The sequence below is a fragment of the Antechinus flavipes genome, chromosome 3 (assembly GCF_016432865.1).
Source record: "Antechinus flavipes isolate AdamAnt ecotype Samford, QLD, Australia chromosome 3, AdamAnt_v2, whole genome shotgun sequence".
In the NCBI taxonomy this organism is placed as follows: Eukaryota; Metazoa; Chordata; class Mammalia; order Dasyuromorphia; family Dasyuridae; genus Antechinus; species Antechinus flavipes.
This window is the reverse complement of record NC_067400.1, coordinates 612,079,484-612,217,139: the sequence shown is the minus strand read 5'-3', so window position 1 is coordinate 612,217,139 and position 137,656 is coordinate 612,079,484. Positions and strand designations below refer to the sequence as shown.

Here is a 137,656-nt window from a genome sequence, read left to right as displayed (position 1 = left end):
AACCCGCAGGCTGGAGAGGGCCAGACACACAGCAGGCTACCCCCGGAGGAGAGCCGCTCCCTTCTCCCTCCCTCCCCAAAAAGAGATCCAGGGACGATGGAGAAGGGACGCCACAGGCTCTCCTAATTAGAACCGGCTGATTAGAAAGGCTTCAAGGGAAGCTGAAAGGAGGAAGGGCTACGTGTAAGAAAGTAGGCTGGGATGGAGAGAAAGAGATAGAGAGGGGGAGAGGAGAATCAGAGACGGAGACACAGAGATAGAAGAGAAGGAGAGAAAAGAGAGCCAGAGATAGAAGAGAGAAAAGAGACAGAGACAGAGAGAGGGAGGGAGGGAGAAAGAGGAAGAGACAGAGAAAGAGAGACAAAAACATTGAGCCGGGAGAGACAAGCAGAAGAGAAGGAGAGAGAACTGAGACACAGAGAAGAGAAAAGAGACACAGAGAGACACAGAATCTGGAATCATAAAACTCAGTAGCGTTTACAATCCCCCCTCTGATGCTGATCCACTTAAGCTCCTCCCTAACCCTCGGTTTCCTTATCTGTACAATGAAGGGGTTGGGGGGCCTTTTTCTGCTCTATGAAAGAGTTGTTGGGGGAATTGAGGAGGAGGGAAAGGCTTCAACAACATGTGCCCCATGTTGAGAGTTGGATTCAGATTTTGAAGATATATTGACAGAAGGGAGTTCCTTCTTCAGTACAATTTAAGCCACCACACTTCCTGTTGCTGCTCTTCTGCTGTCCATGGTACTCATCTTCCAGGCCCTGAGTGTCCTGTTTTTCCCAGGGACTGGTGGGGATGGGGATGGGAGGATAGCAATGTAGTTTCTGGATTGGGTTCTAATATGAAAAAGCTTTTTAATTTATGGCTTTAGATCCCATTCCCAGAGCCAGGAGATAAATTAGAGGAAAATAGGAAATAGCCCCAGAGAAAAAGACCACTAACTTGTCCTGACAATGATAGACATTCACAATCACTAATAACTATTGAATTAGCATCATTAGTAAGTGATGATCATTGCTTATTAACATTATTCCCACTAAGACACCTCAGGCTATAACTAACAGATGTTTCCTATTAAGAATAGCAGAGACAAAGTCCTGTCTCAGGACTTCTAAGTTCCAGCATCTCTCTCTTTCCCCTTCAATACTATTCTGCTGTCAGGGCCTTGGGTTCATTAGGATTGTGGAGAACAGAATCTTCAATGTCATCTAGACCAAGATTTCTTGAACCTTTTCAACTTGGGACCCCTTTTCTCTCAAGAAATTTTTACATGATCCCCAGTTATATGTGTATAAAATATATATGCAAATCAAAACTTTTACTGATAATAAATCATATATAACATCATGAATAAAACAGTTACAAGAACCTGTATAAGGTGATCATGAACCACAATTTACGAAACTGGGATTTAGACCACCTAGAATCCCTCATTTCTCAAATTAGCCTCCTGGGAAATCAATCAGCAGTTTTAGAATCTGAAGTCTAGTCAAGTCTTCTAACCCTACATCCATTTCTCTTTTTGCTGACACTGAAGAATAATTCTATTAAACTGGGACTTTTGAGACTTGACATCTTTGTCCTCTACTTCTCATATTCTTTTCTGCCCCTCCAAAACATTCATATATTAGAGACGTTGATTTCTTTCAACATCCATCTCCTTGTTAAAAACCCAGCTAATCTGCTTGAATTCCCTTCATATAATTTTGTTTCCATCTCCCTTTCTGATTTTTTTATCAGCTCTTTAAAGGAGATTTGGAATTAATTAGTAAAATCTCCATATCCTTTTAACTCAGAGATTCCATTACTGAACTTAAGCAGCAAAGAGATCAATGATAAGAAGCAAGTCCCCATGTGCATCAAAGTTTCTAGCAGCATTTTTTGTAATAGTAAAGAACTGGAAACAAAGTAAATGCTCATCAATGGGAGATAACACTAAAAAAAATGATGGTATCTTAATGTAATGTAATAATATTACTGTCCTCTAACAAATGATGACTGATGAAAACAGAAAAGCGTGGAAAAATCTATGTGAACTGATACTGAGTAAAGTAAAAAGAGCCAAGAGAACAATATAGCAAATAAAACCAACCCTCCCCCCAAAAAAATTAAATGTTGTAATTTATAAAGAAAATCAGCATAGCTCACAAGAGGAGATATGAGAAGACAGTCCCATCCGACCCATTTGCAGAGGTGAGAAGTTCCAAAGAGCCGCATTTTGTACATATTTTTAGACTTTTCCGATGTTTTGATAAGTTGTACTGATTTCCCCCTCTTTATTTTTTGATTTGAAAAATATTATTTGTTAAATGGGATGAATGACTCTCTGAGAAGGAGGAAGAGTTCTAGGAGAAAGCATGGTGATGCAAAAGAAAAAAAAGCCCTTAATAAAAACTTTTTCTAAGTGCCTATGTGCTCCTCTTCTCTGGGACATGGTCCTCAATTCTATGTCAACCATCATGTATGTGCTATTTAAACTTGATCATATAACAAGGGGGAGGAAGTGTCACCAAGAATGGCACCCACCAGTATGAAGTGATTGGCGCACCCTGTTTCACATCTATCTAACTGGTCACTTCTCCCAGCTTGCTTGTTCTTCCAAGGCTCAAATCCTTTCTTGTTGTTTGCTGTATCCCTTCTCAGAACGTAGACATGATCTCTGTCCATAAGGAGAAATCTAATGAAGGCTTTTGTCTTTTGTGTGTGTCTTTCCATCTCTCTCCTTCTCATCTCATTCCAAATGAGCAGGTGGCAGCAGAACACCACACTCTGAATCAGACGCACATGCAGCAGCTACAAGCAAGCTTTCACCGACACCAGCCCGTGGCCATACCTCGCCCCGATCATTACGTGGTGGTGGTGAGGGGCTAACGGTGGGCATCAATGGGTGAGCTAGCCTTCCTGATTTGTTCCCTCTATACTGAAACCACATGACCTCGGGCTTCTCTGAGAGTTCCCTTCTGATTTGGGTATAAGAGGAAAAATATATTACATATAGATACATCCTTCTCTCTTCTCCCCTCCACCCCCTGAAAAATCTCCCTGAAATTCCTTCTTCCCAAAACCAGGAGTCCCATAGCAAGGTTCCTCCTCCAACTCCTAACTACCTTCCAATATCTTTTTTTAATTAGTCAACTTTCCTTAATCCTTCACCTTTAATTCCCTACACACACACACACACACACACACACACACATTTTGATAAGGATTCTGGGAGGAGGGCTTCTGACCATATCTAATTCTTTTATTCTGCAACAGATTTGGACGGATTGGGCGTCTGGTGTTGCGAGCCTGCATAGAGAAAGGAATAAAAGTTGTTGCAGTAAATGATCCATTCATAAATGTCAATTACATGGTAAGGAGAGGATCTAGTGGTGGGAAGAAAGAGGAAGCCCTCGGTTTCAGCTGCTCATGCAAGGGAGCGGATTCTCCTGGGGATGCTTCTCCCTGCCTTCAGTACTCCCCCCTCCTCCTCCCCAATACACATTTATTACCCTTCTATTTCCCTAAGGAATACATGTTCAAGTTTGACTCCACTCATGGTCCCTTCTACGGTACTGTGGATGTGAAGGATGGAAAATTGGTGGTAAACAAACAGGAGATCACGGTCTTCCAGAGGTAAGATACTTTCCTCTAGGGGCTAGTCAAAAGAAGATTTGGATGGGAGCAAAGTGGGAAGATAAGTGTGGGAAAAGGAGAGTCAGTTTATTAATCACTGTCTGAAGAGCTTTCCTGGAATGACAAAGTTACAACAGGGGGCAGCTAGGTGGTGCAGTAAATAGAGCACCAGCCCTGAAGTCAGAAGGACTTGAGTTCAAATCTGGACTTAGACACTTAACATTACCTAACTGTGTGACCCTGGGGAAGTCACTTAACCCCAGTTGCCTCAGCAAAAAAAAAAAAGTTAAAATAAATAAAAGTTAAAATAAAAACATAACACCAAGAAGTTTACAGTTTAGTGGAAATTAACAAACTTTTAGGCACTTTTCAGCATTTGATCCCAAAGGAATTAGGACACTGAAGTTCTAATCCCAACTTAGCTATAACTCTGTGTGATTTTTGGTAAGCCCTTGGATCCCTGATCCTCAAATTCCTGTCCAGTAAAATGAAGAAAAATTGAATCTGAAACCCACGTACCTTAAGGGTGAACCAGGCCAGCTAGTCTGATCCATATCTGTCCGAGATCCTTTCTGCAATATCTCCAAGATGGGGTCACCAATTGAAAGGAGAACCCAGCATCTCCCAAGACAGTCCACTTTCCATGGGGAATAACCCCTCATCGTTAAACAAATTTTCTTACATCCAGCCAAAAATCTGATCCTCTGGAATTTCTGCTTCTCACATCTTACTCTTAAACAAGTCAAAGATCTTCGAGATCTTAGGTGATCCGTAAAGGTCTTTTCAAGTCTAATGGACTATAAATCATAGAAATGATCATCCCTGCAGTGCCAATGGAACACAAGCTAATAAATCAATCAAGCTTTTTATTAGCATTTGCTATGTTCCAGGTAACTGCCATCCATTCATTGGAAGTGTCATGGTGGATGAGGAAGACTCACTTTCCTGAGTTCAATTCTGGTCTCCAAAACTTCCTAGCTGTGTGACTCTAGGCAACTGCACTTGACCCTGTTTGTCTCAGTTTTCTTATTTGTAAAAATGGGTTGGAGAAAGAAATGGCGAATCATTTTAGTATCTTTGCCAAGAAAACCTCAGATAGGGTGGCAAAGAGACACAGCTGAACAACAACAAAGTGACACAAAGGAGGAGGCCAGGATCACACAGTAGGAAGTATCTGAGTTCCAGGTCTGGAGCTCTATGATACTATCTAACTGCCCGTGGGCATAAATAGGTATATACAAGATGCATGAAGAGGGGAAGGCATTAATTATAATTTTTCCAATTTTGCAGACAGATAATTGAGACTTAAGGTTAAGTACTTGAGGACACAGCTAGGTGGAGCAGTGGATAGAGCACCAGCCCTGAAGTCAGGAGGTCCCTAGTTCAAATGTGACCTCACACTTAATACTTCCTAGCTGTATGACTCTGGGCAAGTCACTTAATTGCCTCAGCCCCCCCCAAAAAAAAGTACTTGACCCCGGGATCCACTTAACTAGTAAATATCTGAAACAGAGTTTGAAGCTCAGATCTTTCCAATTACAATTCCAGCACTTTTTAACCACTGGCTCCAGCACAGATAACCAGGAGAGGCTTCTAAGTAGGAATAAATTGAGCTAGATTTTTGAAGGAAGGGGAAAACATAGGTCAAAATGATATGTGCAATGAACAATCTTTGAGTGTTCTCTTAGTCTTCTTGACTAAATGATGTCCTTTTATTTCAATATCTGCTCTTCACCTATTTGATATTTGTTATGTCCCCTCACCTGTTTGTCATACCCTAGCCATGGAACCTTAGATAAATCTTTTAATCTCTCAGTTCACTAGGCAATTCTATATTTAGAACTTTTCTCCTTGAGGGCCAGGGGTTTTCATTTTATCTTCATATTTCCAACTCTTAGAACAATGCTGACATATTATAGGTATTCAATAAAGACTTGTTGGATTGAATCAATTCAACAATAGATAAGCTTTGAGTGAATTGGATTAATCCTTGATGGCTCCAACTAAGGGAAGTGGGCAAGAGAATAGAGCAGTTTGGAGAATTAATGTTATTGGAGAAAAGGCGTGGAATCAGGTGCTCATGGAATAACCTCCTTCCCTTCTCCTAGCCCCAATGCTGCTGATATCCCCTGGAAGAGCGTCGGGGTCCTGTATGTGATAGAATGCACAGGATTGAACCTCACAACAGAAAAAGCCTCGGTGAGAGAGAGGGTAGATAAGCGTGAACGAGGGGGCTCAGAATCAGAACGAGGGGGCTGAGGTTGGGGCCGGGAAATCTCTGCCACGTGGGCCATGCTAATTATACTGACTTCTCCACCAGGACCACATCAAGGCTGGAGCTCGGCGGGTGGTGATCTCTGCTCCCTCCCCTGATGCTCCTGTATTTGTCATGGGCGTGAATGAGAACACCTATAATCCCAACAGCATGACTGTTATCAGGTAACCAGGGGATCTGGGCCTGGGATTTCTCCACTAGCCATGCTTCCCTTAGCATCTTGAGTCATTCCCCAAAGCTCTCCCCCTTCGTTGCTTTTCAAGATGTCCTATTTATTTATATATTTGGTTTCAACATCTTCATTTCTGAATTTGATCTCAGTGATCCCTTCCTTGTAACCAAAAAAAAAAAAAAAATTACAGAGGAAAAGAAAAAGTTCAGCACTACTTACCAACATCAGACTGACAGTATATATCATATTCCATCTCTGCCAATTTAGGGATAAAGATTCACTTGCACCTGCTTCCTTTGGGGCCGTTATAATTCATGCTCCCTTTCATTTATGCAAGAGACGCGCTTTCTGTTACATTGCTGTCGTCCCTCTGTATAGAGTTTTCTTGGTTCTGCTTACCGTATACATTTTTTGCATCAGTTTGTATAAACCCACGTTTCCCTGAATTCTTCAATCATTTCTTGTGAAGCAATAATATCCTCCTATATTTACATTTTACAACTTAATTTGGTCATGCTCCACCCACATTTAATGTTGTCAAAGCCATAGATTTCTGACATCTTTCCCTACTCCATTCTACTTCATTCTTCTCTGTTCCAGCAATGCCTCCTGTACCACTAATTGCCTGGCTCCCCTAGTCAAGGTTCTCCATGATAATTTTGGGATTGCCGAGGGACTTATGGTGAGCCTGAGGTGGAAAGGGTAATGTGGGAGGGAAGAGTGGAAAGATGGAGGTGGGTGAGAATGAGGGACCTGGAATCCTGGAATCTCTGTCTTGTCTCTGTCTCCTTCTCTGTCTCTCTGTCTCTGTCTCTCTGTCTCTCTCTCTCTCTCTCTCTCTCTTTCTCTCTGTGATTCTCTGTCTCTCTGTCTCTCTCTCTCATTATGGGAAGGGAGGAAACCCAGGCTAGAATAAATTGGGATGAATGTTAAGGTCTGATCTCCCTCCTCCCCCCAGACCACAGTCCATTCTTACACAGCAATACAAAAGCCTGTAGATGGACCTTCAGTCAAGTCATGGCGGGATGGTAGAGGTGCCCACCAGAACATCATTCCAGCCACCACTGGTGCTGCCAAAGCTATAGGGAAAGTCTTGCCTGAACTCGATGGGTATGAAGGCTGGGATCATGTTTCCCTTTGAGGATGGGGGCAACAAAAGGGAAGTGTAATCTGCAGAGTTGGGGGGGGAGCAGAATGGCACTGGGGACACAAAGGGGGGAGCCAGGGTAGAGGCAACATCTTGGGTCTCTGAAGACTTCTGATCCTTCCTGTCTATGGTGTGTCCAGGAAAATAACAGGGATGGCATTCCGGGTCCCAGTCCCTGATGTGTCTGTGGTGGACCTCACGTGCCGGCTGAGCCGCCCGGCCTCTTACGAGACCATTAAGGAGGTTATGAAGAAAGCATCTAGGGGGCAGATGGCTGGTATCATCAGCTACACCGAAGATGAGGTGGGGGCCGGGCTGTGGGGGGTTGGGAGGGGATGGGGAGTTCGGGCATCCTAGAGGTATCATGAACTTAAAGCAGAAGCCCGTGGCTGGCGGGAAGGCTCCTTCAAATGGTTCCCCCTCCACTAGGTGGTCTCTTCTGACATCATCGGGAACCCTTATTCATGTATATTTGATGCAAAGGCTGGGATCTCTCTCAATGACTTCTTTGTGAAACTTATCGCCTGGTGAGCTGGAACAAGGAGGGGAGCTGGGGTGGGTGTCTGTGGACACGGGTGGAGGCGGAGGGAATCCCTGATCCCACGCCACCGACGCGAACCGTCCCCCCCACCCACGCCAGGTATGACAACGAATATGGCTACAGCCACCGGGTGGCCGATCTCATTAACCATATACACAGCAAAGAGAAGTGAGGGGGAGGGGAACCCCGCTTCTGAGTCTACCCCCGCAGGGCACAGCATTCCCCTCATCTCCGGGACCTCCGTCCGGTCCGGTCTGCCAGCTTCGCCCCTTCCTCTCCGCCCCCAGTTCGAGCATCTCCACCATCCGTCTCTCTCCTGCCAATACTGACCCCGCACCGCTTCCCAGGCTGTGTTGGGGGGCGGGGCCACCCCGTGTGCGTGTTGTATGTGTGTGTGTGTGCGTGCGCGCGTGTGTGTATGCGTGTATCAGCTCAGGACTACTCCCTCCTCGTCCAGCACTAGTCCTCCGGGCTCCTTCCCCCTGGGGCGACTCCACTTGACGGTTCCCGAGAGACAGTGCCTCCAAGTCCAATAAACATCTCAGCACCCGCTAGAAAGCTAGCTCTGGCGGCCTCGTGAGCCGCCGTGTGTGTGCTCCGCCACCGTCCGTGGCGCTCGGGGTCTTTCCGGTCTGCGTGTGCCCACGGACGTCCGTCTGTCTTGCCCGCCCGCACGTGTCCGCGTTTTGTCCGTCTGCCCCCGTGTCTGTGGCCCAGTGTCTCGCGTCACTCTCGTGCGTGTGTGTGCGTGAGTCGCCCTTGTCTGCGGGTCTCCCTGGCCCAGCTCCACGTGCCCGTGTGTGTCCGTGTGACTCCCCTGCCCGCCTCTCTGTCCTCCCTCATCCCCGCAGCCTGTGCCCGCCTCTGCTCGTGTGTCCGTGCCTCTTGCCCGTCCGGACACCTGTCTGTAACACTGCTTCCCTTCCCAGTGCCTGGGGGCCCCGCCTCTCTCAGCCCTGCTCTGTGGTCTGCCTGTGCACGTGGGTCTGCGTGTATATAGGTCTTGCGTGGGGTGGGGGTGGGGGTCGGCTCCAGGAGGCGGTGAAGGACCGAGCACGGATCACAGAGGAGGCGAAGGAAGACTCTCGGAGGTCTGCCATGTGGAGCGTCACCAACACGCCCAGCTAGCCCGGCTGACTCCGCCCCCATCCCGGCTGACTCCGCCCTCAGACGCAGACTCCGAGGTCACGTGCGCTTAGGGAAGTCGGGAAACTACTATTCCCGGCAGGCTGCGCGTGAGAGGGGGAAGGGACGGGTGAGGTTGGCGCATGCGCAGAGTCCTAGAGAAGCGCCCAGTGAGTCAGGGCCGCTCGGGGTGCGTGGGGGAGTCGGGAAGACCCGGACCCGGCGCTGGACGCCGTGATCCCGGTCTTCAGGACGGGTCCTCGAGGGGGCTGGGAGCAGGGCTGGACACTTGGCTCTCCTGGGGCGGGGTGGGGGCAGAGGGCTGGGCTGGATACCTGGGTCTCCTGGGGTGGGGGAGGGGAGCAGGGGTCAGGGCTGGACACCTGGATCTCCTTGGGAGGGTGGGGGGCAAGACTGGACTCCTGGTCCTCATTGGGGGGTGCGGGAGGGAGACTGGGAGCAGGAGCGGAGGGATGGCTTTCGGGGGGGGCGGGGGGTGTAAGGGTGAGAGCTGAACACCTGGCTCTCTCTGCTGGTGGGACAGAGCAGACCTCTGGCTCTCCTTGGGGGCAGGAGTGGATGGCTGGCGCCCCCGGGGGAGCAGGGGTCAGGGCTGGACCTCTGGCTCTCCTTGGGGGGGTCCCTGGAAGCACAGCAGTAGGGATCTCTGGATCCCCTTGAGGCCGGTAACAGGAACTCTGCCCCATTAGGGGAATGGAGTCTCTGGAGGGGGAGGGGAGGCTGGGGGACCTGGGACCCTTTGGAGGGTAGAGGTTGGGGCCCCTTTGGAGGCTGAGTCAGTTTACTAAGTTCCCTCTGAAGAGCTGTGGCTAGAGGCTGGGGTCTCCTGGGAACCCTAAAAGGAGCTCTCAGCCATCTGGGGGTCCCCGAGAAGATGGGGGGCGGCACTGGATACCTGGAGCTCCGAGGAGAAGCCAGGGCCCAGGGAGCCCCTCAAGCCCCGGCTTTGTCCCTTCTTTGCCAGCTGAAGGCCCACCATGACCCTGTTCCACTTTGGAAATTGTTTTGCCCTGGCGTACTTCCCCTACTTCATCACGTACAAGTGCAGCGGCCTGTGAGTAGGGAAGGTGGCCCGGGGTGGGGAGGGGTACACCGGCCTCCTGGGCCTGGCCCTCACTGCAGGCTCCCCTCCCGCACTCAGGTCAGAGTACAACGCTTTCTGGAAATGTGTGCAGGCGGGAGCCACCTACCTCTTTGTGCAGCTGTGCAAGGTGAGAGCAGGGCGGCGGGAAGCCAGCGGCCCACTTGGCCCCGGCCCCTCCTTTGCGCCTCTCTAAGCCCTCCCTCTGTCCCCCAGATGCTGTTTCTCGCGACCTTCTTTCCCACGTGGGAAGGTGGAGCCGGCATCTACGACTTCATAGGGGTGAGTGGCTCCTGGGAAATGACGGGGAGGCAAGACTGGCACTGGGAGAAGGAAGGGACAGCCGGGGGCAGCCGGAAGAGAGCCCTGACTGCTCCGGAAGAGGCCCCTCCTTCCCCACCCTCAGGTCCCCCCCTCTGAGATATGCAGGATTTCAGCTGGGTGGTCTCTCCCAATTCTAAACCCTGGGACTTCTCCATCTCCCAGGAATTCATGAAGGCAACTGTGGACCTGGGCGACCTCGTGGGCCTCCACCTTGTCATGTCTCGGAACGCCGGGAAGGGAGAGTACAAGGTTATGGTGGCGGCCCTGGGGTGGGCCACAGCGGAGCTCATCATGTCCCGGTGTGTAGGATGTGCGGGATCCCGCTCTGGGCCTCTGGACGGGGGGAGAGGGGCAGACTCCCAGCTCTCCAGGGGGTCTGAGCCACCGGCCTCTTGTCTCTTCTCTCCCTAGCTGTATCCCTCTCTGGGTTGGAGCCAGGGGCATCGAGTTCGATTGGAAATACATCCAGATGAGCATTGATTCCAACATCAGCTTGGTAACTCATTCCCACTATCCCAGACTGCCCTAACCCTTGCCCTGAGGACCATTGTCTCTTGGCTGACCCTCAACCTTTGACCTTAGGTCCACTATATTGCGGTCTCTGCCCTGGTGTGGATGTTCACACGATATGACCTGCCACGAAACTTCCGTCCCCCATTGACTCTGCTCTTGGGAATCAGTGTCTACAAAGCCTTTATCCTGGAGTGAGTGAGGGGTTTAGCCCATCAGGGTGGAGCTGAATGGATTCTGCCTCCAAGGAGGGACTTTATTTTCCCTTGCTCTTCTTCCTTCTAGGGCTTTTGTCCACCTCTTCTCCCTGGGCAGCTGGACGGCGCTGCTGGTCCGAGCGGTGATGACTGGTGTCCTCGCCTTGAGTTCTCTCAGTCTCTTTGTCACTCTTGTACATGGCAACTGACCCTCTCCTCTGACCTCTTCCAGGCACTCCACCTTCTGGGCTTTCTTGAGAATTAAAAAAGTTCCTTTTTTTTTTTCCCATTTGTGTTGCTCTTTATATGCACCTCACTTACCTCCTAGGCCTGTCTTAGCTTTACAAATGGTACCCTGGGAACAAACCACTAATTTCAGAGTCAAGAGCTTTGGTCTTGAATCCTGCTCACATTCCTTCTGTACTAAGTGCTCTCTAAGATCCCATTCAGCCCTAAACCCAGGAGCCCACGGATCCCCTGAGCCTCAGTCTCTCCCGCATGAAAAAAAAAGGGAGATTCCACATCTATCATATAATCTTCTACTAGGTTTCCTCTTCATCCCCATATACAAATGAGAAAACAGACTCAGTCATTACTGGGTGATCCAGCTCCCACCACTACCTGGGTCAGAGATAGGCTTCCAACACTTCCAAGCCTTTCTAAATCCCTCTACTTCCATGAGGCAAGCCTTCCTTACCCTCCCCAACTCATTTCCCCAGAGCTCTTTCTGCATTTCCCTTTTACTTTGATTCCCTATGCAGATCCTTACCCCTTCAAAGGTCTATTTCCTATTCTGAAACAAGGAGCAAAGTCTCAGAGAAAACCTGAAGTTTGCTCATGTAAGCAGCACGTTATGCTTGGTGTCCACTTCCTCAGTGGGCACTTGGCTCCCGCCACTTATCCTGATGCCCCAGTTTGTCTTTTCCAAGTCCACACCTTATTGATCACTCCCAACTGGATTCTGTTTTCCCAAGGTCAGGGTCCATCTATCACCCACCCTCTCAGCACCAAGCATGGAACAGAGCGCCAGGATGGGGGAAGGAACTATGTCGGAATCAAAGTGAATGGTTGTATCTGGTCAAATAAGTCCAGACTTTGCCACTAGCTGTTAATAGCTGACACAATCCCCTCATTTTGTGGGGGAGGAGAGTGATGGGCTGCATTGGAACCCAGGTGACCTGCTATGTGATTACAGATGACTATAGCATGTTGTGTATGACTTTAGTTTCTCCTCTCTGACCCTCAATTCTCTTTATTGTAAAAGTTCTTGCCAGCTCTACTAATCTGGGCTCTGGCCAGGAGAAAAGCTCTTCCCTGGATAATCTAGTGAGCCAGGTTGTATCCAGTGAGTTTCTAGAATCAGTTATGGCTCATCCAGTCCCCCTCTGATGACTGTGGCCAACTTATATGGACATATTGGCTTGTTCTCCTTGAAAATGTCCAGCCTGTTTATACAAGGTGTCCCAAAAGTCTTAGTTAAAACTTTCTGCACTCTGTATACCTGTGTACTCGGTACAGCTTGTTGGCTTGTAAGCAAGGGAGTTGCCATGTGAGTCTTGAAGCTGCACCCAACACAATTTTTCTGGGTCATCAAGATAATAAAAAATTTATAAAGCACCTTAAAGTTTGCAAAGCACAGTCAAGGCAGGTAAAAATGGTTCTGTAGCAATGGCTAGTTTGTAACCTGGGATTCTACTTGTGGTAAAAAAAAAATCTGAAGGTTTAGTGGGTTGAAAGCTTAATATGAATTGTACATTTTAACAGCATGTAAACACACACACACACACACACACATTAAGAAAGACAGTGCTTCCAGGAACTTGGAGATGAGAGTCCCTCAGTTCTTTCAGACTGCCTCAAGTATTGTATCAGCTCTGGGTACCACAACATATGGATACTCAAGAAGGAAGGTGAGTGGGAGGTTGGGGAAGGACTTTGAGTTCAGTATGTGGATGAGGTAAAGAATGTTTCACCTAAAGAGACTTTGGGAGGAAGAGATGTGCAATCTCATAACAATTTTCAAGCATTTAAAGGACTTGTGCAGAGGACAAATTGGATGTGTTCTTTGCGACCCCACAGAGCAGGACTAGGAGTCCTGGGGACAAGTGAAAAGAGACCAGTTTAGGTTCAACATGGGAAATACTTCCTATTAAGCACAACTGTTCCCAAAATGGAACAGTTTTTCCTAATTGGAAACTCCTGAAACAAAGGGCAAAGTCTCAGAGAAAACCTGAAGTTTGCTCATTTAAGCAGCATGTTATGCTTGGTTGGAGGAGATGAGGTTTTTCCTAATTGGAAACTCTTCAAATACTATTTGTTGGGGTCTGTTATAAGAAAAGCTCTTTGGGGGATTAGCTGTGGGACCCTTCCGTAGGGTAAGGTAAGTCACCTTATCCTATTTGCCTGTTTGCTCATCTGTAAACTGAGCTGCAGGAGGAAATGGGAAACCGTTTTGGGCTGTGCGTTAGACTGGACCCTTTCAGTCCTACAATAGTGTGATCTGTTGGTATGGCAAAGTGTAGGGACACAAGTGCAATTTGTGATGGAACTACGCAGGTGTGTAAGAAAAAGATATTCTTCCTCGAGGCTGTGAAGTTGTGTAAGTATAGTGCAGCTAGAAGGAGACAGGGATTCTGGGTCACATGACTCTTTATTGCCTTTCTTCTCCCCCCTTGAAGAATCCAAACGTCCAGAACTCCCAGCTTCTTCCCCCTCCAAGTGGAGATTTCTGCCCCAGGGAAGGCTAGGGCCTTGGTGGCTTCTCCATTAATAATACAACTCCTTGTCCCACCAGCCTGAGGGAAAGATAGACACCGGAAGAAACAAATAAGGAGAGGGGCCAGAGAAAGATAAAAGCCCTCTGGGAAGAACTTTTAAGCATTACTGGGTGGCAGAGTCGGAATGGGTCAAGCTGCTAAACTCACTTCCAGGGCAGCAGCGCACTCCAAGCTTCCGGATCTCATCGTAGACAAAAATGAGGAGGCCGAAGGGCATCGGGACGAGCCACCACTGGTACCTGAAGGGATGAGAGGGATGTCAAGAGGAGAACGGGGCCCTTCCCAGAGTCTCCAGGGTGCCAGATCCCCCTTCCCCTGCTCAGGTACCGGATGGGCATGAAGTTGAAGATGTTGGGCATCCCTGGGCAGTAGCAGAGGAAGCAGCCAATGCAGATCTGGAAGACGATGGCAATGACCAAGATCTTGTTCCTGGGGGGGACATGGGGAGCTCAGCATCTGGCAGGAGGAGGGGATTAGGGAGATTGAAAGGGGGAATCGGGGGTCCTGGCATGTGAAGGCTGAGTTGGGAGGTCAGAGATCAACTGGCTAGGCAAATGGCAGGCGAGGTGAGGGGAAGAGCATTGGGTCCTGGACTTGGGAAACCTGGGCTCTGCTGCCCACTCTGCCGGGACCCTCGGGACCCTTCTCTTCTCTGGATCTTAGTAGCTCACATTTATATGACCTTTCAAAACACTCTACAGATATTTCATCTTCACAACCCTGGGAGGCAGAGATCATTTATACCTTCATTTTACAGGTGAGGAAGCTGAGGCAGACAGGTTAAATGAGCTGCCCAGGGTCACTATGTACAATGCCTTCTAATGAGGGACTTGGATAGTAATTCCCAGAGTGATGTAGGGCGTGCAAGTGACTGCCTTCTAATCTGCAAATGTCCTTCCTCCCTCATGGTCTTCACATTCTTCCCCACCAGCATCCCATGATGCACAGCATGTTTCAGAGACTGTCTCGTGCCTTCCCTACGCAGGAAGTCAGTGAACCAAAAAGGCAGGGAAGGGAGTGTGCCCTAGAGCTGGGGACATGCCCGAGGTTGTGCCATGAGTAAGTGGCACAGGTGGGATTGGAACCCCGATCTTCCTGACTCCAGAGTTAGCACGTGGGAGCGCTGTCGGGATCCAGGAGAGAAGATGGCGCTTGGAAGACCCCAGAGCGTTTACGTGGACAGCCAATGGGCATAGAATCTTAGAATGAAAGGGCCCCTAGAGAATCACTTTACAGAAGGGGGAGGGGTCCTTGATCTAGATCATGTACCAGGTAGGATTTGAACACAAGACTTTCACTCCAGAGCTAACATTCTTTCTAGTCTACCACCCCCCCAGAGCGCTGCCTCCTGCCAGGCATTAAGGGAGTGTGTATAGGGGGAGGGATCCCGGGGCTGGTCACCGGAAGAAGCCCTGCTGGAAGGCGGAGAGCCGGCGGGTCTTGCGGATGAGCACGTCCGCTATCTGACACATCTCAATGCTGATGAAGAACACGGTATAACAGGTGTACTGCTGGTAGAGACGCTGGCCGAAGGTCTGCGGGATCAGGGGTCACAGGACAGCCAGGGTCAGCCCAGGGCCCGATTCAACCAGCTTCCACCTCTCCTGCCCACCCACTCCCCTTTGTGTCACCAGAGCTCACCCACTCCTGGCCGTAGCTGTCCTGCAGGTCCTGCAAGTGGTGATCCTCCCACTGGGGCCGCAGGCCCACACAGAGCAGGGGGAACCAGCCCTCCTGGGCCATGGCCGTGAAGTAGTCAGTGAAGCCAGCAAAGGACTGGATGGCACCTAGGGCAAGGGGATGCAGAGGACAGGGAAAGACAACTGTTCATCCCTGGGAGGGCCGGAGCACTCTCAGTGTCTCCTGTGCAAGGTGGGAGCTTCCCTGGGGCAGCCTCGAAGCCGATCGCAGTCGGGATTCAGAGGGCCCGGATTCAAATCCCGGCTCTGCCCTGATCCTGGGAAGGGCCTTTGTTTCTATAACTGGGAAAGGAGGGGAATGGACTAGGCAGCAGAAAGTTCCGGGGCTCTGTGATCTATGATTGAAAAATCTTATTTCACATTCAGGAAATGTGTGCTGAATGAAGGACCAGAAACATGTTTATTCTTCCTTTGGGAAGATGACCAATGACCTCACAGACAATTGCCTTGACTGAGGGAAATGGGTTAAGTGGGGCAGAGGTGTCCAAAGTCCTCAGCCACATCTCCCCTCCAGTCACCACAGTCCAGTGGCAGGACAGAGCAGCTGGCGACGACCAAGACGCAGTGGATGAGCGTGGCCGCTTCACGTGGCCCAAACTCCAAGCCCCCCAATGTGGGCTTCAGCATGGCCCTTGAATTCTTCCCTGCCCACTCAGCTAGAGTAGACATCCCCCTAACTCACTGCGGTTTGAGACTTCTCCCTCCATTATCCTGTCTGCTTTATCTGCATGTGGCCACTGTGCCCTGACAGCCTTTTTTTTCTGAGACAATTGAGGTTAATGACTTGCCCAGGATCACACAGCCAGGTCCTCCTGACTTCAGGGCCCATTACAACTCCTTGAAGCCAGGTGAGAAGTGAGTATCAGGTGAACACTAAAAGTGGGTGAATGGGCAGCCCCGAAAAGCCCCAGAGGGACAGTTCTGGACACATCAGACATCCCAGAAATGGGTAGGAGACCGGCAGAGATGGAGGGAAGGGGGCGGGCCCTGGCTCCCTCACCTATCTGGAAGTAGGAATAAGCTGCCAGCGGCTCGTTCACCAGCCGGTCCCGTTTGGGGTTCCGTGGCCGCAGGTGCATGATGTCGCTCTCGGCTGCCTCATAGGCAAGGGACACTGAGGGGAACTGGAGAAACGGGAGAGAGCTGAGGGACTCTGGGAAAGAGGAAGGAGGATACTGGGGAAAGGGGAGCGATACCGAGCCAGGGGCTTGAGTAAAGCCTCAGGGGCGGGGTCGGTGAGAGGGGCTTGGGCTGGGGGTGGGGAGTTAAGGATCGAGGGCAGGGCTGTGCCGGAGTCTCACGATGTCGGTGCAGAGTTCAATGAAGAGTATGGTGATGCATCCCAGAGGCAGGGGCACGCTGACCGTGATGTAGATGAGGTATGGGGTCAGCTCGGGGATGTTCTTGGTCAGCGTGTAAGCGATTGACTTCTTGAGGTTGTCGAAGATCAGCCGCCCTGGGGGAGAAGAAGAAATGGCGACGGGAGCGTTTGTCATCTGCCCGAACTCCGCCGGGATTTTCCTGGGTCCCCTCATCTCCCCTCAAGGGCCCGCCGATTCTCGGGATCACCCCCAAATCCCGACCCACAGGCTGAGTTTCAAGCTTATCCCCCAAGCCCAAACGCTGAGCCAGGCTCTGCTCGGTGCCGCACCGGGGTCTCCAGACACCCCCATCCCTTCTGGGCCCCGCCCCATTCTGCACCTGCGTCCAGTCCCTGCCCTTAGCCCCTCCCCTCACGCCTATCCCTCCCCCCCACCCCCACCCTTTCCACGCTACTGCTCCCACCCTGCTCCACGCCAGTAACTATAGAAGCGAAGTTGTCGTCCAGCAAAATCATGTCGGCCGCGTTCTTGGCGGCGTCCGAGCCCGCGATGCCCATGGCCACGCCGATGTCCGCCTTCTTCAGGGCAGGGGAATCGTTCACCCCGTCCCCGGTCACGGCCACTATCGCGCCCTGCGGGGACCGAGCCAAAGGAGGTCGGGAGGGGGAGGCTGAGAGCCTCTGTCTTACCCCCCCCCCACTCCCCGAGGAGCCCAGGACGGCCCTGGATGGGGAAACTGAGGCTTACAAAGGGCTGCCGCTTACTCAGCATCACACGGGCAGTTAGAATGAAGCCCGAGGTTCTGATTCCTGGATGGAACCCAGGAGATGCAGCCACAAAGAGCCCTAGATTTGGAACTGGAATAGACCAGACCAAATTCTGACCGGGGCTTACCAAGCACAACTCGGCCTCTCTGGGCCTCAGCTTCCTTGTTTGTAACATGAGGGAGCTTAGCACCCTCTCCAGAGCCCCTGCCAGCTCGGAGCCCCATCCAGGACCCAAAAACCCGATCCCAAACGGGACATTGGTCAAGAAGCCTTTTCTCTCTAGACCAGGGCCTCGTACACAGTAGGCACTTAATAAATGCTTATGGACTTGAATACCAGGCGCTGGCAGCTCTCCACGATGACCAGTTTCTGCTGGGGGCTGGTCCGGGCAAACACCATCTCTGGGTGCATGCGTAGGATCTCCACTAGCTCAGCTGGGTCCATGTCCTTCAGCTGGGCCCCATTCACCACACAGGCGCGAGCATCCCTGGGGATAGAGAGCAGAGGTCGTAAATAGGCACCTATCTGGGCACCTGGCTGTTGAAGCTGAGTGCCAGGCCTGGAGTCAGGAGGACTCATCTCCCTGAGCTCGACTCTGGCTTCAGTCAGGTGTTGGTTTGTGATCCTCTGTTTCGTTATCTGTCAAATGAGCTGGAGAAGGAAAGGGCAAACCACTAGCTGGTGATCCTAGGCAAGTCACTTCACTCTGTTTGCCTCAGTTTCCTCATCTGTAAAATAAGATGAAGAAGGAAATGGCAAACCACTAACTGGGTGATCCTGGGCAAGTCACTTCACTCTTTTTGCCTCACTTTCCTTAACTGCAAAATGAGCTGGAGAAGGAAATGGCAAACCAACTCCAGTATCTTTGCCAAGAAAACTCCAAGGGGGGTCACGGAGAGTGAGACACAGGCTCAGGAGGTCTCCAGGTTGAGGAGATCATGGGAGGGAGGTGGGGCTCACCGCCGATTGACCTGCTCCACTGGCACCCGGAGCCGGGCGGCAATGTCCTCGACAGTCTCACTGCCCTCGGAGATGATGCCCACGCTGGCGGCGATGGCCTTGGCGGTGATTGGATGGTCACCCGTCACCATGATCACCTGGAGTAAAGAAGGGAGAAGGGTTCACAGATCTGATTATCAATGTAAAACTAAGAGGAGCTGTTAGAGACCGTTGTTCCAGCTTCCTCGTTTTTTACAGGTAAGGAAACAAGCCATGCGGCTAAAAGTGACTTGTCCAGATCACTTCTTTAGAAAGCAGAGGCTCATTCGGGCCAGAAGATTTATCAGCTCTGTGACAATTAATAAATCACTTATCCACTTAATCCTCTCGGCAGAGAACGTGCTGACTCATACTAAGCAACTGCAGGCCCAGTCCCTGCCTCTGGGCTCGTTGAAATAGAATGATAATCACAGAGGATGTTTTTGATCCAAACCCATGATTTGTGGATGGGTAAGTGGCTTAGAGCCAGGATGGGCCAGGTCTTCCTACTCCAAGGTCAACCCCCTCTCTTTATTACGTCCTCTCTACCTTCACCACCAGGCTCCTTCTCCCTAGCCCTACTTTATAGATAAGGAGATGTTTGGTGATTTTGATCCAACTCTTTGTGGCCCTATTTGGGATTTTTTGGAGGGAGATATTGGAGTAATTTGCCATTTCCTTCTCCAGCTCATTTGACAGATGAGGAAACTGAGGCAAACAGTTAACTGCCCAGAGGAAGTGTCTGAAGCCGGATTTGAACTCAGGGAGATGAGACTCCAGGTCCGGCACTCTATCCATTTTGTCACTTAGCGCCGAGGCTCAAAGAAAAGGAACATGTTTGGGGTCATAAGATTTAAGCCAGGAAAAGACCTTAGAAATAATCCTCCCATCTTCTAGATGAAGAGACTTGACATTTGGGGAGGTTTGGGGAGGGCAGGCACAGCTAGGTGACAGTTAAATTCGAAACCAGGTCTCCTAGTTCCCCAGCCCCAGGTGCTTCTCTTTAGGCTCAGCTGCCTCCTGTGGTCCCTTAGTCACCATCTCCTGCCAGCCCCTCCCCAACCTGCCAGCCTCATCCCCTCCCCACGCTGGGTACCCGGATGCCCGCTGTCCGACACTTGAGCACTGCGTCGGGGACGGTGGCCCGCGGAGGATCAATCATAGACACGAGCCCAGCAAAGCAGAGGCCACTATTTGGAAAGTTCATCTCATCAGGGTTGAAGGCAAAGCCTCGAGGGAAATCCTTCTCACTCAGGTACAGGTGACAGAATCCTGCAGATACCAAAGTGCATTAGTGTTTTGCCTGGGAGCAGGAGTCCAAACCCTGTCTCCATTTCATAGAAAGGGAAACTGAGGCAACCAGACTTGCCCACAGTCACACACTATTAAGAATCTAGGGGGGATTTGAATAGTCCCTCTAACCATTATTCCACCCTGCCTCAATGAATAGATGATGAGGACTGGAGGGAGGAGCTCCTGGGAAGGAGGTGGTTGGCTGAGGAAGGGGAGGGGGAGGAGAGAGGCCTGTGGAAGGGTCCCTTAGACTCCAGGACCAGGTTGTCAGATTGTTGGTCAGATTAGAAATCTCCCATTTTACAGATGAGGAAACTGAGGCGGGGGGAGAAAAAGGCTTTTGCCAGGTCCTGTATAGAAAAGGTAAGGCCCAGCCCTGAGCCGTGGTTCCCCAGGCTCCATCCCGTCCCCCCCAAGCCCTGCTCACCAAGGACCCGCTCGCCCAGCCCCCCCAGGGCCAAGTAGGCAGTCTGGAAAGCTTCCCGCCACTGCTCGTCCAGGGGCAGCTCCTGGCCCTTGATGAGGATGGAGCTGCATCTCTCCAGGATCCGCTCAGGGGCCCCCTTCATCACTAGCACGTGGCGCTTGTCCCTCGGATCTTCCAGCTCGTGGATGGAGAGCTGGCAGGAGAGGAGGGAGGGCAGAGGCTTAGAACCAGAAGGGCCTTCAAAGCCGGGCAGTCTGACACCCCCCGCTCGCACACAGTGTCACAGAGGCGAGATGGCCGGGCCCAAAATGAGGTGATTTGGACCAGGGACTGACTCCAAAGCCCGGACATTTTGCTTCTGAAGGACTCAGGGTAGAGGGAATTATGGGGGTGTGAGTATAGCCATGGAGGGGGAAGTTAAGCTGGGCTGGGAGGTCACAAAAAACAATAAATGCTGAACAGAACAGGCAAGGTGTCTGGTTACACGGGGGCAAGGAGGGATCCAGGGGTGGCAGGAGCTTGGAGCCCACCAGATTGCCCCCTCAGTACACAGGTGCAGAGGTCTGAGAGCACGAGAGCTGGAGGGAATCTTTGAGTCCAACCCCTGTTTCTATTTCATAGAAAGGGAAACCGAGGCAACCAGACTTGCCCAAAGTCACACATTAGTAAGAATCTAGGGGGGATTTGAATAGTCCCTCTAACCATTATTCCACCCTGCCTCAATGAATAGATGATGAGGACTGGAGGGAGGGGCTCCTGGGGAGGGGGTGGTTGGCTGGGGAAGGGGAGGGGGAGGCAGGGCAGGCAGGTGGATATTTCAGGGCCACACCTGGAACTTGTTGGTAGAGTTGAAGGGGATCTCGCAGACCTTCGGGAAGCGCTCCCGGTAGCCCATGGCATTGCCCAGGGTCAACTCTGAGAATTTGAGCAGGGCAGTCTCGGAGGCATCTCCTATCACAATGCGCTGGGGCCAGAGGGGCAGGCAAAGGGATGTTATGAGCCAAGAACCCCCATCTTGACCTTCCCCCAACCCCGAGAGTCTTGGTCCCTTCCTCCCAAACCCCCCCCCAGGTCCCCAGGCCCCACCTTGGGAACTGGCACTGCATCCTGGCCGGACTTGAAGGCTGCTCGGTTACAGAGGGTCAGTACCTGGCACAGGGCCCGCCATGTCTCTGAAGACTGATCAAAGGTCTGTCCTGATGGGGCAATACAGTGGGTAGAAGGGAAACAGGTTGGTGCCTGGGGAAGAAACCTTAATCTGTCTGTCTATCCATTAATCTATCCATCCTTCTTTCTATTCATTCATCCATTCTTCTATCTATCCTATCTGTGTATCTGCTCTATCTGTGTATCTGTCTGTCTATCCATACATCTATTCATGCTTCTTTCTATTCATTCATCCATTCTTCTATCTGTTCTATCTTTCTACCTATCCTGTGTATCTATCCATCCATCCATCCATTTATTCCTTCTTTTTTTTATTCACCATCATCCATGCTATTTATTGTCTATTTGTCTGTCTATCCATCCTTTCTATTCATCTATTCATTCATTCTTCTATCTATTTATTGTCTAACAATCTTTCTGTCTGTTCATCTATCTATTCATTCTTCTTTCTATTCATCCATTCTTCTATCTATTGTCTATCTATCCATCTATCCATCCTTCTTTCCATTCATCCACTCTTCTATTTGTTGTCTATCTGTCTGTCCATCCATCTATCCATTCTTCTTTCTATTCATCCATTCATCCACTCTTCTATTTGTTGTTTGTCTATCTGTCTGTCTATCCATCCTTTCTTTCTATTCATTCTTCTTTCTATTAATCCCTCCATCCATTCTTCTGTGTATCTATGCACCTATCTATCATTTCTCTGTCTGTTTGTGGAAGGCCCAGGAAGGAAGTGACATAAGCAGGGGTCAGGTAAGTGCCGAAGCCAGAAGTGAGGCGCGGTTTTCTCCATCCCGCAGGCCTCCTCTCCCAGATGATTTGGGCCCTACTCGCTTACCCGACTGGTCCTCAGTGGTGTCCGCTGTGTGCACGTGATTATCGAACCATAGATGGGATACCGTCATGCGGTTCTGAGTGAGAGTTCCAGTCTTGTCCGAGCAGATCACGGAAGTAGAGCCCAGTGTCTCCACAGCCTCCAAGTTCTTGACGACGCAGTTCTTCCGAGCTAAACGTTTGGCCGTCAGGGACAGACAAACCTGGGGGTAGGAGAGGGAGGGGATCTGGGTTTGGGGCTGCTAACCTTGTCCCTCCCCTTGCCTGCTTAGGTCCCAGGGTCCTCCCCTTGCTCCCTCCGGGCTCCGGCTGGACCAAGGTGGCTGCTGGCAGCCTTTCAGAGGCCATGTGTGGCTGACAGTGTCCCTGGGGGCCCCCGTGCCAGGCTCACCGTGACGGTGGCCAGCAGACCCTCGGGCACATAAGCCACCACGATGGCCATGAAGAAGACCATAGCCCTGAGGAAGGTGTAGCCGATGCACATGGCCACAATGAAGAAGGTGGCCCCGAAGAGGATGGCAAGCCCCGCGATGATATCCACAAAGTGCTCGATCTCTATGGCGATCGGGGTCTTCTCATTCTCCACTCCCGAGGCCAGCGACGCGATGCGCCCGATGATGGTCCTGTCCCCGGTGTTTACTACCAAGCCCTGTGCCGTGCCTGGGAAGGGGAACAGAGGGGGATGTGGAGACCGGGGGGTCAGGACCAGAGAGACCTGGGCCCCGGGGAGGGATTCCGGGGCTGACCAGACAGGGGAGGCTGCCGGAGGCCGGAGCTGGGGACTCCTCTGGGTGGGCATGCTGACCTTCCAGGCACATGGTGGAGAAGAAGGCGATGTTGCGGGTTTCCAGGGGGCTGTCGTGGGTGCACTCCGGGGACCGGGTCTGCGGCTCTGACTCTCCGGTGAGCGAAGAGTTGTCCACTTTGCAGCCCTGCGCAGCCAGCACGCGGATGTCAGCCGGCACACGGTCGCCACCCTTGATCTCTACCAGGTCTCCCACCACCAGCTGGTCAGCGTTGATCTGGAACTTGTCCCCTTCACGGATCACTGTGGCTTGCTGAGAGGCAGAGGGATCGGGGAGGGGTGTGAGCAAGGAGGGTGGAGAGGCGTGGGGAGCCACTGAGCATGAGTGGCAGACACCGCTTAGCAGAAGAGCTCTGGCCTGAGGAAGAGTCAGAGACCCTAACCCTAATGCTGGAGGGACCCCCTTTCAAAGATAAGGAAGTTGTTATTCCCTAGCTGTATTACTGCCTGGTCCTTAACTGCCACCTGACAATCGCAAGTACTGAGAAGGGAGAAACAGAGGGAGAGTGTGAATAGCCGGGCTGAGTGAACCAAAGCCCCGGGAGCCACAGGCAGCTGATGGGAAAGTCACGTCACAAAGCATAGCCAGGAAGAGGGAGAGCCGACAGGGCCCCATGTGGGGATCCTCAATGAAAGCAAGACCTACGTGAGGCAGGTACCTGGCCCCCTGCCCTGCTGCTGAATCCTATCTTCCCACCAGGAACCAAGGATCAAGACCCGGGTCAAGCTTTAGGAGGAATTAGTCTGCTCATCTTTAACTTGACTGTGTGGGGCTGTTCTGATAAATGGGCAGTACTAACTGGCAGTACTAACTCACTTGACCTGTTCTGTATAGCAAGATTCCCCCCCACCATCCAATCTAGCCATCAGCCATCTATACTTCCATCTCTTACCACCCCAACTTCCAGTTGAGACAGCTAGGTGGTACCACAGTGCAGGATCTGGCATCAGTAAGTCCTGAGTTCAAATCCAGCCTCAGACACTTAATAGCTATATAATGCTAGGCAAGTCATTGAATCTCTCTTTGCCTCAGTTTTCGTGACTTAAAATGGGGATCTTAACAGCACTTAGCTCATAGGATTGCTATGAGTCTCAAATGAGATCATCTCTAAGGCACTTAGCACAGTGCCAGCCATATAATAGGTGCTTAATAAATGCTTTGTCTTCCTCTCCATTCCACCAATGGATTCCACAGTAATGGATTCCACAGTAATCTACTGGATTACTACTGGAAAAAGAGTGATAATCAACTGCCTTTTTGGCTCCATTCACCAGCCCTGTGACTGCCGGGACCACAGCTCCCTTCACTGACTCCCCCCAACACACACACTTTGTGCGTGTTGTTTTCCCCATTGGCGTGAAAGCTCCTTGAGGTCTGGAGCTGTCTCCCCACACTCCCCCACCCCCACCCCCCCACCCGTATATTCAGCACCTTGGACAGCACCGGGCACATAGTCGATGCTTTTTCCTTTGTTCAATGTTCAGTGTCCAGCCTCCACTTTCCCAGCTCTTTCCCAGCCGCCCCCACCCCATGCCTTCCCATCTGGAGCATCCCAGACCTGTGGCACGAGGTTTTTGAAGCTGGCGATGATGTTGGTGCTTTTAAACTCCTGGTAGTACCCGAAACAGCCAGTAACCACGACCACGGCAATAAGGGCAATGGCCAGGTAAAGCTGGGGACAGGGGAGAACGGGAGGGGGAGGTCACTGGGAGAAAGGAAGCACCGCCCCCCCTTCCTTTGTCCTCCTCTCTTGCTCAGTCGAGAACGTTCTAGCCACACCATGTTCTAATCTCCCCCCCCCCGGACCCGTGGAAATTCCTGGGTGGGCTCACGTTGTCATCTGTGGTGAGGTCCCCCTCTCCGGCCTGGATGCCAAAGGCGATGAGGCAGATGGCCGCGGCCACCCACATGAGGCACTGTAGCCCCCCTGCCAGCTGCCTGGCAAACTTCACATACTCGGGGGTGCCTTTGGGGGGGCGCAAGGCGTTCGGCCCGTCTCGGAGCAGGATCTCTGCTGCCAAGCGCGTGGACAGCCCCTGGGGGGAGGCGGGCAAGAAGGGTCAGAGCTGGCACCCTCGCCCAGAGCCCCCCGCAGAGGGCTGCTGGGCCAGCTGGCCCCAGGGTGCTGAGCTCCATTTTCCCGCTTTCCCAGCTCTGGGGCTCTCCGCCTTTTTATCCACACGAGACCACGTCTGGCTTACTGTGGGCACTTCTGAAAAGCTTGAGAGCAATGGGGATGGGAAAGGGCCTCCCAGCCAGGGAGTGGCTGAAGGGGAAGAGAACAGTCAGGGGGACTGGACGTGAGCAGTTTCCAAGTATCTGGAGACCAACGGGAGAAGGCCGGCCTTGCTTGGCCTGGCCCCTGGGGGAAGAACCAGGAGCAGCAGGAGCCGTTTCCAAAAGGCCAGTGAGCTGGGCTGACTGTGAGGAGAAATAAAATCCCAACAAAGAAAAGGACTGTCCTGAAGAGGAATGGGGGCTGCTTCTGAAGGTCATGAGCTCCCCAGAACAAGGAACCTTCCTACAGAGGCTGATGATCCCTTGATGGACTGAGATGCTGTAGGAGGGACTTGTACTTGGGCTTGGACTGAACAAAACAACTGCGGAAGACCCTCCCAGTGCTAAAATTTAGACATTCTGTCAGTCTGTCTCTGTCTCTGTCTCTCTGTCTCTCTGTGTCTCTGTGTCTTTGTGTTTCTCTGTCTCTCTCTGCCTCTCTGTCTCTCTTTAGTTCTATCTCTATCTCTCTCCTCTCTTGTACTATCTTTGCCTATCTCTCTCTCCCTCTGTGTCTCCCTGTGTGTCTCTCTGTCTCTTTGTCTCCCCCTTCCTCTTTTACTCTCTTTTACTTTTTCTCTTTTTCTGTCTCTGTCTCTCTCTGTGTGTCTCTGTGTGTCACTCTCTCTCTCCCTCTCTGTCTCTCCTTCCCTCTTTTAGTTTTTCTCTTTTTCTGTCTCTTTCTCTCTCTGTGTGTCTCTGTCTCTCTCTCTCTCCCTCTCTGTCTCTCCTTCCCTCTTTTAGTTTTTCTCTTTTTCTGTCTCCCTTATTCTGTCTCTTTGTCTCTGTCTTTATCTGTCTGTCTCTCCCTCCCTTCCTCTTTTAGTCTTTCTATCTTTCTCTTTTTCTGTCTCTCTTACTCTGTCTCTGTCTCTCCTTTGGTCTTTTTCTCTCTGTGTCTCTGTCACTCTCCTCAATCTCTCTCTCTCTCAGTCTTTCTCTGAATTTCTCTCTCCCTCCCCAACCTGTCTCTCTGTGTCTCTGTTTCTGTCTCTATCCTATCCCTGTATTGTTTGCCTCTAGTCCCTCTCCTCACCTTGGTTGCGTTTGTCTGATATTTCTTCTCCAGTTCTTCCACTGACAGCTGGTGATCATTCTGTAACCAGACAGAGGAGCTCAGTGACCTCCCACCCGGCCCCCACCCCTTGCCCCATCTATACCTTCCTGCCCTCCCGCCTCCCCTCCCCTACTCACGATCTCCATCTCCTTCTTCATGTTCTCCAGCCTCTCCTTCCTCCCCCCACCGCCTCCTTTCTTCTTCTTCTTCTTCTGAATCTTGGCTTCCATGTCTCCCCCGGGGCCATTACGGCCCAGTTCCACGGAATACATTTCATAATTGTCCTGGTGGAGGGAGTACGGTGGAGAAGAGAGGGGACGGTAGCCTCCCATTGCCCCCAGCCGGGATCCCAGATGTGACCACAGCCTCCATGGATCCCCAGCTGGGGAGAGCTTGCTTGCCCTTTGTCCCCTAGACCCAGGATGGAAGCTTCTCTGGACCCAAAACCTTCAGTCTCCTTCCTCCCCTCGACCCAGGACAGAACCCTCAGCCACTGCCCATGCTGCAGCCAAAACAATAGCCCATTCTCCCCATTCTTTCCCTTGACCAACATGGGGCCCTTAGCTCTCTTTCCCCTAGATCCAGGACAAGCTCCCAGTCTCCCTGTCTCTGTCTTGGACCCAGAATAGGATCACAGACTCCATTGGGCCTAGAACAAGACTGTGGGTCTCCAAGGTGGTACCTCAGCCACCCTCTCCCCTGGGCCCAGGACAGAGGTCACAGCTTTGCTTCCCTGTATAGGTCCCAGATCAGGACTTCCTGCACCCCGTTCTCACCGTCTTCCCCATGGCTGCTCCCGGGGCCTTCTCTGGGGGGCTGAACTGGGCAGACAAACGTACCCTCGACCTTGACAGCTCCTGATATAGGTGGGGGGGAGGGTTCAGGGAGAACAAGACCAGCCCCTAAAGGAACCTGGAGATAAGGCTGCAAGGACTGACGCTGATTGCTGGCTCCTTGGGACAACAGCCAGGAGGTGGTCCGGAGCCGAGCTTCCAGAGGAGAAGCACAGAGAGGGAGGACCAGGATGCATACTGTGACGGGTTCTCCTCCTCCCCGAAGGGCTCCCCCTCCAGCCTGCCACGATGTCCCCACTTGGGCCCTACCATGACCTGACCTCTATTCTTCTTAGCCTGCTTGGGCCAAGCCCTTTCTCCCTAAGTTAAGCTGAGACCAAAGAGAATTTCTCTAAAAGAGACTTAAAAAAAAATAAGGAAAGTAAAGAGGAAGTCACAGGAAAAAGCTGTCTCTGATTCCAAGATAAATAATGTCTGGCTGTAGGTTGGCTTAGCGGGCAACCATCACACAGGATAGCCAATGTGCGGCTTCCCAAGATACAGGGGAAACAGAGGAAGTTTAGACCGTGGTACAGCTGGCAGACGGGTCCTGGGCCACAGAATACCCGCCGTGTGGTGCCGGCAGCAAATGGGAGCCTAACCAAGCAAGTGGGACCACCCAGAAAGTGGGCAAGGGGTCACAGGACAAGCTACATGCATGTAGAACACACAGAATGTAGTGCAACCCAGTGCTGGCTCTTTATCATTAATCATGTGATACAGCCATCCAAAAAACTCCTAACTTGGTCTTGTGGTGGCGAGACTGAGCCCACCTCAGATACTTACTAGCTGAGTGACTCTGAGCGAGTCACTTAACTATTCTGTGACTCAGTTTCCTCATCTGTAAAATGGTGTAAAAAAAAAAAAAAAGCTACATCCCAAAGTTGTTCTAAGAATCAAATGAGGTGCTATTTGTAAAAGCGCTTAGCACAGTGCCCGGCCCATAGTAGACACTGTTTAAATGTTTCCCTTTCTCCTTCCCCTTATCTCTAATCCCCCTCTGATCATCTCCAATTTAGATCATTCCAATGAGAAAACATTTATAAAGTGATTTGCAAGCTTTTTGCTTATTCAGGCTTTTCAATTCTGTCTACCTCTCCATGACCCCATTTGGGTTTTTTTTTTGGGCAAACCCCCTGGAGGGACTGGCCATTCCCTTCTCCAGTTCATTTTACAGATGAGGAAACTGAGGCAGACAAGATGAAGTGACCTGCCCAGGGTCACACAGTTAGGAAGTATCCATTTGAACAGACCTTCCCGGCCCTCTGTCTCCTGCACCACCTAGCTGCCATGATAATAATAGCTGGCATTTCTATGGTTCATTTCGGTTTGCAAGGGCACCTGGTTGGCACCTACTGTGCTCAAATAAGATAGCGAGTGCCTGGCACACGGCACTCCCCATGCTTGTTCCCTTCCCTTGCCCCTTCTGCGTGCTGGGCGCTGTGAGAGGTACACAGATAAGGGAGAAATGGTTTTCCTGAGGAACTATGTTTTCTGAACATATGTAAGTTTATGCAAAACATGTAGGAAAAACCAGATGCCCACAAGATAGTGAGATGGGAGGCGGGCAAGAGCGGCTGGGCCGCCCGGAGGCTTCAGCAGGAGCCCTCTGTCTCAGAATCGGCCAGAGCTAAGGAGCTGAGCTGGGACTGAGGTGGAGGGGAAGAGGCAGAGGGGGTCCCGAGATGGGGAATGGCCCAAGGGAAGGCAGAGAGAGAGGGTCCCAAGAGGGAACGGCCAGAAAGCCGCCAGTGCTCCCAGAAACCCAGTAGCTTGAGTCTGCAAAGGGATGTTGTGAAGGGGAGTCTGCCTTTGTCCCTAGAGGGGTCTTGGGAGCTTATTGATCAGGGGTCTGCCCTGAGCTGGAGGATGGACTTTGTCTCCCTGCCCCCACGGGCCCTCCGGAGGGAGGCTGGGGGAGGGCCCTCCCACCTGTGGGGCCCGCTGGACAAAAGGTGATGTCGGGGTACGTGTACGTGCCCTTCAGGAAAAGAACAGTTATCGCGGCTGCCTGTACCCCAGACACAGAGGCACCTATTCTGGGGCCTGTCTCCTGGTTTTCCACGCGGGGCCAGGGGTTATCTCCCCTCGGGGGGAAAGGGCGGAGTGGGGACGGGGGGCTTGGCTGCAGGTGGAGGATGAGACATGATGCATGTTGGTCTAACATGTGTGGCCTGCGTGGGGGGCCGTGTGCCGGCCTGTGTGCGTGTCACACACCGAGGCTGGGCCCTTTTGTTAGCTTCTCCCCCTCTGATAAGATAACCTTCCCTCGACGCCCTTCTCTGCTTGGAAGGGTCACCCTCCTCCCTTCCCCCAGCCCCACCAAAGTCAAAGTCGTTACCTACATTCCCCCGCCCTTGTGGGGCCGGGAAATGTCTACAGAGTGGCCGGAGGACCAGGTTTGGAATCTGGAAACTAATTCAGAGTCGTACTCCATTACTGGGTGATCTTAGGAAAATAAGCACCTCTCTGGGACTCATTTCCCAGCTCTAAATTCTATGATCCCCATGATTTCTGGTTAAGTGAAAAGTATGATCCTGGTTAAGTGAAAGGAGAAGAAATGAAGGGGGGAGAGAAGGTGAAGAGCAGGCACCCAACTGAGCCCCTTCCCTAGCTTCTCTCCCTCCCCCCACCCTGGAAGTCAGAAGGGGTTGTCTGGGGGTAGAGGTGGGGAAGGATGTCGGGGAAATGGGCATTTTCGGAGAGCTGGCTGTGAACAACAATTAGGGCCCAACCATACGCAGCTGTACCTCATTACAGAAGGACTTCCTCACTTTTCCACTTGTCTCTTCTGTAAACTGGGGGGGGGATCATTTTCTCTCCCGGGGCCTCAGTTTCCTTTTCTGTACAATGGGGTGGGGTGAGACCTTTTCCACCTTTAATTCCTATGAGATTTTACCTTTAAAAATCTCTTCTTTCAATGACTCAATGTGACTGTGGGCAGGAACTTCAACTAGTCAATCTTGCTTTCTTCTTCTGTTCAACGAGGTAGTTAGTAAACTAAATGCTGTGTAATTTTTTTTTTGGGGGGGGATGTCAGATAATTAGGGTTAAGTGACTTATACAGGGTCATACAGCTAGTAAAGTCTTGTAAAATTTAGGTCCTCCTGATTCTAGGGCTTGTGCTCTACCCATTGCCACCTAGCTGCCCCACTGTGTAATTATAATAACCTAGTTTTGTTTCCTGAGAAGAAATCTATTAGCAAGCATTTATGAAGTGCCAGATGTTGTGCCAGGTTCTGAAGACAAAAAATGAACAATACTTACTCTCACGTATCTTCTATTGTTCATGGGAAAGTATATAAATGGACATGGACAAGTATATAAATTATAAACATAAGAATAAGTTAAATATAAAATAATTTAACAGTCAGCTAGGTGGTACAGTGGGTAGAGTTTTGGCTGGAGTCAGGAAAATTTCACCTTGAGTTCAAATCTGGCTTCAGATATTTACTAACTGTGTTTGCCTCAGTTTCCTCATCTGTAAAATGAGCTGGAGAAGGAAATGGCAAACCGTTCCGGTTTCTTTGCCAAGAAAATCCCAAATGGGATCACAAAGAGTCAGGTGCAAGTGTATAAAAAAAATAATTTTTAAAAATAAATACAAAGTAATCCGGGAGGGAGGGCACGAGCAGATGGTGGGACCAGGAAAGCTTCATGCAGAGAATAAAGCCTGAGCTGCATCTTAAGGGGAAGAGAGACAGAGATCAAGAGAAAATGCCCGGAAAGTCCAGTATAAAGTCCAAGGATGGAGGGCATTGTTTAAGGAACATAAAAAAGACCAGGCGGACTGAATTGCAAAGCTCTGAAAGGGGAGTGATGTCCAAAAACACTGGAAATTGGGGTCAGATTGTGAAGGGTTTTAACAGAGAAGTTCATTTGTGTACCTTAGAAGTAATAGGCGCCCTGTAATAGGTCTAGGAAGTAATAAGTACTGACAAGTACAGATCGGCCCTTAAGGAAAATCATTTTGGCAGCAGTGTGGAGGATGGATTTGAATGGGGAGGGATCTGTGCTAGAAAGATCATCTAGAAGATTGATTCTGTAATATAAAGGGATGAGGAGGATCTGAACCAAAGTAGAAGCTGTGTAAGTGGAGAGGTGTCAGGAGCCATGTTGCGGGAGTAGAGATGACAAATTCATCAATGGATTGGACGAGCAGGGTGAGAAAGAGTGAGAAAACCGGCATGATTCCTCGGTTGTGAGTTTGGGTGACGAAGAGGGTGGCGGTACCCTCAACAAAAAGTAGGAGATTTTGAAAGAAATGAGTTTGATAGGAAAAATCATGAATTGAATTTGAATAAGTTGAATTTGAGAAGTAGAGTTCTGAGGTGTTATATAGAGATCTGTGAGTCATCAGCATAAAAATGATAATTATGTCTATAGGGGATAATGAGTTTCTGAGAGAGAATATGGATGATGAAGAGGAGAGAACCCCACACGGAAGCTTGAGGAATGGCGTTTTGATATGGATGATGAGATAGCAGAGAAAATGGTCAGAGAGGGAGCAAGAGAGAGTGGTATGAAAAAAAAAAAAATCAGTATCTGGGAAGGGAAGGTGATCTACTATGTCAAATGAAATATATGGGTTGAAAAGGATGAAAACAGAGGAGGAAAGACCATCAGATTTGTCCATTCAAAATTATGGGGGAGGGGCAGATCGGTGGCGCAGTGGATAGAGCGCCAGCCCTGAAGTCAGGAGGACTTGAGTTCAAATCCGACCTCAGACACTTAACACTTCCTAGCTGTGGGACCCTGGGCAAGTCATTTAACCTCAACAAAGGGAGTCAATTGCCTCAAAAAAGGAGAAAAAAATTACGGGTGACTTTGGAGAGAGGTTTCAATTGGGTGATGAAGTTGGATTACAAAGGGTTAAATAAAAAGAGAAAAGATCTACTTATTCAAGGATGAGATGAAACAAGGTTTATATACATATATATATCCTCCTCCCATCATTAAAGAGGTGGAGGATTATAAGTGTTGACCCTCATTTAAATTGGCAGATTCTTTTGAGGTTTTAATCTATTCTATTGAGATGAACTGCTTTCCTTTCCCCTTTTTTTCTTTGCAATAGGCAGAAGCTTACTGGATGAGATAAGGGAAGAAATGTGGGGAGGAGGAGAGATGTGTTTGGCAATGAAGGTATTAAAAAAAAAATCAAAATGTAGAGGTAAAGGAAGGGGTTAATCTCCAAAGTCCCTTCTACTTCTGAGCTTCTCAAGACCACATAGCCAATGATAGGGCTAGAACAGGATACAAAACTAATTTTTCCCATAACTACTCCCTGCCTCATCTGTTTTATTTCTCCTTTAATTTTCTGATTTCTATAGAAAATTCTCCCTGTCCCCCACTTTTCTCTTTGTTTCCCTCCTCTAAAAACTTCACTGAATCCAACTTTCACATTTTACAAATGAAAAAACTGATACCCACTACGGAGAAAGGGCAAAGTCACAAAGGTTGGCTGTATTAGGGATAAAACTGAGAAAATCTGATTCCAAATTTAGACTTCCTGGGACTATTCTATAGGGTAATGCAGGGAAGTAGATAAGACCACAAGCCTGGGGAGAAATAGATGCTCCATTTTCCCATACTGAGATTTTGTCCTTTATTTCCCCAGTAACCGCCCTTCATACACAATCATCACCAATTGTCAAGGAAGGAATTCTCTCCCCACACACATATACAAACACATACGCACATGAGCACACCCACAAATCGGCTCCAAAATTGGAAACCACCCACTCACATGCACACACCCCAAATTTATTGGGTCGAAAGCCTAGGGGATTTCTGCAAGAAGGAGGAGTCACTGGCATGGAATTGAGGGCATCCAGGAAGGAAGAGAGGAAGTAAAAGAGAAGGGAGTATTCTAATCAAGAGCTGGAGAGACAGGATTCTGGGTTTCAGAGAGGAAGGTGGATGCTCTGGATTTCCAGATCCCTGAGGAAAAACTTCAGGATCAAGATTGGGGCTGGGAAGAAAGAGGAGAGACTCAAGTCCACTGGCTGGTGTATTTATTTATCCATACATCATATCAGAGGAAATAGTCATAAGGAAAGAACATAGAAATATTAAGGAACTAATATGAGGCTGATACAGAATGGAGAAAAATTGAGCATGGTTTTGTGATACAAAAATTTGTGGGAAATGGGTTTTAAAGGTCTCTATGGGAAGGGTAGCTAACACCCTGGCTGAGAGGCAAATATGAAGACTTGACTGGCTGCAACAATGATTGGGCCATATCTAATAAAATGAAACAATGGGAATAAATGTAAAGTTTTACATTTGGATTAAAAAATCAATTGCACAAGGACAAGATGGTGGAGGGAATGGTTGGTGAAATAAATAAAATAAAATAAGAAAACTCTAGGGAGGAGGGGGGAAGTTTCTGTTTGCTCAACTTGAATCAACAAATGATGGAAAATGATGATGATGATGAAGAGATATAGCTAGTAGTGATAGAGTGCTTTCATGTTAGCTCACTTGACTTGATTAACCAAGAAAGCTAATTTGATCTTGGACGAGATTCAGAAAAGCCTAGCTTCAGGAATGATCCTGATTACTTCCTGAGATAATCCATTCTCTCTCAGGCAGCTCTAATAATAATTTAAAAAAAAAAAAAAAAGGAAGCTTTTTCTAACCTCTTTCTTCTTCACAATTTCTGTCCCTTGCTCCCAGATCAATCTTCTGAGACCAAGCAGAACTAGGCTAATCCATTTTCCAAATCACAGCCCTTTAGAAACTTGAAGATGGCTCTCACCTCCCTGTTAAGTCTTTTCCTCTGCAGGATAAACTTCCCTGGCCCCTTCAGCCAATCAACACATGGAGTGAAGTTGAGATTCTAAGCATTTCCCAACTGATGGGTACCCCCTTCACTTTCCAATTTCCTGCCACCACAAAAAGAGCTGCTATAAACATTTTTGCACATGTGGGTCCTTTTCCCTTTTATGAGCTCTTTGGGATATAGATTCAGTGTGGCACTGAGGAATCAACGGCACCAGTTTTATAGCCCTTTGGCTATATATAAACTATATATATAAACTTGTTCCAAGTTGCTTTCCAGAACGGTTGAATCAGTTCACAACTCCATGGACCAGTAAGCTCTTAATTCCTCTCATTTTGAAATCTCAGAATCCTAAAATGAAATCTTCTTTTCCCAAAATAAAGTTAGAATAGTACCAAAAGGTACCATAGGAGAGGGCAGTGATTGCCCTATAATAAACATGGGAACTTCAGAGACCAAGGAGATGGGCCCAAAGGAGTAATTCCCAGCAGCAGATTCCCTATCCTTTGGAAAAAAGAGCTACTGAAATTTATTTCATCCAATACTGGCAGGGCTGTGACAAAACAGGCCTAGATACACTTGAAGTAGGTGCTTATTAAATACTGATTGATATGATGCTGGAATTGCAAACTTCTAAGATTTATTTGTTTTTTTTTTCATCTTTTATTTTAGGTTAAACATGTACAATGCTTTTAAATATGTTTCCTTATTTGTCATATCGTATGAGAAAAATCAGACCAAATGGGGAAAAACCATGAAAAAGAAAAAGCAAACAAACACAAAAGGTTAAAATAATATGCTTGCATCCACATTCATTCTCCATACTTCCACCTCTGGATGTGGCTATCATTCTCCATCCTGTCTATTGGAATTGTCTTGGATCGCTGTATTGCTGAGAAGAACCAAGTCGATTACAGTTGATCATCGCATAACCTTACAAGATTTTCATAATAACAATTTTCTGTAATTGCAAAAACTGGAAACAACCTAACCGTCTAACAACAGGGAGATAATTAAATAAGTTGTGGGACACAGTTTAATTAAGTCCAAGAATAATGATGAGTGCCAGTCAATCTGGAAAGCCCTTTATGAAATAATGCAAAGTAAAAAGGGAGGGGGAGAAGAGGAAATAAACACTCATTTAATGTATACTCACTATGTGCCAGACACTATTCTAAGAACTTCACTCATGTGCTCCTCACAACAACCTTGGGAGGTAGGTGCTATTATTATCCCCATTTTACAGTTGAGAAAATTGAGGCAGGTAGGGGTGACTTGCCCTAGATTACACAGCTAATAAGTGTCTGAATCTGAATTTGAACTTAGGTTTTACTTGATCCAGGCCCAGCCCTCTCTTTGCTTTGCCATCTAGCAAAAAGAAAAGAATATGAGGATAATTGGACAAACAATCCCGAGGAGGACCTAGATGGACTGGAATAACATTATGATGCTTTTTGAGGGATTTTATTAGTCCGGGGAAATCCCAGTGAGGAAACGTTCCCTACACATCCAAGTCAGCGCTTGTTTTGCAGCTGAGAATCTTACTTAGGCTAGACATCATACTCCAGCTGTGGGCCTGCTCAGTGCTGCTCAAAGAAGCTTAGATGGAATTGTTTAACAAAATAAGTGAAGATACAATAGAACGCAGATGATGTTAACGTGTGGTTTTCTAAGTTCCTGTTTGAACAGCAGGGAATCTAGCTCCATTTGGGTTTGACACTTGTCTGGGGCCAACAGATGGTGAAGACATTTACCCGGAAGCTCATTGGAGACGGGACTTTTTCCGCAGGTCCTCCCGAGTCCATTGCCTACAGTTTGTTGCCCTTGCATGGAAACTCACTCGGCTGCGTAGCCCCTCCTGGGCAGCAAGCTCAGGTAAGCTTTGTAAAATGTCACTTGGTGGGTTTGGGTATCCCTTGAATAGTGGGAGGTGGGGGGGAGATGTGGTCTCCACGTGGTCCAGCTAAAAACGAGGTCTTCCATAAGGACTGTACTGTTTGAGAGTGTGTGGGAACGGGGTCGAAGGGATTGTTGGGACTCAAGCAGCATTTAAGAAACCATCAAGATCTGGGCCACATGGACTGTTGGAGAATCTTTAGTGGGAGACAGAGGGGGAGGTGTCTGAGAAGACAAGTCTGAACCCCAGAAAATACTCCCGAATCAGAGATGGCAACAAATGTGCTAATGACCCCCTCACTCTGTTTGCTGAGGACAGGCCATAAAATGAGACTAATAACAGCAGCCATCGCACCTACCTTGTTGTGGGGATCCAGTAAAGTGTTTGGCACTGCCTGCCACGTAATAGGAGCTATACAGATGTCAGATATTATTGCGGTTAACTATTAATAAGTAGGAAGGGAAGAAGGTTGAATCAGAGAATCCCTTCGGGAAACATGTGTGGATTGATCCCAAGAGGCAATCCCAGGATGCTCTGGCCTAGAGCTCCCTTGGAAACTTCCCAAGATGGGAAAGTCAGTGCTTTCAGCGCTCAGGGCTCCAGTGTGATGCAAAGACCTTGAATGGTCCTTCAATCTGTGTCTTGTCCCCCTTTCTCTCCCTCCCAACAGCTGGAGGGGATGCAACATCTACTGAAAGGAAGAAATAGATTTTTATTTGTTTTCTCTCATATGACTGGGAACTCTCTCTCTGTTTCTAGGCTTCCTGTGTGGGGTGAGGAGATAAAGGGCATTTTTCTCCCCCCTCAACCCTGATAGTCCCACTCCCTCATGAAAAGGAAAATCAAGTTCAGAGCCTTGCCCTTGGGCTCCAGATACTTTTTATGCCTTTTCATCCATCTTGAGGTCACTAGTTGGTGACCTTACAAGGTCCTCTAGGACCTCTGGGAAGGTCTGGAAGTCCTAGGTCCATTCTGTGGAGCTGACCGGAGACAGAGGAAGGATGCTTCAGGGGCTATACTAGCACTTTGGGGACTGCTCAGCAACCAGGGAGGGCCTAACATGCCCACGAAGGGGAGAGAGCGGTTGTCCATCCCTCCACTCCCTACAAGGTGACTAGTGACTGAGGACACTAGTTGCCACACTCGTGAGTCAAAAAGAAATATCTGGGCAGCTATCTTTCCTCTTTAAGTGACGGAGCACCCGATGCCCTGAAGCTGTCACAATGGGCGGAGGACAAGGTGTCTCATGGGGCTTGCTGCATCATACCAAAGAGCTGAGTCCCTTTCAGCCTGAGTCACCCAGGAGTCCCCAGAAGCTTTCAGGGGAGTTCTGGGCCCAAGCTGTCTTGGATGATCCCTGTAAGTCAATGCTACACAGACTCCCTGAGGTATCCTCCAATGCAACCCTTATTTCATCCCTAGGACTTTGTACCTGCCTCCCTATGACTTCCTCTGTCTCTGCCTTCTTCTCTCTGTCTCTCTCCTTGCTTTCTTAAATTTACTTCTTTTTCACCAAAACCACATGCCTCTCCCTGTAACCTTGTTCCTCCAGAATCTCCTTCCATTCTCTCTAAAACCTTCTCCCTGTCTTCATATAAGCTCACCCCACTTATAGTTTTCCTTGTGTCTCCTCTTTGTCTTCTCCTTAGTAAAGATACTGGAGTGGTTTGCCATTTCCTTCTCCAGCTCATTTTACAGATGAGGAAACTGAGGCAGACAGCATAAGTGACTTCCCCAGGGCTACTATTAAGTGTCTGAGGTTGGATTTGAACACAGGAGGAGCTTGATCCCAAGCCCGATGCTCTACCCACTGCACCACCTAGCTGTTCTAAAGATAGCTCTTCAATATTTTTTTTAAAGCCATATTTCCTTCCTCCCCCACAAATTGTCTCTTTCCTCAGTTAATGACCCATTATTTCAACTGACCTACATTTGACATAACTCCGCACCCCTCACTATGTCAGGTGTTTTCCCTGAATCCCACTTCTCATTCACCATCAGGCTACCTCGTTCCCTCCATCCTGTATGTAAGAGAGGAATTTGCTGGGGAATTGGGAAGGAAACCAATGACTAGAAAAATGGGGAAATGTTTTCCCATCATGTCACCATAGAACTACCCAAAGAAATGTAAAAGGATGTTGTTGGGTTATTTTTAATTTTACAAATAAGGGAACTAATGAGAGAGGAAGTGACCATGTCACTTTTTTGCTCAAGAACTCTCAATGGTTTCCACTTGCCTCTAGGTTAAAATACAAGCACTTCATCTTGGTATTTAAGCTCTCCTTTTCAGACTTACTACCCATCAAGCACCTGTGCTCCAGGTAAACTGTTCTGCTTGATGCTCCCCCAATTGGGCGTTCCATTTCCCACCTCCATGTTTTTCAGAAGCTGTCCATTTAGCCAGGGAGAGACCAACATGCCCACGAAGGGGAGTTCACTCCTTCCTCACCTCTACCTCTTTGAATCTTTAGTTTTTTTTTCAAGGTTTTCCTAAGCCTCTATCTCCTCACATTGTATTGTTTCTTTATTTGTGTGGTGAGCCCATGCCACATTATCTTATCTCTGCCAAATTATTATTTACCCTGGAGTCTATTGGGGAAATGATTTGGAAAGAGATCTGGGGAATCGTACCCTTCTCCCCCTCCCCTATCACCAGGTGAATGGACATGAAGCGGCTGGAGATCTGGGAAGTGATGAGACATCTGACCAAGCAAACAGGTCAAAACTTCCCTTTTTCTTCTGCTGTCCTTGAGAGAAACTTCCTGATTGCCGTAACAGCCTGGTAACATGCATACAAAACGCCGTAATGTTAGCAGAGTAGATTCTCACAATAATCCTATGAGGATTGGTGCTATAATCTTCCCCGTTTTACAGATGAGGAAACTGAGGTAGATAGAGGTTAAGTGGCTTGCTCAGAGTTACACAACTAGCAAGGGGTTGAAACTCTGGAGAAAAGATAGGAATTAGAAGAATCCAGATGTCCTAAACTGTAAGCTTTAATAGGTCCTACATGATGGGTGAGCTAGAGGGAGGAGGGCATAATCCCCTTCCCGTCCTTATCCCCATCCTTATCCCCATCCTTATCCCCTCTGCCTTTTCTTGTTTATACTCCATATCCCATAATTGGAGTTTCAGACTCCCCCCTCTTGTTACCTTTCCATGATCTGTGAATAAAAGGGATTCAAAAGTCTCTTGCTCCCATTTGAAGAACTAGGAAGATAATTGGGAGGCGTACTGGGAAGGTGATTGGGAAGTGTTTAGGGAAATAATTAAAAATACAAATTTCCATGTAGGAATCCTTAACATTTTTCCTTTCTTTTACACCATTCCCCCTAAATTACCTGGTCACACTATGTACTAGGAATAGGACAAGGGAGAGAAATTGAATCACAGAAAGAAAAAATTCTAGTTGTGGACTGGAGTCTAAAAGCAGAGATTTCCAATTTAAAATATTTTGAGCGACCTTTCATTGATTCCCAAGTTTAATTCTGAATCCAACTGAAACAGGTTTGAGGCTCCACTGGCCACAGTTTGGAGATGTCAACTTAGGCATTTGAATTTTGAGTTGCCTCAAGAAGGGGAAGGGGGATTTATGCAGGATACAACCCTTTTGGAAAGCTGCACACAAATATCAGACAGAAGCCGAGAAGGCTATTGAGCTAGTGGTTCAAGAAAAGCATTATTTAATGGACAACTCAGGAATTTTGCTTCCTAGATGACTAATTAATACAGGGATTACTACTGACTCCTTTCTATAGATCTAAGGAAGATAGGTTGAACAGCTAGGGGGTGCCATAGAGCAGAGAGTTCTGGGACTGGAGCCAGGAAGAGTCATAGTCCTGAGTTCAAATTTGACCTCAGATATCTCCTAGCTGTGTGAACCTAGGCAAGTCACCTCATCTTGCTTGCCTCAGTTTCCTCATCTGTAAAATGAGCTGGAAGAGGAAATGGCAAACCACTCCAAGAAACCCCGAGATGGGTGTCACAAGGAGTGGAACAGGACAGAAAAACAACCAAAGGGAGATAGACTAAGAGAATATTTGGAGTGCTTAAACTTCATTGCAATTCTCTAAGTGTCACATCATGTCCAAAGTGTTATGTGATAAAAAGTGTCACATATTTTTAAATGACGCTTTCCTTCAATAGAACATAATGGAGATTGTGTATTTTTATATCCTTTTAGCTAATATGGCGTCTTGCATAGAGTGGTAGCTTGAGAAATTGTTTTTCCATTAAATTAACTGAAAATGACTTGAACACGAAGCTACTAATAAAGCTGGGACTTGATCCCATCACATAGGGCCTTCAGACTTGCCACGCTGACTTGTGGGAGTAGTCCCAGCACCAATAGCCCTGGGCAGACATCTTGGGCTCCCTGATTACTCTGAACTCTGGCGTGCCACAGAATGAGGCTGTAGGTTGGCTGATGGCTGAGGCTGTTTCCTGTGCTCTGAAGAGCTAAGATGTGGGTGGTTTAAAGGGAGCCAGGGAGGTCAGTAGCAAGGACACAGGAATGAGAGCATTCCAGGTAAGGTAAACTCCTCGCGGACAGACCATATTTTTGCCATTTTTCTTTTTATCTCCAAAGCTTAAAACCAAGCCTGGCACATAGTAGGCTTAATTAATGTTTATTGACTGATTGGAGTTACAAACACAATATACAAATACAAAATGAAACAAGTCCTGTCCCTACGAAACTTATATTTATTGGAGGAGACAAGAAGATTCCTCAAAAGGTACCTGATCCAATCCCTTCATTCTATAGATGAAAAAACCGAGACCCAGGGAGGCTCAGTGACTTAGGACCAAGATCTAGAGTTGAAAGCTATCCTAAAGACCACCTTGTCCAATTGGCTCATTTTACAAATGAGGAAACTAAGGCCCAGGGAAGACAGAGTAAGGAAAACCAGCCCCTCAACTATCAAAGAGTTTGTAACAACCTAGATGTCAAAGACACCAGAGGCATGTTGGAAACTCTCCAGAAGGGAAACTAAATAAGCACTTATTACATGCCGACTGTATACCAGGCTTTACAAATATTATCTCATTTAAAGGTAGTGACAGAGTACTAAGCAGAGAGAATTGGGGGGGGGGAAGATTTTAGCATTCTCCCCCTGAATCCCCTAATGACCTGCTTCATGAGATCCTGGTAGCTGTATTTACTAATTGGTGAAATAATTTCTCCCCATCCCACCAACCATTTAAAGGAGAGGAAAGGGATTTCTCCAAAGTGGTCACTTGGTTTTATCTGGGAACAATTGGCTGAACTCAAGAAGTAGAGATTTTCTTTTGAGATCCATATCAGAGCTTGGCTGGGAAAATGATGTCTTTTTAATTTTGATCTCATGCACTCTCATTTTTAAGGTCAATGTGCTTTCCTTTCAGTCATGTGAAAGCTGTTGATCGGAAATGGAGCAGAAGTCAATTCTGAAATACTGCACCCTAATGGTCTTTATATATTTTAGATAGTGCTGAGGAGAACCTCAGCGGGCCCTGGAAGATTGTTCATGGCCAAAGATACTGGCAGGAAGCCCAAGTGTGAGAGACTTGGACCGGGTAGCCCAACTTACGAGCTCCTCCTTGTGGCCCAGGCTTAAATTGTGTTTTGAGTTACCGTTCCAGGCCATGCCTCTGGGAATCAGATAGCATAGATTATCCCCCTCAACTAGGTTTCCTTTTGTCAATGCCCGTCTCAAGATGCATCCGTTCAGAAAAAAACCATCTGTACTATCACTAGTAAAACACCCTTAAAAGAGAACAGGATGATTGGAGGGACAGAGCAGGAGACATAAATGAGCTTTAAACAGAGGGATTTATAGTGTGGTTAAAGAGAAGGTTATGAAGGGAGGGAGGGAGAAAAAAGGTGGGAGGGTCTAAAAGGCATTGAAGAAAAAGAATAGGATTCAGTTTCTAAGGGGAAATGGAAAATCTTAGAAGAAGAAGCATTAGGAAAGGAAAATTATATTGTAGAGACAGGAAGAGATTTACAAATAGATAGCAAAGAGACAATGGGGAAGACTAGACAAAGATTATAGGGAGGAAGAGAAGAATTTGTAGACATCAAAGTAAAAGTGCAATAAAGGATGATAGAAAGGATATTTGAGGAAGAGATGTATTATCTTCCTCACTAGAAAGTGATCTCCTGATTTTTTCCCTTGAGGGAAGCCAAGATGGCAGAATAGAGGAAAGCACTTAGCTGAATTCTCTCAACATTCTCCTCCAAATAATTTTAAAATCACATCTCAAATCAAATTTTGAAGTAGCAGAACCAAAAAAAGTCAGGGTGAAACATTTTTCTGACCTAAGAAAACTTAGGAGGTCAGTATGAGAAATTTGTAACACTGGGGGTAGAGATCTGTCTAGATCTCTTTATTTACTTTCTTTATTTTTCTTGGGATTTTTGTCTGTGTTTTCTTTCACAGCATGACTTACTTTACTTCCATGCATTCAATGGCAGCAATAGCAACTTCAACTAAAGCAGTAGGATCAGGAGCTCTTAGCCCAGAGATGGTTTAAAAAAAAAAAAGTCAGAAAACTGATCAGAAAGAGATTACAGGAGATACTTACATGGCACAGCTTGATTTGCAACTCAGAATTTATCTCAAGTCATAAAAGAGCTCAAAAAGGATTTAAAAAGTCAAGAGAATTAGAGGAAAAAATGGGAAGAGAAATGATAGTGATGCAAAAAAAAAAATCATGAAAAAGAGTCAATAGTAAAGCAAACACCAAAAATACTCAAGAAAATAACACCTTAAAAAATAGAATAGGCCAAATAACAAAAAGAGGACAAAATGTTTGAACAAGTTGTGTTGTACATAATGGTAATGGCATACTATTGTGCTATAAGGAATGAGAAGAAGGATGCTCTCAGAAAAACCTGAAAAGATTTACATGAACTGATACAAAGTGAAATGAGCAGAGCCAGGAGAACATTTTATACAGTAACAGCAATAGTGTATGATGATCTACTATGAATAACTTAGCTATTCTCAACAATACAATGATCCAAGACAATTCTGAAGGACTTCTGATGTAAGGTGCTGTCTGTCTTCAGAGAAAGAACTAGTGGAGACTAAAGACAGATTAAAGAAATTTTTCTTTACTTTCTTTATTTTTCTTGGGATTTTTGTCTGTGTTTTCTTTCACAGCATGACTTACATGGAAATGTGTTTTGCATGATAACACGTGTAACCTATGTCAAATTATTGACTTCAATGTGGAGGAGGAGAGAAAAGGGAGAACAATTTTGGAATTCAAAATTTGAAAAAAGAATGTTCAAAATTGTTTTTACATGTAATTGTGTAAAGGACAAAATATTAATTTTTTAAAAACAGAGAATTGACCAAATGAAGAAAAAGATATAAAATTCCACTGAAGAAAATAATTCCTTAAAAAATAGAATTGGGCAAGTAGACGCTAATGACTATGGACATCAAGAAACAATAAAACAAAGACAAAAGATGAAAAACAGAAGAAAATGGGAAATATTAGAAAAACAACTGATTTGGAAAATAGATTAAGGAGAGAGAATTTAAGAATTATTGGACTATCTGAAAGAGATAATCAAAGAAAGAGCCTGGATATCTATTTTAAGACATTATTAAGAAACATTACCCCATTATCTTAGATCCAGAGAATAAAATGATCACCTTCTGAAAGAGATCCCCAAATGAAAATTCCCAGGAATATGATAGCCTAATATGATAGCTCACTGATTAAAGAGAAAATATTTTAAGCAGACAAAAAATAATAATTCAAATATCATGGGATAACAGGCAGGAACATACAAGATTTAGTGGTTTCTGAAGTGGGTTGTAGTCCCTTTAAGAAACTAGTCCTTTTAGATTGATTTATTCCTTTCTGATTCCCAACCCCTCCTAGCTGATGCATTATCAGTTCAAGAAGCTAGGACCTTTGATTCACAAATCCTCGTCAAAAGCCCCCCATTTGAATTCCAATAGGAGATCTGGGCTTGTCCCAGCCCCCACAAGGATCTGACCCAACTTGGGCTCTCACAACCCCATTGGATCTTAGCCAACTTGAGACTCCACCCAGACCCCTTTAGCTAAATCTCTCATTAAAAAAGAGCTAAACTAAAAATCCTCTCTTTGCAGAGGCTCCAAACATACCAGCCCTACGCTTGGCACGCCAAGGGTCTCTGCCCACTGAAATACTGTTTCCAGTGCCCTCTTCTCTTTATCCTCACTCATTTCCTTAACTAGACTTTAACCTTACTTCCAATGCCCATAATAAACCTCTTTTATCAATCAAGTAAATTCCTTTACAGGGGACTCTTGTGCCACTACTAGATCTCATTTAACTCCCTATCCTTGCGCTGAATCCAAAGGGTTTGCAGGGGAGCTCTATTTGACTTTCTGTACCTGAACCTGCCACTAGACCTCATTTTCATTTGGGTACCCCAAATCTAGACCTCATCAGTTTCCATATTAAAGGAATAGAAGGCTTGGAATACGATATTCTGTAAGGCAAAGGAGCTAGGAATACAACCAAGAATCAACTACCCAGCAAAACTGAGAACAATCTTTTAAGGGGAGAAATGAAAATTTAATGAAATAAAGATTTTTCTAGCATTCCTATGAAAATACCAGAACTAAATAGAAAAATCTGACATTCAAACACAAGACTTAAGAGAAGCCTATAAAGGTAAACATGAAAGAATCATCATAAGGGTCTCAATAAATATGTTGACATTCCTATATGGAAAGATGATACAAATAACTCCTAAGAAATTTATCATATTATTAGCACAGTTAGAGTTTACATAAACAGAGGGCGCAGATGTGAGTGCATTATATTGGAATGATTTCCAGAAAAAGTGAAGGGGTGAGAAAAAGGGGTACACTGGGAGGGAAAATAAAGAGGTAGAATGGGGCAAATTTTTCCACATACAAGATGTATGCAAGGAATACCTTTTATAGTGGGGGGAGGGGGAGATGGGAGATGGCAGGTAATTCTTGAACCTCACTCTCATTGAAGTTGATTTTAAAATGGAGGCATATATATATATATATATATATATATATATATACACACACACACACACATTCAATTGTATGTAGAAATACAACAATGGTGAAATAGGAGACGAAAGGGTTATGAGAAAGAGATGACACAAAGGCAGGACAGATTAAGGGAGGTAATGTTTAGAAGCTAAAGAAACCTTTGAGGTGTGACAAGATAAAAGGAGAGAGAAGAAAAGGACAAAACAGAATGGAGGAAATGACACAATTAGTAATCATAACTATGAGTGGGGTGAGTTCACCTGTTAAAACAAAAGCAGATAACAGAATAAATTGAGACCAGGACCCAACATTATATTTTTTACAAGATATACACTTGATGGCTATCTTTGGCAGTGAGGATCTAAATCAGTTCCAATTGATCAGTGATGAACAGAACCAGCATGAGAACACTGGGAAATGAGTGTGGACCACAATATAGCATTTGCACTCTTTCTCTTGTTTGCTTGCATTTTTTGTTTTTCTTCCCAGGTTATTTTTACCTTCTTTCTAAATCCAATCTTTCTTGTGTAGCAAGATAACTCTATAAATATGTATACATATATTGTATTTAACATATACTTTAACATATTTAACATGTATGGGACTGCCTGCCATCTAGGGGAGGGGATGGGGGGAAGAAGGGGAAAATTTGGAACAGAAGATTTTGCAAGGGTCAATGTTGAAAATTTTCCCACATATACATAGGTTTTGTATGTTTTGTCAATAAAAAGCTACAATAATATTTTTTAAAAAGATATACACTTGAAACAGAAAGATATACACAGAGTTAAAGAATCGGATCTGTTATGAGCCTTAAAAGGGCTGAAATTTTACTCTATCATCATTTTAAAGCTCAAATACGATTTAATCACTTTCAGAGTGAGGAATGCAGCTTGTAAACCAGAAGTTCTCCTGGGCAAGAGACCTTACTTGTTAAGTAAAAATAGAGATTGTATACATAGATCATAAGTGGGGAGGGGAAAAGTGGATTAAAATACAATTATTCCCAGGGCTTGAGCAGTTTCCCACAAGCCCCAGAGAGAAAGACAATACAACAATTCTTTTGAATGTTTCAGATCTTGAGGGTTCCCTCCCTCCCCCAGGGCAGAAAACCAGGGTTCCGTGACCCAAACAGCTTGCAGTAGTCTTTGATTCGCTTCACTTATCGCACACAGGTGTTGTACAGCACAAGAATGTAGCCACTGTCAGTTTGATTGATAATTTTCAATTGGATTGTGTATTTCTGACTGCCAAGCCAGAAAAAGCAGCTCTGAGAAATCTAAATGAATAGTATATTCATTATATTTATCATATAGGTTAATATGAAAATTATAATTTCCTTTCACACATCAGAATTTAATAAGCTTCAGCTGACTTAAGAAAAAAGGTAGAGGGAGCAATCATGATGTCAGACAAAGCTAAAGCAAAAATAGATCTAATTAAAAGGAATAATCAGGAAAACTACATTTTGCTAAAAGATAACTTAGATAATGAAGTAATGTAATAAATTTTTATATCCGAATTATTCTAGATGGACAGGAGCATAATCCCTCTCATTGTACAGAAGAGTAAACTGAGGCTTAGATTGGAAAAGGGACTGCTACAAGGTCCTGGGGTGACAGAGCTGGGGATTCAATTCAGGTCATTAATTATTTGATCCTTTTCTTTCTAGGTCTCCAGGTCATTAATTAATAATAATTAATAAATACTATTATATATAATAATAGTGTCTACAATCTCACAGACCCTAAAGGCAAATTTAGGTTTAATAATAAGGGAGGAGGAAGGGAATGAGACATTATATACTACATAATGTCAAAAAGACTAGACTCAAGTATACCTGTGTATGACACATTCTGATTGTTAACCACTTCTCTCAGAACACTGTTTCCTCCTCAACCCAACTTCCTTTTAGCCCTTCTTTTCCCTCCCTTCCTTTAGTAATGGAAACATGAATGAACTATGATTAAATCAACTCTACCACTGTCCCTGGATGGGGTGTGTCAACCTACTTCCCTTTGGCCTTACTCACCACCCCTGAAATCTTTAAGTCCAATGTCACTGTCTATTTTCCCATTAAAATGTGATCTTCTCGAAGTAAAAGATGGCCTTGGCTTTTATATTTATACCTCAGTGATTGGCACATAGAAATCACTTAATACATGCTTTTTATGCTTTCATTGATGTTGGCTCTGTGTTCAGGCGGCCATCACTCAGAGAGACTCAAAGACAATTCTCTATTGCAAAGCAAATAAATCAGCAAAGTGCTGATCTTTTGGGAGTAGAGGAAGTGTCAATCAATCAAAGGTCAGCTCCTCACTGATCATAACCCTCTCAGTGCAGGGACATGAACCCCAAGCCCCCTCCCCCTCTCATCCCCCTCTCATCCTTCTCAGGCTTCTCCAGGGGCCCCAGCTTCGCCCTCCAACACCTCACTGACACAATGCAAGGCTGGTCTTCCTATACCAGCTCATCCCTTCCTACCGGGACTCCAGTTCCCAACCCCAAATATGCTGATTCACAGCTGCCTGGCCCCACCACTCCCCGCAGGGTTCCAGGTAATTGAGGGCTCAGACCTTGCATTTTTGCAAATTCAGGCATTAAACAAAGTCCCTTTTAGGGAGCTGCGGGGCTATTCAGCTTTAACTCCTTCACACACACACACACACACAATCACACACACACACACACATACACAATCACACACACACACATACACAATCACACACACACACACACACCCCTCCAGAATGAATCAGAAAGACCAGGAAAGCCATAAAATAAACTTTATTGGGAGTTGGAACAACCCCCCTTTCACCTCTCCCCTCAATTTCCCAACCATCACCAGACCACAGTATCCAGGCTCCAAGCCCAGAGACTCTAGCGGGAATGCTTTTCTGGGGAAGAATCCTTGCCACGCGCTGAGGAGAGAAAGGACTGGGGTCAGTCCGGGTGCCTCCGGCTGGGACCAGAGGCGGTCCTCCTCCCGCCCTCCTCCCCCACGCTTTTCCTGCTCCTCCCCCTCTCAGCCCGGCTCACCATTCCCGTCCTGCTCTCTCTTAAAAGCAATGGGAAGCCGGGGCAAATAGTCCCCACACGTCGAGAGTAGCAGCACAGGGCGTCTACTTCCAAGGCCAGGATGAGTAGAAGGGCCAAAGCAAGCCCTGAAATGGCCCCAAGACCCAGCACTGTGGAGGGTGACTCTGGGGGGAGAGGGTAGAAGGAAAAAGGAAATCAATGCACCCGCAGATTTTTGGGGGAGAGGGAAAGGAGAAGTCGTTTATTCTAGACCTCCTGGCTCCCCTCTTTAAGGACACTGGTATCCTGGATCCCCACACCCTCAACAATTGCGGCTCCGCCACCCCGCCTGAGAGGCTCCTTCGCCTTCAGACACTCAGGCTTCCAGGCTCCCAAGCTCATCAAAACTCAGTGCTTGAAAGTCCCTGATACTGAGTCCAAAAGATAAAGTGACAAGGAATGAGGAGGAGAACCCCCAGCTCCAAATAAAGCCCGCATCGCCACTCCCTTAAGGATTCAGAAAACTCAGGAGAGGAAGGGACGCAGATTTCGGGGTTCGGATGCTCAGCCTCGGGCTCACCTACCAGCACCCGGATCTCCAGTTCCGAGGTGCCAAAGGGATTGGAGGCCAGGAACTTCACTGGGTGAAATCTGTCTCCTCCTTAGGGGTGAACTGAGGCAGCAGGAGAGAAACGGGAGGGAAGCTTAGCTCTTGGGCCTGTTCCCCAGATCCCACCGCCCCGGGGACGCAGACCCCAATACACTCACCTGGAAGGTGCGTGTGTGTGGCGCCCCCTGGTGAATTTCCTGGAGGCTGCTCCCACTCCAAAGAGGCTGAGCTCCGGGAGCGGCTCCCCGTGCACCCACACGGTCAGGGTGGTTAGCCGTCCCCGGCGCGGCCACACCGCGTTCCCCTTGGGTCCCTCCAGTCGGGGACGGACTGAGAGGCGGAAGGGAAAGGAGAGAGTGGGAGTATGAACTGCTCCCGAAAGGTTAAGGACACCCCCACACCGGAGCTGTGTCCCCCCCGCCGCCCGCTGTCTGCTCACAAGTCACTCTCATCTTCCCCTGCGCTCTCCGTGCGCTCGGCTATGGACCCCTCGCAAGTGTAAACCCCGGCATCCGACGGCTCCCGCTCTCGGATAATCAGTCTCACCCTGCACTGTCACCCGACCTAAGGGATCAGAAGAGACCTAAATATCCAGCTCCGAGCTCCCTCCGGGAGCTGTCCAGCCTCCGCCCCCTGCCGTTCCCCCCAGCCCGGGGACCCTGGCATCCGGGTCTCCAGCTCCTCACTCACCCTGATCTCCCAGGATCAAGCCCTGATGCTCCCAGGTAATGTTGGGCCGGGGATCCCCGACACCTTGCACTGCAGCTCTGCGACAGAGCCCTCCTCCCCAACGGGGGGGGGGGGGGACTGAGGATAAGGCTAAGGACCCGGGGCTTCTCTGCGGGGCGGGAAGGGAGGGAGGTTGGAAAGGGGGAGCTTTGGGGACTTTTCTACTGGAATCCCTCTTTCTTCACCCCCTGCCCCACCAGGACTCCATCTCTTATTTCCTGCCATGTTTCACAATCTCAAGGCTTCCCCCTCTCCCCCCGTGTTTCACATAGAGCCCCGCAGGTATCCCCCATTTCCCAAACCCCGAGTAGAAGGGGCCTGCGCCTTTCGCATTCTCCTGGTGATCTCCCGAGGCCTTCCCCACAATCCCTTCGAGTTCCATCTTCAGAGCTTCTCCCCCCTCACTCCCCCCCTCCCCCCACGCACGCACCAATGGCTCGGAGCTGAATCTCGGGCGTCTCCTCCCCGTCGTCTCCAGTCTCCGCTACACACTTCAGGGTCCCACCCTGAGCTGGCTCACTCAGGATCACCCGCAGCCCCATGGAAGCCTCGTAGATGGGCTCGGCGGAGAAGGGGGACAGTCACCTCTTCCCCATCCGATGCCAGCCAGTGAAGGCAGCCTCGACTTCCCCACCAGACACTGCCAATAACGGATAGGCCCATCCGAAGAACAGAAGAGCGAGGGAGAGGCAAGTGGGGAGCAAGGGGAGGAGACTACAGGGGGACAGACTCGAGAGGTCCCGGGTGAGAGAGTTGGGAGCGCTCTTTTACCTTTGCAGATGAATAATAGGAGGTGCCCAGGTAAAGGTCTCCAGCCCGGGATGATGGTCAGGAACTCGAATCTGCCCAGAACTGCCACTGCAAGGGGTAATGAACATGGCTGGGCGACCCCTGGCCCGGGTAGGGTCACCTCAATCACCCCCACACCCACTTAGATGGCTGCCAATCTCTCAAGGACCCAGGAGTCCGATCCCGCCTATTGATCCCAGCCCTGAGGTTCCAACCCGCCTATCTCTGGACACCCTAACCCTGAGGAGAGCCAGACTCCCTGTTCGACACCCCCAGCCCCAAGGAGACCCAGAGATGAGTCATCTCAGCCTCCCATCCTTTAACCCCTGAGGGACTCAGGAGTCCAAATCCAGTCTCTGATAGCCCCAGTTCCTCTGGGACTGACACAGTGCCGCTCCCGATCCCACTCACCTGCCACTACTGCAGCCAGAAGCTGGAGGCAAGCAACAGCAGGGATCATAGTGACTAGGATATTGGATGCTTGGGTTCTCTCCCGAGGGACAACTACGCAGGCCTGGGGTCCTGTGGGATAAGTGGGGGGGCTCCATTTATCCTTTCCTTGGGCTGACAGACCAGCCTGAAGGATGGCTCCAGGCACAGGTCCCTGGGCGGGGGTCCTAGGGCAAGGGTCGCTGGGCTGCAGCTAAAAATAGAGCTTGAGAAGCAATCGCCCAGGCCCCACACGCCAGAATTTCCGTCCTGCCACGTGAGGTGACGCTGGGGCACGGAGGATGATGGTCAGACAGTAAGGGGGACTTCCCCAGAGAGACACTGGCCCTGGACGGGACCTCCCCCACCCACCTAGTCCTAGAAGGAGTTCCTGCTGTTCTCCCTTCCCTCTTGGTGAGCTGTGAGGCACATCCCCTCCCACCCTGCTTCCTGAGTCCGTTTACTAGCTCCCTTGGCTGGGAGGCACCAAGAAGGGGTGTGGAACGGCCCAGGGCCAGTGTGCCCACCAGAGGAGAGATGGAGGTGGGAGCGGCAAAAGCTTGAAAAGTCCTTGGCTCTGATTATCTGGCTCTGGCCAGCCAGTGAAAATGGAAACATTTGGAGAGCTGGACCCCAGAAGTTTAGGGATCCATTCATCCATTCATTGATTCATTCATCACAATTTTCCAACTTCCAGTGGAATGAAAGATCTGAATTTTATTTTGTTTTGTTTCCCAGACTAACAAAGCACCAGACATGCAAGTATTTAATAAATCTTCCCTCCATTTCTCAAGCTTTTAGCTTTCTCATTTTAAATCTTCCCAGCTCTCCACCCATCCCCAAACTTAATTTAGCTGCTCCTAGCCTTGACCTGCCCCATCTTTGTTCCCCCATAAACATATATTTCCTATTCCACTATTCTTCCTTCCTTAGTTCATTCATTCTAAAATCTTTCATTATTCAGTAAACATGCTTATAGCTTTTCCTAACTAAAAATTCTCCTCTTCCAACAGAAACCTTGGGCCCCTCTTCCTTTGGAGAAGTAGACATTATTAAACTTAGCTCTTTCCCCCTTCTCCACCGCTCCCCTAGCCCCTCCTCCCATACTGGCCATCACAGCTTCCACATCTGTCCCCTCTTAGAGCTCTCCAAGGCATCCCCATTGAGAGTTCTGGCCCCTCTTCCAGTCTAAGGGCCCCTTCCTTCTCTCTTTCTCTTTTCAGAAAACCAGGAAACTTGGGGTTCTCTTCCCCTGTAAAGTAAGTTACTCAATTCCTATTCACTAAGACACACAACACAACACACACACACACACACACACATACACACACTTTAATTTGTGATCCAGGAAATTGTATGTGGGTTTTCCCTCACCTCCCAACTTCTAGGCTGATGATTTTGGATACATCTTGTGCCTATGTTAAGGCATTTTTATAGGGTATACAAGGGAGAGAATGGATGGGCTGAAAGATTATTTGGAGGCTAGAATAAGCCAAATTATAGAAGATGAATGGAGATGTTGAGTGGGGCTAGAATGGAAATTATTAGGAAGGATATAAGGGGATGGGAATTAGGGGTTTAATATGAGGGTCAAATGAGAAATATTGGGGGATACGAGGAAATGACACAGCAAAGAGTGAAACGGGATTTCAGCAGTGTTATATGGGGCATTATGAGAACTTTGGGGAATAAAGATTCGGGTGAGGAGGAATTGGAGCAAAAAGAGGATATGAGGAGATTTGTTCTTCATTCTAAAAAAAGGACCATGACAGCCGGAAGATGATGTCATGTGAATTGGATTTAAGTGAGGTAGGGCTGTGCAAAATCACCAGCCTCCCATTCTCCTATAGGAGAGAGGGTTAAGATGAAGAGGGTAATAGAGAGCCTGGGTGGGGTCCTGTTGGGTTGTAGTCAACTAATCCAGGCTAGGAAATAAGCAAGGAAGACCTTTGGCTGGTGCAGAACTGCTGGGATGGGGACCATAGCTGTGGGTGTTTCCCTTCCTTGCCCTTCTCCCACATCTACCCGCCCATTCCTATTCAAGGTGGGGAAGGAGTAACTCCAAATGATGGCTATGATGGTGGTGATGAAGTCGCCAGCAGAGAAGGATTATTTGGTCTACTCCATTTACTCTTTCCTTTTCTGTCTGCCCTTGGCATCATGACAGTGCCCTGCTCTCTACAAGTGGGACCCCTTTTTGACCCACCTGCCCCTTCCTCAGACTACCAATCCCCAACCCTCTCCACTCTCTCCTATTGCCACTAGACTCAGATATCTTCAGAGGAGAAAGATGAGACTGGCCAGTCTTGCCTCACTTAAATCCCAATTCACTAGAGAAAGTCATGGTGTCACCTTCCTGATATCCTGGTTCTCTTTGAGAACAAAGGACAAACAACTCATATATCCAACTCCCTCTATAATCTATTCTTTTCTTCAGGTTCCCCATCCCCACGTAATCCCCCTAAGTTTGGCCCTATCTTTGTCTGAGTCCTGCCCCTGACTCAGTCACCCCCTCCACAAACACATACACATCCTCCCTTTACACATTGCCTTTGTTCTTCCCTAGAGATATTCTGACAGAGAAGGTGCTCTCTACTTTTCCATCTCATCCTTCATCTTGGGCATCATTATTTACTATATTTTCCCTATCTACTAATCCCAGACATGAGTGAAGAACATGACCAGCTCCAAAAACCAACCAGCCTCTTCCCTTGTCCCCCTAACTCATGTCGGTATCCAATTCCTCAAAGCCTTACCTGCAGCTAAGAGGCAGAGACTCCCATCCCCTGCATTGTCACTGACCCTAATCTTCCTCCACAGACACATCTGGGATAGAGGTGAAGACCTCCTCCCTGCCACTTATGGAAATAAACTTATTTTTCTCCAATTCTCCAATTTCTGGGTTGAAGATTTTGTATTTATGGGTCTTGATACATTTACTTGTGTATGTGTGTGTGTGCGCGCGCGCGCGCGTGCCCATGCGAGCCAGTGGGAATCTATGTGAGGATTAGAGTCTAGGTTCTTCCCCTGAGGTCCATAAACTTATTATTTCACCATAATTAGCTTCCTTTGTAATTCTGTGTATCTAATTTTATGCATTTGAAAACATGATTCTGAAAAGGGTTGTTTAGGCTTATCCAGCCTGATTACCTAGGGAGTCCAGAACCCTGAAAACACTAAGAACTCCTGAGTTAGAGAGAGGTGCATTATGAATGTCAGGATGGAAGGGGGGGACCGTGTGTTTCATGTGCATCAACCATTGTCTGTGTTAATCTTTCTGTGGGTCCTGGAATGATTGGGGATGGGGAAAGGCAGAAGTGGAAGATAAACCAGAGAGAGTCTTCTACTAGATTTCTCATTCAGAATGAGATTGTCCCTCTAAGATTGTACTTAATCCCTGTTGGGGGGGGAGGGGAGAGAGAAAAAGAGGGAGGGAATGAGAGAAGGAGAGAGAGAGAAAGAGAGAAGACAGAGAGAGAAAGAGAAAGAGAGAGAGAGAGAGAGAGAGAAGGAGGAAGAGAGGGAGAGAAGAGAGAAAGGGAGAGGGAGAGCAGGGTCTCCCAGAGTATCCCAGAGAATGCTTTAAGCTGCTGCAAAACCATGGAAACAAGTGCGCCTTGAAGACCTCTCCCCTTTCACCCTAGCTTTGTACTTGAAGAATATTAGAGAATCCCACCACCCAACCCCCTCATGGTCTGGTGTACTTGGGAACTTCTCAGCTTAGAAGATGAGGAGAGAAGAGGTTGGAAAGATAAGAAAGGCATGGTGATTACTATCTCAGTGGAGGACTAGAAGAGTAGATCTGTTTCATCATCACTACAATTTTATATATACTAAACCTACATAAATCTATGTCCTAAGTGTCTGAATCAACGAATATGGGGGGGAAAAGAGAGAGTGAGAGAGAGAAATTGAAGGAGAAACTACTCCTAGAGGAAGGAACAGAAGATAAATGCAAAAAATTCTACATTTTAATATTTTGACAATCACCCTAGGTCATCAACCAAAGGAACCTCCAGAGCAGACAAGGGATAAGTAACTTCTGCCAAAAAATGAAAAAGCAAAGTCAACTAAGGAAGAGAAAGATTCAGTCGCCATCTAGTGACTCACTCAGATATTAACCTGAGTTGCTCCATAAAATATTAACTTACTGAGGTGGCTTTCAAGGAGGTAGGGGAGAGAGGAATACAGGGAAGAAGTGACATCAAATTTATCAGCAAAAATTTTATTTATATTTTTAAAATATTTAACCTAGTGATTAAATTTCAAGATATTTGACAGTTGCCTTCTTGTATGTTCAAAAAACTTGGAAACTAACCAGGTCAAACATCATTTAATGTTTGTAAGGAGATGTGAAAATTTTAAGGGAAAGAAGTTATCCACGATTGCAACGATAGTGGGCACTCCTGGGTGAGGAAACGCTCTTTACCAAGATAGGTTAGCAATTTTTAGCCTCAGAGAGTTGACTAGATCTCTGAGATTAAGTTAGTTGGTCAATATTCTCACTATACCAGGCACTAGGGTTAAAAATAAAGGCAAAAATAGTGCCTGCCCTTGAGGAGCTTACAATCTAAAGGGAAAGATAATATGCAAAGGAAGGCAATAGATTGTATGGAATTCTGGAGAAGATACTTGAAACAAGGATACTTATAACAAGGTGTCAGCTCAGTGGAACTGATGAGATGATGGTTCTCTAGTTCACGTATACTCAGTATGCTGTAATGGTGTAATTGTACTAAGGTACATAAGGACTGAGGAGGACTGGAAATGGGACGTTGCATCTTTGACCATCCTCCTGGGGGCTCTCCTGCACTAAGATCAAGACTGAGTCAGACTGTGACAGACACACATTGTGAAGGAGATAATAAAGACTCTAGACTCTATCCCTGTCCATCCTCGTGGTAACTATCCTGCTGAGACCAATAGCCCTCTAGAGGTCCTCCAGAAAGCTAGCCCAGACATTACAATAGATTTATTGGTACGGAGGGGAAGTTTCCCAAAAATGAAGGGTAACTAGATGAGAAAGCATTGAGACAGCAGATAGAGGTAAAGAGCCAATGCTGCTGAATTGTAAAGAGTAGAGAAGGGAATAATAGAGATTGGACAATAAAGAGTTTTAAATGTCAGATTTGATCCTGGAAGAAATAGGAAACCATTGGAGCTCATTGAGTGGGATCGGGGGAAGGTAACATGGTCAGACCTACTCTTTAGAAAACTCACTTTAGCAACTGAGTGGAAGATAAATTGGGAGACCCGCCTAGGAGGCTATTGCTATAGTCTACAGAGTGCCAGGTTTGAAGTCAGAAAGACTCATCTTCCTGAGTTCAAATCCAGTCTCAGACACTTACTGAGCTGTGTGGTCCTGAATGAGTCACTTAACCCTGTCTACTTCAGTTTCCTCCTCTGGAAAATGAGCTGGAGAAGGAAATGGCAAATTACTCTAGTATCTCTGCCAAGAAAGCCCCAAATGAGGTCAGGAAGAGTCAAACATGACTAAAAATGACTGAACAACAATAAAAACTGAGATGGAATAGAACAGTAGGTAACAAGAATTGTTTAGACTAAGGAACTGGGAAATTAGGATATTTGAGGGAGCATGAATATATATATTGAAATCTCCTCATATGAAAGTGGGAATTAGGGATACAAGACTATTAGCAACGAGCAATGTTAGCAACAATTGCTAGACAATAAGGAGCCACTTGTTGCCCTAGATAAACATATTTTAACCAATGAATGCATTATCCACATAGGATGTTGACCATGAAACCACAGGAAGGGACTGTCCCTTAGCCAATGCCTACTGCAAAAACTGCTTTGGATGAACTTATGATGCAGATGGATTCATTATAATACCATTACCCTAAATTAATACCCCTCCAAGTGGGTTTTTCTGTATGCATTATGGGTAACTGTATAGCTCCTGTTTGCTTTGGTTACCAGGCAATCGTGGTCTGGACCAGACCCAGGATGTTTGTTAGCATGTTCTGCTCTATATAAACCCCATCCTTCACATCAGTGCTGCACCTATTTCCCTTAAGAAGTAGGACCTACCAATTCTTTTTGTACAGCAAAATAATTATTTGGACATGTATACATATATTGTATTTAATTTATACTTAACATATTTAACATGTATTGGTCAACCTGTTATCTGGGGGAAGGGTGGGGGAGAAAGTTGGAACAAAAGGTTTTGCAATTGTCAATACTGAAAAATTACCCATGCATATATCTTGTAAATAAAAAAGCTATTTAAAAAAAGAAGAAGAAGAAGAAGTAGGACCCACTGGATGTGTCATTTCAAATAAACGCCTGTGCTTAGGATGGAGACTCTGAGCCTCAATGCTTTCAAAAACACTGCAATACATGTGTTCAGGCTCAGAGAGTCTCCAGCCCAAGCATAGGCATTTATCTGGATGCCCCATATCTCAACAAGACTGAAAAGTCATTCTAGCCAAGGTTCTGATCACATACAGGTCACACATTCAGAAAAAAGCCAGAAAGGGCTTCTCTCCCCACGCCAACCCTTCTTGGTACATGAAGTTCTGCTTTCCAAAAACCCTCAAGATTCACCGTAAGTAGCCACGGCAGTGCCGACTTCTATGAGAAAGAGACAGCTCCAAATGTGTATGACCAAGTGATGACTCACAGGTAATCAGTCAATAAGCGTTTATTAAGCATCTACTATGTACCAGGATCGTTCCAAGTATTTGAAAATACAAAGAAAAGCAAAGTGTCAAGGAGCTCCCAGTCTAATGGAGGTGACCACATGTCAAGGATAAGATAAATTGAGACTAATCAATGGCTCTAGAATTAAGAGGCCTCTGGAAAGGCTCCCTAGAGGAGGGGGTATCTTTATTGATACTTGAAGGAAGCCATAAGGCAGAGATATGTGGAGGGACAGAATTCCAGCTATAGGAAGGGAGTGCCACATAATGAAAATGCCTGGAGGCAGGAGATGAATGTTTTGTGTGAGGAACAGCAGGGAGATCATTGCCACTGGATTCAAGAGTATATAATTTTAATATTTTGACAATCGCCCTAGGTCATCAACCAGGGAACCATAAGGACAGACAAGGGGTAAGTAACTTCTGCCAAAAAGTGAAAAGGCAAAGTCAACTAAGGAAGAGAAAGATTCAGTCACCATCTAGTGACTCACCCTTCCCCATCCCCCCAACCCACACAAAAACACAATATGATCTCTTCTCAAAGGCTTGGCTGAAATCTTTCCTGCCTTTCCTGGTTTGATCCTGGAATCTTCCACACAAACTTCTAAGCTTAGATCTGCTTTCTTTATATTTTTGAGAAGGGAAGGGGAAGGCGTAGGAAGGCTGGAAATGTAGGAGGGGCTAAGTTGTAAAGAGCTTTGAATGGCAAACAGACTAATATTTTCTTCTAGAGATCATAGGGAGCCGCTGGAGTTTACTGAGTAGAGAAATGGCATTTAGGAAGATCATTTTGACTGCTGACTGGAGAATGAATTGGATTAAGGAAGAGCCTTGAGAAAGGCAGAGCTACCCAAGTATGGCAAGAGTCCTATTTGGACTGGGGTGATGAAGGTGGCAGGGACTGAGGAGAGAAGGAGCCATCTTCCACTCAGACTTCTAGGCTTGGGTCTGCTTTCTTCAGGACTCTCTTTATAATTTTGTGAGAGAATGTTCCAGACTTTTGAGAGGAATATTTTATACCAATTGTGCTTTGGAACTCTAGTAGCTATTTAAGTCTGGATGAATAATTGATATCAACTGATAATCACTGGAGGAAGTACACTAATGGGGGCTAACCAAGTATAAATCCACATCAAACCCTCCAAGGAATATATAATCTCCATAGATCATGAATAAGTCCTTCCAACCAATTCAACATGAGGTTCCTAAAGTGATAATCTAACCATATTTTCCCATTCAATAATAATAATTAGCATTTATAGAATCTCTCAGGTTTGTAAAATCTTTCATATTTATCTCATTTAATACTCCTAACAATTTTGAGATCTGGGTTCCATTATTACCCCCATGTTACAGATAGGGAAATTGAGGCAGCCCAGGGTCATGCAGCTAGTATCTAGGTTGGATTTGAACTCAGTTCTTCCTGACTTCAGGTCCACAGCTATATTCACTGTGCTACCTACTACCTCTATAAACTCTCAGATTAAATACAAAATTTTCTGTTTGGCTTTTAAAGCCCTTCACAAGCTAGTCCCTTCCTCCTTTTCCAGCCTTCTTATAGCTTACCCCACATGTCATATAATCCAAGGACTCAGTCCTCCTTGCTGTTCCTCAAACAAGAAACTCCTTCTCCAGACCCCAGGATTTTCCCTGGCTTTTTCCTCTTCTTCTCATTCCTACCTCTTGGATTCTCCAGCTTTAAATTTCAGATCAAATCTCACTTTCTACAAGAAGCCTTTTCTGGTCTTCCTTAATGTTAATGCCCTCCCTCTGAGTCTGTTCCCATTTATAAAGCTTGGTAATACATTAGACTCTCCATTTATACTCTGAGCTCCTCCTGGGTCTTTCTTTTTTCATCTCTCTTCATATCCCAAGTGCTCAGCACAGTGACCGGAACATAACTGGTATTTAATATATATTTATTAATTGACTAGCCCATAATAGGTAGTTAATAAACACTATTACAGGAAGCATTCCCCAACTTCTTTTAAGTCTAGTGTCTTTCCTCTGTTAATTATTTCCTATTTCTCTTATATAAAGCTTGCTTTGTACACATTTGTTTGCACGTTGTTTCCCTTGCTAGCTTTATAAGCTTCTTGAGGGCAGGAGATGTCCTTTGTCTCTTTTTAAATACCCAAGGCTTACCACAGTGCCAGACATATGATAGGTACTTAATAAATATTGATTGATTTTATTTACCACACACATCCCTGTATAATGTCATTTAATTTTATCTAATGGCTGGAAACATTCTACTACTTCCTAACTTAACCAGATTTTCTGCAGTTAATTAAATGCTCTTTTAATAATTAACTGATTCAATAAATGTGCTCTTGGTTGAAAAAAAAACAAATGAGGGACAACTAGATGTCCCAATAGATATAGCACCAGCTCTGCAGTCAGGAGGACTTGAATTCAAATACAACCTCAAATACTGTCTTCGTGACCCTGGGCAAGTCACTTAACCCTGATTAATTCACATACACCCCATCCCATCCCTCCAAAAATCTGGGTATAACATCTTATTATTTCATCTGGAATGGGAGGTGATTAATTCAAATTATTCCCTTCCTCAATACTTAGCTGGATATCTGGCACATAGTAAATACTTAATAAATACTTGTTGGCTTGCCCTTATACACATATATCAAACAAAGAAATAGCTTCCATGTTGTGTTTAGAGTTAGTTCTTTCAGAAGTTTTATTATATAAAATATGACATTAAGAAAAGTGGTCTCCCACTTTGATGTCGTGATATACAGAGAGTGAGACAGAGACAGAGACAGGGAAACAGAGAAACACACACACACAGAACCACATACCAAATATTAGCTGGTAGCTTTTAGCCACTCCTAAAAATAATCTAAGTGGTTCTGGTTTAGCATTTAACACATAAAATGGTACAGATATGAACAGAATTGCTCATTTCAGGAAATAAGACCAAATAGTTTGTTATAGAATTTTTTTAAAGGCACAATATTTAATCTTTAAGACAATGAATTTTTTAAAAAATATTTCTCTATTAATAAACATTTATTTTCTCTGCCTTCTACCTCCTCACCCTATTTTTTTTGGAGAGGGGACAATGAAACTCTCATAACAAACATGCATGCTATCAATCGGGAATGGCTGAACAAGCTGTGGTATATGAAAGTAAAAGAACACTATTGTGGGATAAGAAATGATGAACAGTCAGATTTCAGAAAAACCTGGACTTAATACAAGTTGATGCAAAGTGAAATGAGCAGAACCAGAAAAACGTTGTATATGATATCAGCAACACTGTGTGTTGATCAAGTATGAATGACTCAGCTCTTCTCAGCAACACAATGATCCAAGATAAGTACAAAGGATTCACAAAGGAAAATGCTAGCCACATCCAGATAAAGAATTGTAGGATTCTGAATGAAGATTGAGATTTATTTTTTCCATTTTATTCTTTTTGATCTGTTTTAGTTTTAACAACTGTGATTAATATGGAAATATTTTACTTTTTTTTTCTTTTTGATCTGTTTTATCTTTCACAGATGTGATTAATATGGAAATGTTTTACATGATAGCACTTGGATAATCTCTACCAAATAGCCTACCATTTTAGGGAAAAGAGAGGGAAAGGAAGGAAGAATGAGAGAAAAACTTAGAACTCAAAACTCTGTAAAAATCAAACCTAAAAATGGTCTTGATGTATAATTGCGGGGGAAAAAGGTAAAAAACAAACTACATTATTGTGCCTGTTTTCCCACAGTCCTTCTAACATTTGTAATCTCTAATTTTTGTCAACTGTGACAATCATATGAGTTTCAAATGGGACCTCAGACTTCCTTTAATTGGCAGCTCTCTAATTATTAGTGATTTGGAGCATTTTTTCATATAGCTATTAATTGCTTGGATTTCTTCCTCTGAAAACTGAATGTTCATATATTTTGCATACTGATCTATTAAAGAAGGACTTTTTTGTTATAAATTTGAATTAGTCCTTTACGTATCAAAGAAACTTTCTGCAAAGATTTGTTTAGTTACTTCTTCCCTTTCTAGTTTTAACTGCACTGATTCAGTTTGTGTAAAACCTTTTTCATCTTATGCAATCGGATTTGTCCATTTTATCTTTTATGATCTCTGTCCTTGGTTTAGTCATAACTCTTCCCCTACTCATAAATACAAAACACAATTGCACCAAATGATGTGATTGATTAAGTATTAAATGTTGGGATCTGGGCATGGGATTCACAATGGGCATTCTCTTTGGCAAAAGATTGGTTTATTTAAAAGAAGAGGTTACAGGCAAAATGAAAAGACACAATAGACACCAGGAAAGATAAATATGAAATAGAGATGGGAGAGCATATGGTTAACAAGGAAAAGGGTTTTAGCAATTAACAATGGAAAAGACAAGAGCCCTAGTAGGACACACAATTAGCCTCATGAGGTTGGAGAAAACCCTTAGCTGACAGGTCAAATCCATATTAAATTAAGATTTAGTTAGCTATAAGGAAACATGGGGAAGCGGGGGGAAAGGAGAGACACCACATGAGAGAGTACCATGTTGGGCTATAACCTTAAAGGGGATTTGGCAAAGGACCTCATCATCTCATGACTTTGGGAATTTATCTTAGTGCACTTATGGAGACTTGGAGTTGTTGGTCTTTACCTAATATAAGCACCAAATTTCCTTCCAGTTTTCCCAGCAATTTTTGATAATCCTTATCCTAATATTAGCGTCATTGGTATATTTCTCTGTGTTATATATCTAATCTATTCCACTCATCAACTTCTCTATCTCAACTAGAACCAAATCATTTTGATGATTATTGCTTTGTAGTGTAGTTTGAGATTCGGTATTACTGGGTTCCCTTCTCACTTTTAAAAGAATTTCCCTTAAGATTCTTGATTTTTTTTTTGCTCTTCCATGTGAATTTCATTACTGCTTTTTCTAGTTCTATAAAGTAATCCTTTGCAGATTGATTGATATAGTGCTGAAAAAGTAAATTAATTCAGATAGTACTGTCAGTTTTTTATCATATTGGCTCAGCCTACTCATGAACAATTTACATTTCTCTAATGATTGACACAAACCAAACAGAATCCCAAAGTCAGAAAGAACCTTAGAAATTATCTTGTCCTAGTCTCTCATCAAACAGGTGAGTAAACTGAGGCCCAGAAAGTCAAGGTCACTCTGCAGCCAGGATTTGAGCCTAAACCCTCTGACTCCATTGTTGTTCAATTATTTCTGAATTTTTGTGATCTCATTTGGGGTTTTCTTGGCAGAGATATGGAAGCAGTTTGCCATTTCCTTCTCCTGTTCATTTTACAGAGGAGAAAACTAAGGCAAACAAGGTTAAGTGACTTGCCTGGGTTCAAAAAGCTAGTGGTTTCCTTCTCCTGCTCATTTTACTGAGGAGGAAACTGAGGCAAACAGAGTGAAGTGACTTGCCCAGGCTCACACAGTATCTGAGGCTGGATTTAAACTCAGAAGATGAGTTCCACTTTAATACCTGACTGCCCCCTTGACATGTATTGGTTTTCATGCAGGAGTAGAACCCGTGGTCAAAAACTTGCCTATCCCTTTTTAGGGCTGCTCAACTACCGTTGGTGTCCACCTGGCACTCAACTCTCATCTGTGGCTCCAAGAATCTGTAGCATGTGCAGGGGTCACTCCCAGCTAAAAATGTCTTGGTAGATGGGTTAAATCAGTGAGTCAGAGGGGTATCTCTAACTCACAGGAAGACTGCCCCTGGCAGAATGGGTAAGTGGAAAATTTTTGTTCCAATGGCCATGAGGGTGGCTGAAACGGGTGCTGTGAATCATTTTAGAGCTTGATCAGACATAGAAGACACCAGGGTCATCCACTGCATCCTAGGCTATCAACAATGGGCCTGACTATTATCTTGCCACTGGACTTGAATGATCCATGACCACCTCACTTAAATCCAATTCAGGCACAAGTCATTCACTCTTGATGTCATTGGTCTTCTTCTAGAATGAAGGACAAACTAAAACAATCACAGACTCACCGAATTTTATAGTTGAAGAGGATCTCAATGACTATCTAGGTAGGTGTCCCATAAGAGTCTGAGGGGGAAACCTCTCTTACTCTCTCCTTACACTATTTCAGTTGGTTTTCTCCCCAATTCCCACGGATGTTTGCTATCTCTATGCCAATGATTGTCCTTTACGTATCAAAGAAACTTTCTGCAAAGATTTGTCATTAGTAAAGGACTAATAGATTGTCAAATCTATTTAGCCCTCCCTAAACCTCCAGTTTCTCTTCTACTTCAAAACATCTTGAATTGGATGTCCCAAATACATCTTGACAACATATCAAACACTGAATTTGTTATCTTTCCCTCCAAACTTTTTCCCATCCCAAACCTCCCTTATTAATGACAGAGAAATCATCATTGTCCTAGCCACCTAAGCCTAAAATATGGGTTTCATCTTAGACTTTTTTTCTCCTACCACCACACCCCTTTATCCAATCTGTCACCAAAGCTTATTGATCTGAACTTTGTACCCTCTTCCAGCACACACTCCCTTCTCTCCAGAAACATTATCACCAATCTGGTTCAGGTCCTTATCACTTCATGCAGGGACTATTGTTAACAGCTGCTGGCAAATCTTACTTCCTCAAATCTCCCCACTCAGGTCCATCCTACACTCAGCTGTCAAAGTGATTTTCCTAAAGCACAGCTCACCCCCTCCTCAATAAACTCCAGTGACCCCCTATCACGTCCAAAATCAAATGCAAAAAAAAAAATCATCTGCTCGCATTTAAAGTTCTTAAACTCCTTCCCAGTCTTCTTATATCTTGTCATGTTCTCTTCCAAGGAATCAAAACTGGCCCCTTGGTTGTTCCACAGACAAGAGACACAAGACTATCTCTCGTCTCTAGGCTTTGTCACCTGCTCCTTTGTGCCTGAAATGTTCTAGTTCATCTCTGCCCTTGGGTTTCTCAGGGCTCCTTCAAATCTCAGCTAAAACCTCACCTTCTACAGAAAACCTTGCCCTCTCTCCTTCATTTTAGGCTGTGAGCTTCTTCCTACCCTTAGTGGTGCTTTTGCCCTTCTTCACACCTTCGGCACTTGTCATATAATGGGTTCTTAATGTTTATAGACTGACTGACATTTGTGGGCTCTGCCAACAAAGAATTTGCTTTGATCAATTTTGCATATTCGTCAAATTTTATTTTTTCAATTTTTTTTTTTTTTTGTTCAGTGGGACTGAGAATGTGTGGAAGAGAAAGAAAACAAATGTGTTTTAAATTTAAAAATTATACCGACAGGAAAGAAAGTAAAAGAAATAAAAACAAAGATGACCATACTATAGGTATTACTTCCCAAATATTAATAAAAATAATATTAATAAACAAAGGAAGTGACTACTGTCAGTTACCACCCCTTGGTGACTTCCTTAAAAATACTGTACTTTTTTCTCATTTTCTTTTCTATTGTATATCTTTGAATTCCTGCGGTTGTTAAAATAAAACGGAACGTAGAAATAACTGGAAAGTAAGGCGGGGCCAAGCTTTGAAGGCCTCTGAATAGCAGACATCCTGGAGAAGCCACGGAAGTTGATTGAGGAGGGGGTTATCCGGTAGGACCTCACTTTACCTGGGAGGATCCCCCGGGCAGCAGAGGGGGTGGTCGGAAGGGGACGGGGTCTGGAGGCCATCGTGTAAGGGAGGGGAGCGGACAAGATACTGCTCGGTCCAGGGCAGGAAGGCGGAATAAAAAACCGGGCTCCTCCCCTGGAGATGCTCCCCTTCTCCATCCCTACTCCCACCTCCTTCTTCTCCAGGAAATGTGGGACCAATGGGCAGGGAGGGGGCGGGAAGATCTTCCAACTCTCCATCCGCGATACAGAACCCGGGAGGATGCCCTACTTAGCAACGGTGGCGTCACGAGCGCGCCTGGGCCAATGGGAGAGTCTCCCCCGCCAGTCCCGCTCCTCCTCTCGTGACGTCACACGCCTGCGCCCGGAATTCGAGCGCCCGAGCGGGAGCGACGCCGCCATGGACCCCGTGAGCTTGGCGCAGGATGTGGGGCGCTGGGCGGCTCGAGAGATGGGCTGTCCGGCAGCCCTGCTGCCCCCCGAGCCTGCACTGCGCAGGTGAGAGCCGCCCCTCCCCCAATAGCAGGGGTGCCCAACTAGTCGATCCGACCACCCCTACCCCCGCAGCGTGGACCCGCCCCTAGCATTTCTCCCTCCCAGCGCGGACCCTCCCCTGCAGCACCCTGGCCTCCCATGGAGACCCCCACAGCACCCCCTCTCCGAAGGGTGCACCCTCCCGTCAGCACCGCCCCGCCCCGAATCCTCTCGCTGAACCCCCGATCTCAGTGGGGTACACCCTGAGCAGTGGCTATCCCAACCTTGCTTTGATGGGAGCCCGCCCCTCCTTGGCCAAGCCCGGATGGGCCGGGTCTTTGCAGCCCCCCCACTCCCCAGTGCCAGATTCTGCCCCCCAGATCCCTGCAGCGACTCTCAGCCTTCCTCCGCCTGGCCCCCTCCCCCTCAGATACTGAGGGACGGCTTGCGTGCCCCCCCCCCGCCCCGATCCTCCCCCTCAGATACTGAGGGACGGCTTGCGTGCCCCCCCCCCGCCCCGATCCTCCCCCTCAGATACTGAGGGACGGCTTGCGTGCCCCCCCCCCGCCCCGATCCTCCCCCTCTCCCGCCAAACTTCCCCCCTTGCAGCGGTTCACATAATCCTCCTGCCTCCGTGTCGGCTTCACACGAGTCAATAAATAGAAGCTTCCGTAGGATCTGAGCCGTTCGCTTTTTATCCGTATTCTGAAGCCTAATTGTGCGGCTGTCAGGGAGCAGCCTCAGAATAAATGCCTTGTTGATTGTTAGAAATGAAACAATATATTTAAACTGCTTTGTCACCCCTAGAGCTGCGTAAATCCAATAAACGGGAAGCATCTTCTATATTCATTATTGTGTTAGGCAAAGGGAAAGGGAAGCCAGCAAAAGAAAATAACACTTGGCTTCAATCAATTTTGGTGAATTGAATTCTATTGCCGGTGGGAGTGGAGAAAGTACAAGTAATGGATTCTGGACCATTCTGGAATCGCTCCAGCTTTTCAGTGTCCTTAAAATGAAGATGAATCATATTCCATTTATGGTCTGACCAGAGCAGAGCAGGACCCATCCCTTCTCTTGTTAAAAACGTTATTTCTCTTTCTTAATATAGCCGAAGGTTGAATTTTTATTATTTTACTGTTAAGTTATTGCTTTTTGACCTTGCAAGACATAAAACCTCAGCTCTGTTTCCTATAAAGTGCTTTCTAGCCGACTCATCTTATCTTGTTAACCATGCATGGTTTTTGGACCCAAGAGACTGATCTAAATTTTACTTCTAACTTCTAGCTGTGTAGCTGTGTAAGCAGAAACAAGTAATAGGATCACAGGAACAGAGCTGTTAGGGACCTTAGATGCTATCTAATCTAACCCCCCCATATTTTGCAAACCCCTTTGAACTGGACAGGATGTTTGGATCGTGACTTTGCCATCCATCATGTTGGTGGTCCCTGCTAACTTTGTGTCATCTGCAGCCTGGATAAGCAGGCCATTTATTTATCTAAGGATCCCTGAACCATTCCCCAGGAAACCCCCTTCCAAGTTCATTGAAATGGACCTTAAAAGTCAACTAGTGAGCCCCTTCATCTTACAGATAAAGAATGAGTAAGATTAAACCATTAGTAATTATTTTTTAGGTCCAGTCCTTTTATCATTTTGAAATCCACCAAAATGTGGCATCATCCGGCCCCAATATACCAAGCTTGTTTACAAGAACAGCATGAGAGGTTTTGTTCAGTGCTTTGCTGAGATCTAGATAAAATATTTCCACAACACTCTCTCGATCATACAACCTAGCAACCTTGTCAGAAAAGTAAACTGTCATTCCTCCCCTTGTCTATTCTGCATTTTGACTTTCCATAAACTCTGCTTCCTTCCCATTCTCACTGATAACAAGCCTTCTCTTTAATGACATATTCTGAAATTTTCAGACTCTGTTTTTGTCCCTTTTGTGAAAATAGAGTTGTTTTCTCTTTTCCAGCCTAACAGCACCTTTCCTGTCCTCCACAGCCAGATCAGTGATCCCAACTCAGCTGTCCCATTTGCCAGTTCTTTCTGAGCCTAGTGACTACAATCCAGGCTTTCTCATTGGTCTTTTACCTGTCTCAGACTCAGTTTTTTAAATTATTAGCCTTTTTTGTTCTGCCCTTTCCAGGACAAAGATCATTCTCTTTGGACTTCTTCCCTGCCCCTCACCCCAAAAAAAGCAAAGAAAAAGTAACAAATTAAGACTTAAATAATTCTGCCTCCTCCTTTGCCCACATTTATCATTCTATCCCTTCAAGCAATGGACCTTATTCTTTCTTTGAGCCTCCTTTCTCCAGTGTTTAAAAAAAAGCAAAGAAAACCAGATATTGTTACCTTTAGCTTTCTTCACCAGATACACTTCCCCAGTACAATTTCAGGCAAAATAACCCCAGAGCCTGAATAACTCTGAAATCTTTTTTTTTCCCCAAATTTAGCATACCTGTTAGATTTTGGGGTGTAGGAGAGCAGGGTCAGGCAGAGGCTAAAACAGCTATCAGTTGTCCCCCAAGCTTCCCATAATCCCCTCCCTGACAAAGTCAATTAATTAGACCCAGAATTAGCAGATCCCTTTGTAACTTCCTCCACTTTTTTGAAGAAGGCAAACCTTTCCCTGGTAACTATGTCAGAGCTCTGGGCAGTCACTGTGCATTAAGTGCCTCCTGTGGGTCAGGCCCTGTGCCAAGGGCTGGATGCCCTGCCACAGGTCCACACCCCAGATGCTGTCTACTCCCTCCTCTGGATCCTACCTGTCCTCCCATAAGCAGACTGCATTGTTCGACACTATTTCCTGCCCAGCCTAAGTGCCGTTTCTCGTCACTTCCTTTTGGATAAGCCATATCAATTGTTGCTCTATCTTGTCTCACTTGGAAATGGATCACCAGCCATGGGGTCTGGATGACCCTGCAACCTGGGCAAGTCACTTCGCCCTGATTTCCTCAAAAACAGCAAAATCAGCTTTGCCTCCTCAATTTAGGATCTCAACTTGATCTTGTCCAAGCTCCATCATCCCCTGCCATCTGCCCCTCAATCTCCCCAGATCCTCTGCTCCTCTGATCTCATGAAGTTTTTTTCCAACCCCTCTTCTTTAGAATGTGTATGGGCCCCATGGCTGATGTCTGGACCTTTCTGATACAGAAAATCCATAGCCAGAGGTGAGAGACACTCCATGGGGGAAGGGTGGCTTAGGGAGGGCTCCCTCTCTGGTGGAGAAAAGTCTCATGCTAAGCTGGTCCTTCACATTCTTTGCTCCTCTCCAGGACCGTGAAGAAGATTCGTGGGAACCTCTTGTGGTATCTTCTCATCTGACCCTCCTTGTCCTGGATTTCCCACCCCTTTATCCTGGCAACCCTGTCTGGAACACCTGGGGAGGGAGGAAGGCTTTGGATAAAAGAGGGGGGGGGGGGGGAGAGGGAAGACAGCCTCTGCATTGGAATAGGGAAGGCTGCTGGGCCCCAGATGGTCTCTGAGATGAACTTCATTCCCCTTCATTTCCTGGGGTTTGCCAGTTAAGGTGCCTCCTTCTTCAGGCTTTCCTCGGGGCTAGAGGCTGTGTCTCTTCTTGCCCAGGAACCCCTTTCCTTTCCTATGATCCTTTGTCTCCTCCCTTTGTGTCCCCTGTTCTCTGCCCCCTCCAGCACAGCCCTGTTCAACTCCTTAACCTCCTTGTTCCTTGCAGGTACAACTACCAGGAAAGCCCAGAGGTGAGAGGGCAGGGCTCCATGACTGCTGGGTGCCTGGGCCCTGGGTTGGATGCCACCCCTAGTGGGGAGGAGGGAACCACAGGCCTCTGCCCTCTCCCTCTTCTTCAGGGACCAGTTCAGTTCAGCAAGCATTAAGTACCTGCTGTGTGCCACACACTAGTCACAGGGTTAGTCCACAAAATGGGCACACATGAATGAAGACTACATGTACGGAGCCATGGAGGTCTCTGCAGGAGGGGACGGGGGGAAGAGCAGGGATGCCCTCCATCCCTGGACAAATCAGAGTCGGGGCTCAGCAAGGGGTGGGAAGGGGGGACAGCCCTTGATCGCTCTTGCTCAGTAGGCTGGCCGGAGGCGAGAGCTGGAGGCAGCTCTGATGAGAGTACAAGCCGAGATCAGAGAAATGGACCTGAGCCTGGAGCTGGCTGAGCGAGAGGCTGTGGCCCAGGGTGAGGGGCGACGTGGGGACTAGAGAAGGTCTGGCACTGGGAGCGTGTCAGTCGGCTTCCTAACTGCCTTGTGGTGCTGCTTCTCCTGCAGATGTGGCCCTGGAACTCACTCTGAAGCAGATCCGGGACACCCAGGGCAAGGCTTTGCTCCTCCAGGCACGAGCCGCGGCTGCCCGGCGGCAGCAGCGAGGCCTCCGGGACCGCACCCAGAGGCTGCAAGGCCAGCTCAGCCACCTGCAGGACATGGCAAGGTCTCCTCTCCCCAGCCCCATTCCCAGCCCAAATCGTTCCCAGTCCCACAGAACAAAAGCAAAGTGACAGAAACCTTTCTCCCCCCAGGAAGGCAAAAGCACATGTGGCCTTTCAGCCTCGAACCCCCATGCTCCTGGCCCTGGAGCCAAATGTCCTGGTGAGTGTCCTCAGAGTTGGGCTGGGAGGGCAGCCCCGGGGACAAAGGCCTGGGCGCCTTCCTCTTACTCCTGCTTGCTCTCTTTCTAGCAAGAGGTCATGAGGGTCTGTACCCTGCGTACCCAGTTCTTCCAGGCCCTGCTGACTCCTCATTCTGATCCAAGAACTTTGTAAGTTGCCCCTACCTTCCCTCTCCCAATCCCTAGAGATAGCCCACGTGTTGCCTCTTCCTCTGAACACCATCTTCCCTTAGGACCACCCAGGATGACTTGTTTGCCACAACCCACAGGCAGTGGTTCAGTGAAATGGAGGTAAGTGGGACCCTTGGGGGACCTAGAGAATATTCCTAGCCCAGGGGAGAGCTCGGTCTTGCCCCCAGTTCTGCCTCCTGGTCACTCCCTCCCCCCACCAGGTCCTGATGGCTTCCCATCCTCCCGAGCACATCCTGGGGGCACTGGAGCACCTGGCCTCCAGGCAGACCACCGAGCTGCAGCTGCTGACTGATGAATGGGATGGAGAGGCTCGGAGGTAGGAGCCCCCTGTGGCGGGAGGACGAGGGCTGAGGTTTCCTTCCTGGCCCCTGAGTCTTCCTTGTCCTCAACAGGCTACAGCTGGCAGAAGCGTCAGAGGCCTCTGTCCTGCCTTCCCTGACCCACCTCATTCAGGTAACGAGGGGACCCAGCTGGGGGAGGGGAGCCCTGGTGACGGGCCCTTTGTGTCCCCCTCCTTGCAAGGAAGGCTCTTGGGCGATCAGGGCCCTGGAGTTCCCACCACTTCCCTAACTCGGGGCTTTCTTCCCTCCTCCCCACCGCAGGAGGGCTGGCAGGCTGTGGGGCTGCTGATTTCACAGCGGGGCCCTCTGCTACGGCAAGGTCAGGCCCTGGCCGCGAGACTCCAGGACCTGACGCAGGAAGTGACGCAGCGGGCACCGAGCCTGAGGTGAGATGGCAAGATGAGCAGTGCCCTGGCGGGTCCTTCTGCCTGGCACTTGTGCCCAGTCTGTGTCCCTGACTGTGTGCTCCCTCCTTCCTGCAGCCACGCCTTGACCCTGGGGCTGCAGGCGGCTGCCCTGCGCGCCACCCGAGACTCTCTGAAAGCTCAGAGCCAGAGCCTGAAGGAGGAGGCCGAGCGGAGGCAGCAGGAGCTCTGGGAGCTCCAGGCCAAACGGCAGCGTATCCTGAGCTGGCGGCAGCAAGTGGTGAGTGATCATCTCCCAGCGGGGGTCCGCGGGGGGAGATAGGAGGGTGGCCGACTCTGTCCTGAGTCTGCGTGTGTCCCCAGGAGCAAACCCAGGAGCGCATCCGGGTGCTGATCAAGGGGAATTCTGTCAGCAAGAGTCACCTTCAGAAGAGCCCAGGAGAGGTGAGAGCAGGGTCCGGCTAGGGGTTCCCCTGCACTTGGGGGTCCCGAGAATCTGCAGTTGCCTTTCTGACACTTCATCTTTTATATCTAGATCCAGGCTCTGGCCCAGAGAAAAGTGGTTCCAGCTGCAGAAGCTGTAAGGCTGCAGGCCCAGAATCTGCTGAGCAGACAAGAGGAAGAAACCCAATGGCTCCTGGGCCTAGAACTCAACCCCCTTCTTCGGCACCATCCTGGGGGGTGAGAATCCATCTCCAGCGTCTTCCTCTCCTTCCCTCCCAGTTGTTTATATCTGCATCCAGAGACTCCCCCTGTCCCCCAACTGCTCTGACCCACCTCTCCCCCATCCAGGGCTCAGTCCCTTCCAGCCGTCTTCCCATCTGTCTACTCTCTGCATCCGGCATGTCCCAGATCCCAGAGCCTCATCCATCTGAGTCAGGACCTGGGGCTGCCCTCAGGCAAGGTGAGCCCAGTCCTCCCCCCACGCTCGTGCCCAACTGCCCTGCCTGCTCCCAGCCTCACTGATCACCGAGCCTTCTCCCCAGGCCCCAGAATTCCTCTTGCACCAGGCAGCCTCCCTTCATCAGGATTGGCTGTTTCTCCAGGACCAGCTGAGTCACAGGGTTGGCATGCTGAGGCGCCTACAGAAGAATCTGCCCCCAGGACCGTCCACCCAGGGTGAGAGGCGCGGGCGCCAGGGGAGCTGCCAGCCACTAAGCATCATGGGGAGCCTGCTGTGTGCCTGGCACTGGCCAGGGAAAGCCTTCTATCCCAGTCAGAGGCCTTCCTGCCTCGGTTCTCCAGGGCCCGGATCTGGCCGGGCCCTTCTTCTCAGGAGCCTTTGGCTCATGCAGCAAACATTTGTAAGCCCCTTAAGCATAAGGCACAAAGGCTACATAAGGCATAGATCCTGCCTTCAAAAAGCTCCAGATTATGAGGCTACAAGGGCAGAGACGAGGCAGGTGGAGGGCATGAGAAATGGGCAGGGGCAGGGAGATGGCAGAGGAAGCCTCCTGGAGGCAGTGCCAGGAGCTGTCGGGGAGTCTGGCCTAGGCAGAAGGAATGGGGGAGCTGCGCCAGGGACGAACTGCTCTGCTTCTTGCTGTGGGAAATGCAGAGGAGTGACCCTGGGAGAGTGCAATAGGAACTCCTGAGTCTCCCTGCTCCAGCACACAGGCGTTGTCACAGGTGGTAGATTGGCCAGGGATCGGGCTGAAGTCAGATTTATGTGGCCTGAGAACACGCTGGGGGTCAGGAGGACCTGTGGAGGGGCTATCGGTCATCTTGCTCATCACCTAGATTGCATGTCCGCATCCGTGTCTAGATGGTGGAGGCTGTGACTGGCATTCACGGCTCCCTCGGGCCTGTTTCAGGCACTGCTTTTTCTTTCTTTTGCTCCCCTCTCTGGCATCTGCTTAGTGAGTCAAAAAGTTTTGTTTCCCCTTAAAGCCCCTTTGATTAGATTGACAAGAAAGCTCACAAAAAATTTTTCTTATAATTTTCACTTCCAAATTCTCTTCCTCCCTTCATTCCCTTCCCCACCCATTAAGAAGACAAATGTTGTCATACATTAATGAAAGCATGTAAAACATTCCGCATTAGCCAGGAAAGAAAGGGCAAAAATGTTTCAATTTGCAAGCTTCAAACTGCACAATCAGCATTTCTCTTCCTGAGTCCTTTGGAATTGTGGATCATTGTAGCAATCACGGTAACTAAGTTTTTCGCTGGTGATTATCGTTACTGTGTTACTACTGTTATCTTGAAAGTGTTTTTCTGGTTCTGCTCCCTTCACTCAGCCTCAGTTCACGTAAGTCTTTTCAGCTTTTCCGGGAAGTATCCTGCTCATCATTTCTTATAGCACAGTAGTATTCCATCACAACCACATACTGCAGATTGTTCAGCCATTCTCCAATTGAACATCCACTCAGCTTCCAATTTTTTGCCAAAAAAAGTCATAAAAAGAGTTGCTACAAATAAGTCCTAGTCTCTTTTCCTTGATCTCTGTCTTGTTTCTGGGTCATAGGGTATGCACAATTTGAGAGTTCTTTGGTCATACCTCCAAATTGTTTTACAGAATGATTGGATCAGTTCACAACACAATGCACGAGTGTCTCTGGTTTTCCACATCCTCTCCAGCGTGTCATTTTTCTTTTCTATCCTGCTAGTCAATCTAGTAGGTGTGAAATGGTATCTCACAGTTGTTTCAATTTGTATTCCTTTAATCAGTGGTGATTTGAAACATTTTTCATATGACTATAGCTAGCTGATTTCTTCTGAAAGCTACCTGTTCATATCCTTTGATATTTATTAGAGAGAATTTTTTTAAAATGGGGGTCTGTTCCATATATATTTGAGAAATGAGAATTTAATCAGAGAAACTTGCTATAATACTGTTTCCTAGTTTTTGCTGCACATTGTGTGTGTGTGAAATTTTTTGAATTTAACGTAATCAAAATTAGCCATTTTACCTACCTTTGTCCTCTCATTCTCTTGCTTAGTACCTTGTTTCAAGTTCTGGTCCATAACATCTCCTTGTAGGCTTAAATCAATCATACTGAACCATGCTAAGTTAGATAACTATTGTCTCTATCAATTCCATTGACTTAGTACCTTGTAAGAATCCTTTGTTTCAAGATCAGAGTTCTGGCCCATAACAGTCACAAATTCCTCCCTTATCTATAAATCTGACAGATTCCCTAATTTGCTTATGATGTCTCCTTTTATGTCTAAAATTCATTTTGAATTTAATGTATAGAGAATATCAGGTATTGGTCTCTGCCTAGTTTCTGACAGTCATTTCCAATTTTTCTAACAATTTTTGTCAATAAGTTCTTGCCCCAATAACCTAGATCTTTGATTTTTCAAATGCTAGATTACATTGAACATTTACTTAGGTACTATTATTTTTTTTTATGTTGGTTCAGCATGAGTGATTAATATTTTTCTAATTATGTGTCTCCAGCAGGTAAACACATAAAATAATTGAAAACAATATAAAATACTTGTAAATATTGATCTATTTAGATTGTCATTTTTATTGGACAAACTAGCTCCAAATAATTAATTTCACTGTCATTGGTTGTACATTTACTCTCTTTACTTTTGAGACTGGTCGTTTGGTTTTTTTTTTTTAAATCAAACGAGCCAATGGTTTATCTATTTTATTGTTTTTTTTCCCCTATAAAACCAACTCCTAACTTTATTCAGTTTTGTTTTTTTTTTAACTGTCTACGATTCCTCATTTGGTGTTTAACTGGGGATTTTTAATTTGTTCTTTTTCTAGTTTTTTAGTTGCATTCTCAATTCGTTGATCTGCTTTTTCTTTTATTGATGTAAAATTTTCGTCTTAAGTACTGCTTTGGCTACATCCCACAAACTTTAGTATGTCTTATTGTCATTATCTGTAATGAAATTATTGGTTCTATGATTTCTTTGACTTATTCTTTAGGATTAAAATATTTAGTTTTCAATTAATTCTAAGTCTTTGCTGCCAAGGCCCTTGTCATTTTTATTTTTATTATTTTCCAAAAAAGATGCATTTAATTTTTCTGCATTTATGGGGTTATAGGATTGTGCCCTAATACATAGTCAATTTTTGTTAAGGTGCTATGTTCAGTTGAGAAAAATATATACCCCTTTCTTTTTCCATTCACTACTCTCCAGAGGTCTATGATATTGAACTTTTTAAAAATTCTCATCATCTCGATTTCTTTTTTATAGATTTATCTAGGTCTGAGAGCACTACATTGAAGTCTATCATTAGTATAGATTTTACTGTCTAATTTCTCCTATAACTCATTTAACATTTCCTTTTGGAATTTGGATACTATGTCATTTATACATACATATTCAGCTAACTTAGTGGTTTTTCACAAAATGTGGTTTCCTTGATTATTTCCTTTAATTAGTTGTTTTTGCTTTTGCTTTGCTTGAGACCATGATTGCTACTTCTGTTTTTACTTCAGTCGAAGTATATGTTCTGCTCTAACCTCTTAATTTTTCAAGTTTATCTCTTATAAGCACAGGTTTCTTGCATTTTGGTTTCTAATCCATTCTATTCTCTTTTTTTGTGAGTTCTTCACATTTACTTAAGATTGCAAAATGTGTATATCCCTCCATTCTATTCTATTTGTCCTTTTCTTTATTTACCCTATCTCCAAAGATTAGTTTATAGTTTTCAATCACTGCCTCTCTTAATGTGTCCTCCCTTTTACCAGTACCACTATCCTTTTAGTTCCTTCCCTTTCTATTTTACTGTTGGGTAAAATTAATTCCTATACCCAACTGTGTAATAAGATGGAGGGAAATTTAGTTGTAGTCCTAACTCCTTTGTCTTCCAGAGCGGCTTTCTTACGATGAAACTTAATTTATCAGGATCAATCTGCTTTTAGTTCTCCATGTCTTAACAAAACAGGCACTTTCCCCTTTTTCAAGAGGCAAGATTTAGAGATCCTTGCCTTTGCCCTTCACTCCACTTCTAGAAGAGAGCTGGACCAACCCAGGAGTTCCAAACTCTTCAGTGACTGAAAAAAAACATCTTTATCTTTCAGCCCGTTTATGGATGTTCAGAACTCCCTCTCAAGTTCTTTTTTCCACTCTTTATCCCCTTATCATTCTTTGTGTCTTGTTTCCTTCTGTCACCTCTTTTGTTTCCCCAATTTGTTTGACTTATAACTTACCCTCTGACCCTTAGTCTTGCCATCATTTCCTTTCTCCTCCCTGGGGAGTCTTCAGGTCCTTTTTCCTTGATCCTTTTTCTCCTTTACTCCAGGTTTTTCCATAGTTTTCCTCTCAAAATTCAAATTCTGGGATTCAAGAGTCCAAATCCTTCCAACCAATCTTTTTTCAAGATGTTTTGAATTAAAAATCTCAAAAGATTGTATCTTAACACATACATAAACAGAGTTTCCAAAATTGTGGCCATCTATTTCTACCTCCTGCTTATCTGTGTTTCCATATGAACTTCCTTCTGTCCTTTTCTCTCCCTTGTACAGATGTTTCAGTGGCCCTCTTTGAAGAAAATCAGTATGCTCACTCTTCTCTCTCCCAATCCCACACAGTTTAAAAAAAAAAAAAAAAAAACCTTGTAGTCGAGTCGAGTGGATCCACACTATGTGGTTCTTTCCAAAAATGTGTCTTTCTGCACTCTGAAATTTTTCCCCTTCCTGCCAGAAGGTAGGTTAGCCTTCCACAAGTTAGCCAGTCGTTGCTTTGACAGACGTGGTGTAAATCATTCTCTGGCTCTGATCAGTTCGTGCTGCCCAGAATCCTCATGCCCTTTGCTTCTATCACTTCTCATAGCTCAGTAAAATCTCATGTGGACATGCCACAGTTTGTCCAGCTGTTCTCCCGGGTCTCATTTTTTTTCCTGTTTCCTCCCCTTTGGGGTCAGGACGTTTGTTTTGCTTACTGAATTTCCCCTCCCTCATACCAAGCTCCCTTTTATCCCATCCCTCTGCCCTCTTCCCCACTTGTTCCCCTGCTGAGTCTGGAGCATTTCTACTCCAAACTATGCCTTTTCAACTCTCCTTTGTCTAGCTCTGGTAAAAGTGAGTTTCATATCCCACTGTTCCCTCACCTCTTCCATTGTGTTTGCAAATTTCTCTTTATCCATCCCAATCATGAGAAACAGTAGCCCTCATTTTTTTCTCCCCATCTGAACTGGTGTCTTCATTTTCTCCTTTTCAGAATGGGAGTAGTTCATCCCTCTGCCCTTTCTTTTTATTTACATCCTTTGTTGAAATTAAATCCTGAAGGAACATTTGTTTCTTTTCCCCTTTAAAATGTTAACACTGTATTTTGTAGGCTGGGAATTTTTATAGTCATGGTACAGCCAGATTTTCGTAAGACATTTGATAGTCTTTTAAGAAATCCTAGGATATGATGTGGAGAGATGTTGAATAGACATTACAGTTAAGTGGATTTTAATTCACATATCAGATATCCATTTTTTTCCATCATTTAAGCAATCATTTAATCGGATATGTTCGTGTGTTGATCTTCCCCTGGACCCATTCTGTTCAACATTTTTATCAATAACTTGAAAGAAGTTCTGCCTTTGGATGGTCCACCATTTGATGCAACACTCTGAATTTAACTAGATGCTCCTTATTTCATTTAAAAATTGGGACAGATCTGTTCAGTGACACATTTTCACACCTAGCAGATATAGTCCTTCCTTACCTGCTCTCAGCAGCTTGAGGAACACATGAATTCTCTGCAGCCCTAGTAGAAAAGTGCTTTGAGAAGAGGGAAAGTGCTTTCTACCATGGCCTGTCCCAGTTGTTGGCTTTTATACATATCAATATTTTTAAACTTATAACTTACTGTATCCTACAAAGAATAGTCTACAAGGAAGCAGAGAAAAGATGGACAGGCATGAATATGTAATCTGTTCTATTATGCTTTCCTGAATTGGAAATTTGTTACATATTTTGAATTCTCCCTGATGTTCTCCTGTGCACATGAGTGTTTTGATTTTTTTGATTTTTTCTTTTTTTGTTTTTACATAAATTAAAAAATGAAAAATAACATACATCACTGCTTTTAGAAGTACATGCAGAATGGTATATACCTTTTATGAAGAAAAATGTAATTTGCAACCTGAGAATGTTACAGTGAGAAAACTAGTTTTCCTTCCCAAAGTATAGAATATTTGAGGGTTCTGGGTTTTGTTTTGTTTTTCTGATTTATACAAAGCTCATTTTTTATCCTGATTGACGATGGTTCTTTTTTGGTTTTTGTTTTTTGCTGAGGCAATTGGGATTAAGTGATTTGCCCAGGATCACAGCTAGGAAGTGTTAAGTGTCTAAGGCCAGATTTGAACTCAGGTCCTCCTGACTTCAGGACTGGTGCTCTCTCCACTGCACCAACAGAAACAGTTGTAACATTTTCACAAAGTAAAAACATCAGTAGATCTGGGGGAACAAAAGAATGTTAGCATTATATCAGACAGCCCTCTGGAGTCCTTAAATACATTTCTTTTCACAGATTTCTCAGTATTCTTGTGTTTCTATGTTAAGAGTTCCTGCTCAGTTCTGATCCTTACCATGAGAATGCTGCAAAGTCTTCTGTTCCATCAAAGATATATTTTTTCCTCTATAGGATTATATTCAGCTTTGCTGAGTAAATTAATTGTAAATCTGACATTTGAAATATTGTATTCCCAGATCTGTTTTTAAAAACTGCCCCACCTTGTGTGCTCCTGATTGTAGTTTCTTGGTCTGCTTGATAGGCTTCTTTTCAGATGCTGACAGTTGCTTTTCTTAAGTATGGAACATTCCTTTTGAGGATTTCTTTCTAGAGACAATTGGAGGATTTTTTTATATTTTCACCTCTCCCTCTGGTTCTCATAGATTTGTTTTAAATACATCATGGTTTTCAGAGTACAAATGAAATTTTTTTTTGAGGACTCTCCTAGGTCTATTGTGTGATATCTGGTATCTGCATTTTGTTTAATCTTTTGATTTTGTTCTGATACTTCTATCTCCTGGAATCATGAATTTCTCTAGCTCTTCTAGTTTTCTAGTTTTTCCACTTATAAGGTTTTTTTTTATTTCTTTAAGAGCTTTTTAAAATCTTTTTACTTTCTGGTTACTCAACTCGTTCTTGTAGACAAATCCATTGATTTTATTTGAATCTCCACCTGCAGCTGTTAACAGTTACTCCTCTGGCTGGATGTCTAGATTGGAAATAATCTGTGATACTAGTTAGGTGTTCTTTCTCATCACTTAAGCTCTCGAATTGGGGCTCTCTGGGAATTAGGATACTCACCGCCCCAACTTCGCACTAGGGTGTTTAGCCCTACCTGTCTTACCTTCCTTCACCTGGGTCCCCACCCTAACTTTCTCTTTCCAAGGTCTCGAGTTCTGAATCTTTCTGGAAAGTCAGAATAGGGGTCTAGGAACCCTGCTATGAAACACATTCACCCTGGTCCCTTCCTATTTGGGGCTTTTTGAAGGAGCTCTTCATGCTTGCTGCCATACAGGCTTGCCCTTGACTGTGACTTTTTCCTGGTTGTGTTAGAAGTCTGTGTAGTCTTGCTTGCTTTGCTTTTCCTATGGATGGATGGCCTTTTGTTCAGTTCAGAAATCACTAATTACAGTTTTCAGTCGATTTCGTGGGCATTCTTCAATATGGTATAAATTTCAGGGGTTTGCTGAAGTAGGTGTCTGGGAGCTAGGAGGCCTTTGTCTAGACAGCCATGTTGGGCAGAAATCCCTTCTATCTCACTCCCAAGCACCTTTATGATCTCTACACTCCCTCTATCTCTTGGCAGCAGAAATGCAGGGCTGGATAGATCAAGGCAGATGCACAAGGACCCAACAATGGGGGGATGTCCAAGGCAAAGGAAAGGAAACTGTTAGAAAACATGGAGTTTCATGGGGGGAAATGACCTGGACAGTGCCCCCCCCCCACGGGCAGCGTTGGATGCCCAGACGTCCATAGACCTAGAGGAGGTGAACTCAAAATATCTGAAATGCTGTGGCCCAGAAAAAGTATTGGACATCTTGGCTCCTTGGAAGGTTTAAGCTGACGATTATGGCCAAAGCAGACTTTCTCATCCTCTCTTGTACATGGGTATTAGTTCAGGCCAACCGTGCCCCTGGAGAGAAACTGTCCCTCCTTATCTTGATCCCAGCTTCTCTGTAAAACCTGCAGTGGTTTCCCTAGATGAAAGTGATCTGCCTCTTTATACTTTCCTAAAAACAATGAGTCCTCTATTTTCTAACCCTTTCACATTCCCTTATAATCCTACTAGTTTCTGTGCCAAGACCTTTCCCCCTTTGAGACTGAAAAATCCTTGAGGACAGGGATTGGATTGTGCATCACCAAAAGGATGGTCTTGCACAGCGGAGGTGTTTAATGGATGCTCACTGAGTCACATTGAATGGCCTCCCCCCCCAGAACTGCTCCAGATCCAGGAGTCTGAGGAGAAGAAACAGCAAGAGCACCTGGGCCCCATCCTGCACCGCCTCGAGGAGCTGATGGAGCGCGGGCTGGAGCGCATCCCCCAGCTTCTGAAAGCCGTGGGGGACTGGTGAGATGGGACCTTGGGTGGGAGCTGATGGGGGCCGAGGAAAGGGTCTGTCGGGAGAACAGAGAAGGGGTGGCTGAGGAGAAAGTCTGGTGGGAGAAGAGTGGAGATGAGGGGGAGCTCCAGGAGCTCTAGGGACTTAGCCTTCCCTGCCGCCTTTCTCCCCGTCTTGCCCCCAGGTGGGACCAACCAGGGCAGGATGCACTCCCTGGAGAGCTCCAGGACCAGGACGGCCTCTCACTACAGCAGTGGAAGCTTCGCTGGGCCCGGGCACAGGGTCGGAGAGCCTGAACAGTGAGGTTTGGAGGTGGAAGCACAGAGCCACACAGATATTGGACGTTTATAGATTTGGATCGATCCTTTCACTGTTAAAATGACAAACTCCTGTCAGTAAAGTGCTTAAAGATTTCAGGATCAGGGCTTCTCTCTGTGCCTTTAACCTCTGACCCTTCAGCTTCTCCAGTCCTTCACTGCCCCCCAACTCCTGTCCCTGTGGCCCTTGACGTACCAAGCCTGTTCTTGAAGCCCCCAATCCCCTCAGCTAAAACTAGAGGCAGCAAACCGAGGTTTTGCCAGGGAAAACTTTGCCCATTTGGGGATTAATTTCCTAAAGATGGGAAATCCGTTCTAAGAGGAGGTGGAAAGGGGTGCCACAGATCTGTAGCAGATGGGCCACATAGAGAGGGGAGGGCGAAAGAAGCTTGTAGAGGTTCTATGGTTGGAGGCTGAGCCCCAATCTTGCTTAAAGTCCATCCCTGAGCCCAGAAGGAAATCGGGGCACAACCCAAGAGCTGGCACCCTCATAGCACCCATCACACATGGGGAGAGGGCACCCCGGGGACTACCAGGGGACTGGCCAGGGATGTGGGATGCCTCCTCCCTAGAGCATACAGTGGCGTCGTTACTCCTGGTGGAGTTCCTGGGGACCCTATTGCTCTCACAAAACTTTAGCCTTCCTAGCTGCTCTTTCTCAGTGTTCAAGGACTGAGCAGGACAACTTCCTTCAATGTGTAGGACATGTTAAGTGGGTCGTGAAAACTTCAGGAATCCTACCGAGGTCAGAGTCTCCCAGAAAGAGGGAAATGCTTCCCCAGGCTAGGAGGGGCTCATTACTTTCTCCCCCGGGGTCTTCCCTCGGAGAGTAGCAGGGGGAAGTGGAGACAAGGCAGGGGAAGGAACCAGCCCCAGTGCTCCTGTGGGAGAGCCATGCCCTAAATGCTGCCTTTACCAGCCCCAGCCCTTTTCGGTCTTTCAAAACTTGGTACTAACAAGCACAGATCCAAGCTGGGGGTGGTGTAGATGAGCTGGGGGGAGGGGGGGTGGAACCTAGAAGCAGGAAATGGCCATGTCCCAGCCCCATCCCCCAATCTTGTGACCAGGGTGCTCTGCTCAGGAAGCCTTGGTCTCCATTCCCCCAGGAAACCGAAATTCATCGTTCTGGCTGTAAAGTCAGGGACCAGAATCCCTTTCTGACTCCCAGCTCTGAGGCTGTTTCCTTGCCTTTCAGAGGCAGGACAAGGTGGTCTGTAAGGCTCCTTCCAAGTGTGAATTTGGGGCTCCATGTTTTAATTCTCCAGTTCATGTTAACAGGAGTTAAATGTGACCCTTAAGTAAATCACTTGCCTTTGCTGGGACCTCAGCAGACCAAGAACACAGCCCGGTCAGACTCCTTCCCAAAGAGCTCTATAAAGGCTTCCACCCCCCTCCCCATCTCAGAACTCAGAACCTTTCAGCTACCAATCTACCCACATTTAGTGCTGACCCCGGGGCTCCCTACCCGAACCAGTCCCGGCTTTCCCTCGGAATGGCAATGGACTGTAACCAACTTCTCCGCGGTTTGGGGAGGCCCCTAATCTCAGAGGCCTCCGCCCATAGCTAGACCCTGAACTACTCCCCTCTCCGTCCCTTCCCCTCTTCAGTTATCGGAGCAGCCGATAGTGCTTAGGGAAGGTTTCTGGGTGTGCAGTCCAGGCACCCAGACGTGCAGGCGGGCCCTGGCTGCTCCTGCCATGGAGCCATCCCGTCCCCCTCGCTGGTAGAGCGGGCTCCTTAGCCTGCCCCCAGCGGGGATGCCCCGGGGGCCTAGGAAGGCTTTCCGCGCTTCCCAGCCTGGCAGCACCGCCCGAAAACAGGCCTTCGAGGCCCTGCTCGCTTCCAGAGCTCCCAAACTGCAGCCCGTCCACTTTCCAAGTGAAAAAGCTTTGCGCCCGAGCCCAAGTCACTTAGTGACAGGCTGGGTTGGGCTTGACCCCGGATCCCAGCCCGCAGCGCAGAGACACGTCTTCCAGCTAGGGCGCTCTTTCGGCAGGAAAACAAACTTCCCACGAGGGTGCAGGGCGGATGGAAACAAAGTTGCATGTTGGAGGCGTGGCCTCTGCTTCCTTGAATTCTCATTGGCTCAAGAGGCGAGGAAGCAAACAGCGCATGCGCGCTTGCTGGGCCCACACAGAGAGAAGCTGATTGGCTCTCGTTGAGCACGTGCCGTCTTTCGCCATCAGTGTGCGGCTGTACGGACAGACGGTGGCCGCGGCGGAAGCGACTGTAGCGACGACGATGGCCGGGACAGGGCCGCCCCCGGGACTCCCGGGCGCGGGGGGAGCTTTGCCCTCGGGCCCCGGGCCCGGCGTGCCTGGGAAGAGCGGCGAGGAGCGACTGAAAGAGATGGAGGCGGAGATGGCGCTGTGAGCCCCTCCCTCCCTTGCCGGGGCCGGGGCGGCTATCCCCCTGCCTCCGTGCCGGGGAGCCCGGGAGCGGGGAGGGGCGACTTCGGGGGGGAGGGGAGGGAGGGGTCCGTCTGCGGGGCCCGCCAAGTATCCTGTCAATGCCCCGTCCGTGCTCCCCTGTGTGCCGCGTCTCCTCCCGGAGCTGCCCGGAGCGCCTGCACCTCCCAGGGCTGCCCGGAGCGTCTTGTCCGGCCGCGCGGCACCATCGCCGTCCCTGGGTCCAGTTCTCTCCTCGGGGCGTCTGTGTCCGGATCTTCCGTGCTCATGTTTCCCTCCACACATCCCCTCTTCTTTCCGTGTCCAGCTCCTGTCGCTGCCCCACCCCTGCCGTTTTTCCTAAATATTTCTCCTTTCCCTTCTCCCTTCAGTCCTGTCTCTAAATCTGGCCCCAGGACCGGACATGCGTGTTTCTGTCTCCACTCCCACCCCGGCGTTCTCCGGGGTCCATTCTCTCTTTCCCCGAATCTGTTGAGGCTCCGCACCTGGAGGCTCCGACATCTTTCTGCCACCAACCCCTTGGATCCTCTTTGTGTCTGAATCGGTTCATGTTTCTGCCCCACAGGTTTGAGCAGGAAGTCTTGGGGGCTCCCATGTCCGGGATTCCAGCCCCAGTTGTCCCAGCTGTGGAGCCCGCGCCTGTGATCCGCCCCATCATTGCCACCAACACCTACCAGCAGGTGGGGGGGAGGGCATAGGGTGTGCCCTGACTAGTTCATGAATTGTAACCCAGCTTTGTCTGGGTGCCCAGGGCTTCCAAGAAAGAGGGACCCTGCGTTCCCTCACTAACCACCTCCCCTGGTCTTTCCCTTCAGGTCCAGCAGACCCTGGAGGCCCGGGCAGCGGCAGCAGCCACAGTAATTGCTCCCATTGTAGGTCCCCCTAGCCCCTTTGTGGGTCCTGGTGAGTTGGGAAAGAGATGCGAGGGAAGATCAAGGGGGAGAAAAGTCCAGAAGGTCTCCCCACCAATGCAGTTTTTTCTTTCCCACAGTTGGTTTTGGCCCTGGAGGAGATAGAGGCCGTCTTGACAGCCCTGAGGCCCGGGATGCCATGTTCCTTCGCCGGGCGGGTCAGTGCCCAGGACCCAAAGCCTACGATTCAACATTCTCTGCCCCTGACACACACACGCACAAACACACTCACACATGCGCGCGCACATACAGACACACCCACACGTAGTCTTCTCCCCCACCAATAAGCAAACTAACCTGCCCAGGAAATCCCGCCACGAAATCACAAAATTCTGAGACACCTCCTCAGGATTTTTCCTGAGCCCTTAGAATGCCCCAGTGCCTCCTCAGAGACATTTCTCCCGACCAGCATACCTGTTTAGAGATCTAACCCCAAGGGACCCCAAAAGATACCATCAAGTCCTTCAAAGAATCACGCCCATTTCCTCCTTCCACATTCAGACATCTCATTGTTCTCAGTATTCCCTGAGATTCGAGGTGCCAGCAGTGACCCCAGCATGAGAAGTGTCTCAAATGACCCTAGGACTCCTCAACCCCTGAACCCCTGAGGCCTTCCTTCAGGGGCCTTGAGGCATGGCCCTTCACGCCCTGTCTCCATCTCTGTGTCTCTCAGCAGTGCCCCCGCAGCGTCCCCCCATCCTGCGCCCAGCCTTCGTCCCCCATGTGCTGCAGAGAGCGGGTGAGAGAAGGGCCCAGGGAATGCTCCCTGGCCCGGCCCCATCCCCTCTTTGGCGTTCCCGGCACCTCCAAGACTTAAGGACCCCCTTCACCACACCTTCTCTTTCTCTTTAGCAGGTGGCCCACGTCCCATGACTCTGCGGCCTCCCCATCAGGCTCTGGTTGGGCCTCCCCTGCCTGGGCCTCCTGGACCTCCCATGATGTTGCCACCTATGGCCCGGGCACCAGGACCCCCTCTTGGCACGATGGCGACCCTGAGGCCTCCCCCGGTGAGTGTGCAGGGCATGGGAGAAGGAAATGGGTGGGGCCGCGACCTCCCCTAAACCCTGGACCTTGAGAGTATGATCTGGGCACCCCATGGCTGTTTATATCTGGTTTCTCTGCACCCGTTTTCCCTGCTGGTGCTTCCTCTGTACTCCTCTCCCTTTTTCCCCTGTTCCCTCCCCCTTAAGCTCTGGGTCCTCTCAGGTGCTCCCCTTTCCGAGCTGGGAGGGCCTGCTAGTCTTGGAGGCAGGCGGGCGGGCCCCCTACCTGGCTCTGGGACCCCTTGCTCCCCTCTCCTTGTCTGATGCCATCTCCTTGTTTTTGCGACAGGAGGAGCCTCCAGCCCCTCGGGAACTGGGCCTGGGCCTGGGCCTGGGGCTGAAAGAGAAGGAAGAAGCCGCTGCTGTGGCTGTGGCGGCTGCGGCGGCTGCAGGGCTGGAAGAAGCAGGTGCGGCTGTGGGGGGCCCGGGAGCTGCCGCAGTCATTGGGCCCAGCCTCCCCCTGCCCTTGGCCATGCCCTTGCCTGAGCCTGAGCCCCTGCCTCTACCCCTGGAAGTCGTCCGGGGCCTGCTTCCACCTCTGCGAATCCCTGAGCTCCTGTCCCTCAGGCCCAGGCCCCGGCCCCGGCCTGAGCCCCAGCCACCCCCAGGACTCATGGCCCTCGAGGTCAGTGTGGGCCAGGCCCTCCGCTGAGAGCAGCGTGCGGGTGGGCCGAGGGAGGGCCGGGGTGCTTTGGAAGGTTGCAGGGCATTCAGTTGCTACTTTCTGCTGGGGAGGGACCGAGATTTGAGAACCTTAAGAGTCTGCTCCAAGCACACCCCAATCCCCAGGAAACCCTTCCAGTCTTCACCCCTGCCCCCTCCCTCCTCCCAGGTCCCCGAGCCTTTGGGTGAGGACAAGAAGAAAGGGAAGCCCGAGAAGCTAAAGCGGTGCATCCGGACAGCGGCCGGGAGCAGTTGGGAAGACCCCAGCCTCCTGGAGTGGGACGCAGGTAAAGAGTGGGGGCTGCTGAGGCCGGGGGTGAGAAGGGGCTCCTGGAGAGGCTGGAGCCCAGACCATCTTCTCCCTCTGCCTTTGCCCTCTAGATGACTTCCGGATCTTCTGTGGGGACCTGGGCAACGAGGTGAACGATGACATTTTGGCCAGAGCCTTCAGCCGCTTCCCCTCCTTCCTCAAGGCCAAAGTGATCCGGGATAAGCGCACAGGAAAGACCAAGGGTTACGGCTTTGTCAGTTTCAAGGATCCTAGTGACTATGTGCGGGCCATGAGGGAGATGAATGGTGAGTCCGATCCCGAGTCCCCCAAATCCGTTACCCCCGGCCCTGGGCCCGATGCCGGGACTGACCCAGCTCTCTCTCCCCCAGGGAAGTACGTGGGCTCCCGGCCCATCAAGCTGCGCAAGAGCATGTGGAAGGACCGCAACCTGGACGTCGTGCGGAAGAAGCAGAAGGAGAAGAAGAAGCTGGGCCTTAGATAGCCCAGACCCCCGAGATTCCCCCATTTCCCCTGTGATGACTTTGCCCCTGTCCCCAGTCTGAATAAATTTGAATTCTTTCCATCGGATACTCTGGAGCATTTTGTTCTCTAGACGCAGCTTCTACACCAGGGTCCAAGGCCTACCAGCTTCTTAAAGTTGGGGGGGGACAAAGTTTAGGAATGTAAGGCCAGGACCCCTAATGCAGAAATTACTCCCATTGCAGAAAAGAGTTGGAAGGATGGCAGCTGCTGAGGGGGAGGGGGAGGGGCCGACCCCAGGAAAAGCCCCAAAGAAATGGCCCTCCCTCCTTTCTCTGATGTCATATTTTCCGTTATTCTGTGAAGGGGGAGGGAGGGTCTCAGGGTCAGGATGGGGCCCATCCTCCCAACAGGAAACGACCTGGGGAGCCCCTTCCCCCTCTTGGACAACCCCCAGCCCCAATTTTCCAGGGACTTGGGTGGGGGGAAGGGAACCAGACCCACTTGGAGATTAATGTAAACACACATTGAGTGATGGGGGACAGAAACAGGAAGTCAGATGGAGAAACAGATAGGGACTGCAGGAGAGCTTCCAGTACACAAAAGCCTGGCAACCGTGGGGGCCGTGCCCCCCCCCAGATGCGGGGAACTGAGTCTCAGGATGCAGAGAAGCGGAGGGGGATCCTTGGAGGGGGTGCTGCCCAAAGAAGAACTGCCGGGGTCTAGTTACTGGAGCCTTCCAGATCCCTATGGCTGGCTGACTGGGCAGGGGGAAAGGGGGAGCTAAGCCTAAGCCCGCCCCTCCAGGACCGGGAGAATAGGGCCAGGGTCGCAAGGTGAGGCTCACTCACCTGGGATGGGGTGTTGGGAAATGGGGTGCCAAAGGGCTTCCTGGAGACAGGAGCGGCAACCCCATGCCTCTTAAAGGGACAGGGACACGAGGCTTGGATGTCTGAGCGGGGAGGACCGCGGGAGACAACAAACCCCCCTCCCCGAGCGTCACACTCGCCGATTGTGACGTCAGCCCCGGGGGGACCCCAGCCGGAAATCCTCCACTTCCGGAGATAAGAGTTCGAGCCACCCCCGCCGACACCCGCCAGCTAGTCGGCCCGCAGCCCCCTCCCGGCTCTGAGACCTTTAACCCTGCCCAAAGACCCCTTACTAGGGTTCCATGTCTAACCGACCCTCTGCCAAGCCCCATTGCCCAAGCTCAAGGCCACTCAAGCAAGTCACAAAACCCACGGTAGCCCCCGTGACACCCTGCCTCCAGTCCCCCAAACCTTCCAGACCTACCCATCGCAAATCCCCCGGGCTGCGGGCTTCGCCCAGCAGCTGCGGCAGTCCCAGGCGCCCAAGCCCCTGAGGGCGGGGCTGGGGGTGGCCAGGGGCTGGGGGTCGCTAGCTCGATTGATCCCCCCTCCTCCGGGAAGGCCACCTGACTATGACGCCCGAACCCTGAGTGTGAGGGGCTGGTGCTGGGGGGATCGCACCTCTACCCCTCACCCACACACTGCTCCTGGTGCTATCGAAACTGGATCCCCAAATGGAGTTGATTACTTAGGGGGAAGCTACAAGAGAAGGGGCGTTCCGGGGCGGCTCAAGAAAGGGCTAGCTTTCGAGATGGTGGGTCCACTGCTCGGGATCGGTGTCCGGCCCGACCCCGCCCCCTGCTATAATTATTGCAACCTGACCCCATCCCAAATCCAAGAATCTCTGACGTGTAGGAAAATATCCCCCCTCCCCAGACTCCGGAGAGGGGGGGGTCTTGTGTATGAAACGGGGTGAGGACCCCGGGGTGAGGAACAGTGAACGCTAGAGAGGTGAGTGCGCCACTGGGCCGGGGACTCTCGGAGGGAGCAGGGTGCCGGGTCCGAAGCCCGCGTCCCGGAGGGAGGGTCGGGGAAGCCGAAGCTCTTCGCGCAGCGCAGCGCGAAGGGGACTAGGGTTGGGGGCAGCGGTGACTCCTGAGCGAACCCTGACGAAGCGAAGGCTCTCCCGGGCTCGCTGGGTGCTCGAGGATGCGACCGAGGGGCCTTCGGCAGCCCGTGTCCAGGGGAGGGTGAGAACCCCCTCCCGGGGTGTCTCGGATGAGGTGGGAAAGGGCGGGTGGCGCTGGACCCTCGCTGAACCCCGAGCGTCGGCGTCTGGGAGGGTTGCACCTCCAAGGGTCCTTCGAGCACCCCATCGAGATAACACGTGCCTCTCCTCCCCAGTATCCTGCTGCTGCCGTGAACCCCAAGTGTGACCATGGACCAACTAAGTTGGCTTTGCTGGGATGAGCTGGCACTGCAAGAAGTTCCCCTGGCGTCGGGCATGGAGCACTCAGGCCTGGGTACGACGCTATGGGGCACGGGAGGAGGGAGGGAGAGACGCGAACGCGACCCCAACCCTCACCTCAGATTCGTGCCCCCGAGCGCTCTCTTCGTGGTCCCCTGAACCCCGGTTTCTTGCTTCCCCCTCCAGCTTCGGGCGAACCAGATTTTTACAATTCAAAGCCTTCCGTGGTGTCAAACCCCAGAGATTTCGACCCTCGGACCCCCTGCACTGGATGGAAAGGTAAGGAGAGACCGGGAGCCTGGGTCCGACTGGGGACAAGAGCTGGAGATAATGAGACTTGTGGGGCGGTAAGGGAGCAGGTGCTGGAGGCCTGGCCGCCTCGGGCTGGATCTCGAAGCATTTATTATCCACTGCGATCCTGCCCTCTGGGATCTTTCGTTTTTAGAGGGAGAAACACAAACTCGTTGTATTTGCATTAAAAGATAAATCAAATCGCCCGACGGTCATTTTCCGAGGGAGCATTAGCGGTTGGTGGGATCAAAAAGATCTCAGAGAATGTGACGTCCTAACGGGCCAAGGGGAGAATGGGGTGTGCGGGGGAAGGTGCGGCCCAACAGTCTGCAAAGACTCGGAGACTGGAAGTGGACTGTCGGTGACGATCAGCTCGGAGCCGGCGGGGATGGAGGGAGCGCAGCGGGAGGTTACGCGGGAGGCCCGGCTTTCGGAAGTCAGGGGCGGAGCAGACTTCGGGGTCCCGGGGCCGCCAGCGCTGATTATTCTCTCCTTTCTCCCCAGATCCCGCTTCAATTTCACACCTCCCAGGGCTCCCGACAAACGATTGCGCCTCCGATTTCCTGTTACCCGAATTTCCTTGGGGGACTGGTAAGTTCTGGAGATCTGCTTGTCGGGCCGTAGCGGAAGGATCCGGGGAGCCAGGGTTTTTTGGGGGGGAGTCAGGTTTGGGAGGAGAGTCAGGGTTTAAAGGGGGAGTCAGAGTTTGGGGAGAGAGCCCCAGTCTGTCTGTCAGGTGAACTCAGGACTTGATCGGGATTCGAATTCCTTCCAGGCAGACTCAAAAGCCCCGTCCCCGAAGGGAGGGAGGAGGGAGTGGGGCATCTGGGTCCTTGCAGTCGGACGGGGAGGACTCGGCCTCGGGCAGCCCCTCACCACGACGGCTCTCTCCTCCTAGACTCCTCCTCCCTGAACCTTCAGTGGTCCGGCGACTGGACGGACTCGTCGTGGCTCAACCCAGTGTCCCAGGCCTACGGTTCTACCCCCTTCAGCTACTCAGAAAGCGGGGAAATCGCGAATCTTAGCACTAACCAGGCCAGCTTCACGTCGTGGGCCACGCCTTCCGCCCCCAGCGCTCCGAGCCGCTGGGACTGCGCGCCCGGCCCGTGCTGGGAGGCCGGGAGCGCCGCCGCCCCGGAATACCCGGGCTCCTGGGAGCTAAGCCAGCCCTCGGGGTGTCCGGCCCCCGTGAGCGCGTGCCCGGTCACTTCCACCTCCACCTCCACGTCCACCTCCACCTCCACACCGCGCTCGGACCGCGCCATTCCCTCCCGAGGCCCCAAGACCGGTCACCGAGGTAAGTGAGCGCCAGCTCCCTAAGAAGTGGAGGCTTGGGGGTGGGTGAGAAGAGGATCCGCTCTGGAGAAAGAGAACGCGAGTTCTTGGAGTTAAGAGGCGGGAGCGAGGGAGGACCAGCTAGCGGGAAACATTTGGTGCTGGAGTCGTTGAGGAAGAGGGCTGGGACGCCTGGGTCCTCGATGAAGTGGGAGGTGGAAGCCTCGGGAGAGGATCCCAGGATCCTTGGAGGGGTGGAGGGAGAGTTGTTGTAATTGTATGAATAAAGCACCTGCCTTTATTAAGGGGGAGAGGGAGGGGAGGGATGAGGCGACTTTGAGGAGGGATGAGACGGCACGGAGAAGCTGGGAGGCTGGACGCCTGGGTTCTCACTGGCCGACCCTTGTCTCAGGTCCCATTCAGCTGTGGCAATTCCTGCTGGAACTCCTCCGGGACCGAGCGGCAGAAGGCTGCATCCGTTGGACTGGGAATAGCCGCGAGTTCCAGCTGTGCGACCCGAAGGAGGTACGGGGTCCAGACGCTCCCTCCCTCCCTTTTCCGCCCCTGCCCTGCTCCCCGCCCCGGGCATCGGGTGCCAGCGATAGGTGCTCATTGACTCACTCCCTCTCCCTTTGCACAGGTGGCCCGTCTATGGGGGGAGCGGAAAAAGAAACCTGGGATGAATTACGAGAAACTGAGTCGGGGGCTGCGTTACTATTACCGCCGGGACATCGTGCACAAGAGCGGAGGCCGAAAGTACACTTATCGTTTTGGGGGCCGCGTCCCCGACCTGCCCTGATCAGGCCAGGGAGAGCCATGTGCGAGGGGGGGAGTTGGGGGCACACGCGGGAGGAATAAAGCCTCGGACTCCTCCATGTGCCTCTTCGAGTGTCTCTGTCCCAATGGATGCCCCTCGGACTGCAAGGCCCCCTGATTTCTGGCCTTCCCTCCAGCCTCTGCTCTTCTGACTCCAGCCTCCCTTGCCGGCTCCAGGCTTCCACCACCGCTTGCCCCCTGGGGAAATGGTGGGAGGATGACCTCCCCTCCGGGCGTCCCCCAGGATCTTGGTGGGCCTTGCTGTTCAGCTCTGAGGACCAGGTTTCTCTAAAGTTGAGAGCTGGAATTAGTGAGCAGGACAAGAAAAGTGGTGCGCTAAACTGCCCCCAAACCCTTCCGGTTTATTCTCCCCACCTAGTATGTAAGCTCCTCGAGGGCAGGAACCCTTGCAATTTTTGCACAGTGCACTGGACACATAGTAGGGCTTTAATAATGCTTGTTGATTGATTGGTTGACTCCAAGGAATCCCCTCTGAACTCAGCCTCAGTTTCTCTGTGTAAATGACAATAATATTTGCACTATCTCCTTTCGGATCAACTGACTAGCATTTTATTAAGCAATTACTCTGTGATGATCTGGGGAAACAAAGACATGAGGTTTTCGGTTCTGTTCTCAACATTCAATAAGAGAGAAGACTTGGGAATGGACTGGGAACTGGCCAATGAGCCACAGTGCAGAATATGGGAGAGGGATCACACACATTAGGGATCAGGAAGGGCTTCAAGTAAACCATGGGGTCTGAGGTGTGCCTTGGAGGAAACTCAGGATTACAAAAGGCGCAGGGCAAGGAGTATATTCCAGGCATGGGGGAGGGGAAGGAAGAAAAAGAGGAAAAGAAGTCGAAGAAAGCTGGAGAGGGGAGAAAACATGAGATGGACAAAGGAGAAAGGGGAAGAGAGAGAAATGGAGGGAAGAGAAAGGAGAGGAGAAAGGTGGAGAGAGGAGAAAGAGGGAGAGAAAGGAGGGAAGAAAAGATGAAGAGAGCATGAGATAAAGAAAATTGGAGGGGAGAGATGAGACAAGAGGGGGAAGAGAGAAAATGGGAAGAGAAGGGAGAGAGGAGAGCTGAAGAGGGGGAAGGGAGAAAGAGAAAGATGGGGGAGGAAAGCATGAGAATGAAAGGCAAAAGAGGGAGATAAAAAGAGAAAGGGAGAGGAGAAGAAAGAAGAGGCAGAGAGAAAAAAGATGGAGAGGGAAAAAAGCATGAGACAAGAGAGAAGAGAAATGGAAAGGAGAGAGAAGAAAGGAGGGGAGACAGGACAGGAGGAGAGGGAATAAAGCATTAGACAAAGGGGGACAAAGGGGAGGGGAGAGGAGAGAGAGATGAAGAAAAAGGAAAGAGGAGAAAAGACAGAAAGATGGAGGGGAGAGGAGAGCATGAGATGGACAAAAATGAAGTAGGGAGGAGGGGAGAGATGGATGGAGAAAGGAGAAGGGGAGGAGAGACGGGAGAAGGAGGAGAAGAGGAGAAAAAGCTGGAGAGGAAAGAGCATGAGAATGAACAAAGGAGAATGGAAAGAGAAGGGAAAGGAGAGGAGAGAGAAGAGGAAGAAAAAAAAGAAGAGAAAAGATGGAGAGGGGGAAAAGAGATGGACAAAGGAGAGAGATGAAGGGGGAAAAGAGAAGAGGGGGAAATGTGAGAAAAGAAGGGGAAGAGAGGAGAGAAAGGAGAAAGGGGAACGAGAGAAAAGAGCAGAGGAGGGAGAAAAATGGGGAAAAGAAGAGAGAAAGGGGAAAGAGAAGAATCAAAGATGGAGGGGGGCAATGGACAAAAGAGAAATAGGAGAAAAGGAGAGATGCAAGAAGAGGGAGAGGAAAGGAGAAAGAGAGAGAAAAGGGAGAGAAAGATGGTGAAGAGAAAAAGAAGAAAAGTAGAGAGAGAGAGAGAGATCAAAAAGAAGAGTGTGGGGATGGCTAAGTGAAACAGTGGTTACAACTGCCAGAATCAGGAGGATCCAAGTTAAAATTCAGCCTCAGACACTTACCAGCTGCGTGACCTGGGCAAATCACCTGAGTCCAATGGCAGACATGGTCAGATCAGCATTTCAGAAAAATCACTGGTAATTATGAGAGAGGGCTGGAAGTGGGTGGGGTGGGGAGAACGGATATAAGGCTAGAGAAAGGGAAGCAAAAGACTATTTTAGTGATATGGAGTCTATCTGGAGGAATACCAGCTAGCACTGGGACAGGATTTTTAGATTTATAAAGCAGTTTCCAATTATTCTACTTTATCCTCACAACAATCCTGCTAGGTAAGTGCTATTATTATTCCCATTTTGCAGTTTAAGAGGTTGTATCAGGATTCAAATTTTAGGGGTTCCTAAGTCCAAGTGCAGCACTATCCACTGGACCACCTAGCTGCCTCAGACAGAAAGGAGAAGATTTGGGGACTGATTGCTAAAGTGGAGAGGGAGGGAGTACAGGATGACACTGAATTTCAAACCTGGAGTGCTGATGGTGCCCTCAGCAGAACTAAGAAAGCTTGGAAGAAGGGGTTGGGGAGAAAGATAATAGTTTACTTTCAGACATGTTGAATTTGAGGTAAAAATGCCCCGTTGGTTGTTGTCCTTTATTCTGGAAGAGGACCAACATCAAGTTAGAATCCAGTTACAGTGTGTCTAACTGGCTGATACACCAATAAGAACTCAGAGTGCTCTGCCACAGATTGGACACAAATAGTCCCTATGAACATTTAGGGGGCTTCTCTAACTTTGTGCATCTTGAGTTTCTTCTGAGCTAATTCATTCTGCTTTGTTCATAGAGCACGGCACCTTCTCTGAGGAGGGCAAGCTATGCTGGTGGTCCTGTGCCAGTGTCTCCCATGTCATACGATCTATTCTAAAGTTCTTAAGAGATGCAGAAAGATTATTTTTTTCTTTTTTCATTATTATAGCTTTTTATTTACAAGTTATATGCACGGGTAATTTTTCAGCATTGACAACTGCAAAACCTTTTGTTTCAACTTTTCTCCTCCTTCCCCCCACCCCTTCCCCCAGACGGCAGGTTGACCAATACATGTTAAATATGTTAAAGTATAAGTTAAATACAATATATGTATACATGTCCAAACAGTTATTTTGCTGTACAAAAAGAATCAAACTCTGAAATGTTGTACAATTAGCTTGTGAAGGAAATCAAAAATGCAGGCAGACAAAAATAGAGGGATTGGGAATTCTATGTAGTGGTTCACACTCATTTCCCAGAGTTCTTTTGCTGGGTGTAGCTGTTTCAGTTCATTATTGCTCCATTGGAACTGGTTTGGTTCATCTCATTGCTGAAGAGGGCCACGTCCATCAGAATTGATCCTCCTATGGTATTGTTGTTGAAGTATATAATGATCTCCTGGTCCTGCTCATTTCACTCAGCATCAGTTCCTGTGAGTCTCTCCAGGCCTTTCTGAAATCATCCATGCAGAAAGATTATTGAATCCATATAAACTGATAAAGTCAGCAAAAAAGAAAGCAGAAATAAAAAAGGGAAGAGGCCGGGACAGAGCTTAAGGGATATAGAAATAGAGAAATAGATGATACATTGCCAAAGGAGCCTGAGGAAGAATGGCCAGCTGATAGGAGATCCAAGAGAGATGTATCCTGAGAGCCCACAGAGAAGAGAATAAAGGGGAGTCAATAAGAAAAGGGTGTTAAATTTAGTAAGGAAGAATTGAATAATGAGTTGAGTGAAGAAATCAGAATACAGATTCCATAGGAATAATAAAATGGAAGAGGAAGTTGAAACATTGATTATGGGCAGCTTTTTCCAGAAGTTAAGATTCAGAAAAGTAGATGGAACAATAGTTATCTAAATAGTGGGATTAAGTGGCTTTTTTCAGGATGGAAACGAATTGGGCATGTTTATAGTAGTAGGGGAAAACAGATTAGAAGAGATATGGTGATTAGATAAAGTAGATGGTGCTAGGAGCAAGGGGCTGAAAGAGAGGAAATGGGATCAAGAATATATGGTCTTAGTAAGAAGGGTGAACTCTTTAATAGAGACTGAAATAAATAAGTGAGGAAAGGATGAGAAATAAATCTAGGGGATTATGAGGTGGGGAGGGGAGGGACTAAGGAAAATGGGAGAAGGCACAATTCTCAGCAAATAGCTTCAATTTCTTTCAGTCAAGTATGAGGTTTTTAGTTGAAAGTGTTGGGGGGAAATGTGCAAAAATGTTTAAAGCAGCTCTTTTTGTAGTGGCAAGGAACTAGAAACTGAGTGGATGCTCATCAGCTAGAGAATGGCTGAATAAATGATGGTATATGAATGCCATGGAACATTATTGTTCTTTAAGAAATGATAAGTCATTTTTTCTTTCTCATTTTTTTTTTTACTTTTTGATCTGATTTTTCTTGTGTAGCGTGATAAATATGGAAATATGTAAGAAGAATTGCACATGTTTAACCTATATTGGATTATATTGGATTACTTTGTACCTAGGGAAGGAGGTGGGGGGAACGGAGGGAGAAAAATTTGCAACAAAAGATTTTGTAAAGGTGAATGTTGAAAACTATTTTTCCATGTATTTTGAAAATAAAAGGCTATTATTTTTAGAAAGAAAAGAGAAGCAATAATAAGCAGGCTGATTTCAGGAAGGCCTAGAAAGACATGAACTGATGCTCAGTGAAGTAAAATCAAGAGAACATTGTACACAGCGACAAAAAGATGATGATGATCAACTATGATGGACGTGGCTCTTTTCGACAATGAGATGATTTGGGCCAATTCCAGTAGACTTGTGATGGAGAGAGCCATGTGCACCCTGGGAGATTGGACGTAGAGCACAACATCATCTTTTCACCTTTTTTGTTGTCGTTGTTTGCTTGCTTTTTTTTCTTTCTCATTTTATTCCCTTTTGATCTGATTTTTTTGGGCAGCATGATAAATGTGGAAATCTGTTTAGAAGAATTGCACATGTTTAACCTATATTGGATTACTTGTTTTAGAGGAAGGGGGGAAGTGGGGAGACAGGGAGGGAGGGAGAAAATTTTGGAACACAAGGTTTTGCAAGGGTGAATGTTGAAAACTAATTTTTGCATGTATTTTGAAAGATAAAAAGCTTTCTTTTTTTTTTTTTTAAGTGTTTGGGGAAGGATCAAAAAAGACAATGTGTGTATCACACGGTACATGATTGTGTATAAGATAATGTATAGGTCACACTTGGGCACTAGGTGGCGCCGTAGCGCACAGAGCACTGAGTCTGGAGTGGGAAGGAATCCTCTTCCTGAGTTCAAATCTGACTTCAAACACTAGTTGTGTGATCCTGGACAAGTCACTTCAGCCCGTCTGCCTCAGTTTCCTCAACCTGGAGAAGGAAATTCCAAACCCTTCCAGTATCTCTGCCAAGAAAACCCCAAAAGAGGTCACGAAGAATTAGACATGATCGAAAAAACTGACAAGAAAAATGCGTTCCACTGAAGATGCTTGGTCTCAGCTCCAGCAGGGATTGCCTTATGCCCACTAGAAGGCACTGTGTCCCTGCATTAATGCTACAGCAGGAGGCAGCAGTATTTGGATGCTCACCACGCAATTAGCCCCCAAACCTTGTCTCCTTCTCTCTGGACACATATGGAACAACTTTGCTAAGTAAGAGACTATAGTCTCCCCACTGGCCAACAGATAGAGTTGGGTCTCTGGCCTCCAACCCTATCCCTCCTTCCTAGATGGGGATGGCCAATCATCCTCCTCTTCCCAGGAGAGTGTATATGTCCATAAAGACAAAGGGGCTCGAGATCGATGGCCCGTTAGCTAGGCCGACACATCACGCGTTAGTGATTTTCAGCAGTAGTCCTTGTTTTTAACGTGAGGCTGGGTTCAGCGGAAGTGAGGGACTGCCAGTAACATCTCCTCCTGTCTTCAATCATGGTCCTTTCAGTTCTATTGGAAAGCCCCTTCTCCAATTTGCCTTTTATAATATTTTCTAACATAGGAAGGATTAGCAACACTAATAGTCCTTTACGGTAGAAATGTCCCAGCATCTGCCTTGTCCTGCTTCCCTCCCTCGCCCCAGATCCCTTGTAAATCAAAAAGATCAAGATAAGGAAGGAAAAAGTTTACCCTAAACTTTCTCCCTTTGGTGGAACATTCTGCACTTCCTGTAAAGTTGCTAGGGATATTCATGAGCATTTGCAAATATTAATGACAATAAGCATTCGAATCCAATAGATTGAGGCAAATGGGAAAATACACACACAAAAAAAAAGATGTCATAGTAAATAGGGATTTGTCCACAGAGTCAAGACAACTTTCGCTTTGCCCCTGAGATAAATTGGCTGTGTGACTTTGGATAAGTAACTTAACTGCTCAATGCCCCTTGGAAACTCTGAGACTCGGAGTCTCACCTGAATAGGTGAGAGTTTTTTCACTTGGAGTTACCTATGTACTTAAAATCAAAGGCCCAACATGCCAGGTAATTATCCAGGGAACCATTTCACAGTTGGGTTAGATCAAAGGATACAGCAAGACCAGAATGATACAAAACACACCTCTTTTGGGACAAGGAATCTAAATTGCATGTGCAAGATGTTTTTGTCCATCATTTCAAAAAGGACCGGGAGCATCATGAGCTTGACTCAAGCAGGAATTGGCTCTGAGAGCTGCCAAGCTGACAGCTTCATTCTCTCTTCCAGAGACACCCACTGAAGTCCAGTGGCAAGACAAAGGCCACAAAGACCAGAGGTGGCCTGCGGTATAGGAGATGGCCACTCAAGCTCTCTCTGCTCCACAGCATCTGGTTCGCCCGCCGCCGTGGCCGCTGGAACCCACTGTTCCCTCCTGCCCATTCTGCCAGGGCAAGCCTTCACACGCCGGGGGTAGACACCCCCTAACTCACTGGTTTGAGGTCCATCAATTACCCTCAACCTGGTCTGGCCTGTCTCCTGGCTGGTTTTACCAGGGTGTGGCTGCCGCATATACTACAGCTTCTTCCACAGGAGAGAGTAGAGTGTCAGACATTAAAGATGGGCGGACAGCCCCGAAAAAGGCTCAGCCAGCTGTCACCCCGGAGGCGCTAGTCCTCCGTGAACGCCCCTGCACCTTTGTGCAGGATATCCACATAACAATGGTTGTCACGCCCTCTATAGATAAATAAAATTGTTGTTGTTCAGGCATTTCAATTGAGTCTGACTCTTTGGGAGCCGTTTTGGGGTTTTTCTGGCAAAGATACTAGAGTGGTTGCCATTTCATTTTCCAGCTCATTTGATAGATGAGGAAACTGAGGCAGACAGGGTTAAGTGACTTGACCAGGGTCACACAGCTGGGAAGTGTCTGAGATTAAATTTGAGTTCAGGTCTTTCTGATTCAAGTCCAGAGCTTTATCCACTGTTCTAACTGTCCCTCAATAAGACTAAAATAGAGGGGGAAAAAGGCCTACCCAACAGGGATATACAGAAAGAAGACATGCATAGTTGCATAAAAATAGAAGCCACATGGGTTCCCAGAAGAAACAATTCATCACCATCATTTCTTGCCAGTTGGTGAATTGGCCGACTTCCCAGATTGGCATGTTGAGCTTGTGAGACATTCTCCTCAGTGCCCCCTAAAAAAAGAGTTCTGACAGTCACAGAGTCTGTCTGATTCAGATAAATAAAGAAGACATTCTGTATCATTCTCCCAAAATCAATTCTGACGAGGAGAAACGACTGACTCCATAAGCAACTCCTCTGTCTGCCTGATGCTTCTGCCACAGATGCTTCTTGGGGCAGATGATTCTCTCAGAACAAGACGATTCTGTTTGCCAGCTTGGACTCCACACAGGGTCAGGTTTATGTGGCTAAGACCACAGTTCCAATGAAGATTTCCCTAGTAGGTCTCAGAAAGGTCAGGACTCTCTGCCAATCAGACTCACTTAAATTGGTGCAGGTGAAAGTAGGGATGGCCAGGGCGTAATGCCCTTGTGTGTCCTTGTACTTTTTGCCTTGTATGTTCCCGGACACTTACATTTATTCCAATATATTTCTTTTTGTTGTGGTCTTTCAGACATTCTTCCTCTGTGTCCAACTCTTTGTGACCCCACATTGGGGTTTTCTTGGCAAAAGTGCTGGAGTGCTTTGCCATTTCCTTTACGAGCTCGTTTGACAGATGAGGAAACTGAGGCAGATAGGGAGAAGTGACCTGCCCAGGGTCACACAACTAGGAAGTATGAGTTCAGGAAGATGAATCTTCCCCACTCCAGCTGGGGGGATCTATGCTCTCTGGTGCCACCTATTCACCCCCATATTTAATCAGATTTTCACATTATACTCTTTTGCTCTGTAGAGGCAGAAGCTCATTTTGTAGGTCCATTTGTCAGCTTTTCTAGTTGGATCTATCCCATTGTTTAGTAGGCCCACCGTGATTATTTCTAGGCTTATTTGCTTTTACTTTATGGCCCCCCTCTCAAATCTGCATTGATATGGTATTAAAGAGCTCTAGTAGAGTAGTAGAACTGCAGTCAGAGAGATGTAAATGCAATTACAGCCTCAAACACTGCATGATCCTGCACAAGTCCTTTAGTTTCTGTCTCCCTCAGTTTCTTCAGTTATTAAATGGGTTAATGTTGGAATCCTTACAAAGTGTTAACTCATTAGAGTTGATAGAAACAATAATTACCTAATTTAGCAGGGTACTTAGCAAATCCTCCAGCTCACTAATGTATTTAAGTACTCATTGGAGTTCACACTTTGGGGAGATTCACAAGTCAGTATTCATATGAGATTCAAGAGCCAGAACACCATAATCCCACTCTCAGATCCCATAATCCCATTCTCCCAGGAGGAGTCAACCTTTTAAACCGAGCATAAAAAGAGCTTCAGTGAGCCAGTCCTTCAGTTCAGAAGAAGCCCATTCTCTACAGAAAGGACTGGCGAGACTTACATGAACTGATGCTGAGTGAAATGAGCAGGGCCAGGAGATCATTATATACCTCAACAACGATACTGTTTGAGGATGTATTCTGATGGAAGTGGATCTCTTCGACAAAGAGAGCTAATTCAGTTTCAATTGATCAAGGATGGACAGAAGCAGCTACACCCAAAGAAATGAATATAAACTGCTTGCATTTTTGTTTTTCTTCCTGGGTTATTTCTACCTTCTGAATCCAATTCTCCCTGTGCAACAAGAGAATTGTTCAGTTCTGCAAACATATATTGTATCTAGGATATACTGTAACCCATTCAACATGTAAAGGACTGCTTGCCATCTGGGGGAGGGGGTGGAGGGAGGGAGGGGGAAAATCGGAACAGAAGTGAGTGCAAGGGATAATGCTGTAAAAAATTACCTTGGCATGGGTTCTGTCAATAAAAAGTTATTGAAGAAGAAGAAGAAGAAGAAGAAGAAGAAGAAGAAGAAGAAGGAGAAGGAGAAGGAGAAGGAGAAGGAGAAGGAGAAGGAGAAGGAGAAGGAGAAGGAAAAGGAGAAGGAAGAAGAAGGAGAAGGAGAAGGAAGAAGAGGAGGAGGAGGAGGAGGAGGAGGAGGAGGAGGAGGAGGAGGAGAAGAAGAAGAAAGAACCAGATTCATTCCATTTTCCACCTTGGTGCTGGCTGGAGGCTGAAGGACAAACCTTTGGATTTGGAGACATTCGGAAGAAGCTCTTGGAACCAAGCAGAGAGATAGGCCACCAAGAAAACTAACCAGACTATTTTGGAGGAAGTAATAAAAGATTTGAACTTTTATCACCTGGTTGCATTTGGGGTGATTATTGATCTGAACTGATACTAAGACTGCCTCCAGAAAACCTCCCCAAGAAACCTGCTCTCCCACAGAGAACCATTATATTTTAAAGAAGAGAACACCACAGGTTAGCATCTATCTCACAGAATTGTGGGGAGGATCAAACGATAGAACATTTGTAAAAAATGCTTAACATGGTGCCTTACACACAGCAGATGCGATGAAAATGCTTATTCTTTTTCCTTACCTTCCCTCCTGATGTATTAAGCAGATAAATTGGCTTTTGACTTTAGTCACTAAAGCAACATTTCGGGTGTCGTTCTGCATCATGCTGTATCCGTTGGCAGCCATCGTTGCTGTCTTTATTATTACAAATTGCATTCAGAGGTAACTCTCTGAGCCACTAGCTAATAATCTTTACTTTGATCATTTTAGTTGTAGAACATATAGAACGATAGAACGCACCAGGCTCTTGTTTAGGCTGATTTTGCAAGGGATTGTGGAATTACAGACACTGAGGGGGAATGGAACAATATCTGGCAAGGGGTTGGCTGACCCTCACACACACACACAGACATGCACACGCACACACACATGTACACACTCACACATATGCACACACATGCTTATGCACACCCCTAGGATTTGGACTTCTTTCTAGTTCAAGAAGAAGCAAACAAGCAGATCAGCTCCTCAGATGAGAGAGTAGAGTTTTTTGCATGCAGGCTGTGACTGGAATTTTGGGATTCTCGACAACGAGGAGAGGAGAAGAAAGAGGTATTGATCGTTCCATGGACGTAATTGGTGTCTCCCACATCGGAAGTTTTCTTCTTCAAGACCATGGGAGATGACCTCTATCTAATGGATGAACTGGGAGGTGTGTGACTGTGGGTTTTAATTCCATCTTTCAACCCAGGGAAGAATGATTCTACCCGTTCTTGATTTGTTTTCACTTAATTGTGATTTTTTTTTTGGTATTCTGTTAAAGAATTGACAAATTTGACATAATTTCTTTTTTAATTACAGCTTTCTATTTACAAGATATATGCATAGGTAATTTTACAGCATTGACAATTGTCAAACCTTTTGTTTGAATTTTTCCCCTCTTTCCTCCCACCCCCTCCCCCAGATGGCAGGTTGACCACTACATGTTAAATATATTAAAGTATAAGTTAAATGCAATATTAGTATACATGACTTAATTTCTTACAAATACTCTATGGTTGATCCTGTCCTTATGTAACTTGACATCCTTTCTTTTGCAGCATAAAAGAGCAGGAGGACCTCTACGGGACAGAGGGACTTCTCATAGGGCAGTATTGGGAATTCAACCTCCAGGTCAGTGTTAGAGTTTTGCTCTCTGAAGGAAGGACACGGAGCAGCTAGGTGGTGCAGTAGATAGAGCATGGGCTCTGGATTCAGGCAGGTAGGTGTTCAAATCCAGTCTCAGGCACTTACTAAAACAACCTTTCCGGTGTCACTCTGCATTGTGCAACATCCATTGGTATCTATTGTTGCTATCTTTATTTTTAAAAAACAGCATTCAGAAGTAACTTTCTGAGATGCTAAAGGAGGGAAGAAAGAAAGCTATACGTTTCCAAATGCAAAATTACTGTGAATATAGGTTCTATTCCATAAATCTACCCTGTTGATACAAGCTACCGGTACACATAGAACCACATCTCAAAATATTACATCCACAACATGCATTATATGCATCTGCGTATTTGTCTGGTGACACTTATGACCACTTTTCTTGGTTCTCCTGCAAACTCATCAATTAATCAACTTATTGTTACTTGGTCTTAACCCTTCTGACCTTTCTAGACCAAAATATAATCTGATTGAGGTTCTAGGCCAGGGGTTCTTAACTTTTTGTGTATCACAGGCTCCCTTAGAAAGTCTGGTGAAGGCCTTTTCCCAACCCCTCTTAATTCTAGAACCTTCTCTTAATTATTTCCTATTTATCCTGTCTAATAGCTTGTTGGTACATATTTGCTCGCTTCTTATCTCCCTCTTAGACTGTAAGCCCCTTGAGGACAGGGTCTGTCATTTGCCACTTTTTGTATCCCCAGCACTTAGCGCAGCATCTGGTACAAGTTCTTTATAAATGGTTATTGACCGATTCTCAATGCATAAAATACGTAGCATTACAAAGGAAGACAATTCTATTGAAAGAGAGTGATCAAAATACTGTCAAACAAAAGCACGGGCTTCTTTGCTGAGCTGACAGTGACCATCTTCTTATCCAGGTACCTGCACTCCCCACTCTGAGCCAGTGGATGATTCAGAGGTTGTCAATGCCTACAGTGTTATACAACTTAGGTTATAAAATATATGTACCGGGATCAAGACGATGATCCGCAGCCCTTCCACAAACATATAGTGAAAAATGCTCTCCACTCCCTAAGAGGTGATAATTATATGACTGGCATTCCCAGCTCAGAGCTGGTGGCTGATCCAGGCTGGCTATCTCAGACTCTCCAATGGGAGCAGGGGGAGGAGAGGGCAGAAGCAGCGTTTCAATGGCTTGAACCTTAGGTAGGAATGAGTTAGTATTTCTGTTCAATCCTCCTCTACCAGATTTTACCAAGGTGGCTGAGACAAAGTTGATGGGCTCCACCGGCAGGTGAAAATGTTTTCCTTATTTAAATCATAACTTTGTCAGCTACTGTTTCATCTGAGTCTTTCTGCAACTAATGACCAGGCTCTCCCAAAGATCCTCTTGGCTAAATCTAAGTGCCTCACTCCTTTCCTCTTACCTGCTCACAAGGGAATCTGACTAAATCTCCTCTGGGCAAAAAGTGGATCAGAGGATCTAGAGGTGGAAGGTCATCTGGTCTAATCTCCTCACTTTACAGACTGAGGAAACTGAGGCAAGAAAGATTAAAGTGATTTGTTCAAGGTCACATAGACTGTGGAGTAATATAGTTAGAGAGCTGGAGAGGACCTCGGAAGCCTAGTTCATAAACATTACCAGGAAGGCCCAGGAAGTGAGGTAATTTAGTCAAGAACACGTCACCAAGGACACAGCTAAGATTCATTCTGTGCATTGTAGCAATCTTCCTCTGAATGATGGTGCCCCGGGATTAATTGTCAATTTAATAATTATTTCCAATTCCTACCTTTGCTTTTCATCAGGGCCCAAGGTTGTGCCTGGTCTGTGAAACCTTGTCTCCTCTCCACCCACCTGCAGCTTTGCCCACAGGCTTATACCTCCCCCTACTCTTCTCCTGCTGGGACAGAACCCAGTAGGTGTCAGGAGTTCTGTCCTCCAGCAGAAGTATTGGTTTATCGCTTGAAACGTGGATGTGAATTTTATTATTGGTCCTTGTGCTTCTTACCTGATGATTCCATAACAGCCATAGGAACCCATTTCATTCTCACAAAACTCAGTGGTGCTTATGGGAGGGACAAATGGCGGCTCACAACATAAAACTAGATATTGCTTCCCACAAAAAAGAAAAAAAAAGAAAAAAGAAAAGAAAAGAAAAAAGAAAAAAAAAAGGCAACAGCATTTATTAAAACTAAAGCTATACTTAGAGTAGGCCTTTAGGTGGCGCTGCTACAGGTAGAATTCTGGCCCTGGAGTCAAACCTGAGTTCAAATATGGCCTCAGATACTTCCTAGCCGTGTGAGCCTGGGCAAATCGCTTCATTCTGTTTGCCTCAGTTTCCTCATCTGTAAAATGAGCTGGAGAAGGAAATGGCCAATCACTCTTGTATTTCTACCGCAAATGGGGTCATAAAGAGTTAGACACACCGAAGAAAATTGAACAGCATGTTCAGATCCTTATTCATCTTGTCTTCTCTGGATTTTCAATTCCTTTGATTCTGGGAAGTCATTCCATGCCGAATATCCCTCCCAGTGGGTACAGTTTAAAGAGGATCTAGATTGCAAATGGTCCTGGAGCCCTCGTGGGATGACCAAGTTTGGAAGCTCTAGGTTTGACCTAAGAAAAGGTGGGCAAAGAAACATATATTGTATCTAGGATATACTGCAACATATCTAACATATATAGGACTGCTTGCCATCTAGGGGAGGGGGTGGAGGGACGGAGGGGAAAAATCGGAACAGAAATGAGTGCAAGGGATAATGTTGTAAAAAAAATTACCCTGGCATGGATTCTGTCAATATAAAGTAATTATTAAATAAAATTAAAAAAAAAAAAAAGAAAAGGTGGGCAAAGGAGATGGAGGGCAGTGGTGAGTTCAACAAATTACATCACTTGGGAAAAGCACTTTGCAAAGCTTCAAAGTGCAATAGCAATGTTAGCCAAAGCTCGGTTGCTACAGTTATTGTCATCAGCTATTTTTTTTGTGTGACCTCCCACGTGGCTACAGATTCAAGATTCTAGAGGGGGTTTCCCTGCAGGAAGAGCAGAAATAAAAGGGGATGCAGTGGGTGCAACTCTCAGAACAGTCCTTAATAGTGGAAAGGTCCCAGAATGGACTTAGCTTGCTTTCTTCCTCTCTTTTCCCTAATGCTGCAGTGAGGGCCCGGAAGGAGATCTAGAAAGAAAGGGAACAGGATAATTTCCCCCAGGTTACAGAGTGTTAAATCAAAGATACATATGTTAATGTTCTTGTTTTTCTTTGTATTGTGCTTTGCTCACAGCAAGCACTTAATAAATGTCCAGCCCACAAAGTGAGCTCTGATCGCAGGAGAACATTATACAGAGGAACAGCGCGTTGTAACAGGGATCCACCGACAAAGACGGAGCGGGATCAAGACCAAAAACATAGTGAAATGTAGTGTTCTTTAAAATATAATGGTTCTATTCAACATGTAAAGGACTGCTTGCCATCTAGGGGAGGGGATGAAAGGAGGGAGGGGAAAAATCGGAACAGAAGCGAGTGCAAGGGATAATGTTGTAAAAAATTCCCCTGGCATGGGTTCTGTCAATAAAAAGTTATTTAAAACATAAATAATATATATATATATAATGGTTCTCTAGGAGCAGGTTTCTTGGGGAGGTTTTCTGGAGGCAGCCTTAGTTTCAGTTAAAAGTAATAATCACCCAAATGCAGCCAGGCGCTAAAAGTCCAAATCTTTTATTGCTTCCTCAAAATAGCCCGGTGAGTTTTCTTTTTTTTTTTTTAATTTAATTTTATTTAATAATAACTTTGTATTGACAGAATCCATGCCAGGATAATTTTTACACAGCATTATCCCTTGCAATCACTTATGTTTCGCTTTTTCCCCTCCCTCCCTCCTCCCCCCCTCCTCCCCCCCCCCCCCAAGATGGCAAGCAGTCCTATATATGTTAAATATGTTGCAGTATATCCTAGATACAATACACATTTGTAGCCCGGTGAGTTTCCTTGGTGACCTCTCTCTCTGCTCGGTTCCAAGAGCTCCCTCCCAATGTCTCCAAATCCGAAGGTTTGTCCTTCAGCCTCCGGCCAGCACCAAGGTGGAAGATGGAATGGATCTCTTGCCTCCGCGAGAGGGCTCGCGGGCTTCCTCCCAGAGTGCTCCTCTCCGAGCCCTCCCGAGGTTCAGAAGTAAAACTCTAACCCGAAGCTAAGAGCCCCTTTATATGTGACCCGCCTTCTGGAGGCGGGGATTAAGGGAGGTGTGAGTTCGGATATCTCAAACCCTGAAGTCTCCCAAACGCGAACGCCCATGAGCACTTCAATACATTAGGGAGCTGGAGGACTTGCTAAGTGCCTGCTAACTCAGCACTTTGTAAGGATCCCGACAGGGAAACCCGCTGACCCCTCCCGAGAGGCGGTAGCCGACAATCCGCGGGGGAGGAAGCCCACTTTTCCCTGGGTATTTATTTGATTTTTGTTTGATTGGCGAAGTTCGGGCGTGTCCCTGCTCCTCATGTGGGTTTTCTCGGCAGAGATACTGGCGCGCTTTGCCCTTTCCTTCTTCAGCTCATTTTACACACGAGGAAACTGAGGCAGGCAGGGTGAAGGGACTTGCCCAGGATCCCACAGCTAAGTGTCTGAAGCCAGATTTGAAATCAAGTCTTCCTGATTCCGGGACCAGCGAGCGCTCCCTTGAAGAACGGCAGGAATTTAGAATTTTTTTTTTCAATGAATGTTTAATAGATTTATTTCCAAAAGAAAAGAAAATTAGTGAACTTCGCCGAGGGGGGAGGGGCTTCCGACGTTTTCGATGCAGATTGGCTGGCTGAGAAATGATGGGCGGATTCTCTGGCCCAACGGGAAGGCGCAGCGCTCTTCCTTCTTCGCTCCGTGGCCGCTCTAGCCTCGCCGGAAGTCTTCGCTTCTCCTGTTCCCTGCCCGCCCTGCGTCCCGGGCTTACGCATCCGCTTCCGGTCTCGAACCCTGAGTGCTGAGGGTCACATTGAGTCAGCGGTGTTCGCGGGAAGAGCGGAGACAGGGACAGCGACAGCGGCGGAAGCGACCTCAGGTGACCCCTCCCCCCATTCCCGGAGCCCCCCACCTCACCTTCGACATCTATCCGAACGCTGCGTAACCTCCCGTGGGTCGCAGCCTTCGCGCCCCACCCAGATGCCCCGCACCCCGATAAACCCCGCATCCCGCTTTCTACACGCCCCCAAATGTTGCGTGCCCTTCCTGTGAGTCGCAGCCTTTGCGTCCCCATTGAAACCTTGCGTCCTGTTCTCTACACTTGCCTGAAAGCCGCGTACCCCAGATAACCTCCGCACCCCGTTCTGCACCCTCGCTTGCATGCTACCTGGCCTTTGTACCCCCATTTATGCCCCACACCCACCTTCTGCCCCGGCCCGGGTCCTGCGGCCCCTCCCTGTATCACTGTCCTTGCACCCCCATGTACCTCACTCCGCCTTCTACACTGGCCCGGATGTTGCATGTCCTGTATACCCTCACCCCACCTTCTACACTGGCCATCATACCGTATATCCTTATATATACCCTCACCCCACCTTCTACACTGGCCATCATACCGTATATCCTTATATATACCCTCACCCCACCTTCTACACTGGCCATCATACCGTATATCCTTATATATACCCTCACCCCATCTTCTACACTGGCCATCATACCGTCTATCCTTATATATACTCTCACTCTTCTTTATTCACTAGCCACTATACTGCATATCCTCATATTGACCCTCACCCCATCTTCTACACTGGCCATCATACCGTCTATCCTTATATATACTCTCACTCTTCTTTATTCACTAGCCACTATACTGCATATCCTCATATTGACCCTCACCCCATCTTCTACACTGGCCATCATACCGTATATCCTTATATATACCCTCACCCCATCTTCTACACTGGCCATCATACCGTCTATCCTTATATATACTCTCACTCTTCTTTATTCACTAGCCACTATACTGCATATCCTCATATTGACCCTCACCCCATCTTCTACACTGGCCATCATACGTCTATCCTTATATATACCCTCACCCCACCTTCTACACTGGCCATCATACTCTCACTCTTATATATACTCTCACTCTTCTTTATTCACTAGCCACTATACTGCATATCCTCATATTGACCCTCACCCCACCTTCTACACTGGCCATTATGTCGTATATCCTTATATATACCCTCACCCCACTTTCTACACTGGCCATTATACTGCATAGCTTTATATATATCCCTCACCCACCTTCTCATCTGTCTTCAAGGCATCCCTCCTCATCCCACCCTCTCCCCAGAACGCTGCGCTCCCAGATATATATCTCACCATCCCACCTTCCAGGCTTGCTTATATATGGCTCACCCCCCAAACATATCCCGACTTTATCACTTGCCCATGTGCTGCCCACTCCCATGTACGTCAAACACCCCCACCTTGTACACTTGCCAGATGCCCCCCAGGGTGCCTGTAGCCCCTGCTTCTGCCCATTTGCTGTGTTCCCCCACATAGGCTGTGCATCCAGGGTGGGGGAGGTGTTCTGTTCGTCTAGGCCCATGAGTGACCCTCTGCTGTCTTTCCAGTCCAGGAGCCACCATGTCTGAAGACATCAAGGCCAAGATCCGAAACTACCGCACTGCGCCCTTTGACAGCCGCTTCCCCAACCAGAACCAGACCCGTAACTGCTGGCAGAACTACCTGGGTGTGTGGGGCGGTCCTTCCCTCTCCCACCCTATACAGTCCTCCATTTCTCCCAGCATAGATCTCCCAGATCTAACCCACCATCTGAGCTTGGGTTTTTCTTTTCTTAAAAACTCTACCACAAATACAATATAATTGCAGTATAACTAGTATAATCCTATGTGTTTTATTTGTAAGCATCTAAAACAGTATTTTGAAGAGGGGTCCACAAGCTTCCCCAACTACTAAAGGGATGCATGATACCAGAAAGGTTAGGAATTGCTCCTTCCCGACCCCTGAACTATTTCTTCTCTTCAATAGGATGTCAGCTCATGGAGGGGAGAGACTATCTTTGCGTCCCTAGCATGGGGCCTGGCACAGAGCAGACAATAGATACTTGTTGAATTGAATTTTTTCCCAGGCATCTGGTTCCCCCTTGAGATCTCAGACCCTTAAGTTCCAATCTCCCAAACTCTCATGGGCTATTCCGTCCAGCTACTAATCCCCTCTTCCTCTGCCTCCTAGATTTTCATCGTTGTGAGAAGGCCATGACCCAGAAAGGTGGCGATGTGTCTGTCTGCCAGTGGTACAAACGTGTCTACAAGTCCCTCTGTCCCCTGTCCTGGGTATGTAGCCTCAGGGGGAAGGGAAAGGGCACTGGGTGGGTTCATTCCTTCATTTATGCCTGCCTTTAGTGACCAGGGATGCAAGGATGGACCTGCAGTCTTTTCTGCCCTGAAAGTTGCCTGCTTTGGGTACTAATTAGGGTTGGCTCCCCACGGTTCAGGACCTAATTGTTTCCTAGAGTCAGAGGGCCCGGGTAGTATCCCAGACCACTTTTGTGACCCTGAGAAAACCTGCTCTAACCTCCTTTGGATCTTTCCCTTTACTATAAGACGGAAGGAACAACCTTTGGGATAGAAGGGCTGAGAAAAATGAATGTGAGCCATATGTGAAAAATAGGATCAGATCTGAAAAAGAGGGGAAACAGCCTGAAGCAGGTTGGTATTTTTCTGTCCTCTGTAGGTGAATACTTGGGATGATCGTAGAGCAGAAGAAACCTTCCCTGGCAAGATCTGAGCTGCTTCCTCTTCCTCCATTATCCCTACCCCGATGTCTGGGGCTGGATCCCTTCTTCCTTCAGAGCTAGGGAGGAACGTGATCTGTGGCTACCCCTGCTCTGGGAGCCAATCATGTTAAAATAAACTGTATTGGAATCAAGCGTTGAGTGTTCATGAGTGTCCACAATAGGCTGCTGAGGGAAGAAAGGGGATGGGTAGGAGAGGAGAAACATTAGCCACTTTCCCCAGACTGGACTCCCTTCTTGTTCCCTGGCCTTGAACTTGGACTTCAGCTCCCATGAATCTAGGCTTGCTGCTTTTGCCTGTGGGTGATGCTTCATGGGCCCCAGTCTAGATGGGCACAGACAGGATCTGAGTACTTCTGCAGAGCTGCATTTTTCCGGCATAATGAGGAGTGGGCAGTTTTCTTCACTCTGAAGCCTAAATAGGGGTTTTAGAGAATTTGGGGAAAATGTTCACCCTCAAAAACTACTTCTGTACTTTGTCATGAAAAGACAGAGACAAGCTTTTGGGATTCAGTTCCCTTGCAGCCAGTCCCTCATCCATTCTTTATTGAATGTCTGTAAGGGAAAGTGCTTACCTGTCATACATTGGTCCATTTATCTTAATTGTGGGTAGAAAATATATGACTTAGTGAAGTTGGACTACATGTTCAACTTCCTGTACCATCTTTTTCTACCTTTGTCCACAAGGTACAGGTTACCCGTGCTGAAGAATATCATCGTGGAAACTTAGGAAACAGCAGTTTTTGTGTGGGAACAATGTTAGTTTGGAGTTAAATTTCTGGTAAAGCATTTTAACTAAAGATGTTAGAAAAACAGATAAAATGGCATCACTATGTTAGAGTTGGGTTACAGTGTGCTGACTGTAGATGATCAGACCAATACGAGCTCAGAATGTTCTATAGGTTGGACACAAATAGTCCCTGTGAACATTAGCTTCTCTAACTGTTTCGGCATTTCTTCTGAGCTAATTCAGTTGCTCATAATAAATCAGTAAAATGGGTTTTGTAAATATTGTACCTCAAGTTACATGAGGTGCTGCTGTACTCATAACACCAAAGATTCAGGTAAGTATCAATTCACATGTGAGTATTCCTTTCAATGGGACAGATAGTAACTGTGCTAAGGACCTTCTCTGGATCTCTTGATGGGAAGGGAAAGGGGATGGTGTCCCCATTAATCCGGGCCTTGATCTTCTTGCATGTCCAGTTCACCTGTCCCTCATGCATCCTCTGATAACTTCCTTCACACCAATTATCCACAGATCTGCTCTCACTCTCTTGCCTTTATGTTGCCCTTTGGATGACTCACTTCCTCAAAGACTGATGTTCCATGTTTTTGAACCATACATAATACAATATCCTTCATAGGAAGTGTTGGGAAAAAAAACTGGATTTTAGTTTAGGGAATCATTTCGACGTCCTGGATGTTTTTCCAAATACAATCCAGTTCACTCTCCAATGCTGTGCCCAGTTTACTGTCCACCGGCAGGGACTGTTGTGGCGGTACCTGACATCAGCCTTTTGGGTTGGCTAGTCAACTGCCTAGGGTAACCTGTATTACAGAGCCTACCTTTGTGTAGCAAGCACAGATCTTCCAGCTGTATACCTCAATTGATAATAATCTAGGTATCATTGACGAACACCCTTACCTAGAGTTTTTGTGTGATTTTTAAATCATAATTTCAGCATCAGTTTCTTTTTTTGGGGGGGTAGTTAATTTATTTTTAACACATTGCTTTATGAATCGTGTTGGGAAAGAAAAATCAGCAAAAGGGAAAAACCATGGGAGAGATTTAAAAAAAAGTGAACATATGTGTTCATTTACATTGTCTCTTTAGTTCTTTTTCTGGATACAGATGGCATTTTCTGTCTAAAGTCTCTTGGGATTGGATCACTGAACCACTGAGAAGAATCAAGTCTTTCATAGTTGATCACTGCGCATTTCTGGTTCTAATGGATTTGCTCAGCATTAGTGCATATAAATCTTTCCAGGCCTTTCTAAAATCATTTGTTCATTTTGTATAGAACAATAATATTGTATTATCTTCATATACCACAACTTTTTCAGCCCATTCCCCAACTGATGGACATCTACTCATTTTCCAATTTTTTGTTAATACAAAGAGCTTCAGCATCAATTTCAACTCCCCCAAAATGAGAAAATGATCGTTAATTTGTTTGCTTTAAGGCACAGTTTTTCCTGCCAAGTTGTATTAGTTGTGCCATCTGCAAATAAACATAATCTAGCAAAATGATCTTGGTTCTTCTCAGTAGTTCAATGATCCAGAAGAATCCCAATAGATTGGATTTGGAATCAATGACCAGGAAGGATGAGATAAGGGCCTAAACAAAGATGGGGGTTGTGTGGATAGAGAAGTGATCAGATATCAGAAATAAAATGGTATGTTTTCAAAGTGGAAATATTTTACATGACTTCCTATTTGTAATGATCGTATTTCTTACTTTCTCAATAGGTGGGAAAGAACTCAGAACTGAAAAAAAAAAAAGTCAATTTCAATTGTTAAAAAAGAAATGCAGCTGTAGAAAAAATAGGATTTGATAACTAGTTAGAATGCAATGTTTAATAAATGTTTGATGATCAAAGGAGATAATAACTCAGATGTTCAGTATAATGCCTGGCACATCATAAGCACTATATATGTTGGTAATTATTATATTTAAACTGTGATGCCATCAAAGAAAGAGCAAAAAGTCCTCTATGTATGAAAATATAGCAGCTGTTTTATGGTGCAAAGAACTGGTCATTAAGGAGGCATCCATCAATTGGAAAATGATTGAACAGGTTATGTCATATGACTGTGATGGAACACTATTGTGCTATAAAAAAGGAAGAGGTTTCCAAGAGGTCTGGGAAAACCTGTATGAACTGATGCAGAGTGAAATTAGCAGAATCAAGAGAACCATTTATTCACAACAGCAAGACTTAAGAACTTGGATCGATGTTAGGAAAGGAGCCAGGGAATGGGGAGAAACTAATAGAGAAACCAAAAAAAGCAACCTCTCAGGTAAGAGATGGAAAAAGGCAACTCACTTATACAATTTAACTAACCCTAATTAGTAAGATCTATACAGACTGATCACAAATCCACTTTAATTTCAATAGATGCTCTAGCCCAAAATGCCTGAAACTGGACATTAGCCACACAGCCCTAATGCGGGGTTCTAGCTTGACAATGTTCTAGAACTTGTATACATACTGTCATTGCCTTCAAACTCCCAGGGTTATCCTTCAGCATCACAAGGATTGGAGTGGATACCTAGCAAACTCATCTAGGGAAGGCAATTTTAAGAGCCCCAGGCCCCCAAATCATGCCTCATTATAGCCCTTTTTAATTCTAAAAAGGCAACAAAACAATTTGTATAGCAAACAGTTCTTTCCCTCAAGGCCCTTACATTCTAACAGGGATGTGGAGAACAGACACAATTTTTTTTAATTGGTTAGAATCCAAAATCCAGCAGCGCCCAGCACACCACAAGGTTCTCGACAAATGCTGGTTGGACTGGGAAGTCTCCAGGAAGTCGGGATGAAAGGATTCATCACCCTTACTGGTCCGAGTGGATCTTCCTCTGCCACTAGGTGGTGCATGGCAAGCGGTAACGGTACCGCTCCACTAAGCGCTGAGCACGGATGGTCAGAGAGGAGCAGAGGAATTAGCTGGGATTTTAGGGGCTAAGGCTCCATCACCACAGAATGCTGAGCTCTCCTAGTTCTTCTGTCTGCTTTTGGGAGGAGTTCTATCGTCGTCTTCCATTACCCGTACTAGGAAAGCCTCCCCCATCTCCTTCCCATCTCAGCTGTTCTTGGTATATAGTTTTAAAACTTAGTTACACAAAAGCTGTTTGACCTCCGCACACATATCTACACCAAACTGGCACCGCGCCCCCCTTAGTGGGTTTGTCCACTGAGTTTGAAGCGTGTTAGTACGAGTCCTTCTTTATCTTGTTACGGACTCGGAGGCTGAGCTCTAATCCCAGGGGCAGCTTTAAAGGGTCTCAGGAAGAGGGTCTCGAGCTAAAGAGAGACCCAAACCCCTAGGGGGCAGGGGAAAGGACTCAGACACTCGACTCTGTGATCTTGGTTCGATTCACCTCGACTTTCTAACACGGACAAAGAAGACAGGGCTAAATGCTGGTGTTTGGAAAGCATTTTAACATTTTGGGACAGGTGGCTGAGTAAACAGCGCACTGGCTGCGTCCGGAGGACCTGGGTTCACATGGCACTTAGTAACTTAACCCAAACGGGGTCCTACAGAAACCATGTATATTTTATAGGAGAGAAAACTGAGGCTCTGGGTTGGCCTTGGTCAGAACACAGGCCTTTGAACTACTTGGCCAAGTTAGTTATTTCGGTCATCTCTGACTACATGCTCCCATTTGGCATCTTCTTGGCAGAATCACTGGAGGGCTTTGCCGTTGCCTCATTTTACAGAGGAGGAGACTGAGGCAGCGACGTGACTTGCCCAGGGTCCCCCAGCCAGTAGGAGTCTGAGGCTGGATTTGCCCCGCACTCTATGCACGATGGCGCCACCCAGCTGCCCCCGCACCTCGCTGCCTCTCGGTCTGTAAGGGGCCCTCCGGCTCGGACAATCTCCACTCCCCCCCTCCTACCAGCCCCGCTTCCGGCATACTTACCTTTGGCTGGGAGCCCCTCTGGGTGTGAGCAAACTTCCTCTCTCTGCGCCCCTTCCTCTGGGGAGCCTCAAAGCATTGTGTGCCTCGGGGATCTCTGTCCCCCACCCCGTCCCGCCCCTCCTCATTTGTGCGCCCCGAGGTTGCCTGTGATTTAATGGAGTCCTGGGGCTCCCCTGTGATTTGTTGGCATCCCGTGATGGGAGCGGTGGGGGTGAGGTGGGTGCGTCAGGCCCAGGGAGGGAAAGCCCGGGGAGGCAGTAATTACTACAGCCCTTTGAAAGCAATACCTGACCTGGGAAGGGGGACAGCCGGCCCCAGTCGGACCCCAAGCGTAATGCTCATGTCTGCCCACAGAGGGCAAGGGACGCCGGAGATCGTGGTCACACCAGAAAAAGGGGGGGGGGGGGAGAGGAAGGCCTGAGCCTCAAGCCCTCCCAGGGAGATTTCATGGCCTGGGGGGGTTCCTCTTACCTTGGGGGGAGCCCTTTGAGCTTGGGGGTTCCTCTGACCTTGGGGGGAGGTGCCCTCTGACCTTGGGGGGGGGTTCCTCTTACCTTGACCTTGCATCTCAAAATCCTCCCACCCTCTGCCCCATCCATGGTTAGTTTCTTCCCCATAAGTGAGACATGAGGCTTCTCTTCCTGTACATGTAGACCCTCTTTGGGAACAAAGGAGGAACAACAACAATGTATCCGGGTGCTTCTTGACCGTGTTTATGGGATCCTTTCTCTGGATCTGGAAGGAACTTCAGGGACCCCAAATGGGGACGTGGCTCACTCAGTTTGAACCTAGATCTTCCGACTCCAAAGCCAAGATTCTTCCCGCTGTGCCGGGCTCCTCCGTGTTTCTGGGGTCATAGAATCAGCCGGCCCCGCACTCTCTTTCCCGATGAAATGGGATCTGTAGCTGTTGACTCTCTTCACCTGCAAACTTGAGGGGCGCTTATAATGGAACTTGTAATAGGGGGTTTGCAATAGAGATTCTGCACTTAGAGACCTCAGAGACCACCTGGTCCAAACCCACTGCTTTACGGATCAGGAATCAGGCCCAGAGAGGGAGCTCACAAAGCTAACTTTCCCTACCTCGCTAGGACCCCGGGAGCTGCTCCCTGACTTGCTCTGGCTTATTTAGCTTTTTCTTGACCTTGGGAAGGCTTCTACCAAATGAGCTCACCTCATACAACGTCACCCCATTGGGTGGGAGACTAAGTAGGGGATTCCTGATTGCCCAGAGGTGAGCATCTGAACCCTCCACAAGGCTTTCTCAAGGGTTCCAGCCTGACAAAGATGGCAGGAAAAGATAATGATGAATGTCGAGGAGGAGGAGGGAAAACTGGGACGCTGGTGCATTGTGGGTAGAGTTGTAAAATGATCCAACAGTTCTAGAGAACAATCTCAAATTATGCCAAAAGGTTGTCAAACTGTGCATCCCCTTTGACCCAGCAGTGCCTCTCCTGGGCCTGTATCCCAAAGAGATACTAAAGGAGGGAAAGGAACCCACATGTGCAAGAATGCTTGTGGCAGCCCTCTTTGTAGTGGCAAGAAACTGGAAACCGAGGGATGCCCATCAACTAGGGAATAGCTAAATAAGGGATAGTATATAAAAGTAACGGAATATTATTGTTCTATAAGAAATGGAAAGAATTACATAAATTGATGATAAGTGAAATGACCAGAATTAGGAAAATACTGTACACAGTAACAGCAAAATTATCTGATAATCAATTGTGATCACTTGGCTCTTCTCAGCAATACAATGATCTAAGTCAGTTCCAATAGATTTAGGATGGAAACCGCTCTCCACATCCAGAGAAAAAACTATGGACACTAAATGTGAATCGAAGCATGTTCTTCTCACTGGGCTTTTTGTTTGTTTGCTTTTTCTTTCTCATTTTTTTTTTCCTTTTTGGTTTGATTTTTCTTGTATAACATGACAAATATGGACAGATATTCACAGTCACAGCAAGATTATCTGATGATCCACTGTGATAGACTTGGTTCTTCTCAAAAATATAATGATCTAAGACAATTTCAATAGACATAGGATGGAAAATGCCAGCCACATCGAGAGAGAGAACTGTGGAGACTAAATGTGAATAGAAGCATATTGTTTTCATTGGTCTTTTTGTTTATTTGCTTTTTCTTTCTTGCATTTTTTTTTCCTTTTTGGTTTGATTTTTCTTACACGACATGACAAATATGGAAATCTATTCAGAAGGATCGTACATGTTTACATCAGATTGCTTGCTATCTTGAGGAAGGGAAGGGAGAAAAGAGGGAGAAAAACATTGGAACACAAAATCTTACAGAAATGAATGGTGAAAACTATCTTTACTTGGATTTGGAAAAACAAAACACTACTGAGAAAAAAAAAAAAAAAAAAAGAATTCCAGCCTGATTCAATCCTCTGGAAAGCTGTCCTTGCCTCTCAAGGCCATGTTTCCTCCCCTGACTCGCTGCACTCCCACTGATGACACGACCTCCCCCCAACCCAGTCATCCACTTCTGCAATCTCAGAGTCATCTCCCACACCCCCACACAGCCTGTCACTTGCCAAGGCAGGTCATTTCTGCCTTCACACTTTCCAGGGCTTACATATGAATGCAAGTAATTGTTGATGATGGGAAACTCCCAATGGGGGCCTTGGACGTACCCTCAAATGCCCCCGGAGGCAACCATTCCTGTCCACAAAATGGCACTGTGTCCCTAAGGAAGGGGTATTATTTAAGAAGGCCTCAGAAGGGAAATGGAAAACGGGGCTGTTATCTAGCAATTTCAGCTTCTGGGATGAATTCCACTGAAAGATGTGGGGGAGTGAGGATTGTGGTTCAGTCATTTTCAGTCATGTCCAACTCCTTGGGACCTCATTCGGACTTTTCTTGGCAGAGATACTGAAATGGTTTGCTATTTCCTTTTCATTTTACAGATGAGAAAACTGAGGCAGGCAGGGTTAAGTACCTTGCCTAGGGTCACATAGCTAATCTGAGACCAGGCCCAGTGCTCTGTCCACTAAGCCCCCCAACTGCCTAAGTACTTGGTAAGTGCTAAATTCATGCCTTTGGATTCATTCTTTGTGGAGGAGGGAGAGGGAGAACGAGAGCCATCCAGGGTCTGGCCAAAACACAGTCAATTTTGAAGGAGAAAACTGGACATCTGAGTGATAAGAAGCTGTAGGAAGGGCCAAAAGGAGAAATATCCCCTGCCTTCTCCTCCTGACCTTCCATAAAGGCTTTGAGAGGAGGAGGAGCCAGCCTTGGAAAGGGGCCTGGAAGATATCGGAGAGTGAAAGGAATCTGAAAAGGCGAGATCTGGGCTCATGGATGTAATCCAGAATGGGGTTTTTGTTGGGGTCCCATTCCTTCATTTTTCACATGAGGAAACTGAGACCCAGGAAGGTCAAAGGGTTTGAGCAAACTTCAACAATGAGATGATTGATTTTATGAGGAAGAGACCAATCTGTACCCGAAGAGAGGACTATGGGAACTGAGTGTGGACCACAACATAGCATTTTCACTCTTTTTGTTGTCGTTCGCTTGCATTTTGTTTTCTTTCTCATTTCTTTCCCTTTTTGATCTGATTTTTCTTATGCAGCAAGAGAATTGTGGAAATATGTCTAGAAGAAATGTGCATGTTTAACATATATCAGATTATTTGCTGTCCAGGGGAAGAGGAGGGGAAAGGGAGGGGAAAATTTAGAACACAAGGTTTTTTTAAGGGTGACTATTGAAAATTATGCATGGATATATTTTGAAAATAAAAAGCTTTAAGTCTGAACAAAGTCGCAGATAATTAGTGGCAGAAGCAGGATTTGAATTGAAGTCCTCTGACTCTGAAGCCAGAGACTCCGGGGGTCTCAGTTTCTCTTTCTGTAAAATAGGAAGTTGAATCAGAGGACAGTAATAAGAATAGACATTTATACAGTGATTTAAGATTTAACATATATTGGATTACTTGCTGTGTAGGAGGGGGAAGGGAGGGAAAAATTTAGAACACAAGGTTTTATAAGGGCGAATATTGAATATTACTTATCTGTATATTTTGAAAATAAAAAGCTTTAATTTAAAAAAAAAAGTTGAGCAAAGTCCCACAGACAGTTAGTGGCAAAAGCAGGATTTGAACTTTGGCTGAAGCCAGAAACTCCCTGGGTCTCAGTTTCCCATTTACATGTGATTTAAGCTTTGCAAAGTGCTTTCTTTATATACATCATTGCCTTTGACCCTCGCAACAGCATTGTGAAGGAGAGTTCCTATCTCAACCTCTTAGATCTCTTATAATCAACCTTATAATCTTATAATCTCTTATATCAACCATTTTTTTTTCAGTGTTAATATTTTATTTTGGGTTTTTTCTGAGGCAATTGGGGTACAGTAACTTTCCTGGGGTCACACAGCTAGGAGTCAGAGGCGGGAGTTGAACTCCTGACTTCAGGGCCGAGCTCTATCCCTCTAGCTGCCCTAAGGGTTAATGTCTTAAAGACAAATGTCTGCCAGAAGGTACATGACTTCTGCAGGGTGGGTGGGCAGAGTGCAAGGTCTTCCCGCTGCCTGGCTCTGACTCGCAAAGCTGTGGGTGCCCGGCCGAGCCCCCCGTCCTTGGGAGGAGTCTCCCAGCGGGCGCGGGGTCGGGGAGGGGGCCGGCCATTCCAGGGAGTGGAGGGGTCACGGGCTGAGGAGTGGCTCTGGCATGTGCTGACACAGGGGGATTCCTGGCCCTGGGCGCTGCCCCCGGAGCAGTGGGAGGAGGGAGAGAAGCCACGGCTGGACAGAGGAGGAGCAGACGCCCGTCCTGGGAGTGAGACCTGCCTCCGGTCCCTGCTCTGCTCCTCACCAGCTCCACGGAAAAGCGGCGGGGCTAGATTGGTGATTCCGGAGACCCCTCAGAATCCCGGGGGTCTCTAAGTCTCCGAGACCCCCCAGAGCAGAGAGTGCACCTGGGGCAGCGGAGAGGCTGGAGATGGCCAGGGGAGCCCTGCGTGCCGGAATCTTCCTGCAGCTGCTGGCGGCAGGTAAGAGAGACCACCGGTCTCGGACCCTTCCCACCTCGGGTCCCGGGCCCTTGGTCCGACACCTCTCTCCTCCCCAAAGCCCTGCCGCAGACCTCGCCCCAACAGCACTTTTGGCTACTACCGGACAACGTGACGGTCGCCGCGGGAGAAGACGTGGTATTGAAATGTGGCGTCCGAGGCAGACAAGGCCATGTGCAGTGGGTGAAAGATGGCTTCGTGTTGGGCCCCAACCCCGAGATCCCGGGGTTCCCCAGATACCGCATGACGGGCAGCCCTGATAAAGGTGAGTTCCGTTTGGCCTCCAGGGCCAGACCAGCGGCTCCCGGGGCAGCTTCGTTCGGTCCTTTCCCCTTGTCCGACTCTCTGACCACTTGGCCGGAGACGCTGGGGCGTCTTGCGTTTCCTTCTCCAGTTCGTTTTACAGATGGGGAAACTGAGGCAAGCAGAGTTAAGGGACTTGCCCGGGGTCACCCAGCTAGGACGGTCTCAGGAGGAGGCGTCTTCCGGGCTCCAGCCCCCACACTCTGCCCCCCGCGTCACTCAGCTGCGTCCCCACGGGCAGAGGACAGCCAGGAGCCGTCCCCACGGAGAACAGACTGAGGAACACACTTCCCAATGATTCTGCCATCTGAAGATGGCATCGGGCTCCCACATTCCCCCCCGGGGGTCTCCAAGGAGGGCCTGCGCTTCTAGGAGGCGGAGGCTCCCTTGGGGAGGGGCCTAGGTGGCCCCCGGAGAGCCTTGGTGCCCTGGGATCCTGTGGGAGCTGAATGTCATCCCACAAATGGGAGGGTCGGCCCCCAGCCCGGCCACTGACTCCTGCCCTTTCCTGGGTCTCCCCGACAGGCGAGTTTCACCTCCACATCTCCAAGTGTGACATCACCGACGACGCAGAGTTCGAATGTCAAGTCAGCCGGTCCGAGAGCAGCCCGGAGCTCATCTCCCCCAGAATCTCGGTCACCGTGCTGGGTAGGAGTCCTCCCCTCGGAGCCCAAGTCCTCAGTGCTCCATGCATCCTCCCCCACGGCAAGCCTCCATCCGGCTCCTGGTCTCCCTGAGAACCTCGGGGGCCCACATCAGTCACCCGGTCTTTCCTTGGGTCGGGGGCTCTGCTCTCTAGTCTCGGGGTCACTCTGACTTGGGGGCGCGATTCTCAGCTCTCTGACCCTGGCCCCCCAAGAGCCTGGGAGAAACCTTGGGGGGATGCACGCATCAGTCACCCGGCCTTTCCTTGGGTCGGGGGCTCAGCTCTCTAGTCTCAGGGTCACTTTGGGGCGCGATTCTCAGCTCTCTGACCCTGGGCCCCCCGAGAGTCTGGGAGAAACCTTGGGGGGATGCACGCATCAGTCACCCGGTCTTTCCTTGGGTCGGGGGCTCAGCTGTCTAGTCTCGGGGTCACTCTGACTTGGGGGCGCGATTCTCAGCTCTCTGACCTGGGCCCCCATTAGTGCCCCCCCAGGTGGTCCAGATGTCTCCAGAGGCCGGGAGCTTGGTGACCTGGGTTGCTGGAGAGGAGTATTCGGTCACCTGCACCTCCGGGGAGTCTAAACCAGAAGCCAAGATCCTTCTCCATCAGGGTGAGTGGGTGGAGGTGACCGAAAGCATCTGTCCCTTTGGGAGGGACCGATTCGAGGAGATGCGTCGGTGTCGGCCGCCTTATAGGACTGGGAGGGAGCTCTGTAGGGACTCCGAAAGCCGTCCTTTCCGCCTCATCTCTGACACACCGGGCCTTCCTGGCCAAGTCACTTAAAAGACCATGGGCTCCCCGCTTTGTCTCCGGGGGAGCCCCAGATAGGAGCCCCCCCACTGATCCAGGAATCCTCCTCATCCCAGAGGCACCCGTATAGACTAGGCCGTGAGACCCCCGGCGGAGCCCCGGCTCCGGCCCCTTTTCCCTAGTCGGAAGCTGAGATAAGTGCACAAGTGGAACCAGAGGAAGTAGCCCTCGTGGAGCGGGGGCCGCAGGCAGGGGCTCCGTCCCCCTTCGGTAGTGGGAGGCAGGGACAGCTCGGAGTGTAGGGGACGTCTGACCTGGACCCTGGAAGGGGGCAGCCATGGGCAGGCAGGTTTGGCCCAGAAGGACGTTGGAGGAAAGCACTGGGGGGAGACGCAAGGAAGCCCCGCTTGGCGGGAGCATAAACGGGAGCCCCGAGAGGCAAGGCTGTCGGACGTTCACGCGGCCACTGGGCTCGATGGGGAGCTAAGGGAGCCGGACTTCCTCCTCTGGGCTCTCCCGAGCTGGGCGCAGCCGCGGCTGCATCCGGCCTTTTGTCCGGGGCTGGCTCGGAGGGGCTGAGAGCCGGGGCCCAAGCAGAGGCGTTGGGAGATTCTGGGCCAGGGTCCCAGATTGTCTGGGCCGGCCTGGGGGTCTGGGAGCATGAATCAGCACCATCTTGGGAGGGGTTGGATGGGGGAGTGCGGGGAGCGGAGGCGGGGCTGTTTACAAAGGTGGGGAAGGCAGGGAGACCGGGGTGGGATTGCCCGGCCTGAGTCAGGGGGTATCTCCCTTCCAAGGCAGGCTACTAAGGAGGTGCTGTTAATTTGGGGGGACCCAGAAGTGGGACCAAAGATAGAGATAAACTGTGCGTGTGGAATAAGAGCGGGAAAACCAGGGGTCTTCGCATCTTGGGGAGAAGGGGTCCCCCCCCAACTTCTGACCTAGCTCTGGGTCCGTCTCCCTTCCCGCTAACAGACAATTGGATGGTCCCAGACGTCTTCCCCTACACAAATCCTGGATCCCAGGAGAAATTTGTCACCACGGAGGCCACGGTCAGGTATGGGGTGTGGGGAGCCCGAGGACCCAAGCTCTTTCCACACCCTCCCCCCTGTCTGTTCTCCACCTTCCAGTTCTTCTCTCCCACCAGGGTGACCCCCAAGCCTTCTGACAACGGGAAACTCCTGATCTGTGAAGTGACCCACCCAGCCCTGAAGGAGTCCTTGAAGTCTTCCTTCACCATGAATATTCTGTGTGAGCCAGGGTGGGAGGGGCCGGCTCTCCTTAGCCAGAGGGCCAAGCGTGGGGGCCTGGGGAAGGAGAGGCCGGGGAGGGAGGGCGAGGGGGGAGTCCGGCTCCCTGCTGAGCCCCTCGGGTCCCTTCTCCCCAGTCCCCCCCGGCCCTCCCGTCATCGAGTGGCCCGGCCAGATGGAGGGGAAAGCCAAAGCCGGACAGGACCTGGAGCTGCCCTGCGTGTCCCGAGGGGGGAATCCTCTGGCCACCCTGCAGTGGCTGAAGGTGAGGGGGGGACACTCGGAGGGAGGGGCTCGGAAGTCTGGGCCTCCGGTCTCAGGATCCCTGCTCACTTTTCCCGAGCCATCCCAAGAACGGAAAGGTGATCTCCACGGTCTGGGAGACGGACCACAAGCAGGCCCTGGCCCGGAGCATCCTGCCTCTGACCGTCCAGCCGGAGGATAACGGGGCGCAGCTCAGCTGTGAAGCCCAGAACAGTGTGTCCCCCGAGGCTCAGCAGCACGTGATCACGCTGCGCGTCACCTGTGAGGGTCCTGGGAACCGCCCCCCGCCCCGCTCCGTCCCATAGTCCCCTCAGAGCCGCCCCTCTCAGCAGCCTGTCCCCCTTCTCCGTCCCCTCGAGGGGGACGGGCTTGGGGAACGAATCCTCAGGCAGAGAGACCCCGGGACCCCCGTCTGGGAGGGGGAGCTTCCCCAGGGAGGACCATCTTCACATGTCCCCTCCCCCTCCCCCCAGTCCCCCCCAGCTCCGTCATCATCCTGGGCTCCCCAAGCCTGGAAGAGAACAAGACGACGTCCTTCTCCTGCTTCACCAAGCCCAGTAACCCGGGGGTGCTGCTGCGCTGGTGGCTGGGCTGGCAGGAGCTGGTCCCCACCGATGTCACGGTCACGGATGTGAGGCTCGCGGGGGGGGGCTGGGCCCCGACAGCCAGGAGCTGGCCCAGCCTTCAAGGGCCGGGGGGGGCGGGGGGCCCAAACCCGAGGCTCCGGTTCCATCCTCAGGGCCCGTTTGGGGGGCGAGTGACCATGGCCAACATCACCTACACCGGGCGCAGGGCCGACAACGGGCTGATGCTGACCTGCGAGGCCTTTAGCGAGGCTTTTGCCAAGGAGACCCTCAAGAAATCGGTCACACTCAATGTGAAATGTAAGTCCCCGAAGGGCCCCAAGCCCCAGAGAACGTCCTCCCGTAGCCAGGCTGAGCGCTGGGTGCCGGGGTAAGAGAGCAGCAGACCCGCCCTGGGGGCCGAGGGAGGGGAGAGCGCAGAGAAGCAGATCCAGGCAGCACTGGGCCGGGGGAGGAGGGACCCACTGGGGCCCGGGGGAGGAGGGACCCAGCAGGAGGAGGGACCCGCCGGGGCCCGGGGGAGGAGGGACAGCAGGAGGAGGGACCCGCCGGGGCCCGGGGGAGGAGGGACAGCAGGAGGAGGGACCCAGCAGGAGGAGGGACCTGTGGGGGCCCAGGGGAGGAGGGACCCAGCAGGAGGAGGGACCCGCCGGGGCCCGGGGGAGGAGGAACAGCAGGAGGAGGGACCTGTGGGGGCCCAGGGGAGGAGGGACCTGTGGGGGCCCGGGGGAGGAGGGACAGCAGGAGGAGGGACCCGCGGGGGCCCGGGGGAGGAGGGACAGCAGGAGGAGGGACCCGCGGGGGCCCCCGGGGGAGGAAGGACCCACCGACAGGCCGGCCTGGGGGAGGAGGGACCCAGCAGGAGGAGGGACCCGTGGGGGCCCGGGGGAGGAGGGACCCACTGGGGCCTGGGGGAGGAGGAACCCAGCAGGAGGAGGGACCCGCGGGGGCCCGGGGGAGGAGGGACCCACCGACAGGCCGGCCTGGGGGAGGAGGGACCCAGCAGGAGGAGGGACCCTCCGGGGCCCGGGGGAGGAGGGACCCACCGACAGGCCAGCCCGGGGGAGGAGGGACCCACCAACAGGCCAGCCCGGGGGAGGAGGGACCCACCGACAGGCCAGCCCGGGGGAGGAGGGACCCACCGGGGCCCGGGGGAGGAGGGACCCACCGACAGGCCGGCCCGGGGCGCCCTCACAGAAGGCAGAGTCCAGAAGCGAGGGCCATGGGCGAGCGGGGGGCCAGTGTCACGTCCCCATGTGCCGAGCAGGCCCGTTATAAGGGGAAAAGGGCCCCAGCCAGAAGTGCTTTTCAGCAGAGCTGTTTGCATTTTATGCTAAGGGGGATAGGGAATCACGGACCTGGGCTTGATGAAGAGCCATGCCAGGGTGAAGGGAGAGCTAGAGGGGGAGGTGGGTTCAGTAGTCCAGGCTATTTCCCTTGGGCCCTGCCCCAAACCCCCACGCTCAGGGGCAGGGGGGAGAGGAGGAACAAAAGGCCGACCTCCCCTTCCCCACTCCGGACCCCGCCAGATCCTATCCAAAAACTCTGGATTGAGAGTTTCCCTAAGGGAGACAATTTCCGAGCCGGAAGCCAGGTGCGGCTCCTGTGTCTGGCCATCGGGGGCAACCCGGACCCCTCCCTCTCGTGGTGCAAGGTGAGCGCCGAGCTCTCGGGTCAGGGAAGGGATGTGGGGGTCCCGGAAGGGCAGAGGGCGGGGGGAGGGCGCTGTTGCTACGTGGGGGCGGTTGTGCGAGGAGCTGGGGGTCCGGAGCCTTTCCTGAAGTGTGGGGGAGCGCGCTGCTTAAAGGGGGGAATCTGCACCCAGAACAGCTTCGGAGGAAAGGGGGGGCGGAGGGTCAGATGAGAACTCCCAATGCGGGCCTCCTGGGAGAAGAGGCCGGGAGGGAAATCTTAGCTGGGCCTCCGGTGGGGCTGGGAACGGGCTGGCAGGATAAGAAGCTAGTGGTGGAGACCAGGTCGGGCATGGAGCCGAGGTCCAGGAGCGTGGTGGAGAAGTCGGGGAACACCCTGTCCAGAGAGCTGCTCCTGAGGCTGGAGCCCAGCGACAACCAGGCCGTCTACACCTGCAAGACCACTTCCAACTGCAAGGCCACCGGCGACCACGCCTCGGCCTCCACCACGTTCCGCGTGCAGTGTGAGAGGGCGCCCCGGGAGGCCCCGGCCCGGAGGGGCTCACCCCCCAACGAGGGGCCCTGGGCGGGGGCTCCGAGGGAGGGGCTTCCCCGGGGAAGGGAGAGGGCGCGGGCTGAAAGTTCCTGGAAAATTATCATTTGTGGAAACTTTGGGACAGACCGAGAACCACTGACCCCCCCTCGTTATTGCAGTCCCTCCCATCAACGTGACTATTTCAGCCAACGCCTCCATTCTGCGGCCCGGAGACTCTGTGAACCTCACCTGTGTCAGCCTCAGCAGTAACCCCCCCGTCAACCTGTCCTGGGAGAAGGAAGGGGAGAGGTGAGGTCGCTTTGCACTCCCCAGCCCTGGCCCCCAGCCCCCGCCGGGCGGAGAATCACAGCCCTGTCTGCTCACAGGGCCCGGCCCCGAGATTGTCCCCAAGCCCCAAGCCCCCTCCCCTCCCCAAGCCCCCTCCCATCCCCAAGCCCCCTCCCGTCCCCACAGTCCCCAACGCCCCCTCCCGTCCCCAAGCCCCCTCCCGTCCCCAAGCCCCCTCCCATCCCCAAGCCCCCTCCCATCCCCACAGTCCCCAACGCCCCCTCCCATCCCCAACGCCCCCTCCCGTCCCCAAGCCCCCAACGCCCCCTCCCGTCCCTCCCAGGCTCCAGGGAACGGCCTTCAGGCACAGGCCAGCGCGGTTCAGGGGCTCGGAGGCCTCTGGGAGCGTGTTACTTCACGTGTCCTCCCAGGACCACGGGAGCCCGGTGATGTGCAGGGCCAACAGTCCCGAGCTGCAGGAGACCGTGAGCGCCTTCTACCGGCTCCACGTGCTGTGTGCGTGCTCTGGGGGTGACGGGCCGGGGGGAGGGCGCCCCTCCCCGAGCCCCCCCTTGTCCCACTGTAAATCCCACTGGGGCCCCGCGGACCCTCCGTCGGGCTGAGCCACGGGGCAGGGCCGGACGTTCCTCGCCCCCCTCCCCCCGGGCCCCACAACCGCGTTCCTCGTCCTCCCAGACCCCCCCAAGTTCCTGGAGGATCAGGTCCTCAAGGTGGACGCCCAGGAGGGCGGGAGCGCGCTGCTCCCCATTTCTGTGTCTGCTAACCCGGCCCCCGAGTTCTTCAACTGGAGTTACCAGGGCATCAGGCTGAGTCCAGGTAGCAGAGGTGGGGGGGCGGGACCGAGGCCGGGGTCTGGGCGGGGGACAAGCCTGTGAACGCTTCCCTTCCAGACGGGGGTCCCAGGTACCGCGTCCTCCCCGGGGGGGCCCTCAAGCTCTGGAACCTGACGAGGGGGGATGGCGGGGAGTACCGGCTGCTCTGCCAGAACGCCGAGGGCGTCAGCGAGGCGAGGGTCAGGCTGGACATCCACTGTGAGTGCGCTCCCCTTGTCCGAGAGCGGCCCGCCTTTCCCCCGGCGCCCCCGGACTGAGCCCCCGCCCTCTCTCCTGCCCAGACGCCCCCGCCATCTGGAGCCTGCCCGAGGTCACCGAGGTGGATGTGGGGGGCTCGGCCGAGATCCTCTGTGGGGCTGACGCCAGCCCCGTCCTTCCCAGCATGTTCCGGTGGGAGAAGCTGGTGAGGGCGCCCCCCAGCCCCAACCCCAGCCCCGAGGGACCCCGAGCCCAGCCCCGAGGGACCCCGAGCCCAGCCCCAACCCCAGCCCCGAGGGACCTCCAACCCCAGCCCCAAGGGACCCCGAGCCCAGCCCTGAGGGACCCCCTGAGCCCAGCCCCGAGGGGCTGCCACTCTCCAACTCCGTTTCCTTCCCACCGGCCTGGCCTGCTCTCCTGCCCTGCCCGCCCCCCAGACCTGACTTCCACAGCTCCAAGAACGACCCTTTCTTGCCCCCAGACGTCCGGCAGGGACTTGATTCTGGCCCGGGGGCTTTCCTGGAAGGGCCCAGCCTCGGGCAGCGCGGCCCCTGCAGGGCGGAGCGGGGGGAGCTGGGCCGGGGGCTTGGGTGGCCCCGGTTTCTCCCGGGCCGGGAAGCTGGATCTCTGTGCCCCGCAGGGAGAGGAAGAACAAGACCTGGAGGACGTGGAACAGGTATCAGAGGGACGGACGGGGCGTCTCCAGATCCATCAGGCGACTCTGGAGCAGGCCGGGCCGTACCAGTGCGTAGTGGACAATGGGATCCCGCCCCCTGCCAGGGGGGTCTCTCGGCTTGTTGTGAGATGTAGGTAAAAGACCCTCCCAGATCAGGGCCCCAGGGTGGGCTCCTCCCCCCCCAGTCTCCCACCCGGCCCAGGCCTCGGTCCCTCCCCTGACCCCTTAAGGCAGCTCGGGCCCAGAACTCCTTGGGCGGCAGAACTCTCGCGTGGTCTCCCTGCAGTCGCTCCTGAGGTGGAACACCCCCAGCCCCTCACCAAGGTGGCCGCCGCCGGGGACAGGTCCAGCTCAGCCACCTTACACTGCCGGGCGCGCGGCGTCCCCAACGTCGCCTTCACCTGGGCCAAGAACGGGGCTCCTCTGGACCTCCAGGACCCCAGGTCGGCCCCCCACCGACTCCAGGCCACCTCCGCCTTCCCCTGCTCCCCCAGCACCTGCCCCGCCCCCCGCTCCCGGCTCCTGGCGCCCAGCCCCTGCCTCCAGGCCCCTTCTCCCGTCCCCGATGCGCTTTCCCCAGTCCTGGCCCTGAGCGCACGGACCCCCCCCCCGGACGCCCCTCACCCGCCCCTTTCTCCCAGATACACGGAGCACACGTACCACGAGGGCGCGATCCACAGCAGCGTGCTCACCATCGCCAACATCACAGCGGCCCAGGACTACGCCCTCTTCACCTGCACGGCCTCCAACAGCCTGGGCGCCGACCACACGGACATCCAGATCGTCAGCATTAGTATGGGGGAGCTCCGGGGGCCGGGCCCTGAGATCCCGGGGGTCCCTGAGTGCGAATGAGCGGGGGCGCCCCTGCACGAAGGCCCAGCCCCGGGGGTCCCGGAGTGTGAATGAGCGGGGGCGCCCCTGCACGAAGGCCCAGCCCCGGGGGTCCCGGAGTGTGAATGAGCGGGGGCGCCCCTGCACGAAGGCCCAGCCCTGGGGGTCCCGGAGTGTGAATGAGCGGGGGCGCCCCTGCACAAAGGCCCTGAGACCCCGGGGGTCCCGGAGTGTGAATGAGCGGGGGCGCCCCTGCACGAAGGCCCAGCTCTGGGGGTCCTGGAGCACGAATGAGCGGGGGCGCCCCTGCACAAAGGCCCAGCCCCGGGGGTCCCGGAGCACGAATGAGCGGGGGCGCCCCTGCATGAAGGCCCAGCCCCGGGGGTCCCGGAGTGTGAATGAGCGGGGGCGCCCCTGCACGAAGGCCCAGCCCCAGGGGTTCCTGAGTGTGAATGAGCGGGGGCGCCCCTGCACGAAGGCCCAGCCCTGGGGGTCCCTGAGTGTGAATGAGTGGGGGCACCCCTGCACGAAGGCCCAGCCCTGGGGGTCCCTGCACGAAGGCCTCCTCTCACACAGGCCCGTGTTCCCGAGGCCAGGGCTGGAGTAGTGGCCCATCTAAGAGTTACTCACCTAGGAAGTGTTAAGTGTCTGGGGCAGGATTTGAACTCGGGTCTCCCCGTCCCCAGGGCTGTGGGTCAGCACTGTGTCAGTGACCTTAAAAAGGGCAATTTCCCCTCCTTCCGCCTGGTCCCTCGTTGCGTTTGTTGGTTTCCACATGTTGAGAGGGTCGGTCCCTGCATGGGTCCAGGGCCCAGACCGTGGGGGCTCAGGGAGAGTTCCCTTCCCCCTCTGCAGGTCGCCCAGACCCTCCGATGCGCCTCAGGGTCACGAACGTTACCCACAACTCCGTGGGCTTGGAATGGAAAGCGGGCTTCGATGGGGGCCTGGAGCAGAGATTCCGCGTCAGGTGGGGCCGGCGGGCGAGAGCGGGGAGCGGGGTGGGGGCGGGCCCAGGCTGAGGGGCCTCTCCCTCCGACCCCGCAGGTACGAGGCGCCCGAGAGCCCGGGGCACCTCTATGTGGACGTCTCCCCTCCTGGAGCCACCGCCTTCACCGTGCGCGGCCTTCGGCCTTCCACCCTGTACCACTTCTCTCTGCTGGCCACCAACGCCCTGGGGGACAGCGGCCTGGCCGACCGAGGGGCCCGGCTCCCGGCGACCACCCTAGGTGTCTGGGGGAAACAGGGAGGCCTTGGGAAGAGCAGGAGTGAGAGTTCTCGGGCCCCAGGGGAGGGGGAAGGAACCAGCACACACAGCCCCGGGAAGGGGGGCTCTCGGGGCGCCATTTTCCACCAAGACGGCGAAAAGGCCGAGGCCCCGCCCTGTGGAGGAAGGGCCCCCACGTCAGAAGCCTCGCCACGGGGAAGAGGGGCTTTCCGCTCGGCTGGGGGGGGGGGCGGACTAGGGTGGGCTAAGGCCAGGAAGATTCCAGCGTCCCAGAAGCAAAGCCCTCCCGAGCCAAAGCCCAGCTCTCTTTCCCAGGAGGGGATCCCCCCGCCGGGTTGCCCAGGGCGTTGCTGTCTGGACATCGGCCTTGGGATCTCTTCCAGCTCTGAGGGAAGAGAGGGAAGGAAGGGGGGCTGAGGGGAGCCCCCGAGAGAACACTGGCTCACCGAGAACCCGGGGGGGCCCGGGCACTGCCTCTGGAGCCTGGGAAAGAAAGGAGGCGGGGACACAACACAAATTCCTGAAGAGTGAGAAGGGGCCGCCAGACCGGGGATGTGACAGAATCTCCATCGAGGCTTGGCGGGGAGGGGGCGAACCCGGCCAGCCGGGGGGAGAGCGCGGCCATCCTGGAGCCAATCCATGTCCTTTTTCCAGGCCTTGAAGACTCTTCTGAGAAGTCGGACGACCAGGTCCCTGTAGAGTCTGGTGAGTCTTCCTGGAGCCCCTCTCCGTGACTCCTCTACCTAGGAAAGAGCCGTGTCTTCCTGCCGCCCCCCTTAGCTCTTCTCCATAACCTCCCGCTCCCTCCGCGGGGCCCATCCCCACACCCCGGGCCCGTCAGCTCAGCTCCCCTTCCTTCTCTCCTCTGTCCCCCTTTCAGAAGCCCCTCCACACTCTTCCCTCCTCTTCCCAACTCAGTTCTCTATCACTATCACAGCCCCCGTTCCGAGCCAGGCCCTGGGGGAGTCAGAGAAAGCTGCGAGCGGGGCTCTGGCTTTTCGGGGCGCCTGTCCTGCTGAGAAGGTGGGGTTTCTAGGCACCTGAAGTACCTGCAAATGCTACAAAGCAAATTGTAACCCGACGTTAAGTGACATCTGTGCTTCGGAGAGATGGCCGGGAGCGAGCCCTGGGCCGGGCCCCGGAGCCCCGCTCTGGTCTCTGACCTCTGTTAGCCGGCCGCCGGAGCGCGTTACCTCCGTCCCCTCCTTCCTCCCCTGTAAAACGGAGACAATAATGGCCTCTGGCCCGGGATTGTGAGACGGGGCATCTGCAATGCACTTTGCAGCCCTTAAAGAGCCGCACAGATGCTCCTTGTTCTTATTACAACATTGTGAGGGTGTTACGTGCGTTACTATTGCATAGTACGGTCGCTACGGCCTCTGCTACCGCCAGGAAGGGTTTGGGGCCGGCAGGAAAGAGAGCCTCGAGCCGGGCTCGAAAACCCATTACTGTCTGCCTAGAGGAGGAGGCGCCCCTCCTCCGAGCAGAGGCGTATGATGGGCGGGGCGGAGACAGGGTTAGAAAGGAAGGCCCTGGGGCAGAACCAGGAAGGGCCCTGAGCGTCCGGCAGAGGGACCTGGGTCCTGCTCGCAGGGGCAGCCGCTGCCCACTTCTGATCAGGGAGAGCAGGATTCTCATAGATTTAGCCCCGGACAGGATTCTATAGTTCACCAAGCCGAATTCTTCCATTTTCCAGATTAGGGAATGGATTCAGAGGCTAAATGATTTGCTCCAGGTCACACAGATGGCATGGCTGGAATTTGAACTCGGTTATCTGACGCCAGATCCAGCCCTCTTGGCAGTAAGGCCTTTGCAGATAAATATTCCGGCCTCCTCCCTGCTCCTTGGACAAACAATCCATCACTTCACTAGCTGCCTGTTCAAAGTCGACACTCTCTCCTGGCTGCCTTAAAGCAGACAGTTCAAATCTCGCCTTTTTGGGGGTCCTCCACCCCATTTCTGCTTTCCCTGGAGCCAGAGCCTTCCCTCTGAGATCACCAGGGCCCCTCCCCCCGAGACGGCCAGGCCCCCCCCCCGAGATCTCCAGGGCTCCCCCGAGACGGCCAGGGCCCCCCCCTGAGACAGCCAGGGCCCCTCCGAGATGGCCAGGCCCCCCCCCGAGATGGCCAGGGCCCCCCCCCGAGACAGCCAGGGCCCCTCCGAGATGGCCAGGGCCCCCCCCCGAGATGGCCAGGGCCCCCCCCCGAGACAGCCAGGGCCCCTCCGAGATGGCCAGGGCCCCCCCTCTGAGATGGCCAGGGCCCCCCCCCGAGATGGCCAGGGCCCCCCCTCTGAGACGGCCAGGGCCCCCCCCCGAGACAGCCAGGGCCCCCCCTCTGAGACGGCCAGGGCCCCCCCCCCGGAGAGGGCCAGGGCTCCCCTCTGAGATGGCCAGGGCCCCCCCAAGATGGCCAGGGCTCCCCCGAGACAGCCAGGGCCCCCCCCGAGATCTCCAGGGCTCCCCTCTGAGATCGCCTCTCATCTGGCCCTCTCGGATACCTTGTCTGTACACAGTGGTTTTAACACTTAGACTGCAAGCTCACTGAGGGACCGTTTGCCTTTGTAACTCCAATAGCTGGATGCAAATAGGTTAAGATTGAATTAAACATCAATGTACAGGATATGACAGTGACTGGGTACTTAGAGCATTTAGGAGGCGATGGAGGGAAGGCAGGTAGGTGAGAGAGAACGGGGTTTGCTCTCAGCTGATGGAGAACATAGAAGGAAAAGTCTCTGAAGATCCCCATGTTTCTGTCCCCAGAATTCCCTGGGTGGTTCCTGCTCCCCATACTCTTTGCCCTGGGGGTTCTGCTACTGCTGTCCAATGGCTCCTGCATAGGATACGTGCTCTGGAGGCAGAAACATCGTGGGCTTCCCTCGGAGGGTAAGGGCATCTGCCAGGGGAACAAAGGAGGAGAGCAGGAGGCGGGCAGTGGTACCCTGCATGCAAAGGGAAGAGCCGGCCTGATTCCCCAGTCGGGACCCCCCGGATGGGCTGATCTTAACTGCTCTACTCTCATTCTGCCCTCAGGAACCAAAGAGGAAAAGTCCGAGGAAGGGTGAGGAGGCGAGGACTGATGGGGTGGAAGGGAGGACTGATAGGATGGAAGGGAGGACTGATAGGATGGAAGGGAGGACTGATGGGATGGAAGGAGGACTGATGGGATGGAAGAGAGGACTGATGGGGTGGAAGGGAGGAACAGGAGGGAGGTGGGGAGGAGGATGGGGAGGAGGCAGGAGACTTAGCTCTGGTCTCTGTGGAGAGACGGGAGCTGATGTGCAGACTCCTCTGTCCCCGAGCCAGGTCAGAGACAAGAACTGGAAATGAATATGAAGAGAGCCGATGGAGTGGCCGGCACACCCCAAGCACCACGGTGAGAACTCGGGCTGGAGAGGAGAGTTCGGAGGAGCTGGGTCCTTGACTTTCATAACAATAGCTGATATCTATTTATAGAGAGTTTCAAGGTTGATGAAGCACTTAAAAATATGATCTTATTTGATTCCCACAACAACTTGGAGAGGTGGATGCTATTATTCCCTTTTTTACATATGGGGAAACTGAGGCAAAATATCTGAGATCCGATTTTAACTCCAGGTTCCTGATTCCAGTCCAGGGCTCACTCCACTGCAGCCATTTGGCTATCTAAAATATAGATTTAGGGGCAGCTAGGTGGCGCTAAATCATCAGCTCTGAAGTCAGGAGGACCTGAGTTCAAATCTAACCTCAGACACTCAACAGTTCCTGGCTGAGTGACCTTGGGCAAGTCACTTAACCCCAATTGCTCAGGGGAGGGGGAATACATACATATATATATATATATATATGAGATTTCATTTAACATTGGCTGATAATGCACTTCGATTTGCAAATTACTTCACGCACCTGTAAATCTTCTCAACAGGACAGTAAGGTATCAAAGGGAACTGTCTTGCTCAGGGTCACACAGCTGGATTCGAATTCTGGTCTTCTGAGACCAGCGCTAGCTCTTTCTCTATTCTCTTTTTCTATAATTCTGTTATGGGGGGGGGTAAAAGTTCTAGCCCTTAATTATGTCTTGAAAGGAGACAAGACCTTCCAGGGGCTGAATTTTCCAGACCTTTTCCTGGACAGGAATGAGAGCGCTGGATACGGGGGTGGGGAATGAGAGGGAAAATTGTTGGCCTTGCTTCACACATTCAGGCGGGTGCGACTGAAGGGGGGTGGGATGGGGAAGGGGTTCTACAGGTCCCAAGTACAAAGTGGAGAGGAGAGAGAGCTTTCTTTCCGACTCCCTGGTTCTGACTATGGATGATGAGTGATTTGAGGGTTTTTTGGGGGGCGGACAGGAGAGTTCAGCAGAGCTGGAGCCCTATTACCATTCTATGAAAGACTTCAGCCCCCAGCTTCCCCCAACACCTGAAGAGGAACCTCAATATCGAGGTAAGTTTAGCCCCCAATTCTTCCCTGCCCCCCCCCCCACACCCATTTCCTCTAGTCCTTTAGAGATGAAAATACCCTTCCCGGTCAGGGTGATAGACTCCCCTGACTTCTGCCCTTCTTGCAGGCTTTTGGGGTCACGAATATGAGGAGGTGGCAGGCCCCGGGCCTGTCTATGATGAAGTTGAAAGGCTGTACCCCCTGTCTGGTGCCTGGGAAGCTCCCTACCAAGGAGCCCAAACGGTGAGGATGCTAAGGGCCCCACTGTGGCCTCTGCTTCTCCGCCAGGCCTATGGGGAGCTCACTCCGGTGGGTCTTGTTGTCCTTGTGCCCCCCCCCCCCCATGCCATTATCCATTTCTCCTTTTCCTCTTCTCTCTGTTTCCCAGGGCACTTATCAGTATGGAGAATGGCCCCATGGAGCACGTGCGGAGTCAGGAAGGATTTATGACCTGGTGTCTGAGGACCTGCCTGGGGCAGGGGACAACTACCTGCCCTTCCACCTCAGAGGGGAATTGGTCTAAGGTCTGAGAACTTGAAGCTCTTAGCGCTGCCCTCCAATTGACTCTCAAGATAGCGATCGATGCTTCTGGCCAGTAGGTGTGTCTGAAACAGCCCATGGTCCTGCCACTTTGCAAACAGGCTAAGCTTGTCCAATAAATAAAGTACACCAGGATATGGCACGGTGAGATTTCCTAAGCAATCCGGGAGGGAATGCGAGCCCTCACAGAGGGGAGGGGGTGCTCCCCGGTTTTCTCTGATCCCGCTCCAATCCCCCCAAACCCAGAATCAGGGCACCAGAGTATAATTTCCTCCGCCATCCGGCACCTCCCAAAGGGAGGGGGTCTCCTGCTGAGTCCTTATCTTGTGGTCCATCTTAGCTTGGTGCCCGCCCGAAGCAGCGTCTCCCCTCCCAGAAAAAACCCGGCCCCCCCTAGAGTGTTTGCCATCTCTCTTCCGGACCAGGATGCTCCTCCTGAACACCCCTTCCCCATCAGCCCAGGCCCCCAACTGCAGTATTTTTGTCCCCATCAATCACCCGACTAGAAAGCTTGGAGCCACTTGGAGTGATTCCCTCTTTTCTCTACTTCCTGCTACTCCAGGGGGGTCCTAGAAGGCCTCCCTACCTTTAGGTGTAATAAGCAGAGGCAGGGAGACTGAATTCAAATCCAGACTCTGGCACTTAGTGGTTGTGACACATACTAGCCGTATGATGCTCTATCAAGTGGGAATAATAACGGTCACGTCCCAGGGGTATTTTGAGTATCAGATGTGCTCATTTACTTAAGATGCTATGTGAATGGGGAGAATAAGGACTGGTGATTTCACTAGAAGCAGGTAGGGGCTTCCTACTGCACTGAGTGCCAGCAAGACTCACCTTCATGAGTTCAAATCCAACTGTGTGAGGCTGAGCAAGTCACTCCACCCTGTTTGCCTCAGTTTCCTCATCTGTAAAATGAGCTGGAGAAGGAAATGGGAAATCACCCCAGTCTCCTCGACACTGAGTGAAAAACGACTTAACGACAACCTGATTTCATTGGTACAAAAATACCCTCCACCAATACGGGTCAATACCAGCCTGACAACTTATAGTCTTAATGACAATAGTAATACTAAAGATAGTGAGCATTTATAAAATGCTTTAAGCATTGCCAAACATTTCAAAAATACTGTTTTTTTTTATCCTCAGTATAACCCTGGGAGGTAGATGACACTATTTTTTTACATTTTATAGATGAGGAAACTGAATCAGACATGATATGAAATCTGTGATATTCTGCCTGATTCTCAAAGCCCTCTGCAAATTCAAACAATATTTTCTGAATACATTCTATTGATAAAGCATAGCTGAGAATACAAAGATGAGTAAAACATAACCTATTGTTAGAATTTATAATCTAAGGGAAAAGAGATGAGAAGAATGAAAATCACCATCCTTTCTCTTATCCATGCCTCCAGCAAAGGGCCAAAGAACCTTGGCCCATATTCCTTCATCCCAGAATTCCCTCTTTTTCTACTCCACCCACCCATCCATCCATCCATCCATTAATTCACATTACTAGTTCTCCTTATGTACAAATGATCAGAGGATTTCCTGCCTAACCTCCACCCTTCAGAGGGAGGGGGAGAAATGAAGCGGGTCTTTCCAGCTCATATGTACTTTTCTCCAGTCTGATCTCCAAGACCCTTTGGAACGAGATGCTGCCCCCTCCTCTCAATGACGACCATTCTCCCTGCTGTTGTATCAATCATCCTGGTGATTCTGCATTTCTATAGATCATCTTCCAAATCCCATTTTCCGTCCCCCTTATTCTTTATCCCCATCTCTCTCAATCATCCCACTCCAAAATTTCAACTAACTGCCACCCAACCTCTTCACTGTGTGCTGTAGAATGGCCGTACCATAGGCAACAGATGTCTCTTAATCTTAATCTTTTTTTCTCTGACTCCATCTATCTACTAACCATTACTGAAACTTGGCTTCCCTCTGATGACAAAGCCCCTGTGGCTTCCCTTTCCAGGGGCTTCCCTTCACTCTATTCAAGGGGGAAGGGACTGTTCAAGTCCCTTCTGTTCAAGGGGATGGGGTTACAATACTCCTTGCTCTCCATTGCTGCTTCCAAGTTCTCCCTTTTTCTCTCTGTCACTTAGGAACTTCTCTTCCTTTGAGATTCATGCTCCTCATATCCACCAGCCAATCAAAATCCGAATACCTGCTCTCTACAGACCCCACTTCCTTCCTCGATGAGTTCAGTTCATGGCTCGCATTTTTTCCTCTTCTCCCCAACTTAACATACATACTGTATCTCCTCAAAGACCCTAACAGTTCTCCTCAATGCACTCCTTTCCCATGAGCTGCTTCTCCACTCTACTTCAGTTACACACAGATGATACCATTGATCTTTCCACCATTCACAAATGTAGTGCCTCCATGTTTAAGAATTCTGAAACCCTCTTATCTACTATAATTTACTAGTTGTGCATCTCCCCCTGTGCCTTACTTTGCAAACCCCTATCTGCACTATTATCCCTTGACCCCTCAGTTTTCTTCAAGCCAATACCTGACATTAGCCATTCTTTCTTCTTGACTTTTCGGTAAACCAATTCAACTCTAAACTCTCCTCCGCTCTTGAATCTCTCACCTCCTTATCATATTATCCATTACATCCAGTTAAGACTCAATCTTGTATCACTCCCATCATTCATCACCTTCACTCCTACATATTCTGCCAGACAAAGCTAGAGAAAATCACGCACTTTCTGTCTAGGTTTGCTAGAATTTGTGCTATACAGTCTCCCCAGGCCCTCACTGCTGTGAGGACTCTGTCTCCCTCACCAACTCACCCACTCTCCATACTGAGTCTTCCAAACTCTTTGATCTTTCCTCAAACTTCCCAATCTCTACTCTCTCAGCTGAGAATCTTGCCTCACATTTTAGAGAAAAAATTAAAGCCAACTCTCTCTTTTCCTCTCTTCTGCATTTTCCATCACCCAGATACTTTCTGCCTTCTCTCCTCCTTCCCTTTGTCTCAGATGATAAGATGGTTTTACTCCTTCCCAAAGTTAACCTCTCTACCTACACAAGTGATCCCAATTCTATCCTATCTCCTCCAACATTGCCTCTTCTGCCATCCTCAATCTTTTATTTTCTTTTTAAAATTTTAACAGTATATTACTTTTTCTAGTTACATGTACCTTTCACTTATTTTCAATCCCTCCCTCTCTACTGGCCCATTCCATCTTTATTGCAAACATA

The 137,656-nt window shown here is 49.1% G+C and overlaps 8 protein-coding genes across 16 annotated transcripts in view; 7 read left to right on the top strand and 1 right to left on the bottom strand.

Moving 5' to 3' along the window:
- GAPDHS (glyceraldehyde-3-phosphate dehydrogenase, spermatogenic) overlaps positions 1-8,311 on the top strand; it is an 8,676-nt gene extending 365 nt beyond the window's left edge. The window contains exons 2-11 of the mRNA XM_051988967.1: positions 2,749-2,887; positions 3,259-3,355; positions 3,512-3,618; positions 5,727-5,817; positions 5,939-6,057; positions 6,666-6,747; positions 7,024-7,175; positions 7,353-7,515; positions 7,642-7,739; positions 7,853-8,311. Of these exons, the coding sequence (XP_051844927.1) occupies positions 2,749-2,887; positions 3,259-3,355; positions 3,512-3,618; positions 5,727-5,817; positions 5,939-6,057; positions 6,666-6,747; positions 7,024-7,175; positions 7,353-7,515; positions 7,642-7,739; positions 7,853-7,925 (1,121 nt within the window). The 3' untranslated portion in view covers positions 7,926-8,311. The remainder of the gene's footprint in view (positions 1-2,748; positions 2,888-3,258; positions 3,356-3,511; positions 3,619-5,726; positions 5,818-5,938; positions 6,058-6,665; positions 6,748-7,023; positions 7,176-7,352; positions 7,516-7,641; positions 7,740-7,852) is intronic.
- A 639-nt stretch (positions 8,312-8,950) lies between these two features.
- On the top strand, positions 8,951-11,300 carry TMEM147 (transmembrane protein 147). 3 transcript variants are annotated; one of them, XM_051988979.1, is made up of 8 exons: positions 8,951-9,048; positions 9,864-9,953; positions 10,041-10,110; positions 10,197-10,262; positions 10,467-10,603; positions 10,716-10,800; positions 10,887-11,008; positions 11,100-11,300. In XM_051988979.1, exons 2-8 carry the CDS (start codon positions 9,877-9,879, stop codon positions 11,218-11,220), a joined length of 678 nt encoding a protein of 225 aa, XP_051844939.1. In that variant the 5' UTR covers positions 8,951-9,048; positions 9,864-9,876; the 3' UTR covers positions 11,221-11,300. The 3 variants fall into 3 exon arrangements, with proteins under 3 accessions (XP_051844939.1, XP_051844940.1, XP_051844938.1); XM_051988980.1 differs by having other exon boundaries at positions 9,012-9,068; XM_051988978.1 differs by lacking the exon at positions 8,951-9,048 and having other exon boundaries at positions 9,631-9,953.
- A 2,342-nt stretch (positions 11,301-13,642) lies between these two features.
- On the bottom strand, positions 13,643-27,299 carry ATP4A (ATPase H+/K+ transporting subunit alpha). Its single transcript, XM_051988918.1, has 22 exons — positions 27,196-27,299; positions 26,557-26,703; positions 26,399-26,458; positions 24,918-25,121; positions 24,644-24,757; positions 23,085-23,337; positions 22,671-22,939; positions 22,284-22,482; positions 21,362-21,471; positions 21,105-21,239; positions 20,276-20,468; positions 19,652-19,827; positions 18,538-18,674; positions 17,914-18,064; positions 17,274-17,442; positions 16,790-16,944; positions 16,489-16,612; positions 15,430-15,575; positions 15,190-15,323; positions 14,116-14,217; positions 13,936-14,027; positions 13,643-13,806 (listed from the first exon to the last, which is right to left on the bottom strand). The coding sequence occupies exons 1-22, from the start codon at positions 27,205-27,207 to the stop codon at positions 13,778-13,780; spliced, it is 3,111 nt and encodes a 1,036-aa protein (XP_051844878.1). The 5' UTR covers positions 27,208-27,299; the 3' UTR covers positions 13,643-13,777.
- Positions 27,300-64,934: 37,635 nt separating this feature from the next.
- On the top strand, positions 64,935-80,670 carry HAUS5 (HAUS augmin like complex subunit 5). The gene is made up of 19 exons (XM_051988925.1): positions 64,935-65,305; positions 68,392-68,454; positions 68,560-68,592; positions 68,979-69,003; positions 69,347-69,452; positions 69,544-69,703; positions 69,792-69,861; positions 69,951-70,030; positions 70,114-70,171; positions 70,273-70,388; positions 70,465-70,525; positions 70,675-70,799; positions 70,896-71,058; positions 71,142-71,222; positions 71,314-71,459; positions 71,571-71,682; positions 71,765-71,897; positions 80,127-80,259; positions 80,436-80,670. The coding sequence occupies exons 1-19, from the start codon at positions 64,950-64,952 to the stop codon at positions 80,545-80,547; spliced, it is 2,133 nt and encodes a 710-aa protein (XP_051844885.1). The 5' UTR covers positions 64,935-64,949; the 3' UTR covers positions 80,548-80,670.
- Positions 80,671-82,751: 2,081 nt separating this feature from the next.
- On the top strand, positions 82,752-86,452 carry RBM42 (RNA binding motif protein 42). Of its 6 annotated transcripts, none has more exons than XM_051988961.1 (10): positions 82,752-82,937; positions 83,542-83,656; positions 83,792-83,879; positions 83,968-84,045; positions 84,564-84,626; positions 84,743-84,894; positions 85,220-85,555; positions 85,763-85,880; positions 85,975-86,169; positions 86,254-86,452. In XM_051988961.1, the coding sequence occupies exons 1-10, from the start codon at positions 82,810-82,812 to the stop codon at positions 86,364-86,366; spliced, it is 1,386 nt and encodes a 461-aa protein (XP_051844921.1). In that variant the 5' UTR covers positions 82,752-82,809; the 3' UTR covers positions 86,367-86,452. The 6 variants fall into 6 exon arrangements, with proteins under 6 accessions (XP_051844921.1, XP_051844920.1, XP_051844919.1 ...); XM_051988960.1 differs by having other exon boundaries at positions 84,740-84,894; XM_051988959.1 differs by having other exon boundaries at positions 84,561-84,626.
- A 954-nt stretch (positions 86,453-87,406) lies between these two features.
- ETV2 (ETS variant transcription factor 2) lies at positions 87,407-91,062 on the top strand. Its single transcript, XM_051988973.1, has 7 exons — positions 87,407-88,164; positions 88,558-88,676; positions 88,808-88,900; positions 89,417-89,503; positions 89,811-90,209; positions 90,600-90,712; positions 90,828-91,062. Exons 2-7 carry the CDS (start codon positions 88,592-88,594, stop codon positions 90,984-90,986), a joined length of 936 nt encoding a protein of 311 aa, XP_051844933.1. The 5' UTR covers positions 87,407-88,164; positions 88,558-88,591; the 3' UTR covers positions 90,987-91,062.
- Positions 91,063-106,932: 15,870 nt separating this feature from the next.
- LOC127556103 (cytochrome c oxidase subunit 6B1) lies at positions 106,933-109,908 on the top strand. 2 transcript variants are annotated; one of them, XM_051988989.1, is made up of 4 exons: positions 106,933-107,050; positions 108,591-108,709; positions 109,213-109,313; positions 109,714-109,908. In XM_051988989.1, exons 2-4 carry the CDS (start codon positions 108,604-108,606, stop codon positions 109,765-109,767), a joined length of 261 nt encoding a protein of 86 aa, XP_051844949.1. In that variant the 5' UTR covers positions 106,933-107,050; positions 108,591-108,603; the 3' UTR covers positions 109,768-109,908. The 2 variants fall into 2 exon arrangements, with proteins under 2 accessions (XP_051844949.1, XP_051844950.1); XM_051988990.1 differs by having other exon boundaries at positions 106,934-107,050; positions 108,596-108,709.
- An 8,167-nt stretch (positions 109,909-118,075) lies between these two features.
- Positions 118,076-134,575, top strand: NPHS1 (NPHS1 adhesion molecule, nephrin). The gene is made up of 29 exons (XM_051988914.1): positions 118,076-119,430; positions 119,510-119,713; positions 120,277-120,399; positions 120,879-121,007; positions 122,123-122,204; positions 122,295-122,398; positions 122,535-122,662; positions 122,751-122,922; positions 123,135-123,292; positions 123,401-123,545; positions 124,775-124,899; positions 125,196-125,400; positions 125,591-125,720; positions 126,043-126,215; positions 126,396-126,536; positions 126,611-126,751; positions 126,835-126,956; positions 127,392-127,557; positions 127,714-127,870; positions 128,069-128,220; positions 129,114-129,225; positions 129,303-129,484; positions 130,138-130,188; positions 132,245-132,367; positions 132,515-132,542; positions 132,788-132,857; positions 133,810-133,903; positions 134,028-134,143; positions 134,289-134,575. The coding sequence occupies exons 1-29, from the start codon at positions 119,379-119,381 to the stop codon at positions 134,421-134,423; spliced, it is 3,720 nt and encodes a 1,239-aa protein (XP_051844874.1). The 5' UTR covers positions 118,076-119,378; the 3' UTR covers positions 134,424-134,575.
- Positions 134,576-137,656: the final 3,081 nt, after the last annotated feature.

Excerpts from the sequence above, each read along its gene's own strand:
- TMEM147 (XM_051988979.1), top strand. The coding sequence starts at position 9,877 with ATGACCCTGTTCCACTTTGGAAATTGTTTTGCCCTGGCGTACTTCCCC. Across the intron at positions 10,111-10,196 it reads TCTTTGTGCAGCTGTGCAAG|ATGCTGTTTCTCGCGACCTT; the intron begins GTGAGAGCAGGG and ends TCTGTCCCCCAG. Across the intron at positions 11,009-11,099 it reads TACAAAGCCTTTATCCTGGA|GGCTTTTGTCCACCTCTTCT; the intron begins GTGAGTGAGGGG and ends TCTTCCTTCTAG.
- ATP4A (XM_051988918.1), bottom strand. Across the intron at positions 26,459-26,556 it reads TGAAGAAGGAGATGGAGATC|AATGATCACCAGCTGTCAGT; the intron begins GTGAGTAGGGGA and ends GTCTGGTTACAG. Across the intron at positions 25,122-26,398 it reads ATCAGACAAACGCAACCAAG|GGGCTGTCCACGCGCTTGGC; the intron begins GTGAGGAGAGGG and ends GCCTCCCCCCAG.
- HAUS5 (XM_051988925.1), top strand. The coding sequence starts at position 64,950 with ATGCTCCCCTTCTCCATCCCTACTCCCACCTCCTTCTTCTCCAGGAAA. Across the intron at positions 70,800-70,895 it reads CAGCGGGCACCGAGCCTGAG|CCACGCCTTGACCCTGGGGC; the intron begins GTGAGATGGCAA and ends TCCTTCCTGCAG. Across the intron at positions 71,059-71,141 it reads TGAGCTGGCGGCAGCAAGTG|GAGCAAACCCAGGAGCGCAT; the intron begins GTGAGTGATCAT and ends GTGTGTCCCCAG.
- RBM42 (XM_051988958.1), top strand. The coding sequence starts at position 82,810 with ATGGCCGGGACAGGGCCGCCCCCGGGACTCCCGGGCGCGGGGGGAGCT. Across the intron at positions 84,046-84,560 it reads CATGTTCCTTCGCCGGGCGG|CAGTGCCCCCGCAGCGTCCC; the intron begins GTCAGTGCCCAG and ends TGTGTCTCTCAG. Across the intron at positions 84,895-85,219 it reads CGACCCTGAGGCCTCCCCCG|GAGGAGCCTCCAGCCCCTCG; the intron begins GTGAGTGTGCAG and ends TTTTTGCGACAG.
- ETV2 (XM_051988973.1), top strand. The coding sequence starts at position 88,592 with ATGGACCAACTAAGTTGGCTTTGCTGGGATGAGCTGGCACTGCAAGAA. Across the intron at positions 90,210-90,599 it reads CCCCAAGACCGGTCACCGAG|GTCCCATTCAGCTGTGGCAA; the intron begins GTAAGTGAGCGC and ends CCCTTGTCTCAG. Across the intron at positions 90,713-90,827 it reads AGCTGTGCGACCCGAAGGAG|GTGGCCCGTCTATGGGGGGA; the intron begins GTACGGGGTCCA and ends CCCTTTGCACAG.
- LOC127556103 (XM_051988989.1), top strand. The coding sequence starts at position 108,604 with ATGTCTGAAGACATCAAGGCCAAGATCCGAAACTACCGCACTGCGCCC. Across the intron at positions 108,710-109,212 it reads CTGCTGGCAGAACTACCTGG|ATTTTCATCGTTGTGAGAAG; the intron begins GTGTGTGGGGCG and ends TCTGCCTCCTAG. Across the intron at positions 109,314-109,713 it reads CCCTCTGTCCCCTGTCCTGG|GTGAATACTTGGGATGATCG; the intron begins GTATGTAGCCTC and ends TGTCCTCTGTAG.
- NPHS1 (XM_051988914.1), top strand. The coding sequence starts at position 119,379 with ATGGCCAGGGGAGCCCTGCGTGCCGGAATCTTCCTGCAGCTGCTGGCG. Across the intron at positions 123,293-123,400 it reads CCGATGTCACGGTCACGGAT|GGCCCGTTTGGGGGGCGAGT; the intron begins GTGAGGCTCGCG and ends TTCCATCCTCAG. Across the intron at positions 130,189-132,244 it reads CCAGGTCCCTGTAGAGTCTG|AATTCCCTGGGTGGTTCCTG; the intron begins GTGAGTCTTCCT and ends TTCTGTCCCCAG.